General features: G+C 41.8%; 11 protein-coding genes across 29 annotated transcripts in view; 3 read left to right on the plus strand and 8 right to left on the minus strand.

Moving 5' to 3' along the window:
* Positions 1 to 1,129: 1,129 nt before the first annotated feature.
* Positions 1,130 to 23,672, minus strand: pum1 (pumilio RNA-binding family member 1). 3 transcript variants are annotated; one of them, XM_023412191.2, is made up of 23 exons: positions 23,553 to 23,672; positions 20,030 to 20,202; positions 17,763 to 17,885; positions 17,285 to 17,353; positions 16,193 to 16,295; positions 14,943 to 15,136; positions 14,372 to 14,544; positions 13,074 to 13,338; positions 12,786 to 12,879; positions 11,968 to 12,066; positions 11,693 to 11,835; positions 11,121 to 11,259; positions 10,760 to 10,894; positions 10,052 to 10,351; positions 9,619 to 9,861; positions 7,945 to 8,215; positions 6,648 to 6,777; positions 6,286 to 6,420; positions 5,428 to 5,565; positions 4,238 to 4,363; positions 3,869 to 3,990; positions 3,513 to 3,705; positions 1,130 to 2,871 (listed from the first exon to the last, which is right to left on the minus strand). In XM_023412191.2, the coding sequence occupies exons 2-23, from the start codon at positions 20,189 to 20,191 to the stop codon at positions 2,740 to 2,742; spliced, it is 3,489 nt and encodes a 1,162-aa protein (XP_023267959.1). In that variant the 5' UTR covers positions 20,192 to 20,202; positions 23,553 to 23,672; the 3' UTR covers positions 1,130 to 2,739. The 3 variants fall into 3 exon arrangements, with proteins under 3 accessions (XP_023267959.1, XP_023267958.1, XP_087031705.1); XM_023412190.2 differs by having other exon boundaries at positions 16,193 to 16,298; XM_087175579.1 differs by lacking the exon at positions 23,553 to 23,672 and adding an exon at positions 23,289 to 23,518 and having other exon boundaries at positions 16,193 to 16,298.
* A 4,188-nt stretch (positions 23,673 to 27,860) lies between these two features.
* On the minus strand, positions 27,861 to 34,980 carry nkain1 (sodium/potassium transporting ATPase interacting 1). 2 transcript variants are annotated; one of them, XM_023412296.2, is made up of 8 exons: positions 34,534 to 34,980; positions 33,827 to 34,214; positions 32,820 to 32,957; positions 32,618 to 32,698; positions 31,729 to 31,926; positions 31,490 to 31,550; positions 30,008 to 30,089; positions 27,861 to 29,580 (listed from the first exon to the last, which is right to left on the minus strand). In XM_023412296.2, exons 2-8 carry the CDS (start codon positions 33,878 to 33,880, stop codon positions 29,571 to 29,573), a joined length of 624 nt encoding a protein of 207 aa, XP_023268064.1. In that variant the 5' UTR covers positions 33,881 to 34,214; positions 34,534 to 34,980; the 3' UTR covers positions 27,861 to 29,570. The 2 variants fall into 2 exon arrangements, with proteins under 2 accessions (XP_023268064.1, XP_023268065.1); XM_023412297.2 differs by having other exon boundaries at positions 34,421 to 34,980.
* Positions 34,981 to 36,265: 1,285 nt separating this feature from the next.
* snrnp40 (small nuclear ribonucleoprotein 40 (U5)) lies at positions 36,266 to 42,704 on the minus strand. The gene is made up of 10 exons (XM_023412298.2): positions 42,496 to 42,704; positions 41,505 to 41,634; positions 41,284 to 41,377; positions 40,093 to 40,258; positions 39,736 to 39,858; positions 38,552 to 38,672; positions 38,374 to 38,456; positions 37,905 to 37,966; positions 36,848 to 36,951; positions 36,266 to 36,623 (listed from the first exon to the last, which is right to left on the minus strand). Exons 1-10 carry the CDS (start codon positions 42,604 to 42,606, stop codon positions 36,574 to 36,576), a joined length of 1,044 nt encoding a protein of 347 aa, XP_023268066.1. The 5' UTR covers positions 42,607 to 42,704; the 3' UTR covers positions 36,266 to 36,573.
* A 31-nt stretch (positions 42,705 to 42,735) lies between these two features.
* Positions 42,736 to 47,411, plus strand: zcchc17 (zinc finger, CCHC domain containing 17). The gene is made up of 7 exons (XM_023412299.2): positions 42,736 to 42,860; positions 43,852 to 44,037; positions 45,369 to 45,469; positions 45,602 to 45,693; positions 45,784 to 45,884; positions 45,994 to 46,142; positions 46,416 to 47,411. The coding sequence occupies exons 2-7, from the start codon at positions 43,899 to 43,901 to the stop codon at positions 46,587 to 46,589; spliced, it is 756 nt and encodes a 251-aa protein (XP_023268067.1). The 5' UTR covers positions 42,736 to 42,860; positions 43,852 to 43,898; the 3' UTR covers positions 46,590 to 47,411.
* A 2,610-nt stretch (positions 47,412 to 50,021) lies between these two features.
* On the minus strand, positions 50,022 to 53,895 carry fabp3 (fatty acid binding protein 3, muscle and heart). Its single transcript, XM_023412289.2, has 4 exons — positions 53,687 to 53,895; positions 51,715 to 51,887; positions 50,471 to 50,572; positions 50,022 to 50,378 (listed from the first exon to the last, which is right to left on the minus strand). The coding sequence occupies exons 1-4, from the start codon at positions 53,757 to 53,759 to the stop codon at positions 50,325 to 50,327; spliced, it is 402 nt and encodes a 133-aa protein (XP_023268057.1). The 5' UTR covers positions 53,760 to 53,895; the 3' UTR covers positions 50,022 to 50,324.
* Positions 53,896 to 61,807: 7,912 nt separating this feature from the next.
* On the plus strand, positions 61,808 to 69,779 carry dclk3 (doublecortin-like kinase 3). Its single transcript, XM_023412138.2, is given in 7 exon segments — positions 61,808 to 61,908; positions 62,963 to 63,177; positions 64,085 to 64,216; positions 65,551 to 66,753; positions 67,690 to 67,822; positions 68,012 to 68,179; positions 68,362 to 69,779. Coding segments are annotated over 7 exon segments (2,571 nt in total). The 5' UTR covers positions 61,808 to 61,841; the 3' UTR covers positions 69,015 to 69,779.
* An 884-nt stretch (positions 69,780 to 70,663) lies between these two features.
* zftraf1 (zinc finger TRAF-type and ring finger containing 1) lies at positions 70,664 to 80,245 on the plus strand. Of its 2 annotated transcripts, XM_023412348.2 has the most exons (7): positions 70,664 to 71,186; positions 71,448 to 71,782; positions 73,035 to 73,129; positions 73,961 to 74,104; positions 75,361 to 75,572; positions 75,764 to 75,942; positions 77,520 to 80,245. In XM_023412348.2, exons 2-7 carry the CDS (start codon positions 71,495 to 71,497, stop codon positions 77,730 to 77,732), a joined length of 1,131 nt encoding a protein of 376 aa, XP_023268116.1. In that variant the 5' UTR covers positions 70,664 to 71,186; positions 71,448 to 71,494; the 3' UTR covers positions 77,733 to 80,245. The 2 variants fall into 2 exon arrangements, with proteins under 2 accessions (XP_023268116.1, XP_023268115.1); XM_023412347.2 differs by having other exon boundaries at positions 70,664 to 71,782.
* A 1,495-nt stretch (positions 80,246 to 81,740) lies between these two features.
* On the minus strand, positions 81,741 to 92,917 carry arpp21 (cAMP-regulated phosphoprotein, 21). Of its 4 annotated transcripts, none has more exons than XM_023412346.2 (20): positions 92,787 to 92,917; positions 88,231 to 88,394; positions 87,930 to 88,095; positions 87,763 to 87,801; positions 87,591 to 87,656; positions 87,348 to 87,459; positions 87,009 to 87,147; positions 86,360 to 86,497; positions 86,167 to 86,266; positions 85,958 to 86,053; positions 85,830 to 85,867; positions 85,654 to 85,710; positions 85,128 to 85,318; positions 84,421 to 84,561; positions 84,190 to 84,308; positions 83,997 to 84,071; positions 83,735 to 83,896; positions 83,432 to 83,534; positions 82,552 to 82,655; positions 81,741 to 82,264 (listed from the first exon to the last, which is right to left on the minus strand). In XM_023412346.2, the coding sequence occupies exons 3-20, from the start codon at positions 88,089 to 88,091 to the stop codon at positions 82,106 to 82,108; spliced, it is 2,001 nt and encodes a 666-aa protein (XP_023268114.1). In that variant the 5' UTR covers positions 88,092 to 88,095; positions 88,231 to 88,394; positions 92,787 to 92,917; the 3' UTR covers positions 81,741 to 82,105. The 4 variants fall into 4 exon arrangements, with proteins under 4 accessions (XP_023268114.1, XP_023268111.1, XP_087031707.1 ...); XM_023412343.2 differs by having other exon boundaries at positions 82,552 to 82,658; XM_087175581.1 differs by having other exon boundaries at positions 82,552 to 82,658; positions 85,830 to 86,053; positions 87,930 to 88,092.
* A 13,866-nt stretch (positions 92,918 to 106,783) lies between these two features.
* Positions 106,784 to 122,269, minus strand: pdcd6ip (programmed cell death 6 interacting protein). Of its 2 annotated transcripts, none has more exons than XM_023412189.2 (18): positions 121,962 to 122,269; positions 119,155 to 119,209; positions 118,995 to 119,064; positions 117,990 to 118,117; positions 117,095 to 117,248; positions 115,877 to 115,977; positions 114,287 to 114,403; positions 113,870 to 114,092; positions 112,614 to 112,737; positions 111,963 to 112,140; positions 110,704 to 110,815; positions 110,434 to 110,603; positions 109,751 to 109,999; positions 109,328 to 109,462; positions 109,057 to 109,151; positions 108,745 to 108,853; positions 108,425 to 108,642; positions 106,784 to 107,920 (listed from the first exon to the last, which is right to left on the minus strand). In XM_023412189.2, exons 1-18 carry the CDS (start codon positions 122,165 to 122,167, stop codon positions 107,713 to 107,715), a joined length of 2,652 nt encoding a protein of 883 aa, XP_023267957.1. In that variant the 5' UTR covers positions 122,168 to 122,269; the 3' UTR covers positions 106,784 to 107,712. The 2 variants fall into 2 exon arrangements, with proteins under 2 accessions (XP_023267957.1, XP_023267956.1); XM_023412188.2 differs by having other exon boundaries at positions 114,287 to 114,418.
* Positions 122,270 to 124,182: 1,913 nt separating this feature from the next.
* ubp1 (upstream binding protein 1) lies at positions 124,183 to 137,600 on the minus strand. 6 transcript variants are annotated; one of them, XM_023412081.2, is made up of 17 exons: positions 137,278 to 137,598; positions 135,949 to 137,033; positions 132,905 to 133,056; positions 131,908 to 131,984; positions 131,715 to 131,820; positions 131,519 to 131,625; positions 131,204 to 131,356; positions 130,952 to 131,062; positions 129,443 to 129,550; positions 129,074 to 129,180; positions 128,884 to 128,938; positions 128,203 to 128,317; positions 128,015 to 128,105; positions 127,773 to 127,891; positions 127,516 to 127,658; positions 126,645 to 126,696; positions 124,183 to 126,545 (listed from the first exon to the last, which is right to left on the minus strand). In XM_023412081.2, the coding sequence occupies exons 2-17, from the start codon at positions 136,062 to 136,064 to the stop codon at positions 126,508 to 126,510; spliced, it is 1,650 nt and encodes a 549-aa protein (XP_023267849.1). In that variant the 5' UTR covers positions 136,065 to 137,033; positions 137,278 to 137,598; the 3' UTR covers positions 124,183 to 126,507. The 6 variants fall into 6 exon arrangements, with proteins under 6 accessions (XP_023267849.1, XP_023267850.1, XP_087031714.1 ...); XM_023412082.2 differs by having other exon boundaries at positions 128,203 to 128,296; positions 137,278 to 137,597; XM_087175588.1 differs by having other exon boundaries at positions 136,684 to 137,033; positions 137,278 to 137,596.
* Positions 137,601 to 138,643: 1,043 nt separating this feature from the next.
* Positions 138,644 to 141,244, minus strand: part of clasp2 (cytoplasmic linker associated protein 2) — a 57,625-nt gene continuing 55,024 nt past the window's right edge. For all 6 annotated transcript variants that reach the window (XM_087175587.1, XM_087175586.1, XM_087175582.1 and 3 more), the window contains 3 exons: positions 140,960 to 141,166; positions 140,623 to 140,739; positions 138,644 to 140,207 (listed from right to left, as the gene is read on the minus strand). In XM_087175587.1, coding sequence (XP_087031713.1) covers positions 140,130 to 140,207; positions 140,623 to 140,739; positions 140,960 to 141,166 — 402 coding nt within the window. In that variant the 3' untranslated portion in view covers positions 138,644 to 140,129. The remainder of the gene's footprint in view (positions 140,208 to 140,622; positions 140,740 to 140,959; positions 141,167 to 141,244) is intronic.

The following is a 141,244-nucleotide window of genomic DNA, read 5'->3' on the forward strand; positions in this document are numbered from 1 at the left end:
TGACATAAGGCCCTTCTGCAAGACAGCTCGGTAATAAAGTTCATGCAGGACCCACCCTGAGGCCTTGTACCTCAGTGCTGTATGTGCCCAAATAACCTTGCAATAAATCAAATGGCCACAAACCAGCTGACACACAGTAAATACAGGCCTTTGGGGCTCCTGTGTATTACAGCCCAGGGGCAGTTGCCCATTTTTATCCGGTTGGTAATTCAGCTCTGCATAAAACAACAGCCTGCAGGCCTAATGAGCCTTCCTCACAGCCTAAACTTAAAGAACCTTCCAGGTGGTTCAAAATCCCCACAGGTAATTCACCCTCACTTCTTTAGGTATTATTGAGCAAAGCAATGGGATTAATGTCACCAGCATCACACCCAGTCTGACTTGTTTTTCAAAGTAACATCCTTTCTGTTTTTCACTACGGCCCAGCACGCTCCAAACAAAAGCTGGACAGGTATAAACAGGTTTATTTTGCCCACCTGTCTCCTTAGAAGATAAAACTGAAAGACCACAAGAGGGATGGTGTGTTTTGATAAGATACCTGTTCCCCACCGCATTGTAGTCTGATAATCTCTTGTTGCAAACCTTTGGCTCATTATTCATGTTAAAAGAATAACAATCCGTGTATCAGATTACTGTGTGGATTTACTTTTCTTTGTTCTCTCCCCAAACACCAGTAGCCTTTCACTTCTGCCCGGTGTGATGATGGGAAGGCTTTCAGTATTGCTCACCCTGTTCTTATCACACAAATAATTATCTGGAAAATGAAACCAGGGATGGGTTCTGAGTCTAATCACCTTTGCTATTGGTATCCATTACTGAAACTTAAGTTATTCCTTACTGGGAGCTGTCTTTACTGTAACTGATCGAAATTGATGGCTATCATTAGTCAGAGCCATGCCATGTTAAAGAGTCAGTCTCATTAATCAGTCATATTTATGGGGAAACTGGAGCACCAGGAGCGAGCTCCGCACTCCCCTCTCTGACTCATGCTGTGTGTAGTTGCAGTCGTATCACTGCATATGCGTTCGTTCAGATGGCTGAAACAGACACTATGGCCCAGATTCTGAGACACTTAGTCTGTCTGCTCTGCGAGTGTATCAAACATACAATGAAGCACACTTGAGACAGGTAAATTTTCAAAGTTTTTTTGTTCAGTTTGGTTTCAAAATAAAGATCACACAATTGTTTAGAGACAATCTACAACAGGAGTTACAAAAAATAGTTGCCCAGGCAATAAGCATACACAGGTTCTGTTAACTATACACATATGGTTACAGGTGTGCTCGTAGTAAATATACACAAGGCTGCTCCAAATGTACACCGCTCGGTGGCGGGCTGCCTCTCTCACCCAAAAGGACATGGACAGTATGATACAGCACTTACAGCACTAGAGAAATGCCAAAAAACACAAGTATATCCTCTGTACAATCCATGGGTTTACCCCTGAAAACAGTCATGGATAACCAAGGGGTTTGGGGGGGTTTAAATGAGTAAAAGTTACTTCTCCCACCCAGCCAGCATACCCATACACATGACACATTTCATGGGGTAATGCATTCTTATAAAAAGATCTTTAAAAAAAGTTCAAAAAAAAAAAAGAAAAAAAAAGAAAAAAAAACCTTCAACATAAACCAGAAGACACCACTAAGTCTAACAGAACGTGTCCAATTGGGAGTCAGTGGGAGATCAACGTCTTAAGTTAAGCAGTGACAAGATAAAGATAAAACCAAGCGTGGCGAATCTTTGTACAAGTACTACGCTGTATAGAAAGGGCTTTTCAAAACAAAAATTTGATATTACAATTTACAATATACAACAACTCATATGTCACAACCAAGGAGGTGAGAATATACACTGAAATGCACAGGTTTTTTTCTAAGATTTTTTTTTCCAGAGTGAGCTTTTTTTTTTTTCTTCTCATACCAAAAAGGGTGGTAAAGCACTTTTACATTACAAGGGTTTACAAATGTACAATTATACAGTCAGAAGTATGTGGTCACTACTAGGATACATTATAGATACAGATTCAACATCAAAAACCAGAAAAACTACAAAGTTTTATATATATATTTATATATATATGCAAAGGTCTACACCAAGTATACACGTTATATTTATAGAAGCAAGACCAGAAAACGAATCTCCCATGCTAAATGATCTGTCTGCTGGTTAGCTGATGGCATGTGTGTGTATTCGTCTATGATTCTGTGACGTCAGACAAATTAAATATTCGTTCCATCTCATAGTGGTAAATAGCTAGGATGGGAGGAGGAGGGGGCACTAGGATTGTGTATGCAGCAGTAGCAAAAAGTGAAATGATTTTTCAGTTTATCAGAAACGATGGAGAGAAAAATGGAAAAAAAAAAAAAAAAAATGAAGGGAGTGGAGCGATGAATAGAACAGGTCTCACCTCTCTCCACTCCCTGCCCTCCCTCCCTCGTTGGGCTCGGGTGGGGGAGGAGCGACAAAATGTGACAAAAAAAAGAAAAAAAAGAAAACTGAGGCAGCCTATAGCAACAGGCTCCTCCCGAAGGGTTGTCATGGAAACAGGGGTACGAGGGGTACTCAACGTCCTCGGTGAGTAGGATTTTGAGGGGAAATTGGGCATGATGCCTTCTGAAGGACAAGGACAGGAGGGTGGGGCTGGCAGACATGACTCCATTAGGAAGGTGAGGTGGGGGTGGGGGGTGGGGGTTCATGTGGTAGACATGATTTTGGGCAAGGGTGGGGGGGATTGGATTACATGATGCCGTTAGGTGGGCCGCAGAGAGGACCCAGGTCAACACCGTTCTTCATATAGTACTTCTCCAGCTTGGCCAGGATGTGTTTTCCATAGGTATACTTCCTCAGGGTGGAGATATGGGGCCGGATCTGTGCAGAGAGGAACACAGACATTTGACACGTTCAGCATACTTTTCAAACACACTATTTTTGGTGTGTTTTTCCCTTCTGTTGTGCAGTCGTCTCACAACAGAAAGAAAAAGAAAGAAAAAAAAAAAAAATATATATATATTTTTTTTTGTCAACATCAAACAGCAACACCCAAAATCAATGATTACATCAGCTTAAGTCAGCTTCAGTGTCGTTGCCTTGGAAACCATTGACACCAGTGACCTGAGTAAGAGCCTATTGATGTGAAGGTAACAGAGGGGTTGGGTTGATAGACATATACTGTTTTTTTCCCCCTTTTCATGTACATCTTCAGTTTTTTCCCCAGTCAAAAGGCTGATATTTAGTGCTGAAACAATTAATCTAAACAAAATCAAGGACAATTGTGACAAAAATTGTTTGATTTTCTTTTTACAGGTTTTACAGGTTGTTTACATTAACTCTATAACATACATTTGATTGTGTTTTAATCTCATCAATCACACAGTTACGAGTTAGTTATGAAGGGAAAATATTAAAAATGGGATATTAATTGTAAGATTGATGAGTCTGCGTCTACTTCATATTAAAAAGTATCTCAGCTGATCATGCCAATACATGACGACCCCGGTCTTTCCACCTACCTTGTGCATTACGATCTTGCGCTGGGTGGGCTCAGCAACGTCAATCATCTTCTGCACCACGTAGTTGGCGTACTGGTCCTTCATCATGGTGTATAAGGCACTGTGGGGGCCCTCAGTCAGGCTGCACACTTCGTCTATCAGTACCGCCCGTTCTGCCCGCGACGCGTGGGTCACACACTTCTCCACCACATTACTGGACAAAGACAGAAGGGGTGGGTGTTTAAAGTTTAAATAAAAAAGGGGGAGACATGAAAACCCACTTCCAAGTCTGGCTGTATATGTGGACAAACAAAGGAAAATAAATTTTCGAGGGAGGGAAGAAAAAACAGCAGCCTTGTGTTTGTATTGGGTTTTACCTAGCAAACTTGTGCTGGCTGAGCCCCAGTACGTTGCCTCTGATCTCCGCCACGATCTTGCTCTTATCCTCAGCTCGGCCATGCTCCAAAACGTGCTGGATCACATAGTTGCCATACTGGTCCTAAATAAAACAAACCACACAGACACATTAACTAAAACGTGATGAGGACAGCTGGTGCCTCTGACGTCACATCAAACACAGCCAACTTCAAAAATCTGGAGGCTCTGAGAACAGCTTTATATAAACCAACTTGAGGTGTAATTATTCTGAAAAACATAACTGGTGGGAGTGAAAAGACAGCAGTGAGTGCTAGTTTGTGTGTGTGTGTGCGTGTGTGTGTGTGTGTGCGTGTGTGTGTGTGTGTTACCTGCACTAGCTGCTCTGTGTGTTGATGGAGCTCCTCCAGTATAGGCAGCGTCTGTTCAGGAAGGCAGTGTTCAAGAATGCGCTGAATGACTCGGCAGCCATAAGGGTGAGTGGAGAGGGCAAAAACCTGAGAGACATATGTAATTATACATTGTTAGTCATTACACACACACACCAAGCAGTCCTGGAACTTAGCAATTTAACCTTTTAAAATACATCATCCCACCCGTGGGAGGCTTTGGCCTTGGTAGAACTACCTCATGTGTGTTCTGGTCTGTGCTGCACTCACACAACCTTGACAAATTACATTTTGTTTGAGAGCTAACAGTCTCCTGATTATATCTATACTGTCTATCTGTATTTTAGGCTCCTAAGTGTTTACCACACAGAAAAAGGTACTACTATAGGCCTTTTTTATGCCACAAAAAAATAGGTGAGGCAAAACAAACCTTACATTTCTACCCCATTTGTGCCTCTGTAACTTTGGTTCAATATCTTTTATACTCATTCTGAACCTTTGGTTGTAACATTTTAAGAGTTACCTTTCATAGGAGACCAGGGTTATGACTAATCAAAAAGACTGAAGAACAGTAACCTTTTTATTTGGCTACATCTATTTATTTCTGGGTGTGTTTTAAGGGGTTAAACATGACACTAATATACATAGGCATACTTTCACGAACCCAGCCCTTCCCTGCAGGGAAGGTGAAATTCCTGACATGCTTACAGCTACACAAACAAATCTGATCCACCGAGTAGAAAACATGCAGCTTCATAACATGCAAATGTGTGAGAAGCAAAACACTTACATCTGTGAGATTTAACATCCTGAGCGAAATCTCAAAAGTGAAACGTTTCATTTGTACTTAACAAAAGGTGCATGCATGAACGCACAAAATCTTTCTTTTAACACTTTATGCTAATGTAACATTTAGCTGGTAGATAGGAGATGGCTGTTGCCACTGGGCTGAGGTTTCTGTTGCCAAGGCAACATACCCCATCCCTGGAAAGGACTGAATATGTGTGTCTATGTACTTTGACGGTGACAATATGCTTGCTGCCTCAAGGCAGTGACAGTGTATGTGTGCACGCAAGTGAATGTGTGTATGTGGATGTCAGCCAGGCACCGGCAGGCTTCAGTGACTGAATGTGGAAATAATTTGTGTGTGCGCACATACAGAGGGGACCCACCTGTCCCTTAAAGGCGTCTATGATGAAGTGCAGCGCGTGAGGCTGGACGCACTCAATACACTTCTGCACTACGTGGTTACCATTCTGGTCCTTCACACACTTCAACACATGGCCATCCAGCTCCCGCACCATCTCACTCTGCGGGGGGGGGGGGCAGGAAGGAGACAAAATGTGAGGAGAGGGACATGTAATTGTTTGTGAGAAATCAAATATTGCCTGAAAGCATTTTCCAAACTCTCCTTCATTTGTCACAGTGGCTCAGAGCCCAACAAGTAACACTCAGCTTTAACTGTTGCCCTAAAGAAATCTATTGAGGTCCATTAAGGAGAGATAGATACCTTCTTACCCTCTCTTTCACGCACACACACACACCTATTCCAAAAACCACTGAATTTAAGTAAAAGTATTTTCTGGTGATATACAGCTAGATTTATCTTAACACCTGCAGTTCAACATGCATATAAACTGTAATACCATTAGCCTCATTCATCGCTGATGATAGGGCGCCTTCGAGGAACCTGCTGCTTCACGAGGCAGCTCTAACATAACACCCATAATGTAGATGAAAAATGCCATTTCAGTGTGAAAAGCGCACCTCTTTATTAATGCAGCACCTTGCTATATAAATACAAACACGCTATGCACTCTCATTCACAAGAGAATTATGGGCACATAGATGGTGGATAAGCTTTGAATTGGGACACTGTGATACTTCGCAACTTTATTTCTGACCGGAACAACCAAATCACAGCAGAGTTATGGCAGATTGTGTTTTATTAAGGTCATTCTAGGGCAAAGGTCCAGTCTGTTTCCCGTATTTACATACTCATACATTCCAATGAGAACCAGTCTACTTACAATGACCTGCTGATCCGAAGGGATGAACTCCAGAGCTTTCTGAATGACCCTGCAGCCGTACATCTGCAGGGCCAGGGACAGCACATGACCTCGGATCCTCTCTGCCAGAGCCAGCTTCTGGTCCAGGCTGCCGAACTAAAACACACACAAAATAATTCTGTAAATCCTCTAATCCATTTGATAATACATGACACAATACCATGTACAAAACACATTTACACAGGCCAGAAAGCACATAAAAACCAAGTGTAGTGCGATAGAGTAACAACTTTTTTTTTAGATTGTCCCATGAATTCAATCTTGGTGACCCAAATCACACATAGCAACAACTTTACTGATAATGACCAGCTCCTCATACACACCTCAAAGAACTTCTGGATGACGTAATTTCCAAAGACGTCGACCATAAGCTGGTAGGCAGCCTGCAGTATCTCACTGAAGACAAGCTGGCGTTCTGCTGAACTGGCTCGCTCCAGTTTCAACTGGATAAACCTTTAAGAGACAGAGAGGATAAGTATTGCATTAACCAGATATCTTTTATATTAAGTTCCACAGATACCTTTTTTGGCGCTCTCTTGTTTTGTCATTCTTCATTTTCATTAGCTTCTGCAATGTATACAAGCCTCGGGAGACAGTGTACGGCCTGCTCTCCTAAAACCCACTTAGTATATAAGGGGAATTTACAAAGTTTAGATGAAGTTGAAGACAAAGACAAATAAACATACCAGAGAGTGAGAGAGCAATAAGGTAAAACAGATGTACAGAGACAGAGAGAGAGAGAGCTGATCCTATATATTTAACCTGAGGGAACAGTCAGACAAGATGAGATGAAATTCAGGGTGGAGAAAACACAAAGAGGGAGTTGAAGGAACCAAGCAGCCTGTGAGATGAAGTGATGGATACCAGGCAAAAGTCAGGAGATAAAAAAGGACAGAGATGCTGAAGAGACTGCGGAAAGAAAATGTCTGGAATGTGCAGACTGGACGTCATGGTGTATTAATAGATCATTTCAGTGGAAAAGTCTGCATTTGAGGCACTGCTGGTTCAACCCAGACAGACCCAGAAACCAGGACCCCAGAGTGGCCTCCAGGGCCCCTGTCACCAAATTAGAACATATCTTTTCCCATCTGGTAAGAGATCAATGACACCGTTTGTTCTGTATGTCAATAAAAAATACTTGAGGATATACGGGGTCAAGCAGCAACTAAACACAGATTGTTTGTAAAAGGAAGCAGTGTGTCACATTCACTATGTTTACACCCTCATGCCTATTCACAGTCTATACCAGCATAAACTGAGCATGAACCTGAAATATGACAGTGCAGTGATGTGTGCAGAGGAGATAGTACACACACAGGAATGTCCTGAGCGCTGTCACTTTGAAGCATTAGCAAATTTGGCCAGTTCACATTGTGTATTGAACTTAAAAGAAACACTTTGATCTAGCACTGGCTTAGAGGTCAGACTTTGTCACTGGGTCAAACAGCATACTTCCAGGGTTGCTCATCAGGCTTTGTATGCAGTTCATTTGCATCCAGAGAGAAATTCCTTGTGTATGGGACTGACTTGGTGATGTTTCAACTGCACATTTTGATTTGCTGGTTTCTTCTTTGTCGTGTGAATTTCAAGCTGGGGTGATATTTGAGTGCGTGTGTGTACCTGCTGCCGTGCTGGTCCTGGCTGAACTCCATGATGTGGCCAGCGATGTCTCGGAGCTGCAGGTTGGGGTAACGGTTGTTCCTGAAGTCCTCCAGGAGGCGGCTCCGACCTGATGGCATCACATCCGACATGCCGTAGCGTAGCCGTGACGACGGGAACAGCTGGCTGCTGGGTGAAAAGAGGGAGGAGCCTGAGCTGGCAGCGCTGCGGTACTTGGCCTCCGCTCCTGGGGCAGCAGAGATGAAACGCCCGCTGCCGTTGGTCAGGCCTCCTGTTGGGTCGGAGAGAATAGGGAGACGAAAGTCAAACAATTAACAGACTTATGAACTATGACCATAAAACTAATTCCATGCATATATTTTTAAAGAACCAAATGAAATAGATTTTCTTTCCATATATACATGAATGTTTCCAGAGCAGTGGGGACATGAAAGTAAGATAGTGGCAAAAAGAAATGTCATACTTGTAGACACAAATTTTAAATAAGCTTTTTTGTTGGAGATGCTACATGCAATTTATTAAAAGCCCAACCTTAAATTTCTCCCAGACTTACTGCACTGAAAATGAAATACTGGTGTAATGATTGCTTGCATGAGTTAACATGCAAGTTTTTTTTTTTTTTTTTTTTTTTTTTAAACTGATGACACTGCAGTACTAAAATTTTCAGACAGTATCATAAAAATTACATTTTATCTCTGCAGCACAGAAATACAGCACTGGATGGCAGCACTGCCTAAAACATGAAGTGAAGTTTCACTTAGAAAAGATACATTTCTTGTGGCCATAAAAAGTACTCAAATAATATAAGGGACACCACAAACTGTCTCTGACACAACCTTAACAAAACTGATGAGTTTCTCTGTAGTTCTTGTTGCAGGTTTTATAGATTTGTTTTGTTAATGACACTGAATTAAAGTAAATGCCTTGTACAAATACTTAAAACTGAAGTATTCTCAAGCAACATCTGTACCAGGCGGTAGATAAAAACTTGTCTGCAGTTTTGTTGCTGGAGCCTAATTAAATCTAGACAATATATAGATATTGCAGTAAGTGTCTTTACACAGTATAATTGTGGATATCATGTGTCCTCCCTTCAAAAAAGGTGCCACTTACTGCAGTTTATACATGTATAGTATCACACCCCAAATTAAAATTGAAAATACCAATTCTAAATAATCCCTCACTGTCACTATGATGCCTCAACTTCACTGTCAGTTTGATTGTTGTTTGTTCTTGTTTCTCACACTGGACCTGAATGTTTGCCTTACACTTCTGTCTACCAACTGTCAATCACACAACAAAAGTCTCTGCAGGTAATCACTCCTTCAGAACATGCTGCATTGCATTTGCACATGCATTTGAAAATCTTGTTTATCCCAACAGTAATTCATTGTGAGCTTGACTGGAAATATTTAGTAAGTTGAATTAAACAACTTCTTAAAAAACTTCAGTATATAAATGTTAATGTAAACATTTACAGTTTTGGGATATACAGGGCACCTACAAACATTTTCTGTTCAACCTAGCACTGAAAAATTACATTTAAGGATGTAAACTTGTTAACTACCTACCTAATATAATATCTGATCTTATTTAGGTCAGTGTCCTAAATAGGATCAAGTATACAATATATGTCTGAGTCTTTGTCACCAAAACATAAAAAACGACCCTTACCAAGATTGAGGTTGGACGAGGAGCTGTGATTGGACAGGGAAGGTGGGGGTGTGAGGGAATGGGATGGGCCCTGGTTGGGCAGGGGCATGCCCACAGGGCCAGGGGAAGGACTGAAGCCCAAGGTGCCGTTATAGAAGCCTCCATGGCCGATTGGGGTGAGGCTGGAGGGCGTGCGTTTGTACAGCTCATTGTTGCCCGTCAGGGAGTCCCGCCTGGACCCACTGCCACCACTTGAGTTGGCCACTAGAGGGAGACAAAGACAAACTAGATCATCTATCCAATCTACAGGAATTGTGAAATGTTAAAGAACTGTCCTTTTCTCTGTTTAACTATTAACAATTAAGTTTCAGTTTAAGCCACTTACATTTAAATTAAAACTATATAACCCCAAAGAAAAAACTGCAAATTGTGTTTGAACAAGGTGTTTTCCTACCTGCAGTGCCAAAGCCTCCCAGCGTGGCCCCCAGAGTAGCGCCAAGGGAGGAGGAGGCAGGCTGGCTGAAGCCCAAGGAGGCAGACCCGGGTCCAGGCTGGGCAGAGCCTTGTGAGAAAAGAGAGGAGCTCTGGGAGGAGGAGCTGAGGGAGGATGATCCATAGAAGGAGCTCCCTCCCAGAGCGCCACCAGGGCCACCCTGCTGCTGAGGCTGCTGGGACGTCATGGCACGGAATGGACCATTGGCCCCACCACCAAGACCACCGTTGGCACCACCTGCAGATGCTGCTGCTGCTGCAACTGGAAGAGGAGAAACAGCAGGAGAGGAGAGAGAAGTGAGATGAATGTTTTCCCTCTAGCTCAGTTTAGTGCTCTTTTCAAGCACTCAGTAAATAATCATACAAATTTTAGATCATCACTAACAATTCTTCACTTTAATGCCAGTATTAATGTAAACCCTAATTTCCCTTGATACTGAACACACTGACTCATGGGAACTCCCCGTAATAAATAAAGGCTAGACTGGAAGGTATAGGCTCATAATCTTTTAATTGCACATTCTGATTATATGGAACATCGAGACTATGTTTTTAAATACCACAATGTCTAATCCTTGTTTTGTGTGCCTGACACTCAATCTGTGTCCTGTTGTGACAGTGAAAAACAAAGACTCTTCTGACCGTGGCTTCACATGCATTACTGTGTTACCTGCTTGTGCTGCAGAAGGAGATATGATGACAGAGGCAGGGGCCATGAGGCGGACAGGGCCACTCCTAGCTCCAGTATTGACCACGAGGGCCCCTGTCTGATCATAGTAGGCTGCAGGGGCCAAGACTGGGTACCCTAAGGAAGAGAGAACAACAAAAAGGGACATTCAGAGAGTATCTAAACCGATTTTAGTGTGGAGCATTTCCTCTCGACTATTGTGTACATATGGGGGTTGATAGCTATTTTAGTTCAATTTCATCATCAGTTTTTATAGTCAACGGTGCTGTAAGAGCAACTGTAATTGGGTGTGTTGGGAGTTTTGCCAATGTAATAAAACCAGTTTACAGAGTGTCATACTCACCAGGGACTCCTGCTGCTAACCCCTGTCCAAAAGCGAGGGCTGAGTTGACTGCTGCTGCTGCAACCAGCTGGTCATTCTGCTGACCCTGCTGGCCTTGGCTGGGGGTCAGAGGTCGCTGGTTGCCCCCAGCACGCATCACCTTTACAAAGTCAGAAAGAGGACATTTATCTGAATTGCCATTATCAATATGTAAATTAATACAAAAAGGATGCACCAAAATCTGTTCCAAAACAGAGAACTTGTGTGCTGTAGATATAAGTTGATATCATGTCAGCTCTTGTAGTTGATGTATACAAGAATGTGCCTACACACAGAGATACAAGGCGGCATGTAATAAATTGTCAGGATAAGATAAAGATTCCTAACATTAGCATAAGTAAATAACAAACAGCAGTCTCCTGCTGACTGGCTCATTATCTACAGTCCACAAAGAGTTTTCTGTTAATAGATCCAAGTAGAGCAGCGGTAAGGCTGGATGCACATTTCAATTGGCACATAAGGAGAGCTCTGACAGAAACATCTTGAGCCAGTGGCAATCAGCATGCCAGTTTATTGGCGAGCACTCGACTGACCTGCTGTTGGTTCTGCTGGCCCTGGCCTGCTGCCTGCTGATTGGCCGAGTTGTTGGCTGCAGCCGCTTGCTGCTGGAAAAGGTTGGCAGGGTAAACCCCCCAGGGGGTCACACCGTAGTACTGGGGAGGCATCACTGCCGGACCTTGACGCAAACAAATTTGCAAAATACTGGTGAGATAGGACTACCATGTCTGTGTTTATGCATATTTTTAAATGGTTCCAGCAGCATCTAAATAGAAATCAGTGCCTCTCTTTTATAATAAGAATGTATTACCGAGTGTAGCTGCTGCTGCTAGGCCGGCCGCGTACGGGTCTGTCCCAGGTGGTGCAGCACTGATGATGTAAGGATTGGGCACAAATGCTGGGGCCAAACCTGACAACACATGGAGGGAAAAGGTGAACCACGGCCACAAGGTTTTACATAATACATGGAGTTAAGTCATAGAAACTCCTGGAATGAAGCTTCAGTTTGGGCTTGGGTGATATCCAGTCAAGGTTCGTTAGGACTGTTCAACATTTGTTTGCTTTGAGTAAATCTAAGAAATTTTAACTCCAGATTAGTTAGTTACCATGAGACTGCAACAACATGTAGTGTTTTGTAACTGCTGTGCTCTTTTGCTCCAAAATGACTAACTAAACACTGCAACACTCCCGGTGTCACTGCCGTTGAATCACTGATACTGACCAATGACTGTAAAAAAAAAAAAAAAAAAATCCTGCAAATCTCACCTGTTTATGGTACTTATGGGAAAATATAAATCTTACCTTTCATCTGATATTTCAGCTAAACTTACTTTCTTTGTTTTTTTACTTCAAAATAAGTGTTTTAGATTATATGGGGTGTTGTGTAAAATCATGTTGCACTTTTCATTCTGTTGTAAAATGTGCATAGTGGTGCATAGTGGTATGTAATGATCCACCACATTCCCATCACTACTCCACTAATGTCATCCTTTAATTTGTGTCATGCTGACGGTGAGAGAATGTGCCAAACAAAACAACATACATCCCAAATAACAAATGATAACATACATTTTATATTGAGTTCTCCTGCTCAAATGCCTGTTCATGTATATTCACACACACACTTACCAATGTGAGGCTGCTGTGCTGCTGCCAAGGCGTACTGCTGCTGCTGGGCTGCTGTTAACTGCTGCACCGCTAGAGCGTTGTTTCTCTGAAACAGCTGCACATAGAACAAAAGGTAAATCACATCTAAATGTCACTGGAGCAGAGTCTCTCTGACCCTGTTCAGATGTGGCATTAACATGCGCCCACACCTGTACTTAGAGCTGTGCACTTGTGATCAGATCACCTGAACCAGATGGTCTGAACAGGTCCTCAGAGCTCCACAAAGGCTTTCAAACTACTCTGTCTTACCTGCTGCTGGTTAGTGTAGTCAAATAGACCGACAGTGGGCGCTGAGTCCATGGGCATCTGGGAGTTGTAGTCAAACTGAAGCGGCTCCATCACTGACTCCATGGGGTCCATGGTGACGCCACCCTGTTCTACACCAGAGAAGTCTTCAGGGGGCTTGGGGCCTCCACCACCTCCTAAGGGTGTCAGGCCCTCAGCCCCTACACCCCCGGGACCCCCAAGCAGGTCACCCTCGGGGCCAGGGGCCGGCATGTTGCCTGGGGGACGACTGCAAGGTTGAGAAAGAAGAGTGGTTGCGTTTACATCTGAAGAAAAGATAAGCATTTCTCCAACAAGCCACGCGTGTGTCCCTGTATAAGAGTCCAGGGGTTGAGCTTAAGGACCTCCAATCATCCCAGGACCAGTAAAATGGGAGGAGGGAGGAATACAATTAATTTTGTGATGAATTTGGGATGAGAAAAAAAACAAAAAACAAACCCTGGTAACATTATGATGAAAAGAAACTGACTGCACGTTTTGTATAGCACACACAGTTCTCATTCAACCTCATTGACAACATACACACACGCAAAAAATTACACCGCCGGTATCGAGTGTCACAATGCTGATGACATCCACAGGTGGTGAGATACTCCAATTTTTTACATCGAGAAACCGCACAGCAGAACAAAACCCTGAAAGCCTTTGACCTTACGACAGCTGCCGCTGCAGCGGGGAAATGGTAACAATATTGTTGTTGTTTTTTTTTTTTCCACTTGCCAGCTAATGGCTCAGCAGCCAACATTTGCATTTACAGTGAGCTGACCCGCTGCTCCAACTTAGACTTAACATAAGCAAGCCAACAGGGGCTCAGTGTGTGTGTGTGTGTGTGTGTGTGTGTGTGTGTGTGTGTGTGTGTTTAACAGTGACAGAAACTGGTCCCTGCCTCCGCTCAGTCCTCCACGTTTCTCTCTGGTTGCCAACTCACAACTCTGTCATTCTGAAACCTTCCCATGATTCCCAGGAAGAGGTTTTTAGGTTACTATGCCTTGCAAAGTAATGAATCAAATAGAAACTCAATGATGAAATCTAGTAACATAATTTTGCATTTTTGGTTGACATTATACAGGCTTACAAGTGAACTCTCAGGCTGCCCGAACAAATGTTGTGTGTGTTGTTTTATCTTTCTTAAAGGTAACTTTGAATGATTTAAATAGAAAAACAAATGTTTCAAATTCAGGATGGTCCACATTCATTTTGACACTGCTTAGATTGTATTTCAGGATGGTTCTGGATGCATGCTAAAAACAGGAAAGTCCTACCCAAACTCTTTGACATCCACATCCAGGCCGTTCTGCACAGGCAGCCCATTGGGGTTGATGACGTCGCTGATGACATCAGCTTCACCTTCTGTCAACTCTTTCAGTTTCTCTCCCTCAAATGTTGCCTTTGGCTTCTCCCTCTTCTCCTCCTCAACCTCTCCATCCCTCTGCCCCTGTGCGATGAGAGGGAGACAATAAATATAACTGCTGCAGTGAAACACAGATAGAGAGGTGCTGACAACATGACAGTGATAGATGGTGAAAACACAAAAGGTACAGAGTGAGGAGGACAGATTAATATGGACAAGGTGAGAAACAACTCTTGTCCCAATTTGACAACCACTGGCTGACAAGGGACAAACCGTGAGAGAAGAATGGTAGATGATGTGTGAAGTAAAGGTTATCAAGGTTATCAAGGTTATCAAAAGTCAATTTTGACATGAAAAGTCAAGATCGTTATGATAACAAAAACTGGAGAATGAAACTGATTACAGGAAATGTGCAATACATGAGTATTGAAGACTGTGATATTACTGATTGACAGAAAAAAAGAAAATACTGTAAGACTTACATAGGGTCCTTTTCGGAGGCAGGAATCCAGTTTGTCAGCTGGTGAGGAGGAGAGGACGTACTCCACCATGCTAACTCCCAACCCTCCACTCTCGGACCGCGGTGACATCACCGAGCCCACCCCAACTTCACCTCCGCCATGGAAACCCTGCCCTGGCCGACGGGACACCATGATTGGCTGAGACACTGAGTGATCTGCATCAAGCGGAACAAGGATTGTTAAATAACATTCATGCACAGAGGAAAACCACATTTGCATCAAGCATGAAAGTGATACCATAACACATCAGCACCACTCACGGGACAATACGTGTTTTTTTTTTTGTTCGTTTTTTTTTATTTTTTTTTTTTATTTCACCACACTAAGATTGCATCCCATTAAAGTCAGCACATATTTACTGAGAGGAACTTACAGGGTGACACCTCCACCACTTATAGCTGCATTAAACAATAGGTCTTTCATGGTGGGGGTTTATTTAAATTACCTGTATGGAGATTTCTTAATTTTGTTCCCATTGTGAACTGAGATAAACACACTCAGCTCTGTCTTCAATGGTCACTTTATTTGGTACACCTGTACAATCTAATGCAAATGTTACATTTATGATGCCTACAATGCTCAGTGTTTGTCGACACTATCAGGAAGTTGTTAATTCAATTATATGTTTTTGGCTTGAGGTTCCTGTTATTGATGGTGTTGTACTGGACTGCATTACATTCCGAGATGTTTTTTTAATGTTCAGCCCCTCTCATGTACATAAAAGAGGAGGACAAATAAATAGAAACACCTCTCAATATAATGTAGTCCAGTCCAATGTAGATTACATGCCCACAGTTTCACAAAAACATGGCTGTCTTGTACTATGCTACAAGGTTCAAGAAATAATCTAATGCACAATTTAACTACCAGAAGCATTTTAATCTAATCTACAAATAAACTCTTAACCATCAGTTTCTGATCATCATGCCTACAGAAATAACTGCAGTGCTGATATGATACAGCAGAAATCTCAAATCACATCACCCTCATGATTTGAGAGAATATCAGGGTGATTTCACTTTGACATCAGCTTTTGAGCCTGACAGGAAGCTAAATATAGATTTTCGAACACCAGAGATTTTCAAGCACTAAAGTGAGTGTTCTGGTGGTTTCTTGATGTGCTTGTGAAACATTTCACTGTCATGTTCCTGCATTCATAACACCCTGCTATCTGCCACCGTATCACAAACGTAGACCAGACTGGTGTATACCTGAGGCACCCCATGCGCTGTCCCTCCACTGGTCCAGGAAGATCCCTTTTGGTCCATCCTTCCCAGAGTCATCCGTCTCCCAGAACTTCTTACCAGTTAGCAGCTGCTGCAGAGACACAAGGGCAAAGTGGAAAAGAGACATGGTAAAAATGGTTACAGGGGCCCCAGTAGCTCACCTGGTAGAGCGTGTAACACCAAGGCCCACCCATCTCTTCCCTCACCTTCCGGTCTCTCCCCACCCTCACTAACATGATAAAGGCAAACATTTCAAAAACTTCATTTTCTATTAGAGTCAGCATCTTTCTCGCTATAAAATGACCTTGTTTTCCGTAAAACACTGATCAGTATCTTCTGGCAACAGGAAACAACTCTTGGTTGCACAGGGACTTAAAATTTGAAAATCAATAGAAACTGATCTGCTGCTTTAAAAAAAAATTTATTTCTAGATGAAAAAATAATAATACCGTAATACTTGTAATACTGTCCATAGCTGTACAATAAGAAACAATAGTAGAACTATTACACTAGAAGACTCAACAAGCACAAAATACTAACAAAAGACAGACAAACAGAAGTCTTACAAAATCCGATACACATCATCTCTATGTTCAACAAGCCAAAACTAATTGCAGGCACTGGTCCAACATTAACAGAGTTACTGAGTGTAGATTGTATTTAATAAATGCCAACAGCCGATCCAACCAACTCAAATTAAAACGCATCTCTGTTCAGTTTCCTTTCATTTATCAAAGCTTTCATTCTGGCGAAACAATGCAAACAAGTCCACACTACTTTTGGCTCAATAGCTTTTCACCAGGCAACTTTCTTCTTTCTTAGACTTCCTGTTATTCAAGTTTGACTCTGTCGGTAATCCATCATTCATCAGTTCAGCCAGGTGCCCGTGTGAAAAAATACAGGACAGACATTTTTATGTCAAGTGTTGATATACGGCTTCGTTTTATTCCAAATTTAGACATCCAAACTGTACTGACATGTCTCGAGTAGCCATAGCCCAAATGCACCATTATCAGGAAAGGTATTTAAGCTACACAGTCACCTTCTTCTAGACAACCATCAGCTCTAATGTCTCACCTCTCCCATGGCGCGTCCTTCCAGAGCCAAAGCCTGAAAGTCGTGGTTCAACTCGTCCATGGATCGCACCTGCAGACAGAAAGCCCAGAGAGACATGACAAACATGAAACTATGTGTTTCATACTCAACCACTGTGCAAACCTAACCTAACCTTTTATTACCTGTTAATCGGTACGAGTAGTAATTAGTATTAGTGTTAATTAGTATACTATAATTAGTATGAACTTGCTACAGATTGTTCAAATTGGCATCAATTAAAATCTGAACTTTATTTTTTAACATTAAATTCAAACTATGAAAACTATTTGTTTCCCTTAACCCCCACATTTCCCATGTCGTCATTTCAATGTCTACGGCATTATTTTATTTTTACATAAGAATACGAGTAAAAAAAATATGTATCTTTTGCAACACTAACGTAAGTACGCACACACACACGCACACACACACACACACACACACATACATACATACATACCTGGCTGTCATGGATGTTGTCTCCAGTGGGCCAGCGATGTTTGCCAGGCTGTTCACCATGCTGCCGCTGGAAGAAATAGTCTACCATGGCATCATCCTGGGAACGTCCAGCACCCGCCACACCCTTGGAGACACACACATGCACATTATCCTAAATTACTGGCAACAGTAACAAGCACAGTGTAACTGAACAACAACCGGAGACGCGCAGGTGTAGTTGTTTATAAGAAGAAGGAAAAAAAAAAGCAAAAATGCAACACAAAAGCGCAGGAAGAGAATACACATACACACAGACTTGAGCATGCTTACAGTTAAATACATGTCAAACATACAAATAAATCAATACACTGTGACTGAACACAATGCAGAAATTTAAGAGTTGAAAAAGGAAGATCAATCCAAATACAAGTACCAACCACATAATAAAACCAAATGATTATTGTTTACAGCACAACGACTCCACAGTCACTGTGCTGCTTTATTCTTTAGTCTGTTAGCAAAGAAAATGGGATAGCTACGAGTTCCTTTACTTCTCTATTAATAGTGGAATAATTCATCTGCTGGAAAACAAAGTAAAGACATAAAAGCCCAGGTGGAAATAATCAGAAGTTTTCTGCCAGGTCACTGCAAACAATTCATTCGAACACCTTTTTCAACCTTATGACCACGTGTTTTAAAAAAAAAAAAAAAAAAGTCCAAATTTATCACTTTCAAAATTGATTAAATCATCATCAAAACAGCACCGTAAGCTGAGGTACTTAAACCCACATCCTCTCAAATACGTCCAAATAGGAGGCAAGCTTTGGCAAAGTTTCTGCTGACTTCCTCTCTAACCCTTTCTGAGGGTAAAAACAAAATTCCCCACAAGATGCTGTCATCATAGAACCAGTCAACATGTACTGGAAACAACTGGGCTCAGTCATTTTCTGTACATGAAAAGTGTGCAGTAGAACAAGTTACCAAGACAATCTAATCAGCCTTAATTGTTACTAATCAGATGGACAGAATGTTTTCCCCCCAGGATTAGTCAGGAAAAATACTAAACTTGTTATCAAGTACTAACGCTTAGCTGATGAGCCTTTTGTGTGACCTTACACATACTACTGCACACACTTCCACTGTGCTGTTGAGGCAGAGACATTACAGTGGCCAGGCCTATTAAAGTACAATCACATTTTAGACTGCCAAACAACTACATTTAGTTTTATTACACATTTTAGTGTGATAGACTGTATTACACTTAACAGCGTGGCTAGCTTGTCTGGACAAGCAAGGCAACTCTTAATAGGCCAACAGCTATTCTACTTAACATCAGCGGCTCTACTCGCCAAGATGATATAAAGACAGAGATTTGAAGCTGATTATTAGGTAATTATTACTAGTGTAACTATAACTATAGTTGCAGCAAATAATTTCCCTACAAATTTTATTTTTCAATTAACCAATTCATAGTCTATCAATGCATAGAATTATTACAATATATTAATTGACCAGCCCATTTCACAAGCACCTCACTTCAAACTGCTCATTTAACAGTTTAGGAAAAAAAACAACTTACAATTATATGAAAGCAGCAAAAAATCCTCTTATGTGTGAAGCTGAACCCCCAAAATGTTTCTTTCAATTGATAAATCACTACAAAGAATCCAAAATTCAAAAAGTAATCATTCATTGCTGTCAGTTAACTAACTGTTCATCCATTAATTAACTTCACATTCAACTAAACCTCACTGTGTTTGCATTGACATTTTACTCCATCATAATCACAAATGTAACATGATCCTTTTAAATGTCAGACTTACGTAGCACATTTATAATCAATTTAAAAATGGACAATTAGAGCCAGCAGTCATTAGTTTGACTCACACTTTGACCAAGGTCTCATATCCACAACAATGTTGCTTTGTTACAATCTGAATCAAACAATTACATTGGGGAAACAGACTTCTGGTCTGTTTTCGCATCTCTATTCTTAAGAGCCACCCTCAGTTGTTTCTATTGCAAATGTCATAGTATATTGGTTATTTTTCCAAAAACACAATTTTAACCAACTTTTTTAATGTCAACACAGCTTCCATCTACAATTCTACTCTGACAGAATACCAACTTCTGTTGCAATGTGAACAGCATTAAAATAGCTATAATAATAAAAGACCAGCAACACAGGCTGGTGGACCATAGAGTTAACTGTGAGATGTTTCTGGAAGACGTACACATCTGTCAATGAATGAATGAAAGATGTAAACGTGTAAACTTGCTGGGTATTACCTGCTGGCTGGGGGGTGTGGCCTGAGGGGTCTGCCCAGTTGGTGGGGCATGTCCTCCGCTGCTCAGCACCACAGGCATGCTGGGAGATGTAGTTCTATGGTGGGGGCTGAATGAATCCTGCCAGAGCACTGCTTTCCTCTTCAACACACACACACTGCTCATTCCACCACAGCCTGTCCAGAGAGAAATACATCTGTTACATGCAAAAAACAGCAAACTGGATCAATATAAGTTTGTAAGCACTGACCGGAACTTACTTAATCTGAATAGAGACCTTATTCTCAGGTCCCAATTTTATTAGGTACACTTACCTAAATCTAATGCTCTAGTTCAGTCATAATCCAGTCAGAGAAATACTTCAAGTCAGTTTCAGACAGCTTTCATAACTACATCCCTCAGTGACACATGCACAGAGTCTTTGTACCAGTGTGCTGCACTAGCCAATGTCTCAACCAATTAAATCATAATACAAAAAAACATGATCTATGTTCTATAACCTTACTTCATAAAAAATCTGTACTGACAGCAGACAAAATATAGAAAAAAAAACTTGTTGCTCATCTAATCATTTGCCAAAGTTCAGAGTCAGTGTTGCTCTACTATAAGTCATCTGGCCAATATGAATGAGAAACGTATGCACATGTAAACTCATGTAAATGGAGCTCATATCTTAGTCTCTTGTGAATAGGACTGAGACTTCCCTCAGGCCAAACAAGAGATGCTAATATATCTTGCCAAAGATTGTTGCTCGACTTGGTTTTCATGTCAAACTACACTCAGTTGCCAGTTTATTTGGTACACCTAGTTAAAATGTATTCTAATATAACTCCACTGAAACAAATCCTACCTTCATGGGGGTTAAATTGTTTCCAACACTTTGTCCACTCAATTTAAATATTGGTGGGAGTATAATACAATATATTTCAACTACACCACAAACTACAGCCTCAAAAACAACAATAAAAATTTAATTAACACCTCAAAATATCTTCAACAAAAACTAAACTTTAACATTAATTATTAATTTGAGGCTAATAAATTAATTTTAGATAGGTGTACCAAATATACAACTGAGTCTGGACAGTGCAGTATAGTGAACAGTGTACCCTGAGCCAGCAGGATCCAAGACTGTCACAGCAGAGTGCAGATGCATTCATCCCAACATATCCCTACAGAGGGTCTCTGTACTAACAACCGTCATTTGGTTGAAAAGGGTCTAATTTGCTACATTAACTGGTGTGTGTCTGTCTAGTTTGACTGTAGATCTGCATAGCACCGCACTAATTCAATAGAATTTAATGCAAATATCAAACTAACCTAATTAGATTAATCACTCTAAAAACCCAAAGCACATGATAAAGTTTGTAGGTTGCAGCCACATGAGGGACAGCACTGATATTAATCACACTGTAGGTCAAACATTCAATGGGCAAAGTGGCAGGCTGGGGAAACCAAACTTACTGCTTCCAGCTCCAATCAAATGGACCACAAAGATTAAAGTTGACTTCACAGGAATTTTGTGAAACATCTCCATATGATACATCTCTAAATAGTGCTCAGAAATGTATCCCAGTGATCTGCATATGGTGTAGGCCACTGATAAGTTACTCTTGTACAGACATGGCTTTAGGTGATACACGGTTGCAGATTGCTGCTGCCAGTCATAGTAGAAGTTCACACCATTACAGCAGATACAGTACATCTCATTAGCCATTTATTATGTACTCTAATGCTAAAACTAATGCAGTATAATCCAACGATACTGTAATAAATCTTAGTTAAATTGTTAAAGAGAGGCCTTAATTAGACTTTATGGTCGTTTTAGTTTGTGGTGGTGTTGAGATGTATTGTACTATACTGAGAGGTATAATATTAGATGCAAATATTAAAAACACATCTCAGCGTAACATAACAACCACAACCACATCCTAAAGTTTACATAAAGTTTATTTACACCTACAAAACATAACTGTTATTAATTGTATTAGACAGAATCACTATGTTATGTGTACCCAGTAAACTCACAATCAAGTGTATTGCGTAAATGGAACAATTTAAAGAGTAACATTATCCTTCTATGTTTGCACGGAGGGGGGAGTGGGGGGGGGGGGCCTGACTTTATTTGCAAACTAATGGAGACAAGCTGCTGGTCTTTACTTTGAAAAGGTCACTGTGGCTCTGTCATAGAACCAGGGTATATTCAGCTGCTGTCATTATCTGTGCAGTGATAAACCGAAGAAATATGCAATATGTACAGCCCAATCTGTGTGGTGGTCGTGGTCAACAGTGGGCACAACAACCTCTGTGGTTTTCAGCAGTCACGGGGATATAATTTGTATTTTACAGTCTCTTCTTATCCAACAAGCTCTAATCTGTATTAAAATTACCAGTTTCACATTAGTGTCCCTACAGGCCATGAGGAAATTACAAGCGGTTCTTTTTACACTGAGCCATATACAGTAATTACCTTTGCAAGAGACTGTGTGACACTATGAATCTTCAAACACATGCAGCTTTCTCTCAAGTCTACTGAAACCACTGTGCAACACACCCCCTCCATGCAGACAAAAAACACGAGCTGGTCAGTCCCAAAAGATAAAAACAAACCAGCTTGCCAATTGATCATTCACATACATGGTCTTGTGTTTGTTTTTCTCTTTCACTCTTCATTCAGCAACAAGGGACTTTTAGCTCTTTATTCCTTTGCTACAGCTCGAAATCAGGTAGAGAAACACCCGGAAATCCACAACCGTGTGGCCATTCCCTAAAGCGAAGCGCACACGGCTTGTTATGCTACAAGTTTAACTCAGCACCCGGAAACAGGCACTCTGTTCCATAATCTAACTGGGTTAATCATTATTCAATACCGGGGATCAATCCACCGCATACCGGGCACAGACAGGGGTGTGACAATACGAGCAGGCAACCTGCAGCTAGCCGGAGATAACGTTAGGTGTCTCAACATAGACCAAAAATTTCTCCCCTAGCAGACATGACATCAACATGAAAGGGAATATGTTGATGCTTCGTGAAAGGGGTCGCGACAATTACCGGGGGTTTCATTTTCATGCATCTGCGTCCACTCACGCCAAGTCTTGGATCTGTTATGGAGGGTTCACTGCCCATGTCTACCAACAATAACACGGCCTCCCGACACAAGCTCAGCCCGGGAGAACCGGTGGCCAACCACGGGCTCCACACAATGTTTTTAACAGCGGTGATGGCCCAATAATATCACAATACCGTTTTTAATACACACCTGGGTCTCTATCAGTATGCCGAGCCTGCAGCCCCACAGGTCCCCGTGACGCGGATGCTAACAAAGGCCCGAGAGCTGTCTGGAGCGGAAGACCGACACAACGGGAGGAAGGAGGCAGGCAGCAGAAAGGGAGGCAGTTCACTTCAGCCTTACAAAATACTCCTGTTTAAACCCGTTCAGAGCTTCCATAGCAACAATACCGGCACCGATGCGCGGATAAACAATGTCCCGTGGTACCGCGACCGCGGAATAGATGATACTCACCGGCGGAGAGGGTGGATGGTCGCGGATTTCGGCCCCAGTTTCTCTGTGACACCCCAGGCTTTCACTCCGACAACATGGCGGATAGACGGAGGAGCAGGCAAGAGCGCTGCATGATGGGAAGGGATGAGAGAGAGCGTGCGGTTCATTGCGCCAACCGGGAGGGGAGGGAGGGTCATACTGGACCGGTCCCTTTGTTATGTGTGTGTAGTCTATTTGTATTATGGAGTGTATTTATAACGGATTTTGTTTTGACCTTATTCACATATTTGTCAATGGAGGAAAAAAAAACGTTTTTTTCAGTTGTAGCCGTTTGTGTGACTGGAATGACCGACATCACTAAAATGTATAAATTAATAAATTGCAGTACAAATATCACAAAATATGCTGAAATTTTAGCACATGATATCAATGTCACTTCTAGTAAAAGAAAAACTTTAAATGGTGTCGTTATCATCGTTAATATGCGGATATAAAGTGATTTTGACGGGAGTGGACTGTACACAATGTACCAGGGTCTCTACGGTAACGGGGTGCTTGGCAGCCATGGCAACGTGCTGTGCCACACGGTCAGTGAATGTGTGTCTGCTGGTTGCTCCGTTACACCTCCGGGATGTAAGTGGACGGTGTAAAAAAGGGGAGCGTGTGGCCCAGATAACAAAAATACCCCGATGGCTTTTTGGAAATGTGCCAGTGGTGACCCCAAGCTGCGGCTGCAGACCGGAGAGAAGTCCTGAACCAATGTGTGAATGACGTAATGTGGATACAGTAGATTATGGCTGTCCTTTAAATAGAATCTATGGTAATGATATGGAAATTTATAGGATAAACCTCTAAACATACCTTTATGGTTCAGTCATACTGTATTAAACAGCGTGTTGCTTATAAAATACGCATATGAGGTCATACTCATATACTTTTATGCTCACATAAAAGTTGAAACGAGATTATTATGTATTGTTCTATTCTAATATCATTTGTTGTATTATGTTTTGTTTGTTGCTGGCAGAAAATTCAGCTACAGACTAATTATTTTAGTTTTTGGAGAGGCAAGAACAGCATGTTTTATTTAAGCACTCAACTGATTGTTATTGTGAAAATTGCAATAGTAATACCCTAGGTGTAATGGTGTTATCAATCATAACAGCAGCAATGATAGTAGCAGGACCAATTATTATTAATAGTAATAACAATAATGAGTGTTGTGGTGGCAGATCTGGATCCTGCAGCCCCAGAGTCAGAGATACCCACAGAATAAGAACAGGGAGAGAGATACAGAGAAGAGAAGCAAAAACTACAGAGAGAGTAAATACAAAGTTAATGACGTGTAGTAGTATGATATAAATGAATATGGAGAGAGAGAGAGAGGGAGAGAGAAAGAGAGAGAAAATAAGTGCTCAGAACATCATGGGAAAAGCCCCAGCTGTCTGGGCCTATATCAGCATAACTAAGGGATGGTTCAAGGCTCACCTGATGGTGCCTGACAATGAACGGTTTTGCAGGTGAGGAGGAGGATTTTAAATTTTATTCTGGATGTTAGAGGGGGCTCATGCAGTGAAGATATGATCTCTTTTCCTAATTCCTGCAGTACTCAGTAGTAAATGCTGCAACATTTTGAATCAGCTGGAGACTTTTTAAACAAGTTACTGGGACATCCTGATAATAAAGAATTATAGTAGTCCAATCTAGAGGAAACAAATGTATGGAGTAGTTTTTCAGCATCCTTTTGAGTTAGGATGTTTAATTTTTTTGCAATATTGTGCAGGTGGAAGGAGGCTGCCCCAGAGACTTGTTTGATGTGTCGAGTTATGAAATGCCCTGGTCAAAAATTACTCCAAGGTTTCTCACTGTAGCAAAGGAGGCCGAGGTAATGACATCCCAAAGTAACTATATTGTCACATAACATACAATAGCTTCAGTTTTTTTCTGAATTTAGAAGTAAATAATTGCTGGTCATCTGGCCTTTATATCTTTAAAAAATGCCTGTAGTTTGACTACCTGATTAGTTTCATCTGGCGTCATAGATAAATACAGCTGGGTGTAATCTGTGTCGCCATGGACATTTATGTGGTACTTTCTGTTAATATTCCCTAAAGGAAGCATATATAGGGTGAAAGGTATTAGTCCTAGCACAGAACCCTGTGGAACTCCATTACTTATTTTTGCGTGCAACATGTAACAGTCATTGTTAACTTGAACAAACTGGAATCTGTCTGATAAGTATGGTTTATACAAACCCAGTGCAGTTCCTTTAATCCTAATGACATGTTCCAGTCTCTGTAATAAAATCTTGATGGTGTCAAAAGCAGCACTAAGATTTAATAAGACAAGTATAGAGATGAGTCCATTGTTTGAGGCCATGAGAGAATTGGTCATTTTCACCAGTGCTGTTTCTGTGCAATGATGGACTTTAAATCCTGATTGAAAAACTTCAAACAAACCATTCCTAAATGAAAATAATCACATAACTGGTTTGCAACAACTTTTCTGAAGATTTTGCAAATAAAGGGGAGGTTGGATATAGGTCTGTAATTGGCTAAAACATCTGGATCAAGACGATTTTAAGTAGAGGTTTAATTGATGCAACCCTAAAAGCCTGAGGCAAATAACCTGTTAATAAAAATCAAGTTGATCAGATCTAATACATAAGTGTTGATTGAAGGAAAACACACTTGGACAGCATAGTTGCAATAGGGTCTAGAAGACAAGTCACTGGTTTAGATGCAGAAGCTGTTGACGTTAGCTCAGAGAGATCTATAGTAGAGAAGCAGTGTAAATATAAATCAGGTGTTACTGTTGATTCCAAGGTTATTGTACCGGACAATACATCTGAGTCAGTTGAGGGAAGGACGTGATGATTTTGTTCTGTATCAGTCAGGATTTTATGTGTAAATAAGCTCATTAGGTCATTACTAATGAGTTTGAAGGAATAGATGTCTCAATGGAGCTGTGACTGTCTGTCAGCCTGGCTACAGGGCTGAACAGAAAGCCGATGAATAATAGGAGATTCTGGCATCATGGAGGGCATTTTGTATGTTACGCCTTGTCAAGCCTTGTGAAATTCTTCTATATTGATAGAAAACCACTTCCTTTCCAGTTTTTGTGAAGTCTGCTATAGAGCATGCGTTTGTGAATTGTACCACAAAGTTAACCTCCTCTGACTCACTACCTTCTTTTTCAGAACGGCAACAGTGTAGTACACAGTGAGGCTGCAGCACTATCAACAGGATCATCAACTTGTGTGGGTGTTAGGTTGAAGAGCAGTCCTCCATTGTAGTGACACATGGCAGCGGACTAAACAATGGGATTCTTTCTTTAAATTTGGTTACAGCATTTTCAGATAGACACCTACTGTAATGGAACATTAATAAAAAATAGTCAGGCAAAAGACAGTTTTGTGGAAATATTATTAAATGTTTGATTCCTCAACCCAAGATCAAGGGTGTGATTAAAGCAGTGAGTGGGTTCATTTACATGTTGAGAGAAGCCAATTGAGTCTAGGCTGTCGCTATCAACATCTACGTAAAGGTTGAATTGAAATGATTTCATTTAATCAGTGTGATGATCAGTTATCAGATCATTGACTATGGGATTTAGATGAGAGTGATCTAATATCTGATAGTCCACATTTAATTGTCATATATTAATGGTTTTGTTAAAGTAGTTGTTTTAATTTTTAATTTGATTTTTATGTATAACCCCTCATCTGTTTACTTTTGATTTAATAAATTCAGGTGATCGGGGGCAGACACAGTTTCTATGGGGTTTATCGGAGGTGACTGCTCTAATAGCAGTGCAGAGAAGCGTGTAAGACTGCAACTCTGCCTCCTGGTCTCAACTCTGGGTTGTCATGGTTCTTAATTTCTAAAATTATGAAGATAACAGTAACTCATTTTATGAATAACACAGTGCTATACTTTTGTCATGGTGGATGATCTATGAAATTATTTTGACAATCAAATCTTCACTGTAGAGTATCAACTTAATACCATTAAAATGAACTGAATATAAAGCATCACAAGCAAGTACCTCTATGAGTATCATAGTGCTATTTTTGTAATGGTGTCGAAAAGTGCATCACATTGTTTTCACAAATCAAATCCTCATTGTACAATATCAGCTCACCAGAGTGCATCACTTGTATAATCTACTAAAACTAATCTGGCAAAAAAAAAAAAGTAATTCTGTGCCTCATAATCCCAATATTAATGTAATGTAATCAAAACGAGGAATGAAAGCACTCAATTTATTAAAGATGAAGTCACTCTCGGTGGGACAAATGTGTGTCTACAGATGACAACAGAAGTCATATTTAATGTAGAAAGTGTATTTTTATTATTTCAAACACTCGATAAGGTCTTCGCCTCATACCTGTCCCCCTCCTTCCCTCTTCCTGTCTCCCATCCAAGCTACAAAAACTACTCAGAGCATGTCACCATATTTTCCTCTCCTTTATTGCCACGCTCCAGTGGAGATCAGCGAGTGAGCTGCAGGGGTGTATGTAGTTAGTGAGCAAGATGATGGGCAGAATTAGCTGGAGATGGGTTAAAAGATGGCAGCATGAGGATATCCAAAAAGAGAGAACAAGAGAAAGAGGTATGAAGAAAAACTTTGATGTGTACCCCTCTCCCCCAGTCCCACCCACCCCCTAATGCAACCCCCCTTTTCTAAATGTAACCAACAAAACAATCATTGGCTGGTTATTTACATGCACAGTATCCCCGCTGCCCCCCTCCCCCCCATAGACACACTAATGCCTGATCCCAAAGCCATCTGCATCTCTAATGAACTGTATCACATGTACAGTAGGCTGAATGTGTTTTCCTGAAAAACTAAATATTCTAACACTGGACATTTGACTTGTTTTTGTAGTATCCCAGACACACATCCACAGCTGAAAATAGTCCCCAACAAATGCACTATTTACTGTTGTTTGAGTTGTATTGCTCAAAACTGTTTGATGAAATTATTTCGTTTTTTGTTTTTTTTTTAAATGAAAGAATATTTCTGTGACTCCTTTTCTTTAAGATTTATGTCTCCAGGAGTAAATGGGTTTGAGGCTGAGAGACTCAAACAATCTGTGAAAGGTGGAACATATTGAGAGATGGAAAAAAAATTGTTGGTTTTGGTCATTTCGTGGGATTTTTTTTTCCAATAATAAAATATATAAAATATTGCCATTCTGATCCTTTAAGCAGTTCACCCTTTCCACTCCACCAGCTCTGCTTTATTACCTCACCAGGCCCTGGCTGTAACATAAAAAGCTTGAAAGTCAACGGTGATTTTAACGGCACGGGGAGAGGGAAAGATGGCTTTGGGAACGGGAATCATAAGACTGCTCTAGTTTGACATCACCACATTCTAAAACGACAACAGGTACGAGCCGTGCCTCTTTTTATTATGACACCCCACCCACATCCCCACCCCCACCCCCACACACTCACGCACACACACACACACACTAGCACCCCAAAAAACAAAACTCATGACGGCACTGAGTGGTAAGAGTCCAGGGTGCAACCACAAAGCACCATCTAGTCCTGTGGAGTTACATAGTCACACACACACACACACACACACACACACACACACACACACACACACACACACACACACACACACACTTGTGGGAGTGTTGAGAGCTGGCAGTTTAGTGAAGTGTGTCCTCGGTGATTTGACAGAGGTGTCCCCAGCTCTTGTTCTCTGTATCTCCCCTCCCCTGCCTCCTGCTTCTCCTTCATCTTCTCACACCACCTGGCATGCTGGTTCTTCCCTGAGCTCTGTACATTCTAATCAGGGCTGTATTTCTCGTTCTCAGACACAAGCACACATGCACAAACACACACACACACGCGCACACACACACACACACACACACACAGACGTCTCTCCCTCTGGGTGGGGTTAAGTCCATTCCTCGGGTAAACTGTGACACACAGAGTGAGTGTAATCAGGGCGACCGCCGATTTCCATCCACAGTGACGCCGTCAGGGTTTGGCCTGAAGGGGGCGCTACCAACAATTAACCAGCCCTTGGATGCAGAGGGGAAGAGATCAAGGGGAATTCATATTGTCAGACATCAATGTTACGGTATAGTGCACTTTGATATAACTGCATGAAAGGGGCACTTGATATTGCAATACTGTGAAAACAATTTGTTAAAAGTTTGACAGAAAATCTGTGTATAAAAGTGTGGGTGTGGGATTTTAATGAAGTGAGCATTTATGTAAATGTTTGAACCAGCTTTTCTGAAGCTTGACCCTAACTAGGGGCTAAAAGCCAGAATATTTCAGCATCAATTTTGAACATTTTTTAAAAATTTTCTGTCTCTTGTGAGTGCTGAAAATTTATGGAAATGTAATACTAAATTATTGGCGTACTCCCTGTAAGAAGACTATTCAACATTAAGATCAAAAAGAAGGATCAGGAACATGGACAAAGATATATTTGTAACTCACGTGTAAAGAGGCTGCAGTTGCAGATGAGAGGACTTCTGAGGAGGCTGGTAGCCGTAAGAGTCAAAACCACCAATGAAATCAACTTCAAAAGGAGAGAGAAAGAGAAAAGATGACATCATTCCACTTTCGCTTAAATTTGTTTTGTTTTTTTACAGTGTTGTATTTCAAGATGGTATCATAATGCTTTAATACACCTTTATAACACTTTACACCCCCTGATACATCAGAATGTGCAGAGATGCACCAATGCATCATCTTTTTCGCTGCTTCTATGTCATTGATACATTGTTCTAATATTTCTCAATCAATTCGGAGCAACAGACTTATTCGCTGCCAAGTGAAAAAGAAAATTGTCCAGCTGTTGCAAGATCTAACATTTTCATTTTTACTTTTACCTCTTTCATGATTTGTTTTCATTTAGAACATGTTACACATGTAATATAATAAACTGGTGCAAGTGTTAATTAGTTAGACAGGTAAATCAACCAGGCTGAAATATTGGCCATTATTGGCTAATTGCAGATATATTGGTATCTGGTGTATATGTTGACCCATAAGTAGCAAGAAATGTGTTGCCATTACATACTTTATCCATCAGGCAACACTGATGGTTTCACTGATATTTTCCAAGTGTCTTTCTATAAATATTTTGATCAAATTTTTAAAAAACCAATCTAATGGATACTTGTTTGTTTATATTATGTTTTCTTATAAAGAAAACATTAACACAAGTCAATATATTATTATCATATCCTATATTATCATATATCATAACTGATATCCATCAGGATGTATTATTAATGTACCATGTGTGATTGGTATATATCCGTGGTCTGTTTTGAAAGAGTTTATTCAGAACCATCTGTAATGTGATTTAAAACTTTTGATTTATTTTCCATGGCTATGTGTTTTGACTAAATCAAAAAATTGATTGACACAGCCACAACTTAACCTTATCATTACCCGTTTTAATGTTGTGGCTGATCAGTGTATGTTATGACATGCATTTAATCCTGACTAAGCATGCTGTTAAGACATCACTGACACAGCATGCCCTTGTTTTCACAGGCAATCAGACTTATGGTGTCATATTGTAATTATAGGGACTTAATTTCCTCCCCTGAGTGAGAGTAAAACACTCACGAGAGGCACATGAGGAGAAGAGCCATTCAGACACACAGATGGCACACCGAGTCAAGCACTAGCAAGCAGACAGACGAACACTCTGACGGTGGGAATATTCCGGCAGACATCTCTAAAACTCCCCACAGATGGAGTGCTAAGATCACCCAGAGGGAATCCTCGGCGGTGATATCGTTCACCATGACTCAGGCAGGAGAAAACAATGAGCTCACAGCACTCGCATCCAAAGCCACGGATCGTTAACACGAAAGCCCTCTCCACGTTCAAAGTAAACCTAATGTGCTGGACAACGCACTAGAAGAGAATCAACAAGATTTTAGGAAAATCACAAGTACTCACAGCTGTCCTCGTCATCCTGGAAGACTTTGCTCTCGTAGCAGGCGTATACGAAGCCAAAGAGCTGTTAGAGAGGAGATGGTCAGAAATAAGACGATTGTTGCTGTTGCAAATTTTTTTTTTTTTAAAGTGTTCATAAAATGTTAGTTGTGTGTCTGTGTGATACTGTAATAAAGCCAAATGGATGTAGTAGAAATACACTGTATGATAATTTGTAGAAGAGTGTGTGTCAGGAAACATACCGCCAACAGGATCTGAATGGCTGAACTCAACACCTCGATGTACTGGTAATCAAGGAGACACCCGGAGACAGTGATCACATGGTGGTCATCAGGGGCCATATGAGAGTCTGGCACAGGCGTTACCAGGCAACCAGGACCATGCTCCATCCACCACGAACGATGGAGGGATGTGTTGAACGTCATGAGAAAGTCCCTGTCCTGTTACACACACATACATACACATTTTCGTACGAGAAGGGCTACAACTAACGATTATTCTCATTGACGCTTCCTCTGTTTTCAAATCATCTATTAATTGTTTCGTCTACAAAATGTCAGAAAATATTGAAAAATGTTCATCACCAAGGGGTCACTAGATGAATCTGAAGGAATACCTCAAAAGGGCATTGGGCTAGCTAGGCTTTTTACCAGATTTCCTTCAAGTTTGTTTAAATAAATTACTTGATTACTTTGGCCTTAAAAAATAATTTAACTGATATAACTGTATGAGGAAAAATCACTTTTTAATTTAAACTTTAACCGTAACTAATGTAGATGTGTGCAGACTGTGATTGGGAGCTGAAAATTAGGGCTGCAACTAAATTTTGGATGTAACCTGAGAATTTTGGCATTTTTTCTTAAAAACTTTAGACTTTAAAAACATACTACATGAAAGTTTTTACATGTAAATTGACCATCAAAAAAGTTGCTTATTAATTTATTGTAAATATGTATACAGCATTTTTATAAGATGTCACCAGCCAAAAGTTTTGGGAATACTTATCAAAACTGTTGTCAATTAATTTTCTGTCAACCAAGCAATTCATAATTCCAGCACTAATGAAAAGAGCAAATGTGCAAGTTGGAACGGTATCACACACAACCCCAGGTATAAACACTAAGAACTTACCTGAGACAGGTTCCCAACCTCCAGGTAGAAACAGATGATGAAGGAGTTCCAGCCCACCCAAAGGACCAGCCATACTGCATACTGCCAAACGTACACAGAGATAATCTTCTTTATGAAAGTAACTACACACACAGGCTAATGCTTTATCAGTTCAAAGTAGAGAGGAGCTGTGACATCATCTGAAGGTGAGGGATATACTCACAAAGATGAGGTATCTGAAGCGAAACTGCACAGTGCCGAACATGCCAAGGATGACGGCCATAATGTGCAGGAAGTTGGCTAGGATGGGAGCCCACTGGTAACCCAGAAAATCAAACACCTGCCTCTGGAGGGCTGCCACCTAGGGGACGGGGGGGACAGGGGGGGGTGTCACATAAACACACGCACATTAAAGGTAAGCCACATACATACAAACACTCACTAATGAAGATATATGCAAATATATACATAAAAACACAACACACTAGAAATCACACACACGCGTAGCGACAGGGACACACATACATACACAGGTCTGCCGCAGTTGTTTCCATGGTAACTGCCTGGAGCACCAGCAAGTCCAGTGACTGTAAAAGAGGAGCACCCCCTAAAAGCTCCCCCAAACTAATGAGAATCTATGGGCCGAATCCCCCTGCTACACAACAACTCATCAGCCTGGCAAACAATGGCCTGAACAACCAGCCCTCACACTGCTGCTGCCCATGCCTGCATCATGCTCACTACAGGAATAGATATTACTGTCTCATATTACACACTTATTACATTTTAGAGGAATAGTCCCAAGCTATTTGTGGGCACACGGAATAGCTAACTTTAACTCCAGAATGGAGACAAGATGGTGAACAGGGCCTCCTTGTCCCTCTTGTGCTTAACATTCACATGGTTTTGCCAGAATGGGGTTATCACCCCTCTTTCTACAGACACACAGACCACCCTGACACCAAAGCGCCCCCCTGCCCTGCTCCTTCTGCTTCAAAGACACACACACCCTCGCCTGTAATGTGGCATGGCACCCCAGCAGCTGCAGCTCAAAGCTTTTTTGGTGTGACTGTACAGAGAGGCTGGACAAAAATGTCTGATTACAATGTGCGGGTCTGTAGCACGCTGCTCTAATTATATCTTCATGGTGAATGAGTGGAGAGGCAGTCTTGGCCGCCGTACACACACACACACACACGCACACACAAACATACACATATACACACTTACCAACTGCAGTGAACATATCACCAGCAGCGTGCATCTGCCGTCGCACTTCCCCATCTTGGAGGGCTCAGGACGCGGCTTGGAGCCGCGGAGGCTCCGGGGGAATGACGGGTCCCCGGTCAGATCCAGACTGCCTGACCGTCTCACTTCACACCATTCCCGGCTGAATAGACCTGCCCAAGGCCGCCGCCTCCTCCTGCAACGCTGGTCTGGCGCTTCCACTCACAGTGAGTGACCCATCTTGGCCGCTGGTTTTGTCGGTAAATACCAGTCGCTGGTGGTTTTCAGGAAGGAGAGAGGAGAAGGGACAGGGGAGGAGGTGGGGGCGTCCACTTCACGCCGGCCCGATGCGGTCCGACCACCACCGACAACCGAATCACCTCGGCCACACCTTCCGGAGCGGGGACACACAAAGGCACAAAGAGAGACGGAAAGCTGTCATAATCTGCCCCAGGCTACAGACAGAAATGAGCATCATATGATACCGGATCACACGGGGGCGGAGGGGAGGAGGGGACCGACCCCGCAGTGCTACTACGGCTAACGTCTGGCTACATGCAATCTGCTACGGACACAAAGCAGCCCGTTGTGACTCACGGTTTTCTAGGAGCGGAAGAGTCCTCGTCCCCCCCCCTCACCCCTTCGTCCCGATCTTCTCCTCCTCGAGCTGTTATGGTAAAGAAGTCAAGTTAACGGGCAGATCTGCTCACCGGTACCGGGGTCTGGGTTCCTTCGCTCCGTCCAGTAGCGTCTTTTGTCAACAATCGGTGCCGGGGCGGGCGCAGGAGGAGCCGGGGGGAGAGAGAGAGAGAGAGAGAGAGAGGGAGAGAGACGAGGGGGGTGGGGGCTCTCAGTCACCGCGACCCCCTCGAGGAGGAGCTGCATGGATTCTGCAGATCCGCGTGCGTGCGCGCGGCCGAGCGGCAGCCCCGCGAGGCGCTATGAAGGAGCACAAAAGAAACGGGCTCTCGTGGTGGCGGAGGAGGCTCAGACAGCCGAAAATAATAAAGTCTGTTACTGCCTCCCACTACCACCAGAGAGTGGATACTAACCGAGGAGAGAGAGCACCGGCCCGCGGGGCTGCTCGTCTCCCCAGCCTGCGGTTATTCACAGCGGAAAAACCCAATTAACAGCCATGTTTAATCTCAGCTACTTAACACGAGCAGCGCGACAGTGAGCTTCACTAAGTAAAGTCAGCTTTCACTGATGAAAGGGTAGATAATGACCACAAAGGCGGTTATCGCGAGGCCATATGACAGTCAATGGATAATAAAACTAGTTTACTACAACAAATCCTATGGATCCTACTCTGTTTTTCTCCTTTGCCTTTGACTGATAACCTTATGCCTGCACTGTAACTGCACTATAACGCTTGTCTAGTCCGATTTGAACTTTATTTTACTTATCGAATTTTATTCAATTTGAACTAAGTAAAATATAGTCACGTCAGTAACTCTTTATAGTGCTGAATAAACTGCCCTTATTAATTTATACATAGGCCAATTCGAGGGTTGAAAACACTCAACTTCCAGCACTTAGAGGAAAAACCAAGATGGAGAAAAAAAGGCCACAAAACTTTAACTTTTTTTTAAAGACATACAACAATTTTCAGTAAAATCCAGTAAACTGAGTTTAACAACTAATAGTAGCCATTCTTAACATGGCTCCATTCCTTTAAATGTTAAATCATCACTTTAGTTCATCCATTTACTGTCCAACAAGAGGAAGTTGTTTTTCGAGCAAGCACATATAAAACAAAATACAATTAAACAATATGACAGCAATAAGATATTAATAGTGTCTTAACTGTACTCTATTGATTATTGTATAAAGCTTATTAGAAACTGCACCAGATGAAAACAAGGATAAGATGTGTAGGAAAACATTAATGACTAGGTTGTGTGTGGGACCTAGAGGCAGTTTATAGTGTATAATTAATATGGTGAAATAAGTGCATTTATTGCACTACCAATAAATTAAAATTGTAACTTTCTTCACCTTCTTCATCTAATTTTCCTCCAGCCGATATCCCTGACCAGAGAGAGGGTGTCAAGCTCCTGAGGGAAATGATGGTCCAGACTGAATAAAATATTGCATCAGTGTTCATATCAAAGTTCAATTTCTAGGCAGTATTAATGTGTTAAGCAGTAAGAAGTACTCCATATACTGCTGCTTATTTTAAACTACAAGAATGCACATGCACAAAGTTCCTCAAAGTAACTAGCTAATACCACTGTCAGACAATGTAATGATTTTCCTTGAAAATAGTAGTGGATAAATTATATAAAATAACTTGTATCTTTGCATAACCAGATCACAGCATTCAACTTTTTGCTGATGTCTACTCAGCTTTAGTGGGTAAAACCAGCAGCCACTTCCAGGTAAAACAACTATGAACCCAGGAAAGCATCATCATGACAAAAGACTCCCAAAAAAAGAAAAAACTTTTTACAGAATATTGAAGTTTATTAAAAAGAAACAAATCAGAATTAAAAAAACATGTCATTGTAGAGGTTGTTCTGACTGAGCATAATAAACTTTAAACACATGTCCTGAGGTTTTTCCGAGACAAGCTGCTTCAGCCTACATGAAATTACAGAGACTCCGAATTCCACTGTCAAACACCAACCGTCCACTTCCAACGTAGGAGACTTGCTTGCAGGACACACACACACACACACGCGCACACACACACACGCACACACACATACACACACACGTACACATCCAAGTTTGCACACATAAACACCCTACTGAATTTCTCCCATGTAGAGCCGTTTATCACTGGAGCCAGACAGCACTGTGAGGAGAGAGAAAGATGATTAAATACTTATTGTTAAGCTTGAGGTGAGCAAAACCTACATGAACTACATGAACGTGAAAATGATCTTCCCTTCAGTGTGTCTTTAAACTTAAAAAAAAAAACAAAAAAAAAAAAACTAACCTGTTCCTCCAGTCTTAACATATCTCTGCTCTAAGGTATTACAGCATGTAATCTGAGACAAAAGAAGTTGTTCGACTCACCTATGGGCTCCTCGGGGTGGAAGGCCACTTCATTGACAGAGCCAGCATGGCCAGGCAGCTTGTACAGGATTCTACGTGATGTGGTGTCCCAAATATACACAAATCTGTAAACACAGACAAAGTCAATAACAAGAGTGACTCCTGATGCGAGTCAACACAACAGAAAGGTTTATGTATTCATTTTGTCTTTATTATGCCGTTTGTGGTTCAAGAAAACCAGAACCGAGTCAAAATCATCCTAATGGCATTTACATTTGTAATAATGCAAATTACTAAAAATCCAACCATGGGACATAACTTTGTTTAACATTGGGTCAAATAGTTCATTAAATTTGTCTAGATGGTGGTGATTTTTTTTTTTTTACTTATTCTTTTAAATAAACATTGTTTATTTAATATTTATGTTTTGAGCTGCCTTAAATGAACACCAGCTCCCACAAGCCTTGGACCTTTGTGGGTTCAAAGTCCATGGGTGAGAAGAGTGGCCACAAACAGTTGAGATGTGGCTAGACTAACAGCAGGACAGAGAGGGCCAAAGAGTGTAGACATATGAGACAGCAGAGATTACAGCTAAAAGGTCAGAAAATGACATTAGAAGAGAGAATCAGTGGATATTACTGATATGACAAAACCGAGTTAGGATGATGATGTTAGTAAGTGCATTGCTGCACTAGTAGATTTTCATGGGAGCTGTTTTTTGTGTGCTAACAAATTATTAGTTGTTTGTTCTATATCTTGCAGGTTCTTGAGCTGCTTTTCTGTTTTAGTGAGGTAAAGATAATTTTACCCTGTAGTGAACAATAAAGTACATTTTTATTCTATTCTAAGATACAGAAAGTCCTGTAGCAGACCCTCATTTATCTAACAATATGGAACAAGGTTCACTTCTTCAGAAAGACAGATGAAAGAGGAGCTAGTGGAACCTGAGGACAACCCCAAGGCGACATCAGGACAGTGGCTCTCTAGAGACACTATGACAAGAAGTTCCCTGGACTTGATAATTAAGTATACCATGACCTAGCGTGTGAGCGTGTGCGTGTGCGTGGTTTCTTCTCACCTGTCAGCTGAGCCTGCAGCTATCTTACTGCCATCATTAGACCAGGAGCATCTCAGCAAATTCTGTATGACAGCAACAGATGTTAGACACTGCATAACACAACCATTCTACATGTGAGCTACTATTATCACAATTATATGAAAGATTTATACTAGAAAGAACAGCAGAGAGTGATGGGAGAGGCAGGAGAGGTTGAAAGTATTTGTCATGCAAGTGTGGTTGACAGTACATGAAAACTCTGCCAGCAGGACGACAGCTGTTAGTCACTTATGTACAAAGTTATAGATTGCATCCGTTCACAGGATAAAAGTACCAAGTGCTGGTTATTGCATATCAGAGAGGGACATGTTTTGATGCCTTTTAAGAAAAAGTGAATGTTTGGTCTCTCTCATGAAGAAAACTCTGCTGGATGGTAATTTACTGCATGTGCCCTAGATCTCAAAGAGGGCTGGAAAGTTATCCATGTTACCTTTTCAAAGTTGTGGACATTGCCCTGGAAAATCTTCACACATCTCTCCTTGGGCGCGAATGGTCGAACATCCCAAATGCGCACTACACAGAGACACAGACAAAAGTCGAATGAAAGATCCAGCGACAGAATATTGAATGTAATGGCGTGAGCAACATTTCTTATACAAACACCCTACCTGTGTTGTCCATGGAGTTTGAGAGAAGGTATGATCCCTCAGAACTCAGTGCGAGTCCAGTTACTGAGTCGCCATGGCCGTGCATATTGTAGATCAGCTTATTCTGCCTCAGGTCCCACACCTGCTCAACACAAACAACAGCTCCATATTAAGAGGATGAAAACCAGTTGTCATAATTGTGGTCAGAGTCGGGGTGGGAAATAAATAGACAAACTGTTGGTCTCACAACACATGAACATGCTCCAACACAACACGCCCAGCTGCAAAATCACAAAGGAGCCTGCAGCAGGGTTTGTAACCAAAAATAGGTAACAGAATGAGGCACGAAAACACTGATATGATTCTTCAACATAATTATAAAAGATGCACGAGTGAAACAAAGGAAGCAGTGAATTCACAATTTCATGGGCTGAGCAGCACCTGAGGGAGGCAGTTTCACAGCACACTGACAATAACCTAAACGCATCTATTTCAGCACGCTATTTAAAATGCAGTGTGTTTTTAATCAACTACAGATTAAAGTCTGCAGCTTTTTCATTAACCATTTTTAATAAGATACACAGCATACTAAACAACCCAAATCATCCCCCTCACCAGATGTTTGAGTTGAGCCACAGGGGCAGAAAACTGCAAAATAAAAACTAAAAGTTTTTCTCAGTGATTCTTCATTTCTGTTATCTGCTATCACGGAATTTGATCTCCATATCCCTTCCTTGCAAGCTTTATCATAATCTACCAGTAATGTTGTTTGTAATGATCTAATTGGTCTTGAAAAGTATGACTAACATTAAACTTTTTTTTTTTAAATGTACTTTTGTATTCATAACTGTGGTATTTTGTGGAATTGACTAGGGGTATTTTCAAGTTGGATGATAAACAGAAAAAACTGATACCAACTATAGGAAAAAGTGACTGTCATCACTTTACTCATATTGATGTATGTCCATGATGTAGGGCAAAAGCTTTTCTCAGGTTCTTTCCAAAAATATTGGCGTTATCATGGTAAGTTAAACTCGTAATTGATTTTAAGTTAGTATAATATATATATCATCTATAGTATGTATGTATGTGTGTTTCAATTTGAAACTAATCTGAATTCCTAATAACATTTCATCATTTTCATCAGATCATTTAGAATGCACCTGGAAACGACACAGAAAATAGTGCATGCTGAAACCCAGTACCTTGATGTCGTTGTCGATGCCTCCTGACAGGATCTGGTCACTGGTGTCGTTGAAGGTGACGGCCAGCACCTGATAGGTGTTCTGGAAAGTGTGGATTGCCCCCTTCTTACGGATGTCCCACAGCTACCATTAAGACAAACATACAGAGAAAGACATTAACAAAGGCACTATCAGATCATGACCCCATAACGACTCTCCAAATTTAGGATCAGGTCTCGAATTGTCTCCCAAGACTGACTAGTGAGTGGAAAATCAACAAACACTAGAATCCAGTAATAGAATAAATTTCCAATCAAATGTCATTCAATCTCTAACAGGTCACTTAATTTATTTAAATTAAGCAACTACAAATCTCACCTTAACTGTCCCGTCGTCGCTGCCGGTGCAGACAAGCTGGGGCCCTCGGCGGGCCGGGTAGCAGGTGTTAACGAAGGAGGTGTGGCCCTTCAGACGCTTGATCCTCTCACCTGTTTCACTGTCCCACACACCGACAGTCTTGTCTGTGCTGGCTGAAAACAGCACGCTGAAATACACCACATGAAAACACAGCTGGTTAAGAACACAAGGGGTAACATCTTACACCCGGCGCAAAACGAAACGCAATTTTCTTCGCTAGTTTCTCTCTGCAGAGAAGCATCTTTCTTACTACGTGGTAAATCCACCGCAGCGTTTCCCATTCTATACTTTGTCCACCACAGTTTCATAGTCAACGGAAAATGTAAAAAGTTCTCATAACATCACTAACATTGTGATTTGTGCTGATGTTACATTGAGGAGCAGTACGCAGCACATTGATTCGCTCAGCTCTTCATCGCCCCTCTGGGCACACAGAGCTGCTCCGTGCGTGTGCAGGGACTGGGCTAGCTGGTCAGTCACAAGGTGCAAGCACATCTGGCTTTTAAAGGGAATGGGAGATGGCACTCTGGATGGTTTATTGCATGTTACACTCCCATGATTAAATAAGAGACTAAGTACAACCTTTTACAACCATGTGCCTGGCAGAGCGACCGTTTTCTCCGCAGATAAAGTAGCAAAAATTGATATAAAGATGCCCTAAATGCATTTGCGCCTTGGCTTTAGACCACGCGCTTTGGACTGTGAAAACAGAGTCCAAAGTGGCTCAATCCTTTCTAGATACATTTATCAGCCCAATGGACTAAGCCATGAATTAAGAAGCATGAATTCGACATGTCTCTTGCCAAATATCTCAGCCAGGTAGTAAAATTTAACAAATGGGAAATGTGTGTTGTTCTTCTCTGATTACAGACACTAGAATTAATTGTCATGTTTGCTTGGTAGTTTGGTTTAGACCAATATTTACAGACTTTTATCAAACTAAATATTTGCAGCTGCTGTAACCGTATTTCATTCTGATATCTGTCATCCAAACAGTTCCAAGGATTATAGATCACTAATTTTTTATTGCTGTATGCATATAAAACAATTCACTTTAAGTTAGTGCTGTTCATTTAGACACCTAATTATTTTGACTGGAGTTTCATCCAGAGTATACCTATACCATTTTACTTCCTGGGTGATCGTTCATACCTGCCATCTGTGTTGTAGTGCAGCTCCATCACTGCTCCACTGTGGCCCTTCAGTGTGGCATAATTTTCACAATCTCCATACACATTCCACAGCACTACAGCAAAGAAACACAGGGTGCAACAGTTTCGTAACAGTAACTGAGCATGAAAAGTTTTTAACAACGATGTGTGAATTGCAGGGTTTGTTGGCTGTTTGGTGTAATTTAGTTGTTAATAACTTACATATGAGTCTGTCAAATCCCGAGGAGGCCAGCGTGGCTCCGTTAGGATGAAACTTGCAGCAGTAGACCTCGCCCTCGTGGCCAGACATCAGCATGATGGGAGCCTGCATGCTGGAGCTTCGTGGGGGGCCCTGCAGGACATACACCGGTGGTCAAATATAATGGTTATGTGACTGAGGTTAGTGCTGGGTGAACTGTAAAATAGATACATGCTGTTGAACAATGAAAACACAACTTATTTAGGCAAAACAGTTTAACAGACCAATATTAAATTATCCATGGTATATGGGTATCAAGATACAACTTTCCCAAATAAAATAATTCTTATGTGTATTTTTCAATCCCTGCTGCTATTTTGACATTCAAAATACAGTTCAGTGGCAAGTTAAAGAGAAAATGATTAATTGATAAATCAAGAAGATAATCAAAAGATTAAAGTATAATGAAAAAAACTGTTTCTTGCAGGCCAAATGTGAAGTGTCATGTACAAGCCACAGCATCAACATGAGCATAAAGCTGAATCAAAGACCCTCTAAAAGTTTTAATAAAACTGAGTATTATAGCCTTCCTGAGGGTAGGATTTATTTCAAGAGTTGTATTAGACTTCGTTCGTTTTCGCTAGGTTTCCCTAATAAACAGGCAATGATATATCATCATTACTGTTTCAGTGTAAGATCCAGTTGATATTCATCATAGTCAGCTGCAAAATAAATTTTCAAGCACTGCAAAAGTCGATAGTGGCTGAAAGTGAATTAAACGCACCACAGTATTTGCTGCTTTTGAGTTTATGTTACTATCTTTTCCTTGTTAACTGTAGAGCCGGAAACCGTCCCATTTATACACATAAAAACACTTTTCTAAACCAGTTAGTGCACTTCAGAAGAAGTTGTGCAATGAATAATAACAGAGCGACCAAAACAGATTTGTTTTGGTCGCCCCTAACAGGTTTCTTCCAGTACATCTCTGCTCAAACAGGGTTATTCTTTCCGTACCATCGCCACGAGTTGCTGTGACTGAGCCGCCGCCACCAGCTCCGTCCGAGGCCGCTTCACGGCGGCGGGAACCACCGCCATGTCCGCTACTCTCTTCTTAGGTTCAATCATCTCGGGTTAGAGGATAAGAAACAGCGAAAACGTTGAAATTCAAAGCTTTAATTTTACAAAAATGAACGGACGTCTTTCATAGAGGGACGTCCAACGGCGTAACACCAACGAAGAACATAGAGCATCTACTTCCGCTGGCTACGAGGCGTGTGATTGGTTGCTCAGTTTACCGACTGCGATGATTGGTTCCATTGTTTATTGTCAACACGATTTGCACCGGATGTGAAACGGAATCAGCTCTGCTAATACGAAAGGTAGCAATATTTTATTTTAACATTTTATGCTGAATTACATTTACACCCTTTCCTCTACAAACTGGTATTTACATTTTATGCACGGACCGATTATTGTCATGTTCTTGTGGGGTCAAACAAGGTTGGGTTGATAGAAGATAATATTATAATATCTAGCTAACGTTAGCATCTCACTGCTGCCGTTCTCACTCATTCACTTTGTTACTGCAGATGTAAAGTTAGTACTGTTTTGTTAGTACTGTCCTCGAGCTTCTGCACATATTGTTTATTCTCTGAAGCTTATATATAAATGAAGTCACGTCAACCAGCTATATTTGATCACCGTGTTAGAGGACTCAGCAGCACGTGAGCAGGGGAAACACTGGAGGGCTGAGACAATGATGAGACAATTTTGTTGTTAAAAGTAATTCCAATTCAGTAATTCACAGGGATTTATTTTGGTTGATTATGTTTTAAACTAAACATATTCTTCGTGTTGTTGAAGTTCCTCTAAAATCGCCATGTCACTGTGTCCACCCCCTTTGTATCTTCTATTTAAACAAATACTCATGCATTCGCAACAAAAACAAACACCACAAAACGTATGTGAGATTGATAAATAAAACAAATAAAACTGATTTTTGAAACTATAATAGTGAACATATAAGTCCCCAAACCCTTTCACCCAGGTTTGTAAATATCATAGGTGACGTGTGCACTTATGATGACTATATAACCAAGCACAATGGCCATAATATACCACTTTTATACCACTACTAGATATTGTAATGTAAACCAGGGTAAAGAGGTTTCTTATAAACATGTTCATAGAATCTGTCCAGTTAATACATACATTGTGCAGAGTCATTTCATTTTGAAGTATTATGTTTTTGTTGATTTTTTTTTTTTTTGGCAGACAAAGAGAAACATGAAACCACAAATGTCGGTCTCAAAAAGGACATTCTCTTCCACTTTAAGATACTGTAAGTAATTAAATATGTTTCATTATCAGCCTTCTAGATCCACTTCTTGATACTGTGATCGGCTTCCACTGAGACAATGTCTGACAGTGATGGTCCAGCTCCAGAGCCTGCCGGACTGGATGGTCTGCCGCCACTGTACAGCATTTCCAAGGGAGAGGTGGTCTCTGTACAAACCTACGGAGCTTTTGTCCGACTGCCAGGATACAAGAAGGAAGGTGGGTGGGAGGTCATATGTCTGTATAGATCTTTACTTCAGGCATTTACAAACAAAAATGTAATTATTCAGAGAGAAAAAACAGCCACAGAAGCAAAATAAGTGAAATGAATCACAGCATTAAGATGAAATAGGACAATGAAAGAAAGCAAAAAACCCATATGATACAAAAGAGTAAGTAGCAAAAGCACAAGGCTAACACAATAAGAATTATAAAACCTATTAGGAAAATATTGCAGAGCTTGCAATGGGTGGAAACACTAAAAACTACTGTAATAGTTAAAATTATAAGAAAACATCTGAAATGAGAAATATACAGTGAAAGAGCAATGCACGGTCAGCACCTGCAACCAGTGCCAGGTGAAAACTACTGCAGAGCCAAAAGTAATGCAGAGTGAGTGCAGAGGATGTAGGGTCCGGGTTTCCAAATTCTAGTGCATAGTGTCAGTCCGTGACAGTGACCTCTCAGTCCGAGTTAGGAGAAGAGACTGCAAGGCACCTAAGCCACATGATTCTACAGGAGTAGGATTTTAGTATTTCCACAGAATTCTCTCTCTGACTGTAAGAAGGTGTTGGATGATTATCGTTTTTTTTTTTTTTTGAGTGGCAGTGCCAGCATCCTGCAATTTGACGAAGAGGAAATGTTACAGTGCAAGCCTGTGTTTTTAATATATTGACATACTTTTTACATGTTAGCACAACCACTGTTACAAATCATTTTGAATCCATTTTACTTTTACTAGTCACTATGACTTCCCATTAAAAAAGATCCAAGATAATCTGCGTGTAGAGAGGGAAAGAGTAGGAAGGGTTTGGGGTGGGACAGGGTTGCTGAGAAGAGCAACAGATTGATGAAGTGGAATCTCTCAAATCGATATTTACACTATTTTTTCACCAAATGATCAAAAACTGAACACCAGCTCCTCATTTTCGCCACTGGAGGGCGAACTATGCAAAGTTTACTGGGATAAATTCAGCACCTGCCCCTTGTACCTCAAATGTTGGGATATAATTTTTAACTTCATCATACCACAAAAAATGCAACAAAAATGTTTGGTATGTGTGAAACTATTAACTTACACCTGGCTTGAATTTGAAGTCTGTGAAGACAACTGGGTTCAGGACATTTCACATTTGAAAACTTGTCACTACTTTTTGGTGGACAACAACTGCATGGTGACACTGTTTCAAATCTCATCTTTGGCTTTTCTGTACTTCCATTTCTTGCTCTAAATTCATCATCAGCAATAGAGAGAGAGTTTTACTGCATCTAAAACCTGTGAAATAAATGTTTGTATTTAACATCTAAACTCCTTCCCCTTGCACACACAGGCCTGGTACATGTGAGTGAGATGTCAGCTACACGGGTTGAGAACGCCTCAGAGATCGTCGATGTGGGCGAACAGGTGTGGATAAAAGTCATTGGAAAAGAGGTAACAACAACAAGCACACACACACACACACACACACACACACACACACACATAAACACATATACACATACACAGAGTACTGTATGTAAAACCCAGAGCACGATGACTGCAGCTCTGTCCTCCATTTGTCAGATTCGGGGTGACAAGGTGAAATTGTCCTTCTCAATGAAAGCTGTCAATCAGGGAACAGGGCGGGACTTGGACCCTAACAATGTCATGGCAGAGTAAGTCTTATTAGTTTTATTATGTGTGTGTGTGTGTGTGTGTGTGTGTCTGTGCATGTGTGTTATTATCACCTGTGTGTGTGATTGTAGGCAGGATGCGAGGCGACGTAAGCAGTTTAGAGACCAAACTGGCAACAGGATCACACTGGAGGCTGTGCTCAACACGACGTGTTCAAAGTGCGGCTGCAAGGGTACAACAACAACGTGAACAATACAACTTGTCATATCTTAAAAGAACAAAATACTATGAAATCACTTAGAAAATATGTAGCCACTTCAATGAATTATTACTTTTTTCAGGTCACTTTACAAAGGACTGTTTCTCTGCTCCGGGCCTGCAGTACGCCCTTTTGCCTGAAGAGGACGATGCTGAGCCACGGCAGCAACAGCAGCAGACCTCCACAGTTGCATCACAGCAAGACTCAGACAAAAAGAAGAAGAAAAAGAAGGTCAATATGTGACAGTTGATGCCCAATGTGGCTCTCACTTCCTTTTTAATTCCAGCTCCCCCACCTGATGCAACAACCCACATGTCTCTGTATGACAGTGCATTTCCGTGGTTGCTTACGTTTACAAGATACAAGGCAACTTCATTAAAATTTTCAGAAGTGTTGTTTGGAAGAATACACTAGTTTTGAGGTGTCGAAACTGCAGCTTTCTTGCTTTCTTGCAAGCTCCCATAATTGCTTAATGGAATTTCTTCTTGTTTTTTTATCTGCCAGGAGAAGAAAATGAAGAAGAAGAGGAAGAGGGAGAGGAAGGAGTCAGAGAGCGACAGCAGCAGCAGCAGCAGTAGTGAATGTAAAACCAAGAGGAGGCGCCACGATCACACTCGCGACAGAGAGGACAAAAAGAAGAAGAAACACAAGAAACACAAATCTCATAAACACAGCTGAGAGCTGACACACATGTACACTACATTCACACACTGCAGCTATCACACAGATGCAAAAGGGGAAGTGGGTAGCAACAGATGGACTGGCAGACTTCCAGGCCATATATCTTTACATAATCTCTCCACCAACAGCTTATTATAGAAACTTTCATCCAAGTTAAGGAAATGTTTGCTAACTGTCTTTCCAAGTAATTGAAAGTACAATTAAACCTCCCATCAAGTTAAAAAAAAGTGGTTAAAACCCAAAAATCAGATGACCACTTGTCCCTATGTAACCTCTGGCTCCACAGAGGGAGGAGTTCATACATCACACGAAACCAGATAGGGGTAAGCAATATGGCAGCATGTGACTAGCCATCTTGAACTCCAGATATTGTTCACAGCTATCCGGTTTCTAATGCTCTGGGAAATCCGTTAAGCAGACATGAGGCAGTAAAGCCGACTCTTAGGGAGGGTCTGACATGAAAAACCTTGAAATAATCCACACAGAGAAAGCTGTATACACACACACACACACACACACACACACACACACACACACACACACGCACACACACACACACACACACTCAGACACACACAGAGAGGAAGAGGTAAAGCCACAAACAGGAAATGTAATGTAGTACAAGTGAGCATGACAGGAACCCCGTGCTATGGTGATATCCTTAGGTTGTCCGCCGCTTATTGTGCATCTGTGTGTACATCCATGTGTGTTTGTGTATCTTGTCTCCAGGGGACTGCTCACAGTACACACCCCCCTCTTCCTGCATGTCAACTGTTAACTCCATTAAAGGTGTTTTTATTTGTAAAGGTAAAACAAAAATGCCTCTTGATGTCTTTGTTCTTGGACCTTGAAATCATAATGTTGCTATCAAAGTCAGTCCGTGGGGAACCAAAACACACACACACACACACACACACAAACTTTAGAAATTCTCAGGTTGGGTCTGGTCCACCCTGGGGTCATATGAAGTTAATGTTTTGAAGTGAAGTAAGGCATCCTAGGACTGGATTGAGGGATTGGGTTGGGTCGTGTCCCACGAGGTAAAAAGTTCCATAAAATCAATAACCCTGTCTTTTTCTATAAGATGAACCCTTGTCAACAAAATAAGGCAACGTCAGGGACTCAATATCTTGTTTCTTTATGCTGCTTTGACCTAGTTTCCATGCTTCTACATGTAGGATTTTGGAGTGATAGATTGTTTCCAGCTGCAGTGGTTTGACACGGCTCCAGTGAGCACACTCCCCTGTTAATCACTCGAGTTTATTGGTCAGTGTCAGTCCTCTTCATTTTCTCACACTCAATTTCTCTTGTTTGCAACAGACAGATATACAAGATGAAGTTAATACGGTCGTTTTAATATTTTTTTGCGTAACTCAGAGCATGCACAACCAGAATTGTGAACTTGTGTTCATTAATGCACGTAATTTGAAAACAATGGCATCAATCAGTCAGAAAAATCCTGTGGAATCCTGTTGTTCAACTTGTACTACCATGTTTGAGTTGACCTTTAGGGATCGTTGGGTTTTTTCCCCCCATACAGGAAATATCCTTGAAATTTGTAACATTTGTGCTTCCATAGGGGAATAACCCATTTATCTTTGTACATTGTGTTGGAAGGATTTTGAAAAACACAATTACAGGACAATGAATTGTCATTTGGAGTCAAATGAGCTGACACTGGGCGAGGGTGGGGTACACCCTGGACAGGCTGCCAGTTCCTCACAGGGCTGACATACAGAGACAAACAACCAGTCACATTCACACCTATGGGCACTTAAGAGTCGCCAATTAACCTATTGTGCTGTTCGACTTTTTTTGGACAGTGGGAGGAAGCCAGAGGCCCCAGGGGAGAGCCCACGCAGGCGCAGGGAGAAGACACAGAAAGGCCCCAGGCCCCTCTCCCTGTGAGGCTAACCTCACCGGACCACCGTGCCGCCCAAGATAAGGTTTCTTAATAATTATTTTTACTTTTTTTTGTCAAACTATTTTACAAAGTCAAGTATGAACTTTCAATCTTAATAATTTAACAACTTACGTTTTGCTGCAAATGTATTTATATGGATCTCTTCATGCAGTAACAGTCCGCTCATACTGTACATGCAGTATATTTAGTTGTGCAAACACTTGTCTGTACGAATTGGATTTTTTTAAGAGAACTGGCATGGTCAGTATGAATATTTCTTTTTCAGTTTTCATCTTTTATATTGGTTGTTCCCAACCTTTTGTTGTCACATATACCATTCACATGTTTGTGTAATTCATCATTAATTCGTATAGATGGGATGGCTTTCATTCAAATGTGCCATAGTGTTTCACTGCTGAGAAAACACAGTGCCTGTGTAGGAGCTGTAATCCTGGCATTATCTGTGCTCAGGTGGTTGCAGGGTGGCAGTGTTCATCAGTGTGTGGTCTGTCTTTCATACTTTCATACTTCTACCACATGGACATTTTTACCGTTTAGTTACTTACTATATGTGTAGTTTGACTTTTTCTATTCGGTTGCTTTTTGTGCACTTACTTTTCTCAAACACAAATATGTAGCTAAAGTTATCCATAGATGCAAGAAGGCTGTTGCATTGTTTACAGATCATCTTATCCTGTAACCCTTTCATGTCAGGGTAACTATAGGACAAAGTGGCAGAAGGTCGCCTGATTCGTCCCGAGCCCTTTCACCCCTTCACCTTGCTCCTAGTTGGCAGTCTGTCACAAACACATGACACCTATCTACTGTGGGAGGGAATGATCCAAATTTAGAAAGCGCACACACACGCACACACACGCACACACATCTAATGTACAAGTGCAGGATATGACAGCACTCGCACACCTAGTGCTAGCTTTAACAAAACTTTCCCCTCACCTAGCCAGGGCAAAGGTAAGACACACTAGTATATCCAAGAGCAGGAGCTATAATTAACCTCTCCGTGAGCCTCTATAAAACCAGCTGTGATGGAAACTGTTGGTCACACTATGGATGTAAGTAGATGTGTACTATTATGTTGCACCACTGAACTCTTGCACCCTGCTGTTTTCTAAAAACAGGTCAGACTGAACTGCTTTTGCACAGAGTTCAGCTGAACTCATGACAGCAGCTCCAATATTTACTGCAGCCTTGAACTGAAGCTCCCTGAGTTATCTATTGATCGCAGCTGTCAGCAAATTTATTTAAATGACACTTGATTATACAAGTGAAAATAGTGGAATTTTCCTCAAGGACATCTGATCATTTCAGTGTCGAGACTTCATCGGTCCAATTTAATAATTTACCCACCAACTGGAAAAAATAAACATATTGGAAGAACTCCATTGTTTTACCAGTTCATCCAACAGTGTGGAGACATTTATTTTTATTTTTCAGGTCTTAAAATTTCAAAAACACTTTTCCAGGTTTATCACAGGCACAATGCATAAAACATTTTTCTTAAAAAAAAAAAAAAAAAAAAAAAAAAAAAATGGCAGACCTGGAACTTTAGAGAGAAAAAACAACAACAAATCATTGGAATTTATTCAGTGTTTCTTACAGTAGAAGGAACAACAGTATAAAGTGAAGGACAGGGAGAGAACAGAGATCACAGACAGCAGCAATGTTAATACTGAGCATACAGTATGAAGGGACAATGTGGGGAATCTGCAGAAGCCATACAGGCGGCCTGCTTGACCTGGGTTGAGGTGGTGTTAGGGAGTTGTGGTTCAGGGCGTTAGATGATGCAGTTAGACGATGTGTGTTGGGTTTTACTCTGCCTTCTCATAGCGACGTGTGCAAACAACTTGTCCGAGTGTAAGTGTCTGTGATGGACAGAAAAGGAAAGATAAAATAAGATAACAAACACACACACACATACAGATGTTTAATTTATGCATATTACGTAAGTACTTACTAGTGTGAGGGCATTTCCGCTGACTTCCCTGACCAGGCTGGTCTCTTTGTTATCCCACTTCTGTATGTGCACCATCTTGCCATCCTCTACTGTTACAATGGACTGCAGAAAACAGGTAATAAAGTGTTTGGATTATTACTAAACAACAGTTTTGAGGTACTTGTATTTTACTTGAACATTTCTGTTTTTTACTACTTCATATTTCTACTGCTCTAATTTTTACCGCACTACATTAATTTGACACCTATAATTATCTTACCTTTCAGATTTGAGCTTGTAAAATGTGATGCACTGTTATACGTTAAACTATATAATGTAGTTCAAATTATCTCCACCTCGACCAGCTACAGCAGAAAAATGCTACTTATTTATTTAACGTATGTTAACTTTAGCTTAACAGTCAGTTGCCACAAGTAACAATCACAAGATGAAGGCTAAGGCTAACGTGTTGTGTAACAGTAGCACGAGCAGAGATGAGTCACAAAGCCAATGAACTGACTCAGTTACGTCAGTTATAGCCTACAGCAACATACAGTACATCTTAAGTAACATTTGCGTCCGTTAGCAATCATAAGCTCCCGGTCATACCAGACCAGGTGAGGCTACATTAGAAAAACCTGTTGTTTCAGGGCACATTTTTGTAATTTTCAGCTTTTTATACAACCAAAATGTCCTCAGACTGAAAAATGATCTAACGCACAGTGATTCAGAAACAATGTTTCCATTCTGTGGCTTATTAAAAGTGAAACTTAATCTGTTTTCATTTTTTCCCCCTCCTCTCCCATCCCTCTGACACTTTGCCTATAAGAGTTAATCATTTTCTGTTTCCCTTAAGTTCATCCCCCCCAACCTCAAATATTAAAATAACATGCGGATGCCATTGCTCATTTTATGGTCAGAAATTTGGATCAAGTCACCTTCTCTGACCCATCACCTCTTGCCCGTCCTCTCTGACTCACCTCCTCATGTTCACATTTAAAACAAGAATGGCCGCCTCCAACTATGACTAGTCACATGTTTGTGTCCATCATCCTTGTGACTGTAATTGTCACTCATTGCTTGTTAAATTATTTATGGGCGCTTCAGCATTTTTAAGTGTGCAGTGAGTTTCATAGAGACTGTGGTTATAAAAATGTGTTCAACTCTTAGAGCCATTTAAACCCTCTTTATCAAAGTAATTGACTGTTATTATTCTACAACAGTCTCCTGTCACAACAACAGCAACCTGACCTTTGAGCTCTCACCTTAACCTTCCTGTCATCGGCGGTGGTCTCGTCAAACTCCTCGCCCAGCTTGAAGCTGAGCTCTGTGTTCTTAATGGTGCTCTGGGTCTTCACTGTCACCTTGTCGCCATCCACTGAGATAATAGTGGTGGGCTTTGTCAGGTTGCCCACCTTACGTGTAGCAAAGCCCACACCTGGGGAAAACAAAAACATGTTGGTTATGCAAATTGCCGTGGGGGGTGGGGGTGAAGACTTGAGGCGTGCCATTAAGCTCTAACAGTCAACAAATAAATGGATCAAACACCCGCCCTTAGGGAAGGGTGTAGGCACAAATGTGCTTTAGATTAAATGCTAACAATAGGAAGCCACATGAAAATAACCTGTAAACAACGGGTTGAGGCTTGTGGGAATGCCATTATTTTCACCAAAGTACAGGACAGAGAAAAATGTTGGCGGGGTTAGGGTTGGCGACACAAAATTATTCAAAGTTCATGTAAAGCCATCAAATATATGTTGAGATATTTCAATCAAAATTAATTGGGAACTTGCTGGTGGCGCTAAAAGAAAAATCAGGGGACCACAAAAGTCTATTGGGTTCATCCTGTGACGAGGATATATGACTGTTTTTTGAGCTAATGTAGCAGGATCAGAGAAAACTTTGAGGTGCTCGATTAGGTCAAGGGATCACTTCATTCATTGTGATTCATCCTCTGGGGAACATGAACAGAAATGGGAAACTTAATAGAAATCTACAATCAGACAGATATTACCATCTATCATTTATATGTGCTAAAACATTGTTGAATATTTTAATACATTTATACAGAAAAATATTTCCATGATTAATAATAGCAGGGTGAGGATGTTAAGTAGGTGTTGATAAAAGTTGAAAGCAGTAGCTGTGGATTTGCCCTCCAGGCCTCTGACATACGCTCTAATCTCTATTTGTCTACTGTCCAAACCTGTAGCATGTTCTTCAAACACTGCAGGGTCCCATTGACCTGACTGCCTGTCTGGGCATGTTTGTGTGCAAATGATTACTTGCTTTCCTTTTAGGGTGTGTGTCAGTGTGTGTCTGTGTGTAGATGCCTCATTGATCAAGAGAATCGGGGTTAGAGGTTGAAGGGTCTCTGGTTTCTATGGTGACCAGAGCGGACCGGTCGATGGTAATATGGCTCTTGAGTTCAGAGGGCATGAAACTCACACACACGGTCTAATAGTTTGGTGTCATTCTTCATGACCGTAAAAGTCAGACCATCTGCCCCCATCACACACACACACACACACACACACACACACACACACACACACACACACACACACACACACACACAAACCCACTTTATCTGTACCTTCCCGTCCCATTAGCCCCAATGGCATTGGGGCCATCTCAATATTCAATCTCTCCCATGGCTTCAAACAATGAACAGCTTTCAGCGAAGGTCACCCACATTATGCTCAAGTGTGGGTGTGTTCATGGGCTACTGTGTATCTGTGTGTGAGAGAATGCCAGCTACTTGCCATTCAGAGTTTCTCACAGTCGGATGGATTTTCTTTGCTCCGCTCAAAGAGAGCCCCTCCCTCCTCTCCAGCACTTAGGCCATGCGGTCAACCACCCTCCACTTTTTCCTCCCCTTCTGGTTCCCATCTTCTCTCTTTCTTTCTTTTTCTTTCTCTCTTCTCTTTCTCTGTCCCTCTTCCTCTTTCCACCCTTATTCTTCTTCTTCAACCTCAGTTTTTCATTCTCCATCTCGATTCCTCCCTCATCCCCCCCTTCATCGTCTCCCTCTTCCTTTATGTTTCCCACACCCTGCATTAACAGCTGCTTAGACAGGTTAAACACAAACACGTACCTCAAAGCATTTATCATTCTGCAGCCCGCTTTTCACATGTGCTCACATGCAGCACTGGCACCATTGCATCCTCTCTTGTTACACACGCATGCGCACACACTCACATGCATACACAGTGCACACAGAAAACACACACTTACCCAGCTCCTTCATATATTCGTCAAATTTCTCGCTTTCCTTGAGGTTCCATGTGCCAATGAAAGCCTCGGCCATGTCTGCAGCAGTGTGGAGGAATCAGGGTGTGAGAGAGAAAGAGAGGGAGAGAATGTATGAGGCGCCAAAGTGGGGGAGCGACAGAATGAGAGAAGAGGGAGAGAGACAGAGAATGTAGTCAGCACCTCACACTGCGCTGCGATCCTACTGGTGGATTTATACCGGCTGTTCATGATGTCATCAGACTGTGCGGAGAGTGCAAGGGAGGAGGGAGCGGTGAGGAGCGAGGGGGGTTGGAGACAAAGACAGAGAGAGACAAGTGTTATATACTTGTTTCTCCACAAATGGCTACAATGCAAATAAAGTATGAATTTGAATCTTTCTTAAAATGATTTGTTTGCATCAATTTGTTTGTAGTATTCTAGACAGTATAGTAATGAAGCTGTATTGCATAGTGTAGTGTATAGGTATGTTGTATTTTCTTACATTCTGAATGATTACACAGACAATTACAAAGCTTGCACAACATGCTTTGGTAAAAATGTACAAATCTCTGTTCAGGGTAATAACGCAAATTTGAATTTGAATGTTTGAGAAAGAGTAAGAGAGGAAAGATCAGAGAGAGCAACAGGGCCAGTATAAACCCCCCCCCCCCCCCCCCCCCCCCAAGCTTAAGAGAATAAAAGGCAGAGTAAAGAAAGGAGAGGAGGAGGGGCTGATGAACAAGCCCCCACTGTCACAGATAGAGAAAGAGAAGAAAAACAGATTGAGCCTCAGGGGGAGGGGGGGGTTGATTGATTGTTTTGCAGGGGGGCGGGGGTTGAAAAGAATGTCATGATAGTCCTCACAGCCCCTCTTCCTGCCTCACTATGTTTCTCCTCTGTGATCCCTCTTTCGCTAGTTTTCCACCTGGTTTTCTGCTGGTTTGACTTTGACTGACCTCAACCTAGTCTGCCAGAGCACAGAGGGTAACCAAACGCGCGTGCGCGTGTGCGTGTGTGTGTGTGTGTGTGTGTGTGTGTGTGTGTGTGTGTGTGTGTGTGTGAGTTTGTGTTGTGCACACTCGCACGTGATGGCAGGGTAAGCTGTGGTCATGAGTGGGAAGATAAGGGCATTGGAAGGTTGGTGTGTTACTACAGTGCTTATTTGGCACAGACACACAGAAAGTTGTTTTTCATATTCAGGACGACAATGCATCAGCTTCAATTCATTCCCTGGTGACTCACAATGAGACTTGTAGTCAACAAATCCCATGAAAATACTAAAAGCAACAATGAATCAATCCTGCTCACCTAGATTGTTGTGCGAACATGCATTCACCCACAGCTGCTAATAGTCCCCAATAAATGTGCCATTTACTCCTGTTCATTTTTTTTTTTTAAATGAAACTGTATATATTTGTGAGCCCCTTTTAAAGATTTGCATCTTCATAGGAAAAAAAACTTGACAGGTTAGGAAAGTGAGAAAGTAATATGAGACAAATTTATGAAAAATATTCACAGTTTATCTCCCCTGACGTGTCTTCCCCTAGTTGTCCACCAGATGTATTCGGACTTTCCCTCCATGAGGTGCGTTCGACATCTACGTATTTTGGCTGACTCTGCCGGCTGCCTCGATGGACAGCATGAACTGCAGGTGACTGCAGGGGTGACGTATAAAAAGACTGCAGTACAGTTGGAAACAATCTACCTCCCGCGGAGCATGCGAGCGCAGTACACCTGTGTCACAGCAGCAGGTTGTTCACACTACTCATTGCGGAAATTCTGCAGAGCTGTTTTGTGTTTTTTTTTTTTTTTTTAACTAAAAAATATGAATGTTACCCTCATGTCAGACTGCTTTGCAAAGCCTATACATAGGCTACTGTTTATTCAACCAAAAATATGTTGTTCTAAACATTTTCATGCCAGACACAAGTTTACATCTTTCTGACACATTTACACGTGGAATATCTGCCAGGACAACACTTAGAGAGAGATCATACTTTTCTATTTATTTGTTTCCTTGAGAACCATGGACTTTAGAATATTGTCAAAACAAGGGGCCAACATGTTGCCAGGAGAGTGAAATATGACCCATAAAGGCATTACTTGTTTTACAGTAACAAAGTCCTGAACTAAACTGTTTTTACAGGTTTCTTGCTGGAAATTAAAACTACAGTGTTGGTGCCCATATGTAACAAACGAGCTGGACACAGGGGGAAATAGCAAACCTGGATCTGTCTAGAGCAAAGGTAACAAAACCCACCTACCAGCACTTCTACGGCTCATGAATTAAATGTTGTATCATGTTTGTTTAATTTCTCAAAAATCAAAGTGTAAAAATTATAAGTTGTGGTTTTACAGAGGTTTGTGTGCTGGACTACTTATAGGCCGGGTGCAGTGATTTTCCAGTCTTTGTGTTAAGGTAAGCTAACAGGCTGCCGGCTGGAGCTTCATATTTAGTGGTAATGATGTCATCTAGAAAAATACATGTATTTCCCAAAATGTCCAACTATTAAACTCATTCTATTTTTAAAAGGGAGTTCAGGCCATAATCCCTAAAAACGCATATTGACGATATGAGGACAGGCCAACGTGTCCTCACCTGCCATAAATATCCTCACACTGCAGGGCTATATTCAAATCAGTAGCCCCCAAGATAGATACAAGAGCGTGCACACACACACACACACACACACACACACACACACACACACACACACACACACACACACAAAAACAGCAGCATTCATTCACAGACACAAAAGTCCACTTATCATCTGTCTGTCTCGCTGTCTGATGAAATTCCCCTATCTGCAGATGGTCAGATGGTCTCTGAAAGTTGTGTAATAACAAACAGACATCAAATCACACATATGCACACACACACGCACACACACAAATGCTGGTCCCCACAGGTTTAGATAGTCGGACCCCACAAGTATAGTGGGTTCCCTGTTTCCACACACACACACCACTGAAACAGCAGAAGGAGGGCTTGGGAGAAAGAAGTCAATAGTGAATGCTGTTACATCACATCACACCATGTTACACACCCTGTCCCACTGCCCTTGTCCTCCATTGGCCTCCCCTTCTCGCTTGTCTGTTACTGTGTCTAAAGTGGCACATGTTTGTGTGGTGGAACGAATCCGTGGATGTGCGTTGGTCCAACATTTGACATAAACAGGTGTGAGGGAGACACATGGAAAAAGAGAGAAGGGGAGAGAGAGGAGGTGAAAGGTGGGAATCATTTAGCCCTGGCCTGCAATATGTTCACAAGCTGTCTGTTGCTATGTAAGTATCTTTCAACATGTGTGTGGGTTTGTGTTTGATCTTATGCAATACTATGACATAGTGCTCTAGGGTGCCACTGTGGACATAACTGACATTAAGCTGAGTAGCTTCAGGCAAAAACACTTCTAACACATGTCTGGTAAAAGCTTTAGCTAGGCTTGATAAAGCCATGCATTCTAATGCTAAATAAGTACTATTTATCACATGAATGAGTAACATTTGTATGATTGAGTACATGAGCACTATCTTCATCCTGTTAGTGTAGAATTTAATTATCTCAGTTTACTTTATATTGAGCTTCGAACTTTGAACTGTGTGTAAATCAAAAGATCAAATTATTCAGGCTAGACTGCTGTTGAGTGAAGACCTGATTATAGCCCCCACACTGTCCAGGTAAACCCAGCGCAGACTGTTTGGCATTAACGCAGAGAACTTCAGCCAAGCAGGCATCTGTAAGTGTGTGTGTGAGCGCGCGTGTGTGTGTAAATATACACTGAGCTGACATAAGCAGAAAGCTGATGGGCCTGACTGCTGAACAAGGTTGAATCCCCGAACAGCTAAAGGAGAGTGAGAAAGCCACAAAGCCAGGAATGCTGATACGTCTTCCAGCCTTTCCTGTGCATCCGTGTGTGACTGGGTGAATAACGCAGCTAAATAAACATCTGGACATTGCCACACCCTTCTCTAACACACACCCGTTTGTCCGTTCATTCACTCATTCTGCAGGCTCTTTGCACTTATCTGCACTCATTTGCACTTAAGTTAATTACTTGAATGGAGGGGTGGAGGTTTGAAGAGCATCATGACTGTGCGCGATTCAGATTACAGTATGAATGATAGCTTTTAAACATTATTTTATTTATATAATAAACCTTCATACCTTTATTTATATACCCTTTAATAAGGTAGCTTATATAAAGAGCATGTTAGCTGTAACTCGATAATTACGCAGTTGTGTTTTCCTACAAGGCGAGTGCTCAAACAGTCCTTTGCAGGGAGGCTCCCTGAGGAACTGAAGAGCTCGTTATAAAGACAGATGAAGCATGATGCTTGAGCAGGAGAAACACCAATCTGGGGGATTTTTTTTTTTTTTTTTAACAACCTGACAATCTAAAAGTTGTTGAAGTCATAACTAATTCATAAAGCGGTGGTAGATTATTTTTTTAATCATAAATAAAGTCATAACAACGTATTAACCCTTGGATAAAGAGTGCCTTATTAGAATGGTACCATATGTTTGTAGTAGCAGTTGTTGGCATGCACTGAACAAATGCAGCATAGTGTGTGTGTGTGTGTGTGTGTGTGTGTGTGTGTGTGTGTGTGTGTGTGTGTGTGTGTGTTACCTCTGCAGATGGGCCTTACATTGCATTCCTTGATTTGTTCGATGAATCCTCTGGTGAGCTAGCAACAAGCTGAAAAGGAGGAAGAATAAAAACCCCAGGGGGATAGAGTTATTCAAGGACACCGCACTGAGTCAGTCTGTCAGACTTCCCACCCTCTTTGGAATTTATGAGGTACACAGAAAGTTGTCAGAATCAAATGGGTATCGTACTGCTGCATGCTGCTGAGGGATTTCAAATAATACAGACTAACTATGATGTAATGAAAAAATTAATGTGATTGCTGTTTATCTAGCTGGACAGCTCTTCCAGGGAACCGCTTGGCCTTATGGCTGCAGTGACATAATGTAGGTGCACTTGCCTCCTCTGCTGGCCAGACACTGGTAGTGCACTGTAAGTATACTATCAGCCTGCGGGTGGTACTGGCTCCGTATTGATTTAGCAGTTGTGGGAAAGATATTACAGCCATAAAATCCCCACCACCGGCAATGCATGTCTGAGAAAATGTAATACTGCAAATTACAAAATGACCACCAAACACAAAATAACACATAAAAGAATACTCAATGGTAACACTTTACTTTAAGTCCCTCTATTTAGCATTCATGAGCAGTGTGTAAACTCTTAATGGTTTATAGTGCAGTATAATGTTAAGCAGAAGTGTTTATTTATGTATTTGTCAACAACTATTAACCCCACACACACATACAGTTTTTGACATTTAACCCAGAATCCTGGGTTGTTCATTTGATTGAACCTAACTCATAATAATAATGTGTCATGTTGTAGTGCTACAGAGACAACAAATCATATTCTCCAGACGTAAAAGAATATCTTTGTTTGGTATGAGACAAAACAAATGTCACATCATCATTTTTATATTTTTTTCCAGTGAAAATGAAATGCAAAAACAACCATTCCAACTGAAATCTCATATAGCAATCGTTATATTTGCCAAAATAATTGCAATATGATTTTTTTGTATATCATGTAGTGCTAATAGCAATGATTAAATGTACACTAAGCTGCTGAAGTTTCTGGTATAGGCAATGCTGGAAGGCAACATAATTGTCACCTTTCTTTTATATCACTCCCATCTCTTTCTCTTCTGGTTTACTCTCAGTTCCCCCACTATTGCTCTGTAACTGAGGTGCATAAAATTCACTTATAAAGTGCTTAAAAATAACAGATAAGACATTTTAAATAAGGGAAATATAAGGAAAAAAAAAATGATTATGGATTAACAACTGTCATCATGTTTTTCACTGGAGTAAACACACATTGTTAAGTCACAGTGGTGAGTCCAGGATATGGAGCCGCAGTAGGAGTCGTTGCTTCCTGATCCAATATTAACAGTATCCTTGGAGACAGAGCCAGGGGGGGTCGTGTATTAAAAGATCAACACTGTGTGTGTGTGTGTGTGTGTGTGTGTGTGTGTGTGTGTGTGTGTGTGTGTGTGTGTGTGTGTGTTTCAGTGTGTGTATTTCTGTGTGTAGCAAAGTATTGGATTCCATCAGTGAGACTATGGTAACATCCCCTGAGACTGGCAGTCCGCCCCCCTATCCCCCACCCATCCTTGTCAGTGTAATTTTTCACCATAACTTTCCCCCAGTTTATGTGTAATAAAGGGTTTTTTTGTCTTTTGTCTTTTTTATATCATGAGTCTAACCAGAAAAGGTTTCTTACAAGGGCAGTTGCTGCCATTGACATTTTGACACATAACTGGAGTCATGCCATCTGTACTGCTTCTGGGAATTAGTTGTTTTTAACAATTGAGGAGTTTACGTCCTACAAATACAAAATGAATATGCTGTGTCGTGAATTTGTAATCATTTTTAACTAATGTTAGGTAGTTTTTTTATTTTTTATTATTAGACAATCAAAGTAGAAAGCTGAGGGAAAATGAAAGAGGTGAGAGATGGACAATGGTATGTGATTGCATATTCATTATTTCAACAAAGTTTCAACAACAATGTTTTCAAACCTTTTTGGCTTGTGACCAATTAAAATGAGGCAATGATTGCAGTTCCTCATCACTGGTTGCATATATCTACCAGTTATATCCAAATGAACTAAAGACCGAATTTTGTACTGCATTTGTTTGAAACATTTCTCCAGAGTCATGAGGAAGGGAAAATATACTATAATTTACAAGAATAAAGCAAAGATTGGCTTAAAGTCATGTTGTAGAAAAAAAACATTTCCAAGTCAGATCAGTCAAGCCCAATATCACAAATTTGTCTCAAAGGGCTTTATCTCATTTCCTCTTCCATTTATCATCCCAAGGCCCCTTTAATTTATCTTTATTATCCTTGCTCCTTCAGGCTTAGTGTTATATTTGTTAGACTTCATAAATAAGGTGAATGAATGAATGAATGATGAAATAATTGAATATAATTAGGTCAAATTGATTTAGTATTTATACATACCTGGTACTCCTCAGAGGGCTTTAAAACAGCCTGTAGACCACTAGTTGGCAAATAGTGGGCCGTAGGCCAAATCCAGCCCTGCAACAAAAATATTTGGCTGATGAAAGTTTTCCCTTTTATAGCATCAAAACCTTTGCACAATATTTCATAAATCTACTTTAGGCAATGTACAAAACTCATGTAAATCAAAGCAAATATGACCAACCATCTTATAATAATAAATGATATGCATCAACAAACTGACAGAAGCTTGCTGTTGAAAAAAAAAAAAAACCCAACACCAGAACTTTCATTAAACCCTAACTGAACAGGCCACTGTTGTTCATGGTGTATTTGTGTGTAGTCTCATAGTGCAACAGGTAACATGTATTTGCATATGTCAGTTTTTGCTAAACGAGAGTGGACATAAGTTGACAGTGCTCTCTTACTAATTGGACCTTGGCCTCTGCCTTCAGACAATCTTAAGATAAGTTTAATGCTTAAAATTCAAGATACTCAAACAGTATCTGGTGGCAGGCCTACCTATAACAGGTGTTTATTCTGTAAGAGCAGCAACCGTAATGCAGAGGTGTCGTTTACCTCGTTTCCCTTCTATGGAAACTTTCACCAGAAACTCACACACAGAACGTGTCAAATACTCACAAAATAAAATGTTACTCTTCCGGGCAGCTCTTTCAAAATAAAACCTCATTGCGGAGCAAAGCTCGCTATCTACTAGCTTAAAGTACGTCGGTAAATGAATATAGGTGTGTTCATAAAAATCTGGAGTAGATGTTAACCACGTGTGTATTCAGAAAGTGTGTTGGTCAGTAGATATGACATCCATACCTCAATATAAAGTTAGTCAAAATATTTTTATTTTGATGGTGAAATCACTTAGCTTCCGGTATTTCTCTTTCACCAGCCTTTCAACTTGACGTGTGTCCATGGCAACCACTGTAGCTACACCAGGTCCGGTCAGCTCGTAGCGCATCCCGTTACCTCTCCTGGAAGCTAACAGCCGAGGATATGACCGCTGCAACTCATACAGAAATAAAAGTCAACAAAAAAAATAAGGGTCACTGAGTTTTTGCAGCTAGTTGTGTTTTTTTTTGGAAAGATATGACACCCTCACAGAGAGCCCGATATGGATGCGAAGCAGCACGTAATGCTAAATGGAAAATGGCAGGTGAGTGATGGCCTGATTGAACTTATTTTACTTACTGTTAAAATAATTTATAACTTCTGGGTATTATAGTCAAGACTCTGTTACATATAATAATCCGGATTTAAACTGGAATCACTAACTTTTCTGTAAATAGTAGGCTTATGCATTAACTAGACCAGATACACGCTAACATTAATATTTCTAAGGATTGTGACCCCATCTGAGCAGTGAAAATTATAAATATGATTTACTTGACACGTTATTACAAGACATTATTACCACGCACGCGCGCGTACACACACCTAAAGGTCACAGGACCCCCAAGAAAAGGCTGATTCAGTGTTCCTTGACTGACCACTGGCTCTTTATCAACTGCTTTAGCTGTTGAAGGACATGGAGGTTTTCTATGTCCACTGTCAAGAGCTCTCATTGTTACCTGTGTGTGGGACTGTGTGTGTGTGATTATGTGTGTGCTTTTGCTCACTCTCAGGGGGCCAGTGGTGTCTTGTTAAAAAGGGGGCCCTTGCCCATGTTAGAGGTATAGGGTCTTGTGTTTTCTATCCGTTGTTCTGCATCTGGAAAGAAAACAAAACAAACCCCCATTGACTGGACAGATAACATCTCTCCATCTCCCTCAGTGCCAGAAAGTGAAACGTCAAAGATGCTGTGTGTCTCTAATGCTTCATTAATCATGCAGATTCAACTGAGCCCTAACCAGGTCAAGCAAGCTTTTGTTTAGGTGTGTGTATATATGTGTGTGGGTTTTCATGACTTAAGGAAGCCTAAATAATTTAGCCGATGGGGCAAAGTGCTTGAGGAATCTCAAATGGCTCTTGCACTCCATGTGATGGAAAACACTCAAATCTGATCAGCCGGATTTGTTTTCACAGACGCGCGCACACACTGACACAGGATGAGGAACTGGTGTTGTGTTACTTATGAGTTTTGCTTTGTGTACAAGTCTACAACAAACCCACCAATGGGGTGATGACATCTGTGTTAAGTACACTTTCAATAATCCGGTTCTTGCTTTCTGTCTTTGTTCTTCCACCCGTGTCCTCTCTCCCCGCTTCAGTTCCTCCTAATAACCCCTTTTTGAAGCATCCTGGTGGGATACCCCAGCCATGGCCCATTCACCCCCACCCTACGGTACAGGCCCACAAGTCTCACTTCCTACCCTCTCCTGCTCCTCACCTTCCTCTTTTCCACACCCGTCATGCAGAGGAGAGTGCAGAGCGGCCCCACCTGGTCACCATCGTCCGCCCCTGTGGTCAGAGTACACTGCGGAAGGTGAATTCAGTATTTACAATTTTAACTAAATGGTTAATAAATCATTTAACTTTAAGTAATAAGGTCATAATAAGAACAACGTTTGGTTCGAGAGGTTGTGAAAAATAATTTAAATGTAAATAAGTTGTTAAATACGGCTGCAAGCAGCAATGTGGGGGCCAGGCAGCCCAGAGCTCCCATGAGAACATCATGCCATTATGTCTAAGGCATGTTTGTAAGCACTCTGCAAGTTTTATGTTGAAGAACTCAGGTGTTGATTAAAGATTAGCTGAGATGTGTTATGATTTTTTGATTGGCACCATTGTCGCCAATTTTGATTGGTTCTGACTGAAGAACACTTTTGCAAATCAAAAAAGGTAACAGATACATTTTGTCAGGTTTGGTTTGAAGAACATCTGTGTCCATTTTGGTAAAAATCAGACAGGAATATTGATTAAGGGAAAATGCAAATCACAGGAATGTCCCCAATCAGTGTGCCAATTTTTTCAAAACTCCCATGGCAGAAGAAGTTTGAAGAAGAAAAGGTACACAGTGGGTTTCTATGCAGCTTTGCCGCTTGGCCCCCAATAAATGGATTTTGGTCTCAATGCCTGGCAGGTCTTTTCTAGATGTGATGTAACAGAGTATGGGAGGGGGTTTCCTGATAAACTAAAGGGCTAAAAAGACAAATCAAGTGTCATGCTGGAGAAGGATAAACACAAACCAAAGAACACAACAGTATTTCTAATAATAGATTCTGACCAATTTTTAAAGCATGTGTAACTTATTCATTTTTTGATAAAGCCATTAATTACAACGTATAAACCCCATCTGATGGGTCCCCTAATTAAAATGGTACCAAATTACCAACAGCTGATATGAATATTTAAATGGGAAAGAATTCGCTAACTAATTTTTGTGTCTCTAGGTAACAGTGCTGTTGAACCGCAGGGGTGTGGTGTCCTTCGAGCAACTGTTATTGGATATCTCTGAGGCGTTGGGGTTTCCTCGCTGGCACAAAGCCAAAATCACACGCCTGTACACGACCCACGCACGAGAGGTGAGGCTCAGCCACAGACACATTAACCTGCAATGGAGCCCCGGGGCTAAAATGTTCTGATGGGTCTCATAACCACCCTCTGCAATGAATGCAGTTCTTTCCATGCTGGACACACAGACCCTCTTCATGACAGGGCCTCAAAACCAGTCTTGGCTCAATGCAGCTAATGCACTGATCTCCAGTTGACACCCATCTATTGACTGGGGCAGATAAATTAAACATACAACACAGGAAGCTGAAATAAAGGGATATGCAGATACTAATGAGGATTTGTGAAGAGGTGTCATGTCAAACAATGCTACAATGCTTCTCAAAATCAAATTATTTCAGGGCCACTGGTCAGATTGTTCACTCCTAGGGGGACCATTTGGACACTCAGCAGGGAGAAAAAACTCCAGTGTTACCATTAAGGAGGAGGTTCAGATTGAGAGGTGTACAGTCATGGGCATCGGTCAGAATGCATCAGCCTTAAACTTTACTTTTCCAACACAAGGTTATTTTTCTAAACAAAAAAGTTGCACTTCAACATGGGTTTTCATCTGAAAGAAACAAATACAAAATTCAGAGGTCAAGTCAAAACTAATCAAATGTCCATCTTGAGGGAATAAGGATAAATAATACTCAGTTCAACTATTCGTGTACATAGGATAAAACGAAAGAGAAAGAAAATGTGCTTACCAGCACTGCCACCCCACGTGATGATCAGGAAAAAGAGTGAGTGAAAGGGTGAGCAGGGTTTAAATATGGAGTGAACAGGTGAACTCAATCAAGTAAATGAGGAGTTAACAAAGGGTGAAAAGAGCCAATCAGTGCTGAGGAAAGGAGAAAAAAGGAAGTTAGGTAAAGGAAAGAGAAATGTAGTGTCAAAATAAAAGAAAATAGGAATCTTTACTACAGTTACAATAAATGTCAACTATATCCACTCTTAGGCCGCGCAACTCATCCCTTCCTTTCCTGTTTCTGCTTTCATACTGCCCTGCATGGTCAGAAGTATAATGCCGTTTCAGATTGCACTCCTGGAACAACGGCTTTCTAAAATCTGTTCTTAACATTTTTGTCAATCTTTCTTCTTTTGTGTGCTCCAGGTCAACTTTTCTTTTGGAATACATAAAAAGAGATTTTTTGCTGTTTCTATGCTTTCTTACTAAAAAATTGAATTATAATAAAATAAAAGACTGAGGAAAAATCAAAAGGGTAATAATCAAAACATTTATTTGTGAACTGGATAGAGAAGTTGATTCTTAACATGTCAGGGACCTTATGACATTGTCTTGTCCGGATCTGATTCTCAGACCTGTCTTAAATGTCATTTTTTTCTCATTTTATTTCCATAGGTGAAAAGTGTATGTGACTTCTTCCGAGGTGAGGTAGCCTTCCTGGCGCTGGGTAAGGCTCGTCCAGATCTGAGCAGCGTGCAGGAGGCTCTGGAGGAGCTGTTTCCAGACCATTCCCATTACCGCACTGACGCACTGCGAGTCTGGGAGAAAAGACTTAGTCCAGCACCAGATAAAGCTGCTAAGGCCGACAGTGGATACAGTGAGGGGGCAGATAGCAGTGAGACTAACCAAGAGACTCACCTAGACACACATACACAAAATCATACTAATACACAGTCACCTTACCATGTAGACACACAGCAGCCTGAAAATTATAACTCAGGTGTTCAGAAGTCTCATAAAAAGAGCTGCAGAAAACCAGCTCACCTTCCTAACCACCTGCAGAGATTATATGTGAAGGGTGGGGTCAGAGAGAGACAGCCTTCTATCATTGGCCCATTTAAACATGAGGAGGGTCTTACGGAAGTAGAAATACCCTCCCCTACACTGTGTGAAAACTGCTTAGCAATAAGAGCTAAGCATCAGGGTCCAGAACGGATCAATCAACTATCAGGGAGGGTCCCACTTCCTCCTGTGTCAAGAAAACAAAAAGGTAGTCCTCATACAGAACAAGAGATGAGAAAGCCAGATGTTCCTGTCAGCCCTCTACCTCCTCAACCAGTCAGCAGGAATAAAGAGAAGAGTCTTGCACAGTTACAACTTTTAAAGCCACTTCCAGACGTGGGTCCAGCACAAAAAGACGTACTGCAGAGGACAACCTTTGACCTTCCTTCAGATGGCAGTGATGTCACCCTGTCAGATATTGAGCGTTGCTATGAAATAGGCCGTGTGGTTGGAGATGGGAACTTTGCGGTGGTGCGAGAGTGCCGTCGTCGTGACAATGGGCAAACCCTTGCCATAAAGATAGTCGAACGCTCTAAACTGATTGGTCGAGAGCACATGATGCAGAATGAGCTGAGCCTTCTGGGTAGCCTGTGTCACCCTCGCATAGTGCGGCTGGTTGCGTACCACCACACACACCTTCACTCCTACCTGGTGATGGAGCTGGTGACCGGGGGGGATCTGTTTGAGGCCATCAGTGAGAGAGGGAAGTTTTCAGAGGCAGAGGCAGGACTGATGGTGTCAGACATGAGTGAAGCACTAAATTACATCCACTGCAAGAGCATCGTCCACCGAGACCTCAAACCAGAAAACCTACTGGTAGGTATCAGGGTTAGTGAGAGTGGAGTAGTGAATAAAAAATGTGATAATTCCAGTGAAAATATGTTGCTTTCAAAAATTTATCCCAGTGTCTCCTGGTTGGATCAATGGTACTGGCATGATTTGCTGTCTGCCATGGTGTCTCTTTTTTATATTATCACTAGGGGGAGCCAAAGAGCAATATCTAGAATTCTTAACATTGTGGCTTTAATATTTTTGAAGCATGATGATTGGTTACACATGCATTGCCCAGGTATGCCTTCACAGTGGTCCGGATAAGAGAAAAGGGGGCAGGACTGGTTAAAGGGGTCATAATTTCAGTTGTTAACTACACAAAAAAATATTTTTTTTTACTACTACTACTTGAATCACTATGCACATATGTATGGAGTTTAAGTACCACCAAGTTACTGCAAATTGTAGTTAAACTACTAGTTTACTTACATGTAATTCACTACTCTTCAACACTGGTATTGTGTCTTCACACTCACAAGATGTGAATAAAATTTGATCATAACTCACATTGTCTCAATCACTAATTATACAGAGTACAGACAAGAAAGTCTTAGTTATGTGGTATATTTCCATGAAAATGTTGGAACATGACTATGATGTTTAGTAGTGTTATTGATTTTGTCAGAATCATGCTATATATGGAATAAACTAATTAACTAACATACTAACCATTTTCAAGTGACAGCAGTCTGTGTATTCAGCCTCAAGTTTCCCACACTCTCTTACTTTAACAAAATGCCTACAATTATTGGTTGTTGATATAAACTCAGTGTTTTGCAATATCCAAATGAAAATAGCAGTAACATAAGTTTTTCTTTCTATCTGTTTCAAAACTATGTGGGTTCAGTTGGAGTTGTTTGAATTTTCCTCCATGCCTGACTCTGTTTCTGTCTGTACCTTGTTTTGTGTGTCCTCTCTCAGATAGAGCGCGTGGCAGCTGACATCTGTAGGCTGAAGCTGGGAGACTTTGGTCTTGCCATGGTTGTGACTGAACCAGTCTTCACCATATGTGGGACACCCACATATGTAGCCCCAGAGATTCTCTGTGAGACAGGTCAGTGGTGTTTGCTGCAGTATCAAACACCACTTACTTTCCCTTTTACTTTTAAATGTCTTCTTGTCACAAAATATGGGTGTTTTTCTTATTCAAACACTCCTCCTATGATTCTTTTGTCTCTTTTGTATCTGAATTTTCAGATTATTTTTTTATTCTGAAAACAATTGTTTCTGATCTGCGCAACAGGTTATGGTGTAGCAGTGGACATATGGGCTCTGGGTGTTATTCTCTACATCCTGCTGTGTGGCTTCCCCCCATTTCGCAGTCGGGATCGGGACCAGGAAGAGTTGTTCCAGCTAATAAAACAGGGACATCTCCACTTCCTGTCCCCCTACTGGGACACCATCGCAGAGGGTGAGAAGCACAGAACGTTAATATATGCTGGCACAAAGGCCTATACATAAAAACATTCACACATAAATACACAATCCATTTTGTATGCTATTCCATGTGTATGTGCGTTTGTGTGTGTGTGTGTGTGTGTGTATGTGTGCGTGTGTGTGTGTGCGTGTGTGTGTGTGCGTGATTGTGTGCAGAAGCCAGAGACCTTGTCAGAGCTCTGCTTCAGCCAGATCCCACAGTGAGGCTGACAGCACAGCAGACCCTGCTGCACCCCTGGGTGAAGGCTATGGCTTCAAAGTGCAGGCAGAGGACGCTCACAGACAAAACACGGAGAAACACAGCAGACACTGGAGCAGAAGCAGAGCAAGTTCAGAGTCCAGCTCAGACCAATGCAGCAGAAACAATGGCAGACAAAACACCAGGACACACCAGCAGCGAGGGAAAAATCACACAAAAAGAGCTCAGCAGAACTGATGAGAGACAAACTGAGATGAACATAAGTGGAGGGCAAGATGAGGACAAAACACCACAGCAACAATCAAAAGAGACAAGAACAGTTCACACCATATCTACACAAGTCAAAGTGCTAACAATGTCAGAGGACTCACCTGGTCAACAGAAACCAGAGTGCACCTCTCCAGACTCTGGCTCACCCAACAGGGAGCCCAGCAGGCGAGAAATACAGGATCCAGGTCCCAAGCTGTCAAACACAGACAGGGAACTCAATCAGCTTGATGCCACTGAACACCAAACTGAACTTCCATCCCAGATTAAGACATAGCCAAAACAAAACAGCTGACAGCAGTCACCACCAGATTCACCACCTTCAACCAATACAGCTGAATAAAACACAGCAGGTCATTCAACACAACACCACCCGTCCTCTAAGTCAGCAGCTTCTTCTTCTCACTCTCCATCAGCAGAACCATGATGAGCCGAATCTTCACCCCACCATCATACATCCACCCAAACAATCCTGACCTCACTATCAATCTTCTGTTTATCTCTGATTAGATCATGGTCTTCACTTTCATTGTTCTGGACAATACTGACTTCTTAGCAGCTGAATTCTCAAATGACCCACCGACGATGTGATGCACTCTCTTGGGATTGAACAGCATCTGATTGATGGGGCGAGATAATCTCATAAATGTGTATTATCCATTTATCCTACAGTCATTAATTGATCATGAGATGTTGTGTAATGTGTCCTTCTAGGACTGCAACACGGGGATGGAAGTAGAGAAGCACTAAAAACATATGTTGAAATCAATGGAACAGAGTTCAAGTAGGACTCAATACAAATACATATGTTCCGTTTGTCATTGTTCTTGAAGTTTTGGTGTATTCATGAAAAAACTTTTCAGGACATTTGTGTTTTTGTTTCGGTTGACCGTCGTTTTTTTTTTCTTGTGGCCAAACATGTTTTAGTTTGAGGATATGATATGTTACCATGTCTACCACTCCTATTCGTTGCTATTTTTGATTGCTTGTATTGTGACACTGACTGACCCACCCTCCTTTTATATTCCTAGAAGCCCATTCCTAGAAGTCTGTCTTAAGATCCTTTTTCTGACAACATTTGTTTACTATACATTCATAAACTAAAAAATATCTGTACCAAGAGGTTTTTCTTTTTGTCATTTGTTATCGCATGCCATCTTTGTGATAGTGTGTTTATGGTTCTTGATGTAATTGTAAAACTTTAACTGTGTGATACCAAACAACCAGGAAATTAGCAATCTGTGGAAATATTTGGAGAAATTAACATGTGGTAAAAATCCAGTGGCTAATAATGGGAACTGCCCAGCATTCAGGACACAGTGTGTGACCACATAGAGCTTCTGGGTAAACTGTGTGTGCATAGCTGAGGGTGGTATGGCTCCCCTTGCCATTCCACACGGACCAAATAAGGCATATCTATCTGTCCAATGGGAGTGGTTAGTCCTGTCCCACCCGATTGCGGACAGCTGAAACTCTGACATCCTGCCCCACCTACCCCCAAGTACATTCACACAACCCCCAATCCTGTACACAGAGACACCCCTCCCAGCCCTTGAGGCTGCTAAGCCACAAATCTGGGGCACTGAGGGGATGAAAAAGCTTATAAATGCTTCTGACCTAGTACCAGTGCCCAAGGGCAACTAAGGCTTTCTTTGATCACCATCGTTTTCTGGTAAATTATTTATGCATCCTTAACATATACAAACACAGAGTCCTTTACAACCAGTTAAATCACCTTGATACAGAATCGGTGTTTTTTGTCATAAAGTTTTGTTTTTAAAGTTGTCAGAGTACAGACAACATTATTAAGGTGTTATAATACGGGAATTTGGCTCATAAGTATTGCAAAGGTATGAAGGATGCGTCCTTTGGTGGACTGGCCTAAATTTGTCGCATATCAGGTTTTGGTCACCTTTCAAGTCCTGCCATACACTGACCCGCAGGTGCTCACTACGCATGCGCCTTTAAAAACTCTTTAAATACCCCAAGTCATCTGCCACAACAAAACATTCCGCTGTCAGCCAATTCACGGCTGTACACAAGTAGTTACTGGCACACAGAGGCCGTTACAGATACACGCAAAATATTTACTTTTAAATACGAAACTTCTATTATTAGGCACGATCGAGAACCTGCCCGAGTAATAACGAATTTGACCCGGAGTCGTTAAGGCTGTGCAGGGTGAAGTCGGGGGAGACGGACAGGAAAAAAACAAAGATGGCTGTGTAGCCAGAGAGACGAGTCCCAACAGAAGTGTCTCTAGCCGCGGCTTTGATCACCGACAGGTCCCGTGAGTCCCGTGGACAGTCAGTCGGTACCGGAGCGGGGACATTAGACGAGCAGCCGAGCTGGGCCGCGGTGCACATCTTTGTATTCTGCTGTCATTGCGAATAACGGCGTCGAGAGCACAACAACAGCTGAGGGACGCCTGAGTTGTTTTTGTTCTGCCTGGGCAAAGGGAGAGGACTGCTGTGTTTTTGTCAACGTAGCTAGCACATAGTCTGCTAGCTTCACTGTAAGTCACCAAAACTAGTCAACATTTAATTTAGTCGTTATTACATTTTGCACATGATCTCGTTATTACACAATCATTGGTTTGTTAAATTTTCAAGTTCCTAAGTGTAGGGTAGCATTAATAATAAGTTAGTCCGCATTCCTTTCTGACAGCCTGCTGCCGTAGCGTTAGCCTGGCTAACGTTAGCTAGCTGTCAGCTGACCGTTAGCTTGACAGGTTGTGAGCTAGTCCCTAGCTAACCTGCTAATATTTCGGGTTCAGCGTGGTCGCGGCAGGTACATCTCAGACATTTCTAGACAGTCATCGCCATGTCTTCACTGGAAGAGAGAGACGTGGGCGTTGCGGCCGCCCCTGGCTCCTCCTCGGCCGGCCTGGGGGTCGGGGCCGTGGGGGCGGCAGTGGAGGCTGTCGCCGGGGTCGCTGCCATGCAGGAGGATGTCGGGATACGACGAGAAGGGCCCGAGCCTGACGCAGACGAGCCACCCAAGAAGAGGGTGAAAATGCCCGAGGGAGAGTCAGGAAAGCTGGAGGAGAGACTGTACTCAGTGCTGTGCTGCACCGTGTGCCTAGACTTGCCCAAGGCGTCTGTATACCAGGTAAACGTGGTGTCAATCATAAAACTCCCTCCTCATAACCCCTAAATCCACCGTCAAACAACAGCAAAACAGCTGGAGCTCATACTAGAAGACCCCCATGTGTCCAAACCCCCAATCCCCTGTGTCAACCTGTTGAATGTATTGGCCAGCTCCATTTATTTTTAGTGATACTAGATCCAACACAGGCCCAAGTGTCTATACTGCAAATTGAGCCATGAGGCTGAGTCCAGACACACCCAGGCCTGGCGGTCAGCTGTGCAGGCTCAAGTTCATAACATTATACTGTGAATTATCCTCAAACAACCCTCAGCAAAAGCCACATCCCAGCCCCCACTCCCAGAATTCAAGCATCCAGAATTCAACAAATATCTAAATTTTAATTATATATTTCCCTCCCCTTCAGTCCTCCCCAATATTCTCTTTAATGGCCTCAAACTGTTCTCTTCAATGTCAAGTGAAAACATTTGTAATTAATGATTGTTCAGTTAGTCTAAACATTTACATGCCCTGCTGTGTAATGCAGAACACACATTTTAAACAGTTATTTAACATTTATTAACAATACAGTGTAAACACAAGTTGACATTCCTTTCATACTTTCATACACAATTCTTTTAACATAGACACGTATATAAAAATGTACTGATTAAGAAAAGTGTAATCAATAAATCACATTAGTCCTGTTAGTTCATACATCCCACAGAATTTGGTCATTTTTGTCAGAGAAGACGACACTTCCAGTTTCCTCTCCTTTATAAAGTATTTAATAAGCTGTAATCTTGTTGTAATATGTTCAGTGGTTCAGACAGTCTTTATTGTCATTGCTCTACTGTTGTTTGGCGACTTAAGCCAATCCATTGTTATAACTTAGCTGCAATTAGAATAGACTCTAAGGAATGATGCCTAGCTTTAGCCAAACATGTGTAATGGCTTTTTTCCCCAAATTGTGTTTTGAGTGGAGTTTCAGCTACAGTCCTAAAATAATCCCAACTTCTTCATAAACATTTTCCCAAAATACCTATTTCTTAAGCAGTCCTAAATAATAGTTTTCAAATATATCACCACCCATGTAACACATTATGCAGGCCTTTTTGTCATAAGATTTGACAAGAGAAAGTTTAAATATCTTATTGCAATTTTCAAACTTCATCTTCTCCAGCTTGCACAACTCATTTAAAAATCGCAATAATTATGTTTTTCACTTAACTCACATATTTTGTTTTATTGACCCACTGACCTTTTTCCACCACAGTGTACCAATGGACATCTGATGTGTGCAGGCTGTTTCATCCACCTCCTGGCTGATTCTCGTCTCAAAGAAGAACAGGCCACATGTCCCAACTGCAGGTAAAAGAAGTTCACTGTAGAGCACTTCCTGAGCAGGGCACATAGTAGCTACTCAATCTAGATCAGAAGCAGCTGGGTACTTAAGTTAATAATTGTACTTACAGGGTTGGATGTGAACATCACTGTGTATCATTACATATTACTTAATTTGAATATTGTTAATATTTAGGTTGTATATGCATTTTTGAGTATTAAGACAGTAGTACTGTCCACAGACACTTGGTGCCAGACAATTACTTTTGTGGCTAAATAATTTAGATGTTATTTACCGTTGGACCAATAAAATTACATTGATCCAAAATGTTTGGTTTAAGTACTGATTTTATTTTTTGCACGTGTTGTGTTAGGAACTATGTAATGTTAATATTGTGATCTTCAGCAGGAAGAACAAAAAAGCAGTGATGACTGTCTTGTTAAGATGGCATGTTAAGCCACTCTCTCCACTCCACACACACTCCAAAATGTATTGTCATTTACACACTCATGCATGTGTTTTTATTTTAGTGCGACAGGAATGCACATTATTGAGTAGTTTTACCTGATGTGACAAATTATGGTTCAACATGATTTTCCAAAATCACATTTGCAATCATCATTAATGTGTGGGCACAGGAAATAATAATAATAATAATAATAATAATTATCCTACAGTATGTGTTGAACTTACCAAAAACAAATGACAAAAACATAATGTAACTTTTCTACTGCCCAGACAGCTGCTCATGGTTGTGCATTGTTCACAAACTTGTTTGAACATACTGTGCATACCACAAATATTATATGCATGCCACTGCACTGAGGTATGATTCGTGGTTTTCTGTGTTTGTGTAGGTGTGAGATCAGCAAGAACCTGTGCTGCAGGAACCTTGCGGTGGAGAAGGCTGTCAGTGAGCTGCCGACAGAATGTACCTTCTGCCTAAAACAGTTCCCCCGCTCCAGCTTAGAGAGACACCAGAAAGAGGAGTGTCAAGACAGGTATACATGACACACACACACACACTCACATACAACACACACAGACACATGCAGACAAACAGACACACTCACAAATTCATTGAAAAGCAAGAAGAAATCTTCCATACTTAGATTCACTTCTAAAAAGATTGTCAAATGTCTCAAAATTAGTTCAGATCTGTTTTCCCATAAATGTACCAAAACCATCAAATGAAAAAGGCTACAAATACTGACATCAACTGAAAGAAATGAAACAGAAACTTGAAAGTGGAAGCTGTGCACACACATAACATTAATGACTAAATCACCAGTATGATTTGTGTGTGTGTGTGTGTGTGTGTGTGTGTGTGTGTGTGTGTGTGTGTGTGTGTGTGTGTGTGTTAGCCTGTCACATGGGGTTAATTTGGGGAAGATGGAAGAGCGTGTGACGTGCGACTTATGAGGAGAAAAACGGCTGATGTGATTACAGACTGTGTGTTTGTTGTATGTGACGCTCAGGCTGTTTGAATTTGAATGCACAAAATCCTATGGGGTTGTTGCCATAGCAACGGGTGACCCTGCTTAGGACAGCTGTGTCTGTGCTAGTGTTGCCATGACAACAGCCATGGCAGTCACCAGGTGTTTTTGGTCAGGTTAGACAGAAAAATGTGCCGGTCTCCCGTGAGGCTCTGGCTGGGTTTGACATAAATATCATGTTGTTATCTTCAGGAATCCCACCATCACTTCTTTGAGGCTGGAATGGATCTTAATATGAAACTTAGTATTTAATATGCAGAAATTACAATCTGTGATTACAGGTATTTTACACTACTCTGTAAGAGTAGTAAATCCTGTTGCCTTTCAATACCTTTAAGCAAAATGCTGAGTTTCTAGCAGCCACTTAGTATTATGTATAGGTGAAAAACATCAGTGTCGTTTTAATTATCCTTGGTTCACTACTGAAGCTAAACTAGTACCTTTCACATCATTGAAACCTTGCTTTTACTCTAGTAAAGTAACAGGTATCCACTGAAAAGCACCTATATCTAGGATGTAATCGATATGAATCTATGAGGTGGGCTCTGAGCGAACACTTATCATTAGCAGACTGCTAATTAGCCTCGGTTCACAACCTAGTTTAATTAGCACCTTTGATATTATTAGTACCTTCCACTCACTGCAAGAAAGTAGCATGTATTCATCACAAAGCACCTCTGTGAAGGAACAAATTTATATAAAGCCACATCTTTCCTTCTTCAAGCTTTTCTCTTAACTTACATTTTCCATTATGTTGCCAGGGTGACGCAGTGTAAGTACAAGAGGATCGGCTGCCCTTGGCAAGGTCCCTTCCACGAGCTGCCAGCACATGAGAGTGAGTGCTCCCATCCCACTAAGACTGGTACAGAGCTGATGGGAATCCTGGGAGAGATGGACCAGAACCACCGCAGAGACATGCAGCTCTACAACAGCATCTTTAGCCTGCTCTGCTACGAAAAGATTGGGTTTACAGGTATATACATAAACACAACAGAGAGATGAATAGCGTGCAGAAATATGACTGAGAACTTTTAGAGAGATTACTAGAAAAGTTGGTAACTATATAATTCCCTTTGCTTTCCTACTCTTTACCACTCTTTGCCTCCCACATATGACCTGTCTCCCTGTTTTAAAAACTTGTCTTCTACTTATGTGTCCATTCAGAGGTGCAGTTCAGGCCGTACCGCACTGATGACTTCATCACTCGTCTGTACTATGAAACACCGCGCTTCACTGTCCTCAACCAGACGTGGGTGCTGAAGGCCCGCGTTAATGACTCCGAGCGCAACCCCAACCTCTCCTGCAAGCGCACACTCTCCTTCCAGCTCATCCTCAAGAGCAAGGTACATGTATCACCCTGTGTTTATTTTTAAATTTTCATTGCTAAAGTTTTCAGGGCTCAAGATGCATCACTGACCACCAGTCTGTAAAAGTTTGGATCTGATCTGACGGCTTACAGAGTGATCATCATCTGTTTAGTGATCAGAGTTGAGGGGCCAGTTTTGCTGCCATGCAAGTTGCTTAATTCTCATCAGACTATCGATGAATTATGTCAGTGAAAGATATGAGCAAGGGTTCCTGGGCTTAAGCCCCTGACTTTAACAATAAGACACTGCGGCCCTATCATCCTTTTATACTGGGACGCAAGGGTGTAGGTTTGCATATGGACAGTAGTGACATGTCCCGACCAATATTTTGGGAGGACAGAGTTGTCCCTACAAATATTTTAGTGAACTTGTCCGCACTATGTTTGGGGGAAGTCATATTAGATCATTTCATTGTGCACAACCAGAGGCTACGTCTCCAAGACAACCGATTTAGGCATGCTAGCATGTGATTGACTGAAAGGGTGGGGGCTATCTGAAGGCTCACGTCATGTGAGAATATCCTAACGTCACCCGAAAAATGTCAATTAATTTATGCCTGGCTATACTGTGACGTTTGTATGACTTACTATACTATGACTTTTTTATGCCTTATTATACTACTAAACTACTAAACTACTAGTAATTAACTACTACTAACTACTTAAAGTCATAGTATAAACATAAAACTACTATATAAAAAGTCATACTATGACTTTTTATGCCTTAATTTATACAGTTAACCTAATGTGTATGTCTTTGGACTCTGGGAGGAAGCCGCAGTACCCGGAGAGAGCTCACGCAGACAGAGGGAACATGCACAAACTCCACAGGCCCAGGAAGTTATAGTATAGTAAGGCATAAAAAGTCATAGTATAATAGGGCATAACAAGTGATAGTATGACTTTTTATATAGTATTTTTATGCCTTACTATACTATGACATTTTATGACATTTCTATGACATAGTATGCTATGACGTTTTTATGCCTTACTATACTATGACTTCCTGGGCCTGGGGTCTTTCTCTGTGGAGTTTGCATGTTTTTCTTGTGCACGTGTGGATTCTCTCCAGGTACTCCGACTTCTTCCCGCAGTCCAAAGACATGCACATGAGGTTAGCTGTATAAAGTAAGGCATACAAAAATCATCAGTATATATATATATATAAATATATAAGTAAAAATGTCATAAAACGTCATAGTATAGTAATAGATAAAAATGACAAAGCGAGCTCTATTTTTGTCCTTATTACATTCAGACACACAGACACACACACGTAAGCAGCAGTGCAGGTTCCATGATCTTTAGTAAAAGGCACATGTACAGCCATAGTGAGGGGAGTGAGTGAGTGAGTGAGTGAGTGAGTGAGTGAGTGAGAGAGAGAGAGAGAGAGAGAGAGAGAGAGAGTCCACTGGCATAGAGACAAAGCATTAAAACACAGAAATACAGGAAGTATTGCCAATATGTCAGACACCAGAGTCAAAAATGCAGTACAGGTCAGGCTCTATACTCAGCAGATGTTCTGGCTAATACATTGTGTTCCTGTATGTGTAGGTGAACTCTGCCCTGGAGTGCTCCTTCCTGCTGTTGAAGGGGCCGTATGACGACGTGCGGATCAAGCCTGTCATCCACCACCACTCCTTCAGCAACGATGCCAACGAGACCGACTACGTCCCTCTGCCCATCTCTGATTCGGTGGAGTGCAACAAACTGCTGGCCGCCAAAAACATCAACCTGCGCCTATTCATCTTCCAAGTCCAAAAATAAAGAGTGAGGGAAGAAGAGGAGGAGGAGGAGGAAGAAGAGGAGGAGGAGGAAGAAGATGGAAAGGACAAGGAACAAGAAGAAGGGTGATGGAGGACGAGGGGCTAAGAGAGAGAGGATCTGATGAAGATTAAAGAGAGACACCACTGAACCACTGATACCTCTTAACACCTACACACACACACACACGCAAATACATGTATATACTCACTCACACAGAAACACACAATCACGCAGGGTACACACGCCACCACACACATATATACACACATATATACATACATACATACATACACACGCACGCAAACACACACACACACACACACACACACACACACACACCACTAATTACACTTACCTCCTTTTACAAGATAGTGAGACCCCTTGCTTGGGGGAGCTGTGAGTTGCTATGGAGAGGGGTGGGCATTGATATGGGATGGAGGGGTGGAGTGAAACCTGCGATGGCACAGGTGGGGGGTGTCGGGGGCAGCGAGTGGGGGAGGGGGTTGTGACATGGTTGGTGTGTACCTGAGATGGCTCTCTGAGGTCAGGCTGTGTCTGACCTTTGACCCCTGACACCCACAGCCAAAGGTAGCACACACACCAACCAAAGCAGGATTTGCTGGGTGCGTTTGTTGCGTGCCTGTTTGTGTGTTTGTGTGTGAGAGAGACCGACAGAGAGAGAGAGTTAAGTGATGGACCCTGGAGTGCGGCCCACACTCTGCTTACATGTTCAAATGTCCCAAACACACGTGATAATGTGAAACTAGAGCGTCTGACTCTACTGAGCTGTTCTTTGGACATGTGAAGGGATGTTGAGTGTGTATGTGTGTGTGTGCGTGCGTGCGTGCGTGTGCGTGTATGTGCGTGCGTGTGTGTGTGTTTGTCTTTTTCCCGTCCCTCCACAGTTTCGTCAACAATTTCCTTCCGTTTTGGCAAACTTTCCCCTTTTGTGTCCCAGACTTTGCCAGAACAGAGGAAAGACGGCATCCCCACTTTAACCCTCTTTTACCTTTCAACAAGAGGAGAGATGGCCTGGCTGCATGCATATTTTAGTTTCTTAGACTTATTCCTCCAGCTGTGGTTATATTTAACCTTCAACACTACTATAATTTTTATTTCTCTTAACCCTAAATATCTAAGTACCTGTGAACTCTTTTCTCTTTAGTTGGGTTTTAGTGTGTGAACAGCTGCCTGTGTGAGTGTGTGTGAGCAAATCACAACTGTGAGATTCCTGTAAACATGTCCTAAAGTGAACCAGAGTACGATCGTTAGAGTACAGAACCAGCAAGACTGGATTACCAACAGACCTTCAGGGGGCCCCACGTTCACTGCGTATCGGTTGTAGGACTGCAACTATTTTAGTTATTACCTGCATATTATTCTCTCAAATATTAATTTAGTGTATGAAATGTCAAAAGTAGTAAAAAAACAGATCCCAAACTGACGTCCTTGATCTCTAATTAAGGATTCATCCTCATATTTGATTGGGAATTTGCGCCGCTACAGTACCCTGTCAACATTATTATGTAATCTTATGGCCGTGTGTCAAAATCTAGGTTCACCACCTTTATTGTTTTTTATATTGTTCTCTCATGGTGCATTTTTCTATCTATTTTTTAGAAAGTGTCTATTTACAAATTTTGTTCAAAGATGTTCCAAATCTCAAGGTAGTCATCACTGGAAATATCATTTCCTGCCATCATGACAGATGGTCAGTGATGCATCTTGAGCCCTGAAAACAATGACTCAATACTTTTTTTCCATCAGTTTGAAGAGTCGGCAGCTTTCATCCAAAACTAGAAGTGTTATAAATCAGGTGAAACCTGCTTTTTTGGTGCATTTTTCCTAAATGAAATTGTGTTTGACTAAAATGATCACATAAGTGACACAGAGAAAACCTGGGGCCAGGTAGTATCCCAGTATAAGAGTAGTGGTTAGATTCTGGGTCTTTGTGCAACATATAATGAAGCTGATGTGAACCTGAGCACAACAGGAGCCCAACTGCGAATTTTACTCCCAACCAGGCTAATCCGACCATGGGGACTAGTCAACAACAGCAACGGAACGAAACACAAATGGTGAGTGCTGAGTCTCAGGGCGCTCTGGATTTCTTTGTGCGCTCGGAGCTCAACAGCTCTCTGGAGAGGACTTTTTTCTGGAAGATCAGACTTTGGATGGTGATGGATTGTGTGTGTGTGTGTGTGTGTGTGTGTGTGTGTGTGTGTGCGTGCGTGTGTGTGCGCGTGCATGCGCGTGTGTGTGTGCGTGTGTGTGGCAGGGGTTGGGATGGGGGGTTTTACCTTACCACAGTGACATATTAGTGTTAGACTTTCTTGAACGAGAACAAGACGATGTTACTTAAGTAGATTCTACTGTAAAGCAGATAGATCTCTCTCCTCCTGACCTCTACTTCCTGTATTTCTGTGTTTTAATGCTTCGTCTCTATGCCAGTGGACTCACTCATCTCACTATGGCTGTACATGTGCCTTTTATTAAAGATCATGGAACCTGCACTGCTGCTCACGTGTGTGTGTCTGTGTGTGTGTCTGAATGTAGAAAGGACAAAAATAGAGCTGGCTTCGCGAAACCGTTGGTCGGTATAAATTATGCATTCAGTACCGCAGTTATGAAATCTAAATTTAATTTTAAAGCCTTGTGTGGATGATGGATATGTTTCATTGAATTTGATGGGGAGAATATGAATCAGTTTCAGTACAAAATGAATTACCCACCATCAGAACAATAACACATTGACTTATCAGTTAATGCTTGCTTGAAAGTGAAAGTAGTTTCATCACTGGTGTAAAATGTTGGCTGCCACAAGACTGAAAAGAGGACGCATTTTATATGATAGTGTTCCTGTGTGTTTGTAAAGACTAATTTAGATTTGAGCTGTTTTTAGCTAGATGTTGATCTGTATATTTGACTAAACCTTTATATTTGTGACACTAGAAAAAGCTCAGGTGTAAATAATACAAGTGAATTATGATTGAATTCTACTAGCTGCTTCAGTTTAAAGAATCCAGGTGTTGTTCATGCCCCCTGACTGTCACACTGTCATGTCTTACTGGGACACTTTAATGTTATTGTTAACAGTTGTACTTCTACTATGACAAGTCAAAACGAAAATTGTTTTCACATTAATAGAGCTAAAATGATTATCAGTCATTCCACTCAAAGTGTTTCTGCAAAAAATATTTATGATTAATTGTTTACTCACAATTTAATGAAAAAAAATTGTTTCTACATTTGTGAAATACATCTGCTGCTTTTTTGCCTTCTGTGATAGTAAATTTAAAATGTTGAGGTCCTGGGAGTTTTTTTTGGACAAAGCAAACAATTGGGTCGATTGTGCAGTATTTTCTGGAATAAACAATTAATTAATTAGTTGATTGTGAAGATAATCAGCAGATTGAGCAATAATGAGAACAGTTGTTGCTGCATTCTAAGATAGAAAAAAAAAACCTTGAGAGTTCGTGTAGTTCTTCATTAAGGGTAAAGTAACTAGTGGTGAAATTACCTGTATTGCTTTACATGCGAGGACAATGTACTGAGGGTCTTTGAGCAGGAGGGGGCACTAAAGTCTTAAGGTGGAAATCCTCCAGTGGCTTAATTGGGTACGGTAACTGGAAATGATCTTTTCTATTTTCGTAATTTGTAACAGATGTCATGTTGACTTGAAATGTAAAAACCTGAATCGTCGCTTTCTTGTTAAAAACTCTTTATGTGAGCGTCGTAATCTCCCAATAAAACCAAGGTATCCTAAAACTAAATCCCCATAATGATCCACCATATCAAGGAAAAAATCTTACACTTGCATGTTAGTTATTCAGACATGAAATTCATCTCCCATTTATGAATTCAGTGGTACAAACCATGACTCCTTCCATTTCATGTTAAGAATACTATATCCTCATATAATGCACTTTATTTCCTGTATGCATCTCATCACGGCTGCACCCCCCCCATTAGCATCATCATCAACATAAGACGCATAAAGAGCCAGGATGAAATAAATCAGCCATAGGACTTTATTCTCTTCACACAGTGCATTTCCTTAAAACACAATATATAATTTAATATCAATATAAAACTCCATTTGTGTATATAAATTATGCATTCAATACAGCAGCTCTGATATATACTATTAAGCTTTGGTACAGTGGTACATTTATATATGTGAGTGGGTGTATGTTGTGTGTGTACATGCTTGTGTGTGTGTGAACGATGTGCCCTGTGGGCATCATCTGGAAGAAGGCGGGTGTAGGCGAGTATGGAGAGGAGGGGAGTGAAAAAGAAGGTGTTTGTGTTAAGTATGTGTGATGGGTTCACGCAGGAACCAAAGTATCATCACTCCATCCGTCGAGGCATCATCAGTACTGCGCGCTCCAGGCTGGAGCGCTGAGGTTGCTGCAGCTGGGAGGGTGGCAGCTGCTGTGGTGGGAGGGTGAGGGTACCACGCAGCAGTAACCTGCCTCCCCACCTACCCCAGTCACAACTTTACTTTGGGGATAGGACATTGAAACACCTCCCTGCAGAGGAGAGAGAAAAGAGAGTAAGTTGGAGCGAAGAGTTTGCAAGAAGCAAAGTAGAAGTTTCTGGCACAACTTCACCTACTTCTAAGGCTCATGGAGAAAGGAAAAAATCTAAAGAGGTCAAAGCTCCTGCAACACTTGCAGTATACAGAACAACTTTATTGTTAGACCGACACATTTCAGCAACAGTTTGCTACCTGAAGCACTTTGCAAACCGCTAAATGCTTCTTTTGGAGGCTGAGATGTTCGACGCAGAACGAGATCTTTGGGCCTTCTCTTCTTACCTGAACCATGCTACACTGATGAGAGGCCATTGGTGAGTAGGTCCCCAACACAGCCTGCGCCTGGGTGAGGGAAGGCTGCTGCACCCCCACGGTAGGAGCGTAACCTGCTGCAAACACACGTGTATATAAAAGATTATTAACAATTATTATCACTGCAATTTGTTTGACAAAGTGTAAGAAAAAGGCCACAAGACAGCTTCACCTTTTTTTAGAATATATTAGGAGTTGTTAAGAACAATGTGAAGCTTACATACAGCCTTAACAAACAGTTCTGAAATAAGAGAGGGCAAATGTTCCAGAAATTGTTTTTTGTTAATACATTAATATAAAAATTCATCCAGTAGACAACGTTTAATGTAAGATGTTAGCAGTGGATTTGGTTGCATAAATATCTTTATTGGCAACATTAAATCATAATAGCAACAAAAAACGTCTCAGCTTTTTTAAAGCATTCATGCAGTGCTGTTTATATCATTTGTATCCAGTGTCTGTTTTGAGTAATTGTGTAATTTTAGACATTCATTTTATTTTATTTTGTTAACAGACACTGATGCCTAGAAGGTGTTGACTGGTTGTTTGCACCTGTCTAAACTGCAAATCGCTCATTAAGAACTGAGCAGTCTGTGATGTACTGTAAATTCTGACACATGACAAGTGTTGAGGTTGTGTGTGTTTCTTCTTGGTCTTTATCCCTGTGTTGAACAGAAGCAGCAGGAAAAGAGACCGGTTCACTGTGAGACCCTCAGACTACATCTCTGACAGTGTAACGGCCCCCTTCTCTACTGCCACAGCCTGCGCCTTTCAACCATTCACACACACACGCACATACACATGCACATACACATGCACACACACACACACACACACAAATGGGAAGTACCTGTTGGTTGTGCTACTTGGCTGTGGATGTGCTGGCTGGGTGAGACAGGCCTGCATCCATGCTGGGCTGAGGTAGGGTACTGGCCGTAGTAATACATAGGCATCTAAAGGAAAATAATGTTCAAAATATTACTTTTACTCCTACTAGCATTCTGTCTTTAAATTGCAGGATTTCGATGTCAAAATGTATGCACCACTTTTAAAACATCAATAGTTAATGTATCACATCAGTCACAAGCTAATCATTTTATGTTAAGAGTCAGAAAAGAAGTGAAAAATCCTAATTGCGTGTGTGTTTCCCTACCTGAGGTGAGGGCTGGCAGTAGCTTGTGGGGTTGGGAGGGGGAGGAGGAGGGGGAGGAGCTGCATAGATGTAACCCTGACTGGGAGGGCCGAGAGGTGGGGCTTCACCCGCTGACTGACAGTTCACTGTCACATGAGCAAACTGCGAGGAGAGGTCTTCAATCTGTGGGTCGAGGGAAAGGAGGTCAAAACACAGATGACAATCAACACACACACACACACATACTGTAAACACAGTTTTGGGACACTGCAGAGATACATACTGTCGAGTATGGCTGTGAGGGAGTGACAGGCAACATTTGTGGAGCTGTGTAAGAGACAGACGAGTACTGAACCACCTGCGAGAGACACACATATGGAGACAAAGATAAAGACACAAACAGCGACATGTATGTATGGCACTGTGACCAAATCTCGCATGCCAGACACTTCCTGCTGTGTGTGTGTTTGTGCTACCTGCTGCTGTTGCTGCTGAGAGGGAGAGCCTTGCAGCTGAGTCTGGCTCCTGATTGGCTGCTGACTGTCTGGAGGGTTGTACACCGCAGGGCTTCCATCAGGGTTCAGGAAAGGCTGCCCTGAGAGGCCGAACGGTTGAGTATGATAAATGTGTACGTGTTGTGTACCAAAATCTCACGGGTATACGCGTGTGTGTGTGTGTGTGTGTGTGTGTGTGTGTGTGTTATGTACCAGTATGTGGGTTCACTAATATGCTTCCCGGTGGGATCCCGTTCTCCACGATGAAGGTAGAGTTGTGAGCCGGCTCCTCTATGATGGGAGGAGAGGAGGAGTGGGGACAAGTGGATGGCAGTCTGAACAGAGAGATGGAGCCTGAGAAAGAAAGAGAGAGTGAAATGTGAAAGAAGGAGTAGAGATGAGAAAATAAAGAGTAAGAGTAGGGGAGGTAGAGATGACAGAAGGGAGCTTCATTACCATGGCACATAACAAATTCACATTTCAACATCTCAATCTGATAAAAAAAAGATTACACACTCCACCCCTGTCTGTGCTAAAAAAAATACTGTGTAACCCCTCAGTGCAGTCTGAGGGCAACGATGTATTTTTCTTCCCGAATATGCGAAGAAGTCTGGAGGTGTTGTGTGAAAATTTACAGCTATGGTGTGAAGATTCATGGATTGGGTTAAATTTTCACACCAGAACAACTTCCACTGCTTTTTGTTAATTAACGCTACTGAATAAAAACAGATAATTTATAAACAGCGATTTTCCCAAGTGTGGTGTGGTGATGAAGTCTGGGGATAAGTTTGCTGGCATACAGGTGTTGAGGAGTGAAGTGTCTCACCCTCGTTGACTGAATTTACACATTGAAAGTGTGACATAAGAAGTGCGAAAAAGTCACAAAATGTTATTCTGACACAAGGTTTAAAAAGACGCACCTGCACCTCGTGCTTCCCAGCTGTGGTTGGGAGGCTGACGGGGTTTCGGGGCGGGACCTGTCCACTGGTAGGAGGAATCGGAATCAGTGCTGCTCCAAGGTCGGGGGTCGTTGCTATAGCGACAGTCAGTCTCAGTGCTACTCTGCCTGCTGCTGCCTGTCCAACTGGAGCCTGAGCTGTCACGGCTCCCCCTGTGAGACACATCCAGAATTATCCTACAGCCTTATGACTGCACGAGAGCCATGCCATTTATGTGAATGGGCAGCAAAAATGACTTCCACACCTGCTAATGTGCCACACAACATGAAGTGCTGAAGGTTTTATATAAAACATACATTCATGTAAATCATCTATAAAAACGCCCGTCAGTTATTTTCATTCAGAATTGCAGAAAATCTTAAACCCTGACACACACACAAAAATCTAGGTCTCTTTCTGTTTCTGCTGCAGATTGTGAAAAGCTCTGTGCCAGGCAGGCTGACCAGATTAAGATGATAAATGACTGCACATCTGCGCAGAGGTCTACCTGAAGAGCTGCCTTTTCCTCTGGGTCTCAGCATATGGATTGTACTCCTCCACAGCCCTGCACACAGCACACACACACACACACACACACACACACACGGACATATATTAATGTTCTCATCTAAATATAATAGGCTGAAAAGGCACATGGAAAAAATACACTGCAGGCAAGGTTACCTGGTTTCTGCATGGGCGCTCTCCTGGGTGCAGAGAGGCTGTAAAAGAACAGCAGAGAAATTAGTGAGTCTCCTCTCTGTCTCTATGTCATGTCTGCCTGTCTGTCTTCCTCTGTCTCCCCGTCTCACCTCTTGGTTAAAGATTCGTTCTCGTGCTCTTTGGTACTCCTCCTCTCGCTCCTCCATTGACTTGCTTTGCTTCTCCCGTAAGGGGTGGAGTCGGGTCTGTAAGGAGAGAAACAAAAACAGGTCAAATCGCTGATATCATACGATCAATGTCAATTATAGAGGAAATTCCAGAGAGACAGGCAGCTATAGATATAGGAGGACAGACAAACCTGGTCATCTGAGCTGCTGTCTCTCTTCAAAATAATTTTCCAACAGTGGATTTCTTCTGCCTTGTCCTTGTGCACCTCATCCAAAAAGCGCTGCTCCGGTCTTCATAGACAAACAGGTAAAAAACGTTGTAAATTCACAGTTAAAGGCGAGGATTTACATACATATACTAACAGACACATTATGCATGCTTACATGCGCGTGCTCTTGGTCCTGTTGATGATGACAGACTTGCCTGTCTGGTCTACATTGTGCTCCATGCCAAAGTAGGCCGCCACCCGATGGACCAGCATACGGTGGTAGGACGACATGTGAGGAAACTTCTTAAAGGGGCTGAGAGAGATAGAAACGGGGGAAAGATGTGCGAAGAGAAGGGTGGGATGAAAAAGGAGACGTGAGTGAAATGGGGGAGAGAGGGAAGGAGGCAGAGAGGAAGACAAAGATAGAACGAGGGAGAGATGAAAGTGGGAGGGAGGAAGGTGAAAGTGAGAAAAGAGACACAGAGGGAGAGAGAGAGAAGGAGGTAGACTAAGACTGGGTGTATTTTTTGGCTTCAGTCCCGTTTCATCCCCTGTGGTCCAAACACACCCACACTAACATAACTGGCTCGATATATTGATAAGTACACCAAATGAGCTGGATGGACAGAACTTTAATATATGAGCTGAAAACATACCTCAAATTAGCATAAAACTGTGTTCAATCTTTTTTTTTGCCTTTTTTAGGTTTTAGCCTGCATACGCAATTTATTCCAGCAGATTTAAATAGGTAGAAAGGACAATGAGAACCCAAGGTTATGTCCTCTCCTTCACACACTCCTTCACACACACACACACATGCACACCTATTGCTGGTGATGAAGTCGATCATGTCCTGCTCCAGTTTGAGCAGCATCATGCGGTCTCTGGGGTTGCTGTTGAGGGTGTCGACGATAAACTGGTGCAGGTCTATGCCGGTGGAGTCGGTGTACTCCACGCTGGACTCTGAGAGCGAGAAAGGCAGGAAGGATGTATTACAAGTCAATAAATATAAAAATACAAAAAACACACTGCAATATTAAACACCCCAGGAGAACTACATCTAAATAGTGGCACAGAATTACATTTTATTGCATTTTATTTGTTTTCTTTTGTCTCTCTTTTTATGAGACATCAATCACACGGATGCACCCAAACACACACACCTTTGGAAAGTGAATGTTTCTTTGGATCTGTGCTTCTCTCCTGCTCTTCCTCCTTACAGGAAGTTCTCTCATTATCATTGCAGCTTGATGAGATGTTTGTGTCTGGATATGCCTGAGAGAGAGAGAGAGAGAGAAAGAGAGAGAGAGAGAGGAAAATAAAGAGTAATTTGAGTGTGATGATGATGAGGGAGAGGAGGTGGATGATAATGTGTGTGTGTGTCTGTGTGTGTGTGTGTGTGTTACCTGGATTTCTTCAAATGGAGAGGACTCCTCGCAGATAGCCATACTGCGCACTAACTTTCCTTTAGCCTGAAACACACACACAGAAGCAGGCAACATTACAAATTCACAGAATGTAATGCAATCGATATTTCAGTAAGGATGAATAATGAGAGGTAGATTTATTTTAGCTTACCTTAACTTTTTTCTTTGGTTGCACCTGGTTACAGTGTTTCTGCGAGTGAGGACACAATTTGTCATCGAGTGAGCACGTGAGTGGTGGTGGTAGGTGGAGGGTGCATAACTTTCAAGTGGTATACTACTAATGTGGGATTCGGCAGAAGCTATGATAGTGTCAGTTACCTGCTGCTCCAGCTTCTTACTGTCATGGTGACACTCCTCGTCCTCCCTCTGATTGCAGAGGGGCAGACATGGCGGAGGAGAGGGGCAGCTGATGACGTCACATGACGTCACATCGCAGGGCTTTAGGAGGACATCTGCACTTTCTCTAGCAGCTTCAGTCATCCTGCTAAATAACACAAAACATGGATTGTCAGACTGTGTGTTTACCTAAGTAATGTCTGCATTTGTATTTTTACTGCTATTTACGAACATCTTCACCAGCATTTGCATGAGTCTGAGTATGTGTGTATGCTGTTCCTACCTATCTGGAGTTGTTTACTGGAGAGCCTCACAGGTGAATGATGAGGTCATATATCCCATGTTCCCACAGGGCAGCCAGAAACGCAATTATCCTCTCTCCGCCTGTGCTCGCCTTCTCCACTGTTTCTTTCTCTGCCGGCTCTTAACTGGTCAACGGAAAATAGCCTGAAGAGATTGAAAAACACAGAAGAGAAAACGGTGTTAGTGGTCATTGTAGAGCAGAAACACCACTACACTATTCTGCACTCATATCAAACAGTTGCCAGAGCATAAAAGCATAGCTGCTGGAAATGACATCAAGTAGCTATGCTTATGTGTGTGTCTGCGTACGTGTGTGTTAATGTCTGTCTATGCTTCCCAAATGCTCTCCAGGCTTGACAGTTAATTGCTGCTTTAAGTGTATTACAGTAAGTGTGCCTGTGCATCTGTGACAGTAACCTATAGGCCTGTGCTTGGATGTGGTATTTGCTTGTGTATTTACATGTGTGTAGCTCATGTAAACGCATGTCTGGTGTGTGTGTGTGTGTGTGCGTGTGCGTGTGTGTGTGTGTGTGTGTGGGTGTGCGGGTGTGTCGGTTTGAGTGTGTCCTCAAGCTTTTCTTAGAAACAGCAGCTGTGGAGAGTATCATCCGATCCGCCGGCACTGATATTCCCAGAATGCCAAGCTGAGTCTGTGATCCCAGTGGTGAGAATATTGCCGAGACCAAAGAGATAGACACACACACAAGAGGAAGTGACATTCCACCATCTATTCCAAAGGGCCAACCACATTCAGTGGGGACACATTCTGCTGTAACACATAGCTCTAGGGGACACTTATTCCTGTAACACATGGGACAGAATAACGAGCTCAGAGGATGCTGAATCCCATAACATGGTTATTTAACACCTGACTGGAGATAATAGCTGTTTTTTTAAAAAAAGGCCCCTGTCAGTCCATGTGCAACAAAAGTGGTGTTTACTTCCTATACTGCCTCAATGAAACACAATACATGACAGCAGCGAGTCCACCCAGAAAAAATATTCTCAGTATGGAAGAGAGGCGTCTCAAATCTTGGCATGTGTTGCTAAATTAACATGATATGTGGTACTTTTCAATTATTATATTCATAAAGGAATTAAATCATACTGTAATTTGGTTGGTTAGCATTAGTGGTTTAGTTGGTAAACCACTAATGAAATTCAGTAGTGATGTGATAACGATAAACATTAGACATATTGATTATTCTTCCACTCATACTGAAAAGACCATTTCACGTGAAGGTTTTCCAAAGAAATTAGTCTTGTGGTTTGACAACTCTTGGTTGAGGGACTATAGTGAGGGACATTTCTCACTGTGTATTGAAAAGATGCGATGGACATAAAATTCATCCGAAATGATTTTGATCGTCAATTTTTTTTTTCAGGCAAAAATTACACAACATTTCCTGGTTCCAGTTTCTCAAATTTGAAAATGTGCTGCTTTTCTTTGTTGTATAAGATAGTGAACATAATGTCTTTGTATTTTTAAGTGTTGCTTGTAAAAAAAGAATTTTTTTTTTAAATTAACCTAGGGTTCTGGTAAATTGTGATGCATTTTTTCCCTCATCTCTGACATTTTATAGACAAGACAATGAATGGAGAAAATAATCTCTTTAGAGACTACTACTCTTTAGTTGTGGCTCTGCTGTTTATTAGAGCAGGATCCTGCAAATGATCTGTAGCTCTGTCTTAGTGCCGTGGTCCACTGCAGTCTATAGGGAAGAGGAAATGGTCCGGAGACATAAAAACACTCTAAAGGACATAATAACTTGTGAGGCTCCCTATTGTGCTGTTGACAGGTTTTTGCTGAGATGTCCTTTAAGCAAACAGACCAGCTCCACCTGTGCTGCACTGTATGTGACCTCAGACCTCAGACAGAGGGGAGGGGGGAAAATGATACATGTCATTTAATCATTCAATCAAAGAAAATGTGTTTAAAATAAGAGAGAGGCTGCTTGTATTGAACTGCTGGTATCTGTAACTCTACAGCAATCAGAGAAGAATGGGAACACGGCACAAGAAGACAGAGAGGAAAAAGAATGACATGGGGCACATACACTACAGAGAAAACAAGATGTATGGGAGGCGAAGGAAGCAGGGGATGAAGAGAGATGAGGAAACAGTCTGCAGGGACTTTAAAGGTGAAGAGGGGTGAAGGAAGGCGCTGGAGAAAGAAAAAAGTGAGGAATTAGTGATAGAGAGGCTTGCAGCACAGTCTGTCTCCGGGCTTTTCAGCCGACGGCCGTGAAGAGGGGATTTGAGTGGAGCTACCAGTTTTTGAGCTGAGCGCTGCAGAAGCGGCCGGCCGCCCGGGGAGAAGGTGTGACACGATCATTAGCGCGTGACGGATGGCGGCGGGAGGCAGGGAGCGCCAGTACCCGCTACATCATCATCCATCTGCTGCTCTCCTCGAAGCCTCCAGCCTCGGAGCCACTTACTCACCAGGACACCTTTCTTCTCCAGCCAAAAGCTGCCTGGCTCATCTACACTGACACACAGGCAGGCCAGTGGGAAAACATCCAAAAGCTACTTTAGATGGCCATTGTCAGCTGAAGCCAGTTATATTAAGTCCTTCAGTCCAGTACAATCCAGCTTGTAATTAAGACCACAGAAAAGTCTATCTTTGAATAGCAGGACTATAATTATCAGTGGTAGTTGCATCGTTTAACACTGGGGTCTACCATCTTACACTGTAGCCTATGCTTGTGCTTATTTGCGTGCCCTCTCCCTCTGAGGCATTTATCTGCACATTTAGCCATTTCTTTGGACGTTTTGACCTGCTGTTGTTTTTTTTTTTTTTTGCATCCTTCCATCTCAAGAAATCCCATAAAAACTAGGGAACTTTATTGCCTGGAAGCTGCTGTTTGTGTTTTGTCTCTAAGGTTGCAGCTGAATTTAAAATGTGATTTTGTTTCTTCTCCCTCAGCTCGGAGCTCATTAGGAAATGATTCAGCGAGAGACTAAAAACCAAGATAGCAGGTCTCGCTGGTTTAAAATAATAATTGAGAATTTTGAGGCAAACTCGGAGCCCTGAGCGCTTTGTTTATCCATAATGTGCACAGGCTTTGCCCCCAAGCCTCTAATTGGGCTGCTTTTGTTTCCCTCTCACATCATAAAGCGTTTTTTTCTGACCATTTTTTCTTTATATATTGCTGCTTCTTCTGTGCTTGCACCTTTTACATTTACAGCTGAATTATTTCCTCTCTGGGCAGGTTTTATTTTTATCTCCTTGCTGCAGCATGTTTAAGTCAAATAAAACAGGCCATGAATTATTTCACCCTCCACTTTAAGACAAGCAAAGAAGAGAAAGTAGGCTACTGGAGAAATTTAGGTTATGTCGTCCTTTGAGTCATCAGCACCTGGGCAGCCACAGCAGTCTTACTGCCAAAGTGACTTGTGGGTGCGACAGCTGTGCTACTCTGCAGCTGAACTCAAAGCTGAGATGTGGGGAATACCTGCATATACACAGTGATGGGCTTAAAGGGCTCCTTCACACAAAATTACGCTTCGTAACGCTTTATATCTCACGCTAAAACGGATGACATCTGGCCTTAGCGGCAGCGCTCTCTCATAAAACGGAGGATGTGGTAAGTAGGCTAAAACAAACAGGTGTCATGTTCATGCACAACTTTGTGACATCCTGTTAACCCACATAACAGGACCGAACAATAACAGTGCTCGATCGGGCAAGTGCGATCTACTTTGGGAAAAGGACTTGGATGGGTGAATGCAGAAAGTCAGTGGGAGCCGTGCCTGAGTGTGTGTATGTGTGTGTTTGTGTCGCATTACTGTGACCCGGGCTAAGCTGAAACACCGGGCTATTTTTACACCCGGGCAGGGAGCGGACCTCCTGCTCCTGGACTTCACCGTGCTGTCAGCTGCATGTGGAGAGGCGGCAGCGGACGAAGGATACACAGGAAGAGGACTAATATGGATTCAGTGTTATAGATACTCACAAAAAGGGACCTTTATCTGGAAAAAAACACGTGGGAACTGGCAACTTAAATCGCCTTTAAACTCAAATTTCTACTCTCGAACACACACAATCAACCAGTAATATTAAGAGAGAAGCAGCTGTTCTAAAACCCCTGGTTAAAACCATGGCTGTCCTTTTTCATCCAAGTGACAATAAATATGTTAGGCTAAAAAGTATTTGTTGATACAAGACATTTACCGGCTCGTAAATGAGTTATCATTCATTCAGCGGTGTCGCTAACGTTACAGACTCGGGGGGAAATTGCGACTGATGGCTGCGCTCCGGGGCGCAGTTAGCTAGTTAGATCTCATTTAGCCGTTTTCACAGTGGAGTTTCGGCTAAATTAAACACATTTCATAAGCTATTGTGTTGTTTTAACATCCTACTTCATGATCCCGTGTGTTTAATATAGCAAATATAGTGGCAACGGGGAACGGCATTGACAAAACACAATCAAAAGACAGCAAGAGGCGTCGATGTCAGCCATCTGAGTAACCGTTAATCAAGCTAATCGAGGAGACGTACAACCGTCATCGCGGTGCGAGCGTCCGTTATCTTACCGTGAGCTGATGTCTCCCTCCCTCCGTGGGCTTCTGCCGGTGTAGCCTCCCGATCGGCGGACTGCCGTACACCCAGCGTCTGTTGACTGTGAGGTCCGTTGCTCCTCCTCCGCCTTTTGCCTGTCTGTGTCGGAGCAGGAGGAGCATGGGAGGGGTAGATGGGGGAGGGAGGAGGAGGGAGGAGAGGAGGGCCGACGGCTCTGAACCCAGAGCCACGCGCCCACACACACGCGAGGAATGCACGCGAGCCACCGCTCCACCAGCCCACTCATCTCTATCTCTGTTCCCGTCTCTCGCTTCTGAACTGTCTCTCTCTGTCCTCCATCTCCTCTCAGCTCAGGTTCTTTTACTACTGCAATCGCTGAGTTCAACACGTAAGGGGACACAACAAAAATTATCTCTTCTTACGCTTTTATCAAATATAAAATATTCCTATTATGCAGTGGTGGGATGTAGCCTATATTCCACTCAAACAGTGTACTTAAATTAAGCAGAAACTAGAGTGTACTGCTAAGTTATACTCGTGGATGGATTATGAGACAACAGGAGCACGGACAACAGTCCCATATAGATTGAAAGAGACGTCGTTCGTGGTCGCCTTTAAGCTCAGTTTGCATCCCCTAAGGTCTTTGTGGTCATTTTATGCCCATTTGAGGTTGTTGACCTCTTGCCTCTTGTCTTGGACCCCTGGGCCAGTGCATGGAAGGACCATTCAGTAGCCTAATCCATCCATATTTGTACTCCATTGTTCTTTTTACTCCACTATATTTGATTGACAGATTTACAGTTACTTTACACATTAGGATTTTACACACACAACCTATGACGCACGGAGTTCATGATGCTATTGAACCACCCATCAGTGTATGAAGTAGTTAGCTACAACTGTAAAATGCTGCCTTTAAAGTCCCGATAATACAATCGTAGTAACACTCAGAGTGGCCATTTTATGCATTGTGAGTACTTAAAGGTTTGCTTGAAGAGTATTTTGTTAAAAAATAGTTTTGCCTAGGCCTAGACCTATATTGCAGTGTTGCTAATTTTACTTTGAAGGAATACTTCATCCACCACTGCTCATATACTGGAATACAAACGAAGTTCTGGTCAGATTGAGTCACAGTGAACAAACACCCTACAACTGGAAAGCATATAGTTCTATTAAAAGGACAGGTTTTCAGAGTTTGGTGAGAACTGCCACCCTTTCATCTGTTAACAAGAGACCTAATATTAATCCTGCAGATGGAGAACTGTTTAAAAAACTGTGAATGTCATATAATGCAGGAAATAGCTCTTGGTTCTTGTAATGATACAGAAGCCTGAATACTATATGTACAACAGGCAACAGTTATACATTTTGTACATACAGTACATGGATTATGCAGTTAATTAACTGGATTGCCACAGAACGTTATATCATTCAAAGTTGGATAACACTATGTTCAGACAAGAGGTGGGAAAGATATTGTGTGTGTAGCTTATTATATGGTGAGGAAAGGCTGCATCAAAGTTGGGTTATTTGCATGATGAATATAAATAAAATATGTCTCGCTGAAAATTCAGGAGACCTTTACTCCCATGTCTGTTTGCACTGGCCATCAGAAGTGGAGGAAGGTGGAGCTAATTTGAACTGCTTTACACTGTTTATTGACTAATGATAGCACTGTAGTGGGGTAGAAAGTACAGTATTTACTTATAAAATGTAATGCAACAATGGAAAATGTAACAGTATTTATTAATTGAACTGTTCAGTCATATTTTCCAAAAAATTTCTCCTGATATTATCTCCAATGCCAGGTATTTATTTCACTTGGATTTGAGTGTTTTTGTTTGTTTTCTAAATGATGCGGTTGGTGGTGGTGAGTTGATGAAAAACAGTCAAATTTTAAGCTGTTTGGCTAAAAATATCAATATTAGCCTTAAAAAACAAAAACATGTGTAATGTGTCTGTATTTGTAAGACAAGTGGTGGTGGCTACTCCCTGGGCATTAGAGAGGGGTATCCTGTATCACCATGTCTGTTTGCACCTACCATCGACTCTGACTCTGAATCATACACTCTTGTCTTTCTATGGTTACAACACAACAAACCCAAGTAATAAGGTATCTTGTTACAAGGATGACATCTTGTTGAATGTTACCAAGCTTTATATCAGTATCGCAGCCAGGTCCGTTTTAGAATTACTGAGGTCATATGTCCAAGTTTGGCGATGTCTACAGAACTGATTGCAGCCATCCTTTACAAATATAATCAATTGGGACATTGCTGGATTAACCAGCTGGGGTCCTGGGGCAGGAATGAGCTATTGGGCCCCTATTGACCTCCCATTCCTTCCCATGCAATGCATATAAAGTTTTTTCTTATGGTGTAATACCACCTGGTCGCAGATTTACTCTGTGGTAATTTGATTGAACACATCAATTTGAAAATATGGAACATGTAAATTGAAAAATATGTGAAAAAAGAAGTTGCTAAAATTTGATTTTGACACAGGGATCCCAGGGGAAGTTGCTTACTTTGCCCAGTTGATGGTCCAGTCTTAAATTGGGTTTTTGTCAGGTTAAAGGATTAGTAGTTTGGTTCTGGGAGTGAGCCTCAGTTTTGTCCCTTACTTTCTTGGTGATGAAGTCTTATATTCTACATCATTATAAAAACTAATATACGCTATTAGTGTTACCATACAGAGCTTGATAAGAATCTGACAGCAAATTAAGGTTTGGTCTGAGTGAAGGGCATTGTAATTGTTACCAATCTATTACCAATAAATGGAAATCCAGCATTTGCATCAACTCGACTTGTTAATGGTCTCTCACATTTGAAGGATATATTGGAATATGTATTATTAGTAACATTCATCTGCATGTTCTGCTTTCCGCTTCTTGTTTAGCTGGAGGAGAAATGTGGACTTCCTATGAATAACATCTTCAAGTTACTGCGCATCAGAAACTACGTGCATGCCCACACAGTTCACTTTAAAAGGGCTTCACCTTCTGTTTTTAACATGTAATAGCTTATAAACAAGTGCTGCTGAGACACTGCCTTATGTCTAGGTTTAACAATCCTTCTTATGAAAGCAATCAAGACCAAATGGGAGAATGAACAGGAAACACAGATCTGTGAGGAGATATCTTGGAGGAGATTCATTCTTATTCCATTAATTCTCATCTCATTCAGTTCAAAGTCATTCATAGACTCCATTATTCAAAGACAAAATTACTCAAGATATAACCCGAGATCTCTCTGATATGTGATAAATGTAGCCTGGAGGAGGCAAACCTACTTAACAGCTTCACCCTTTGTCTCAAGATAGAAAATGATTGGTCTGAACTTTTTTAAAACACTCTCTGAAGTCGTTGATATCTCTAACGAACTAGACCCCGTTTTAGTAGTTTTGGAAATCTCAGAGCTGAGATTCAACACTGTAAATGACAAAACAACATATTCTCTTTTATTGCTTAATTGTTACTAAGAATATCCTTCTTATGCTCTGCATGAAAAAGGTCAGATTCTGTCTCAGTGAATTAACCAACACAGTGCACCTGGGATTCAGGAAGTTCTTGTTAAATGACAGTGACACTGACTTCTAGAGTATGATGTGGCAGCCTCTCATCTGTTACCTAGAGACATTAAACATTAATCCTGGGGATTGAGAACTCTATTTAGATTTGAATTTTAGGTTGTTATTCTTTATAATGAAACCATAAATGTAAATGTAAAACTTTCATTTCAGGTACTACTACTAGCAACTCCCCCTAAGTGAGAATAAATACTATAAGGTCACAAACATTTTATAGATGTTAAAACACAGTCCAAAATATTGTGATTATTAATTATTGTTAGTTAATATTAATTTGAATAATATCTTTTTAGCTTTTTTGATGATGTTTCATAGCCTGTACAGTATGTACAACAGTTTAAACATGCTTTATATATAAGACCTATGGGGGCAAAAACATCAAGCAGACTCCGTGTTATAACCACAAACTACAGAGATGACTGAGCACAGGCCTCAGGACATGCGTCATCGAAAAGCTAGCCGACATTGCTATGTGTGTGCATCACTACTCCCCCTCCTCCACCATCACACACGTACACTTCCACCCAAGTTTGTCACGTTGTAATGACACTTACTTATAAGGAACAAATTAATATCAACCTCAACACAAATGCAATAAAAATCGAATTCAGGGCATCTTTTTCCCCCACATATACAAGTCATCCACAGACAACTGGTGTGGATATAATCTACAGTTTGTCCTGAAAAGTGGCCAATGACAGAAATACACACACGCGCACACACACGAACACACTCACACACCTGCTCTATGCTGGTTCCGGCAGTATGGTTGGCATGTGTGCACACAGGACAGACTCAGTGGCGCTCGTTTCCCGTTACGCGTGCACAGAAATACCGCCACTGTTGTGGCTTGTTATATAAACATACCTCATTAGAAAGTGCACAGCTGACTGTGTGTTTGTATGTGTGTGTGTGTGTGTCATACTGTTACATCAGTTCCAGAGCCTCGCTGAGGTCCAGGGATGTCTGTTTAAAGACCTTACTAGAAGTGAGATTAGATTGGTCCTTGTCTCAAGGAGGCATTGGAGGGTGAACTCACTATCTCCTCTGGTAGATACATAAAGTAAGTCCTTATATTATCAAATATTTATCTACAACATTACCCTTGAAAACTACAGTTTCACATTGATGTGCAAACTTTAATCATGTTGGTGTTACTCAATAGTAAGTTCATAATTAACTTAAGCACTTTTGTATTACCCATGATTTACTATTTAAAGAAATATTTTTGGCATTTTGGGATGTACACTTATTTTATTTCTTTCAAAAGTTATAATAAGAAGACTACATAATAACAATATAACATAATAATAATATTCATGTCTGTATGGTAAATATGAAGTTACAGCTAGCAGCCAGTTAGCTTAGCTTCGAACAGACTTTGCCCTAAGGCAACAAAGTCCACAACGTCCAAAGCTGATGAATGCTAAGCTAACTAGCTGATAGCTACATAGGTACTGTACAAACACGAGAGTGGCATCAATCTTCTCATCTAACTCTTGGTAAAATAAGCCAGATATTTCTCAAAATGTCAAATAATTTCTTTGCTACCTAGTTGATATTTATATTTGAGTTTTTATGGATGTCGTTTGGTTACTAACAGGAGGCCATGGTTTTTATTTACCCTTACATCACAGCTCCAGAGTAACTTACACCATCACTTATAAATCTGCCCATGCAGACATAGCTATCTCCTTTGATCATCAGTGTGCGTAAATGTCTATGTGTGTATGTGTGTACAAGAGATCGAGTGACACCTCAACAAGTGAAGCTCATAAATATTAATAAGGACCTCATAAATATTCAGAGGGCGGGCTATGAATATTTAAACTATGATGGAGCATGTGGCCGGGTGACTAGACAGCCACAGACAAGAAACAGACAAATAGACCTCCTCCTTTGCTTCCTAACCTCAGTGAGATGCAGCAGCGCAGCCTTTCTTTTAGGCTACATTAATTCTAATTAGGAATACATAATTTTTATCATTTTGTTTTCATGTGAACTATGGCTCAGGATAAGAATAATGGTCTTCATGATGTTTTGCAACAGACCAACATACCAGCTTCTCTGTTCAAATGAGGTAGGCTAAACCCGATGAGTGGAGGCTTCCTGATTCAAACCCTGCAAACTGTCCACATATAGAACGTAGCTAGGATCATTTCTACTGTATTTACTATTTACTGGTTTCTATACATATTATAGATCCACTGGCATCTCATAACCACATGTACACTTTGTATATTGCGGTATTTCATTTTGAATATATCTCAGTCCCATCCCTTTCAGCTACCACTGCTGCATTTGTCTATTCATTTGATTATCTCGACATACATATCTGCACTTTTGCTACTGTTTGGACTACCTAGATGTTGGATGTTAAACTGAATTTTGTAGCGTGCAACTACTATGAAGCTGTATCTAAATCAGTCTAATCTTTGTGCTGTTAAATATCTTTCATCAAAGAAAACACAGTTGTATCCCTTCAGTACGATAAAGCATCATTAATACTCATGTCATGGTTACATTACGTAACTTGAATTTTAGAATGTTAAAATAACTTGGTTGTAACTAGCTAACAGTTTGTGTTTATATATTTCTCTGTCTTAATGTTCCTATGGGAACCCATTTCATATGGTGAAAAGGTAGTAAAAGATCCCCTGAACAGGTTACATCTCAAAATAGTGTATGATCTACCCAGAGTCACAGTTCTGCATCACAACAGGGTTTACATTAGTAACACGGATATCACTATTCTGATTGGTAGGATGCAGGCAGATGTCACTGCTGTTTTGCATCACAAATGAAGAATTTGCTTGCAAATGTATTTGAGGATGTTGTGTGAAATTGTTAATAAAGCTACTGCAGAGTCGAGAGGGATCGTGTAAAGTCAAGGAGTACAGATCCTAAATGTAGAGTCTAGAGATTAGGATGGGCCCTTTGAGTAGGTTTCAGAGGTACAATTTACTGATTTTGCAAGGAATGATTATTTTGATTAGCGGCATCACTCACCGCTTTATTTCTCACCTAGAATATAAACAAAAACCATTAACCTGAGTTGATGGTGCTCCTGTGGTCACACCTTTATGCAATGTCCTGCAGTCTAAACTGTACCTATATGTGGGGGTACCTGAGGTAAAAACACACAACAAAAAAACAAAACAAAAAGTGTACGAAGCCCTGATGTAACTCCCCAGGGAAAGTGGATGATGAATTTAGATGCAGTGCGTCAGCAGTCAGAATTACAAAACTATGAGCACAGTGAGGAATAATATGGGTTCAAACGTGGGTTGGGCTGAGAGTGCGCACTCAGGTTGTTCCAGCGCAGAGCTAAAACAGTTAGTAGCTCGGGAGGGGGGTGAAGGAAGCATCAGTATGAAGAATCCACCTGACTGGCTTTATTTTCTGATCAATGAGAGTGACTCACTGTGGATCACCTTCCGCTGCATGGAAATAATTCAAGATGGGCTTGTGCTCTGTGGACAAGGATCAAATTCAATGTGCATAAATGTGGCCACCTACACACACACACGCACACATGTATAAACTGTATCACAGTGTGTAAGAAATGTGTATGAAGGTGAAGCAAGTGCACCTGTCAAGTGATAGACCTCAGCAGTGCAATGGCTGTGTGGGTTTATGGTCTATAACGGATGTTTGACAGGCTGATGAGCTCTGGCACTAACACACTCCTTCCTCCACACATTCTCCCCTCCTCTGCCTGTCTTCTCATCTCTTTAGGCGGTGGGCGTAAACTCCCTCCTTTTCTTCCTAAATGCCGTCTTTCCATCTCCACTCTCTTCCCTCATGCTCCTCAAATCCTTCCATGCATGTTGTTTTTCGCTGATTGCGAGTTTGACAGGTCTTCAGAGAGAGAAACGCAGAGGGAGAAGCATCAAACAATCTCCTCAATTAGACAGCCCACACAAATGTGCGTCTGAACTCTGTACCATCTTCATCAGTTGTCGCAGTTTTCATCTTTCAGTCGCAGACACCTTTGTTCCTGAGTTGAAAACACACTGTTCACAACAAAGGCAGAGAAAACCATTTAGCTTTGAAGAACAGAAAGCCACGACAAGCTTTTAAGGTTTATTTGCATCGAGAGGAGGGAGTCTCTCTGCTTTTTCTGCCTTAATTGACCCATCAGTTTGCCTGAAATTCGCAAAGGCTACACAGCGGCTACTAATGTGAGGGCATTCACAATGCAAATGGATCTCTGACTGGTTTTGTTATAAGATTTAATATAATCTCACATTTAAAGGGCCACATTTCAGCAGTTTAAACGCAATTACCGTGGAAAGGGGAGATGAGGAAGTTGCTGTTGTGGTCCAGTGTCATACTGTAATTACACCTGCTAACTGAAAATGAACAGATCCTGTTATATTCCTGATGTAAAAAATAATACATTTCCAAGTTCAAACAGGAACTAAGACACAAAGTACAGTACACGCAGCCTCTTTGGTCTTATGTCACTAACCAGATTTTCAGCTGTCACTGAGCGTTGATGACTAAATGTGAAAGAAACACACAGAAACCTGATGGCGCTGCCTCTCTCTCTCTCTCTCTCACACACACACACACACACACACACACACACACACACACACACAGTGAAGAGAAACGGCAGGTTATAAAGGAAGAGAAAGAGAAAGTAAAACACAGGAAGCAAAGAGCAGGTGAGACAGGTAGAGTCCATACAGGACCTCCGGATGGTCAACAATGGGATGAGTGGATACTGTAGTAATACTGTGGTGCACTGCAGCATACCTGGAGGGGCTCAGACCTGTTGATGCAATCAGTGGTGGATGTCTCGAGTTTTCTCTTTCCTCCCATCTGTCTCCTCTCCACTTGGCTGTCAACCTCGCTCGCAGCCCCCACTCCCATCTTTCCTCCCACAACTCCTGACTTCCTCTCCCCTCTCTCCTCCTCGCTCGTAATACACGTTACTGGGAAAAGAAAATGCCGGCTCTGCAGAAGTCAGTTCTTGGAGAAGAAGAAGAAGAAGAAAAAAGAAAGAAATCAGCCTTATTTCCACTTATGCTATTTTAGTCATGTTTTCTCTTTCACTTCTGTTTTGGGTTTGTATCTTAATCTTGCTCATGATCCTGTCTGATAATTTTAAAGCACCCTGTAGATGGGTGGTTTAGGTTTCACTGATGTAATTTCACCATTTATTTCTAAAACTGTAGGTATTGAAAGTGAGTATTGGGCTCTGACGCTACCTTATACAATTTTAGTTCAAGTATAAAAACAAATAGGTTGACATTTGAAAGATTTTCATCAGATGACAGTAACAAACTTTCTTTCTGTCTCCATTTTTTTCCTCATCCATCTTTTTCCTTCCTTTCTCTTCCACTCACACATCCTCTTCCTCAAGTTTCTCCCATCCTCAAAAAATCAGTGTTTTCTCTCACTCCATCCCTCCAAACCTTGATTTCTTCCCTCCTTCCTTCCAATTGTCTTAATCATTTCCTCCATTTATCACTCTCTCTTTCTCCGCATCCTAACTCTCATCCTGTATCATTGACCTGGAAGCCTCTGAGCCTGTTCGCTCAGCCGTGGGCATCATGACCATAAGCTGAGTCGCAAGGCTATTTATATTTGTTCCTAATGAGGTGAGATTTCTCTCCGCCATAGCAACGGTCTCTATGGATACGCTGCACTTGGATACCAGATCCCATCCTGTTTTAAATGTCTTATTATGGGCTGCGCCTTCCCCCGTGTATTGTAGCCTAATTAATTCTGAATTATCACCCTTTGCTGTGTGAACAGTGCAAATGCCCTGAAACCACCACCAGGCCGATGGCATCAGCACAAGTTTACATCAAAAATAAAGATTCGAGTTCCACTGGTCAATTAGCAGCATCAAGAGGATCAATATTAAAGCACTTAGACATGAAACCCGATGCACAGCTCACTTGTTTTAAATTGTCAACTTCTGCAACAAGCAGAAGGGAGTAGAAACCTCTACAGGTGCTCTCATTATTTGATCTCTCACACACACACACACACACACACACACACACACACACACACACACAGGAGGAGTATCTGTCTTCTGAGAGGCTGATGGGTGTGCCATTGATCAGGTATGAGCCAAGTGAGGAGCTGGATGCAGCACATGACCCAGGCAGCCGAGTTCAAATCATTAGAGGATCTCTGTGACTGGGGTCACACAGGTGCTGAAACCCACCATCACATTTCCTGCCAAAAAGCAAAACAACCAGTCAATAAAGTGGCAGAGTAACTTCTGGAGAAAGCCACAATGGTGTTAAATGCACGCACGCATACACGCGTACAGACAGGTGACAAAGGAAGAAAACAACATAAAGTGTCTTAGTAAGGTCTGGGGCCACCACGTGCCACCAGAACAGCCTCAGTGCTCCATGGCTTTGGTTGTACAAGTCTCTGGACTCTACTGGAGGGATGAACACCACTCTCCCAAAAGATATTCCCTCATTTGGTGAATCTCCTCTAGGTTTTCAATTGAGTGGAGATCTGGTGACTGTGAAGGCCATAGCATATGACTCATATCATTTTCATACTCATCAAATCATTGAGTGACCCCTGCCTTATGGATGGGGGCATTGTCATTCTGTTTCTCCATACATTTTTCAGGTTTTTGCTTTAGTTTGTTACCCACATGTATAATAATCTATATATAATTATTAACAATTAATTAATATATATGTAGTTAACACACACACATGTGCATGTATTATTCTGTAAATATATAATCTAGGTGTTTTTTTGTTATGTTGTCATCCTCTCAGCTAAATTATATTTTAGTGCTTTGGAAACATTGTTTTTGAAACTTTCATGCAAATAAAGCGCCTTTGAATTATACATGTATGTGTGTCTGTAGATATATACAGACACACACAGATATGGACGGTCTGAGTGTCTTTGTGTTTACAGTAAGACTTAGAAATGTTCCCTGCTTTCGTCTGATGACAGACACTGAGACAGCTGCATGCACATGTACTCACACACAGGTACATACACACACACACCCACCCTGACAGGTGCTGCATTGTTATGGCATGTCCAACTCTGGCAGCTTGTTTTCCTCAGACCTCTCACCCTGTGTGATGATTCAGAGACGGGGAGATGAAAGGAGAGGCAGGGACAGGGGGGAGGAGAGGGGTGGGGGACTCTGACAGGAGGGAACGGAGGGCCTGAGATAGCTTTAGTGTAAGAAGGTTAAGTAAATCATATCATTAATGCTATGTAAAGAGATTGCTTTGACCTCTGTTTGGCTGTCTGCATATGCAAGTGTGTGTGTATGTGTCTGGCCTTTGTCCCAGTAAAGCAGGTGGCAGCAATGACGTCCGTCTCCTTCCCAGCAGCGCACGCACACACACACACACACACACACACACACACAAACACTTACACACACTTATACACACACCTCTCTCCTGCTCTGTGCTCTCCAGTGTCAGTCCCACTAGATTCTATCGCGGTTGAAATTCACCCATCATATCGGGTGGCCTCACAGTGCTGCCTGCTGACACAAGAGCGTGCACGCTTGCAAAGACACATGCACGCATGCAGGAACACTGCACAGTGGACTGACTTGATTATACAAGCGGAGCAGCTCAACCTGACAGAGGAACAGGCTCCAAAAAGGAAACACGAAAGGAATATAAAAGGCTTATTTGCCCGTGTTGTATAAGCATGTTTCATCTTCCCACTCTCGCCTACCCTCACCCACACAGGTTAGATCCAATAGCTAGTGCCAGGCCTCTCTATCTTGCAACACAAACATCTCCGTGTGAAGGAATATTGCAGTCGAGTTCTTTTTCATAATCTATTCCCTCTACACCCACACATGCACATAGTGAGGGGGTGAGAGAGAGACGGGGGTAAAAGGAGAGCTGGTAAAAGAAAATGAAAAGAGAAGAGGTGAGGGGGGGGCGGAGAGGAAGAGAGAGAGAGAAGTGCTCATGAGAGCCAGGAGGTAGTTGTTATAGTAACTGTGTCTCTATACCTGTCAATCAGAGCTATTTCAGGCATCTCGCTTCTATGGAAAAAAATAAAATAAAAATCGCACATACCAGGGCCACAGAGCTGTTTCACTGAGGCAAAATTATCAGCCAACGCACATGCACTGATACTGGCAACTTGTGAGCTGATAGACTGATCAAATTAACACCGTAAATGAGATTTCAGCACTATGTCATTCTTGCTTTTTAAAGATTCTCACATTTCTACTTCGCACTGCACTTAATGAAAGGAAGACGAAAGCAGAATGACAGCCAGAGCACACAGATCGCAGTTGCCCCCCCCCCCCATTACACCACAGTGAAAAATCACTAAAAACAGTTATATTAAAGCTGTGCTTCCCAACCTTTTTATTTATTTTTTTTGCCTGATGTACCTTCACAGCCCTGTCGGATGAACTTAAGTAACCCTTCATTGAACCCACTCGTCATGTTTCTAATTTCATTTCAGTTGAATTTAAGCAGGATGATATTTAACACCGTCAGGCTGAAGGTGGACCTTTCAGCCATTTATTTATCCATTACTTTTAACTATGGCCATCTATTTCACCCATTTATTCACAGCTTTTAGCTTTCTTTTCACTATTTATTATTTACATTTAGCCAGCTATTTCAACTGTGTATCATCCACTGTCAGCTGCCCCCTACTTTCACAGTTTATCTATTTAACTATGTCAACCATTCATTGAATACTCAAACTATGGGCTTCAACCATTTAACTGTTACCTTTAAATAAATACCTATTCATTATTTTTAGTTAGCCATTTCAACCATTTATCCTTATTTTAGCTGACAGCTTAGACGTCCTAGCTTGCTTGCAAACTAGTTTTCACGCATTCTGAGTTGCAACACCTGTTTTTCTTAAATTAGTTGAGCTACTCCTCAATCTTTCCACGTAGCCTCTGGCAAATGAGAAAATATGTATTGCAAAATATGTTTCCTTAATTAAGAATCTCTGTATAATTACAAACTTCATAGGCAAAGAAAAGCTTCAATTCTCCCCTATTGCGGACAAACACATGGTGAGGAGGAGAGAAAAGCGATAAGAGAAAAGAGAGGGGGAGTAAGAATAGTGTGAGCACCAATATGGCTGAGTGCTGAGTTTCGGCGCCATTAGGCAGAAGGTAATTAATACCTGTCACTGCAGTGCTCTGTTCGCTGCCTTTATTCTGTTTCAGACCAATTAAAATATGACACTCCTCCGGTGGAGAACGTCTTGTTAAAATTAAGCGCCCAAGACATACAGACACCTTTGATAAACACATCTAGAGCTACAATTGGCTTTGGCAGCAACGGCATGCTGTATATAGATAAGAGAGGGGGAGAGAGAGAAACATGGCAGTGTGTATGTGCTGTGTCGCTTCCAGTAGGAGATGTGAGCTGTTAGATCTGATTAAAAGTGTATATCCTTCCTTGTGAGTTTCACTTTCTCACACACACACACACACACACACACACACACACACACACACTCTCTCTCTCTCACTCTCACACACACACACACACACACACAGAGGGACTGACGTGATGTTATGAGACATGTATGAGCCAAGAGATACTGACCAGTGAAGACAACTCACTGCCAACGATTTGCGGCTTGGACGGCAAGGACAGATGAATGGTAAGCAAAAACAGATGAGCCAGGGGAGAGGGGAAAAATGGAGAAGAGAACAGCTGAGGATATAAAAAGACAGGTGGTTTACAGAAAAAAAAAGCTTAGGAGCAGAAGAAAATATGATGAAGAGTGTGATAGGAAGAAAAACAAAAAATGGGAGAGTGCTGAGGGAAAATGAAGTGAAATATGGTGGATCTTTTCTTAAAGAGTTGGGCTGATAGGAACTCGAAAAGACAGATTAGACGGAGAGAGGAAAATGGAGAGAGGTGGAGTGATGGATGCAGGCAGGGGACCAGCAGCTCTCTGCCAACATCTCCATGCATCCTTCCAGACATCACACTGCGCTGCCATCTGCCTTCCTGCCACACACACACGCATACACACACACAGAAACACACACACACAGGGAGGAAATATGTGAAATCATTAGCGTCTCCTAACACTGAATAAATATCTGGGGATGAAATCTGTCTGTGGAGAAATCACCTGCGGGGAAATATGATTGGATGAGATCACGACCTCACTGGAACGTAATTTGCATGTCATCTAAATGGGATCTGCCCCAAATGCTCAGGAGGTCAAAAGGCGTCCGATTAGTCGGATGGAACAACTCCGTCCCTGATTGGCTGAGAGGAGCAACAATGGCAGGTGAAGTGCTGCTAGGCTGCTACTCCCACTGTGAGCTGCAGGACTGCCCTCTTCTGGCTGCTTTACAAACCTCCACAGTTTGATAGCAACAGGAATACATACAAACATACAAACATACAAACACAAACATGACATCTAGCATTTAAATACAGACCAATTTTGGCTGGCAGTTGTTGTTTTTAATCACATTAGAGCTGAGGAATAAAAATAAACACAAAGAGCATGAGAGTGAAGTGCACAGAGTGTCTCAGTTAACCACATACAGAGTCTTATTTATACATATATTTATATAATAGAACCATTTCTGCCACTTGTACAGCCTCTGATTGTAACACAGAAATATACCCACAATCCCTGGATGAGAGAGAAAAGAGCGAAAGAGAGCAGGACTCTCAACAGTCATCATCTACATTAGAAAACCTACAGGCCATTCGTTTTTATAGGTTTATACATCAGCGAGTATTCATTACAAAAATAGGAATATAGTTGATATAGAAGCACTGGGCATTGAGTGGGTGGGGGGAGTGAAGATGTGGCTGCGCTCTCCCATCAGTGGCATGACTCGTAATGACCACCCATCCACCCACCCAACACACACTCTCAAACCAGGAGACAGAGAGCCATCCTGGGATTATGTGTGCCTCCATGAGTGATGTACAGCAGTCCAGCCCAGACAAAGAGTCAGTTATTAATGAAAACCAGTTAGGGTTTAAATTAAACAATTAACAAAATCATTAGAAAATGGGCACATAAAAAATAATCTTAGAGGCAAGAGGAAGGGGTTAGTGCTTTGATGAAAGTTGAGATACTTTAGGGAAAGTGCCCAGAAAACATGAGATGGAATAGAGAAGAAAAACCTTGGTGAAAGATGAAATAAAGTATCGCTAAGTAATAATTGGTTCCAGGGAGAAGTGCAAAGCAGCTCTGAGTTGCCGTTCACTGGGGTTTCTACAGCTGCTGATGGTGAGAAAAAAACACAAAAGATGAGAAGAAAAGGAGCTGAAGGAGATAAAGTGTTATTGCTGGGGGTAGTTTTTTATTTGGTGTTAACGTGTGAGAAGAGGAATGAGGGGACAGAGAGGAGAGTTATTGCTGAGGGTAGTAGGGCTGCTGCTGTGGTGGTTGCTGGGGGTAGCCAGGGTAGGGCTGTCCGGCAGGAGGGGCTCCTGGGTATCCTCCCTGTCCTGGAGTCGCCTGGTAGGGCATGTAGGGCATGTTGGGCATGCTGGGCATGTTGGGCATGTTGTACTGACCATAAGCATAGGGGTTGTAGCCCATAGGCATCTGGAAGTACCTGCATAGACACCACAAAAGAGAAATACTGGAGATCTGGCCGGTGAACTATGCAAATGATATGCATAAACATTCAACTGGAGGATTCACATTAAAGTGACATGATGTGATCAGTGGGGCCAGTTCTCTAGAGGGAGGTCACCACTTTGTTGGTCTTGTTCGCCAACAAACACAAAGTATTCATTTACAAAATTAACATTCATTAGGTACAGCTAATATAACCTGCCACCAGTGACATTTGTCATTTTAATGGGTGAAAGAGACGATCAGCATTGGATAAAAGTGAGAAGCCTGAATGTTTTCTACATTGCTCTTTGCAAGCATTTGAAGAGCTAAGAGAGATTAGCCTCTTAGCTTAAGGAATGCAGGTATTTTGGCAACTGAAAACAAGACTAAAAATGGAAGCGGCGATCAGGAACGATCCCACTCCATCCCGACATCAATACAAAGAGTTATACAAGTCAAAATGTATTCTGAAATCGGGATGTTGTGATGGAAAACTCACCCTGGGTAGCCCTGGTAACTGGGGTAAGGTGGTCCCTGCGCCTGTGAGGGTGGGGCCACAGGCGGTGGGTTGCTGGTGGGAGGGCCAGTCGGTGGTGTGTTGGTGGGAGGTGTGGAGGCTGCCTGAGGGGTGAAGGCGGGAGGAGGAGGCCTGGCTGGGGGCTGTGGCTTTGCCGGGGGCTGCTGCTGAGCTTGTTGAGGCTGCTGAGGCTGCTGAGCCTGGAAGGCAGAGAGGAGGAGGAAGACAGATCGATATACAACCATCTGCCTTTTATAATGTTCTGTGGTATTCAGTGTTTGGCTTCGTGAGTTACTGCTTACAAATACAGTCCTGGGTGCAGGGGTTGGGCCGGCAGCAGGGGTGCTCTGATAGGCGGGAACGCTGAAGTTTGGAGCGCTGGGCTCTCGGGCGATGCTCTGCTGCAGCTCCCTGAGACAAGGAGTGAAACATTACAAACATCACCTGTACACTTGTCTCCTTTGTGGTCATGCATTTAGGATGCCTTAACTCTCATCTGCTCCAGCTGGTCAGGTGCCCTCAACCTAACCAGCTCATACAACTGTCACACAAACCAATAGAATAAAAAAAATAAAAACCCTAAACTTAACCCAACAAAACAGACAAGTACGTACTTAAGGAGTTCATCCCGCTCCGTCTTACGAGCGAAAACAATGTCACTGCATTTGTTCTGGAACTTAAGCAGGATTTCTGTCAAGTCGTTGTAGAACTGAGGAAGGAGAAAGAAAGGGGACAAAAATAAATCACCTGGCTTGCAAACCACCGTGAAACACACACACACAAAACAAATAAAAGTGGAAAGTTTCTGGCAAGATATGCATTACTGCAGTACAGTTCATCCCTGCTGAGGCTCATGTGTGCCGGTGTGTTGTGCTGAGCGAGTACCTTGGTGCCTTCGCGCAGGTTGCTGCTGATCTCAACGTAGCTGTCGTGGGCTGAAGCCAGCTTCTTCAGAACCTCCTCCCTCTGGTTGGCCTCCGTGTTGGACTGCTTCAGACTGCTGAACTCCTGGTGGGATGTCTGGAAGGTGATCACAGGTTGAAAAGAAAGATCACAGACTGAGGAGGTAAACCTCTGAAACTTCTTAGAAACTAAGTAGATTTATACACAGCGAACTATAAATTTTCTTCACACACAAGGGCATCATTCAAGGGGGGAAACTGGGTTTCAATCACTCTTTGGATTTTATCTGAATCTGCTGTTAGAAACGTTTGCACGCATGTTTTTCTGTTTGATACAGGTAATGTTCTTGATTCCAGTAACACGTGTCTCTTCAACACCAGGCCACCTCGTGTTGGGTTTATATACCTGAACTTGTCCCAGCAGCTCTTCCTGTGTGCGGAGGGTGGCCTGTACCCTCTGGTTGTAGGCCCCGTACAACTGGTCGAGCTGGGAGAGTGACAGCTGCTCCTCGTTAATGGCCCCGTCCTGGGCGAGCGCCGTCAGGAAGGCGGTAGACATATCAAAGGTGACGGCCTTGATCTCTCCCTCCAGAGTCTCCCTCTCCTTCTTCATCTCATCCAGCTGGGCAAGCTGGGAGCGCAGCACGTTCACAACCTGGAGTGAAGGCAACATAACTTTCAGTACACTACCTTACATTACTGACCTCTCACCCTTGTAATGATGACTGCAGGCTACAGCACACCTCACCACCTTTTTGTTTTTCACTTTAGCATGGATGCAGTGTTGCTTGAGACATGCACTTCTTCACTCTTTCCCAGTTCTGCTTGCTTAGTTCTTTAAGTTCCCTAGTGGAACACAATGCAAAGTCAGCAAACAAAATGAAAAATGGGGCTACTGTGGGGAGCAGGGAAAGAGCCATAAAGTACACAATGTCCACTGGGTGTTTGTGTACAGCAAGTTTCTACTGCGTGTTTATGTGGCACACTAAATATCTTGGGATAAGGTGGAAGACAGCAATAAGAAGTGTAGTTTTACATAAACTGGCCACTCAAACAAAGATATGAAGACAAAAATACAGGCAGACAGACCTCGCTGCCCTGCAGTGTTTTCGTCGGGTTGGCAGAAGGGATAGCAGCATTGAGCTCGTTCTCCGGTTTACACAGCAGGGCGATCATGTCACAGTGGGAGCCGTAGCGGTCTCTCACCACCTGGTCGGCCTGTACAGCCTTGTCCAAGATGTTGCGGAAGTTAGTTCCCTCTGGGCAAGAGAAGAGAGAAAGGGGACAGATGAGGACCAAGGGCAACATGGAATGGAAACACACTCACAAAATATGTAAAAAAGCAAACTGTGTGTGTACCTGCACGAAGGGGCTTATACAGGTCTCCAGAAGGGGTTCTGTTCCAGCGCTGGTTGAACTTGGTTCTCAGCTCATTGTCTGTTGTTTCTTCATCGTCCAGCATCTTCAGAGACTGACGGACAAAAACACAAACATACTGAGTGCACGCAGGAAATATAAATGTCTTAACAACACACACATTAAATGATCTGATGACTAGGCCTTCATTACTCATTTATAGCTTGGGCCATGGGTCGATGTGCATAAGTACTGACTTTTAAGGACTACTTTGGAATTCATTGTATAATTACTCAGCGATCTTTTGTCAACAATACAGCACATACATTCATGTAAGGCATGTCATTATCGATTAATTGTTCTGATATATCAGTCAATTGTTTTGTCCAAAAAATGTCAGAAAACAAGGTCTAGAACTCAAGCACCCAATGAAAGACAGAGGAACAACAACAGACTTACATTTAAGAACCTTAAATCAGCAAATGTTTAGTTTAGTTTCTCGATAAACAACCTAAAGATTGTGACAAAATTATCAAAAATTGACAGTTTTGACAGTTTTCTATCGATCAACTAATCGATAAATTGTTTCAGCACAGCTTACGTGTCTTTTAAAAAGGTAAAAATCATGCTTAGAGTTTGCATTTTAAACAAATAAATAAACAATATACAGTCTGCATTTTGGCCAGCAGAAATGTACTTTTCTGTTTTTTATTTTTCATTTGGAGTTATTGTCTACAACAGAACTGCCTACTTTTTGGGGGAAATTAGGACTTTTCAACTCTGCCAGAAAACTTGGAAGCAGATTGTGTTTTATGTTTTGTGTTTTTCCTCCCGTCTGTTTATTTGTTAGTAAGCTGTCTAATAAATGGTTTGGCTGAAGCTGGTGGACAGCCAGTCCTTGGCCCAAAGATCAGTGGATTAGATTTCAGTAATGATCCTGATCTGGGATTTCCGCCATTAGGAACAATTATGAGTTTTTAGTATTCATGTGTTCTTCTGGTAGTGGTGGTAGAAAAGTCCAACATTCAGGAAGTCCAAGTCAGCTGTTCTACATCATTAGATTCATATGCTACTTTGTCAAGAAACCAAAGGCATATGACAAACAAGCTGTTGAAGTGGTTGTACTTCTAAATGTGCCTTCTTTACTTTTTAAAATGGATTTAGGATTATGATAAGCAGTAAGGTGAGAGGTTAGATTGCTGGCAAGTGGTGTAGTAACACATGTATGATTCAGTGTGTTTCTATTTGACGCTGACACCAACCTCATCCAGGATCTCTCTGTTGCGAGTCAGAAGCTCAGGCAGGTCTTTGATTAGCTGCTCAATGCTCTGCAGTCCTCCCTGCTGCACAATGGATCTGGCCTTCTCAGCAATGGATTGTGGGATAGAGTCTCCTGACAGATCCTCCAGAGCAGCTGGTAGGTTCAGGGACGCCAACACCCTGATGGACAGTTACACATCATCAGTGGATATTATGGTTTCTCAAACATCAGCCTGTGTCTTGTCACCAGGTCACAGTTATATATATAAAAAAAAAAAAAGAAGACGAAGCTTAAACAAAGTTCAATTTGAGTCTTGACTTGTTTTTAGAGAGAGAATTTTCATATAAAAAAAACTAAGATATGTAACTATTTTAATTTCATAAAATGCTTATTATTAATTAAATCAATTAATAGTATCTTCAATTAGTTTGACAAAAGGGCTCGACGGTTATTTAGGGTACTACAATAAAAACACAAGTACTTTCGTCAACATCTGAGTGGCACCTGGTGCACCATTATGTTATGAATTTTTAATAAACCCATCCATGCATGGAGACACTCATGGACATACTCATTTAAGTAAATTACACAAATATACCTGCACACTGACATGCACAAGCAGAGCTACTCATACAGACATAGGATAATGTACCCGTTGCAGAGATTGGTGGCCTCTCTCATCGATCCCACCAGTCTGTTAACGGTCTCAGCCTTCCTCTGGCTGTAAATGCTCATGGACTGCTGCACCGCCATGGGAACCATCTTCTCAAACAAGTCTGAAGAGGAAATAACAATCGCTTAGAAAAACACAAGCCTGTGTGAGTTTGGATGGGATTATGCTAAAATAAAAAGGGTTAGCAACTTAAATGGCAGCCATGAAGTGAGAGGCTGCTGTGTTATGTCTTTCAAATGGGAATTTGGGAAGTCTCAACTCACAGGTTGTTTTTACAATATCCTGGTAGAAAAAACTGTCTTCTCACCATAAACAACGGTGAATCATGGGAATGTGAAATGTCACACATACACACACAACATGCCTATTTGACATTATGGCACTGGCATACTATGTTGCTTAAATGACCATTGATTGGGCAGCATGAATGCTGGCTGAAGCGTGTTATAACAAATTATCACAGATATCCACGTACAGATGGACAAATGTCCGTCTGTCTTGTCTATTTTCTCAACAACTGCTCATCTCATCGACCTCAAACTTTGCTGGTATTAAGTTGAGGAAAGGCGCCACTCAACTGCGACTCTGCGCCTCTTTCTAGCCGTCACTCAAACACTATCAGAGCAGACAACTTCAGCAGTAACACCGACTGAACACACAGACTGCAGGGTGTATTGCTCAGGAAGTACAGTGTTGAGCGTGAAGTTGATTGGATGTTGCTCTCAAGAAAACCTACATGCTGGATTAACACAGGCCATGAAAGCAGCCCCTACCAATAGACATGTTGAACAGGCACTGCACTGGTGACGTTAAAGCAACAGTTTGACATTTCGGGACATATGATTATCTTCTGTTTTTAAGCAAGAGTTAAGATGAGAAAATCAATACCACTCCAGCACAGCTAGCAGCGAGTCAGTTATCTTAGCTTTGTAGAAAGACAAGTGTGGCTCTCTCTGAGACTAACAACGTCCACCTGCCAGCACCTCTAAAGCTCACAGGCAGCGAAGACATCTAACTCTTGACAAGTCAGTGAATTAACGTCAGACTATTTCTTTAAAACCTCCCATGTTAACTGGATCAAAAAAATGATAAGGACTCTGACACAACCTGTGTGTCTGGGAAAACACTTTCCTTTGTCTCTTATACTCAGATGTAAATACTTTGTTTTATGTCTCTCCAGGTGAGTCAGTCTATCGTGACAACGGGGAACTGTGTTAAGTGTCTGTGTGTCGTACCTGTGAATTTCTGGCTGAGTGGAGGTGTGATGGCAGTGGCTTTGACCAGCGCTGCCTTGCCGATATGCTCCAGATCCTTGACTTCAGGAACGCGGTCATGGTATATAAAGTCGTTGTCTTTTTTGGCTGCAGCCAGGGCTCGGTTAATCTTGTCACTCAGGTCCTTAACGCTCACATACTCGTCGTAACGAGAGGCCACTGTCTTCACCAGCTCTGCTGCGTGCTGAGTTGATTAACAGAGGAGACGAAATTGAGGAAAACAAATATGCTTCATGAGTTTTTTACTTTTGAAGTATACACAGAATTCATCCAAATTATGATTAATGAGTTGCAACATCATCTGAAAATACAACACATGATATGTTGAGTGTATCCACGAGTGGGACAATACAATAAAGTTATGCAAAAGTTGTGTACCTGCAAGCGAGCAATCTCCTCTCCGAAGCGCTTCTTCTGCTTGGCCAGGACGCTCTGGTGCAGCTCGGCGTTGGCCTGCATGATGCAGTGCTTGGCCGCCAGCACCGGCAACACTTCCTGAAAATAAAAATACTGACCAGGGAGAGGCAACCACAGAGCAACACACAGGCACGCCAACAGATATATATATATATATATACACACACACACACAAACAAACAACACACACACACACACACACACACACACACACACAACACACACACACACACACACACACACAATGGCAAGGCAAACCACAAAATGGCAAATGCACACCAGCAAAGTCAAATAACAAATGACATCACGAAAGCCAATCACAAACAGGCACAAGCAGTCAGAGGAGTGCAAGACACAACGCAAACGCACACGCACATACAACCAGTGCCAACACCACCACCACGAGGGATGCAGAAAGAAAGGAAGACGAGAGAGAAAACAGAACAGGCCATGAGTGTTTAACCTTTCAGCAAAAGCTGCTACACCCTCATCAAACGTCCCACAGCCATGAGTGTGTGTGTGTGTGTGTGCGCCATTCAGGGAGAACAGACATGCTGCTTTTCAGATTTCGATCAATGTCTCTGACCTTGTTTCCTGTGTAGACAAAAAAAAGTGACGTCTTCATTCTAAACACTCAAAAACTACAAGCTAATGTGTGTAGAGCTGTTACTGAGGAGAACTAAATGCTTCATGACAGAGTACATACAACGAGAATGTACGACCAGGATTAGATTATTTTGTTCGTACAGCTCTTCCAAAGCTCTTGGTAACTACTCTTCCTATTAGCTGGTTTCAGTTAGGGTTGCACCATTAAAACTGGATGTCTAGATAGTAAAGACCTTAGTAATGTCGAAATCTGCTGCTGGGAAACATCTACAGTACCGTCGAATTAAAAGCAATCAGCTGTTCTCATTGTAGCACCACGAGCTGTAACATCATTTAGGGGTCAAGAGATATATTAAACTTACTCAACAATCTATTGTTAATGTAGTTATGACTTTGTTTTGTTCATATATGCATAAGTGTAATTTTTAACTTGTGAAAAGCTGGTGCAAATGACTTATTTCATGCTTTTCACTTTAGTTTAATTTCATTCACCTGAAAATATCAAAATCTGCTGTGTGAGGGTGTGAGCGTGTGTGTGCAGGTTTTAGACAGACAGCAAGTACTTGAGATGCCCATGATTAGATGGTGAGAAACCAATCAGAATGAATACAGGTCAAACTGCAATTTAAGTAGTAACCAACCAATCAGAGTGAAAACAGGACGGAAATGGTACAATGAGAATAGAGAGATTACAATTTGGATAGTCACACAACCTGAGCAGCACGCTTCGAATCTTTTTTTCCCCATAAACTCACACATACAAAACAATACACACAATCTCACGCGCACACCATACGGATGCCACACCATGCAGAATCCAAGCTCTGTATTCATCTCCACTACAATGAGCATATGGCTGACTGTGAATGTGTTTCTTGTTGTTTTTGTGTTAAACCTGAGCAGTTTTTAGGTTAGTGTGTGACTGTATGTGTGTCCTTCACATACCTTGGGAAGGTTGTCTTTGTACTGGCATTGCTTGAAGGCGTCACCATAGAAATCCGCTGCCTGATTGGCCAGCTTTGCGATGACAGCATCTTTCATCTTATCTGTTGGTTGAACAAGCCACTTTTAAGTCAACCAGCAAAGAGTACATATCAAAACACAGTCGAGATAACAAGTTGTGTTCTTGCAAACCATACTTTGCATAATGATCAAACTGATTACTGACATTCAGTCATACATTCACTCACATTAGATGTTATATAACAGCAGAGATTCTCCAAGTGGTTTTCAGAGTCATCTCTTGTGCATTTCATCCATTTAAAAACAGTGTTAATACATCTCCTTGATGAAATTGCCTTTACATCTTACAAAGTGTAAAAACTCATTTACACCAAAGTCATCCCTCTCAGCAAAAATATACTTTTTATTTTTATTTTATTTTATTTTTATTAAATGGGAGCTTATTTTATGATGTAACTTTCGAAAGTGTTGTGCTTAAAAACTCTCATAAGCAACTCCCAAGACATAACTGGGACAGAGGCAGTGTGCAGCCCACATCACTGTCTGCTGCCATTGCTAGAAATTACTCTTAGGCAAAAAAAAATCATGAGTGTGTAATTAATGATGCTATTTATTTAAAGTACAACTACTCTGCTTCCTTTACATCAGCAAGACTGGTGGATGTTTGATGCCAGTGTCCCTAAACACTGAAACTTTTCAGACACATTACTGAGGAACAGACTAATTAGTGGTCCTTTGTGTGTGATGCACTTTTCAAAACTAAGAGCTGGGACTTATCTAGAATTTCCGCATCGCGGTTGTATTCCTCCCCCAAACAGTCAAGTTGCAGTTTACATAAATGTCTGTTCAGGCTCATTATATATGTAGAGAAGACTTTGAAGGAATTCAATAAAAGCTATTTAGTGTATCGTGTCAAAAAAAGGAAGGCTGTATGTATGTACTGTATGTATCTACAGATGGACAGAAATCAAACATGAAAGCATTATGCCTCCGGCCATGGCTGTTGCCGGGGCGAAGACATAAAAATGGCCCCTTTTTCTGAGTATCTAAGTGACAGGAAACAGATAAGGGAAAAATAGATAAATTATAATAATGCTGCGCTGAAAAGCTCTTGGAGTCCTTGCACTAGTTTATAATGTTACAGTCTGTATGTGAAGCCAGTGCTCGCTTGAACAACTAGCGTGTTTTGTCTTTTGATACCTGAAGTAGCTTTGAGAAAGAAGACCTCCTGGGCCTGGGCCAGCATGATGAGGCTCAGGGTGCCTACAGTCTCAGGGGAGATGTCCATGGTGGGCTCCCTGTTCAGCGCAGACAGCACTGTGTCCTTAATGTGACCAAACGCTCCGCTGGCCAGCTGGATAGAGACATAAATAAAAAGAAGCACAAATGAGACATAAGTGCCACAACTGAAACTCACATAACTTGAATTTTTATTTTCAAAATCAGCCCCAGCTGTCCTTGCTGGACATAACTAACCCCCACTTTCTACTGAATGATTGCTTAATGCATCGTGTTTCAGCTCCGTCGCACCCACCGCATATGATCTGAATTCATGCCACGCTTTTCTCCACTCAGCTACCTTTACGTGATAGTGGCCCGTTTCACAAAAACAATTTTCTAGCACTGCTTACACACACAGATCACAGATGGTGGCTGCATCATGTTTCACAAAAGGCCACTGCCTGCAAATTTAAGATAAATTTGTAAGTCCTGCAGGTCTCTCGCATGCTCATGCTGGGTCACAGGTATGGAGTTTATTTTGATTAGTAAAACATGTCAAAATTGCATGAAAATCAGTTTTGAAAGTATATTCCCATGTGCTGATATTTACAGACATAGAATAAATGATGACGCATTTTACTTGCCCTTACATATCTCAGGTGTTTTTCTTGTTTGTCACCCAAACCAAATGAGGAGTACAGCCACAAAATTATATTCATTACAGTCATTACATCTGACTGAGCATCATATCTCTGCAGCTCACCTCCACATATCTGACCAGACATATAACACTGATATTTCATACAGTTATTTCCACCTAGCATTTAAACCATGTTGTACACATAACTATATAAATATGTGGTGGTACGCCCACCTGATAGTATTTGGCCGCAGCCTTCAGTCCCTCATCGTTGTCCAGGTTCTGCTCTGAGGCGATCTGACTGGCCAGTGCTGCTGCGTTGAACAACACACATGTCTTCTCGTAACCCAAACTGGCCAAAGCTGCAACGCAAAAAAACTTTGTGGTTATTTTCAGGGACAACTTGAATTACTGAATGCACTTTCATAGCACAGTGGCAAATATTCCACAGAGTTTGAGACATTAAGATCAATTTCAACTTCTTTTCACAGCTAGAAAGTGATTGTTAAACAGAGCACAGAGTGACATGCATCTTTCATGTTACTTGTCGGGTATCGACTTCTTTCTGTTCGGTTGACACAGCTGTTTGTGTGGGGTTGGCATTTTCTCCAACCAACATTTGTATTGCTTCATTCTACATTTTCTTGCCCAGATTAAACTGGAAAGAATCCCATAGTCATGAGCTCCCACAATTCACCACAGAGGACAAAAGATTCAAGCGTGAACAGAATAAATGTGAAGTGTGGACTGCAACAAAGAGCAATCTTAAGAACCAGAGGATTTTGTCCCGCTCTCATTGCTTTCATTTCACATTGACTCTTTAAAGTTCTTTTTTCATTTTTTCTATTTTGTTTTGAAGACCTGTTAGTATGTGGCCCTGACACACACTTTACAACACATGCAGACCTGTGTAATGTCTTTCTCTCTCTTACACATACTTCAGTGGCTATTTTTTCATTTAAACCCTTCACAACAACTTGTCAGGGCTGTTTCTGGATGCAAAGTAAAACAGGATTTATTTATTGACGCGTGTGAAAGAGAGAGACAGATAGAAAGAGACAAATCGATTTAGAGAACGTATGACAGATATGTACCTCCAGGGCAAAGCCCTATATTGACTTTAACTCTTGTCATATCATTTCCTCCTTCTGCAGCTAACTGCATCCCTGTGCACTCACAGTTACATGCACAGATATTCATCCACGGACACAAATGGACTTGTTAAGAGGCTGCACTTACCGAGCTTGACTGAGCCCCCAAACAGCGATCCTTTATCAAAGGCATCCTTCCATGTGAAAGTTAAGCAGAGCTGCAGAAACAGAGAGAGGCTTTGTGTTAAAGTTTTTCTGTCTGGAAACTACGTCTAACCCACAATCATGTCTGCTGTCAAAGCAATTACCTGGTTTTCAGAGAAGGGAAACTTGGGCTCAACAGCACAGAGCTGGTCATAGTATCTGTAAAAAGAAAGAAATTACAGGTTTAAACCATGTTTTTTAATCGTGTCGCTAAAATACTACAATACAGTACATTTGTTTTGTATGTCGGTTTTTATTGGAAAGACAGAAATGTCTATATTCTAGATTATTAGTGAACTTTCGTTTGGTTTGTTAAAGTTAAGCAAAAAAAAAGAGCAAAAAGGGAAAAAAAGAGATTCAACTGTACAGTAAGCAACAATTGAGAAACTAGGTTAGGGGGTAATGATTATTATTACATAACTGCACCTCTGTGGTTTGAGGAAGCTCTGCCATTTCAGAGACACTTGACAATGAGTCAGGAAAAAATATCAGGACAGGCAAGCACGCTGCAGTGCCATTACACACACACACACACACACACACACACACACACACACACACACACACATAGATATACAGAGTCCATGACTGCTCCTCAGCTCTTCATCTTATCAGTGTCCCTGTCAGTGATGTGTGAATGGTCTATTATTAGGAATGACAACATGCGGAGAGGCCAGTTAGGGAATCCCCTAGTACAAGTTCATCCACCCTGTTTTTCCTGTGCCGAGAAAGACTGGAGTGCAAGAATATACATAAACAAAGTTTATCTTCCTTATGTTTTTGCAATCAGATAGACGAGGCAACACACACACACACACACACACACACATAGAGAGAGAGAGAGGAAAGCTGAGATGAGGTGTGCCCTTCTAGTTGACTGAAACGTCCTAAACAAAACAATGGTCACCACAGTGACACAATAGTTGTATGTCTGCTTGCCTGTGAAAGGGATAGGCCCCGTTGCCCTGGCTACCTGGCACATTGCTAACAGACGACATGTGCACAGAGCCAAGGAATGACAATGCTAACACTCAGCAATGGCAGCCATTTCTGCACAGACATGCTAGCTTCAAGCTCGTCTCTAATAAGTCAAGAGCAAGCATCGACTATCCCACAGGCCCCACATCTTACACTAAACACCTTTCAAAATCTCTATATATTTGTAAGCTAATGACAGTTAACTCATGAGTCAGGTAGTTATAGGAAGAGTTGTAGGAAGAGATTAAAAGAGTGGGAAAAACTTTCAGATCCTGTGAGAAATTTCCTCTTTTCACACAGTACAGGTCTTTTCTTTTCTTTTTAGAATTTCTGTCAATGTCCCTCTCAAATACTGTTTTACAAACTACTAACATAAACCAGGGATGCAAACTGAAGCCAATACCGAATCAGTGTATTGGATAAGTGCATCCCAAACATAAACTGAAACAGCAGTCATTACCATCAACCACACCATCAACTTATGATATCACAGGTAGTTTGTCCCAGAAAAGCATTGCAGACAACATATCATGCTAAAGGAAACTGAATGTCTTGCATTACTCCAATTTTCCCTACATTCGACCTGTCAGTGCTTTACACTCAGCACCTTGTGCTGAAATAAACTTTCAAGAGCCTAATCTTGGCAAATATAAGGTAATTCTATTTGGCACTGAAGCTTAAAAGTAACTGACTGTGGAGAAAAGTGGAAGACCGGCAACCTGCAAGTGCATTCCTGGCATCTTGCGTAATCTCTACAAGCCCCATGCATTGAATAACTTATGAGTAATAAAGAACAAAGACTGAGATGAGAAAGGTCAAAGTCTGCTTCTATATTTCACATAGGAATGGAGCATGTTGGTTAATTTTGCATCACCTAATAGTGGTAAGTTTTATACATGATAATATATGTAGCCAAGACCTCTCTGTCCTTTCCTGTCATTAAACAATTATAAGTCTGCATATTTATATAACAGTATGATAGTGGTTACTGACAGCCTTCCTCTACATGGAGCATGGGACATAGAGGAAGTTTGTTTCAGTCACATACATCTTTCTCCTGACAGTTCCTTTATGCAAAATGCTTAGCACTGTGACACTCTTTTGCTCTTTATATTTTGTGTATATGTGTATTTTCTATGTTATATATGTCCAGATATCCTATTCAAAACATAAAATCCACTGGTAAAGTGTATATATAGGCCTTCTGTGTAGCATGCCTTTCCTCTCTTCTGATCTCATACTCACACCTGTACGGAGAGTTATCATGTTAATCTCCCCTTGCTGATATCACGCCTGCCTCACTGTTGACGTCTATTCATGTGGCTGTTGGTGGAGGACGGAGTGATGGCATGGGCTGCAGGTAGACCTAAAGGTGACTGACATCTGTCAGGAGAGCTGAACTTTCTCACTGATGCTGTGTAAATACATGGCTACTCTAAAAGTGTGCTGAGGAGTTTGAACATGTCTATGACCAAACACATACATATCTTATTTTCAACAACTGCAGTCTCTGTTAATATTTAAACTACTCTGCGTTTGGGGACAAAATAGTGTTTAAGCTGAAGCAAATTCTAATAGTCAAGTAAACCAGTTTTCTTTGAGTCCTTTCATAGCTAAGATCAATACCTAGCTTCGCCTAAATGGCTAATTTCTTATTTTACCTATTTGACAGTTCAGTTACACAAGGTAACAAGTCAAGTATGTGTTCTGCCCTCAGTGAAACTTGGCAGGAATAGCATATGAGTCAGTTATTTTGGTGAGAAAAGCCTCCTAGCATATTAGCCCGACTAACTTTAGCTCCCAAGTTAGCAACTAAAAGCTAACACATCTGGGTGCGGCGATGACTGAGCAAGCTCACTGCCACAGGTAAGAAAGTTGGGTGTAAGTAAAATGAAAGCTAGTTCGGGTGTGTTATAAAAGGAGGGTTTTCTACCTGAGAAGGATCTCCAGTGAGCTCTCATGTTTGTCCAGCGGCCTCCCCAGCGCGTTTTTGCGAAGCTTGTTCAACTCCTCCACGGCGCGGATATACTCCCCTTGCTCCTCGCCGGCTGAGTATGTGGCCGTTACAAATTTCGACAGCGGTTTCACCAGATCCGCTTCAGAGGACTTCTTTAACGGGACTGAAATAAACGTTGCCATTTCGGCCCGTAAAAGCGCTGTATCAAATCAGAAAGACAGAGACGATTAGCGAACAACGAACACAAACAACAGCGAGCAACCCACTTCCTGGATTCTCACAGGGAACGTCAAATTACGTCATGGGAAACGGTGTGGCGCACCGCGCAGAATCACTACCGTTTTAATGGAAAATAACTACGCTGAAAGAAAATGAGCTTTATTTGCTCACAGCCACAGTCTTTTATCTCTACGACGGGACACCATGGCCGGATTAAGCTACCCGGGAGTCCTATAGCAAAATCGAGCTGTTGGGTCCCTATAATCCCCCCACTTCTCCCCATCTTTGTGTAATGTGTACAATTATTCCCGTGACAGAATATTGCATGGTACCTGGTTTGGTGTGGGGTAATTTGACTGAAAACAAATAATTTATCAATATGCACCAATACAATATTCCCCATTGAGAGATCCAAAGTGTTCAAAATTAAACAGAGCATTTAACTAACTAAACTTAATACATATAGACACAAACAAATCTAACATAAGCATGGGATTGTGAGAAGTTTGATAATTATTTTAATAGTCTGATTATTATTTTGGAATGTATGTTATTTCACAACATTTTCCCCTATAACATTTTTATAAATTTTATTTCACAATGTCACTTTTCATCACAAAGTCAATAACAACAGCCAGTAACAGTTCATATGAAAATATTCAACCCAACTTCAAATTTTTTTATTTTAATGTATTGAAGTCACATACATTATATACTTATGAAGTCACATAATTAGTGAAATTGAGAACACCTGTCTGTGGATAAGGTGGTGTACCTGATTGCAATATAAATACTCTAAAAACTTGGTGTATTTGGTGTAAAGATGCTTCTATCAAATACTGACCTGGAAGAGCTGCAAGTATTTTGTATGTTATATATGTAACTGATTTAAATCACTTTGTGGACATCTGTTTTCACTTTTATTTAATGTTATTAAGCCAATACACCATGAAAACTGCATAACATGAATAATTTTTTGGGGCTTTTGGCTGTTTCCTCATTCAGCGAGCAAAGCAACAGTCATATATAATACTGTATAATGTATTTATTTGATTACCTCTTTGAATATATTGTATTTATTTACGTATAATGTTTAATTTTGGGTCTTCACAAATATCAACTATGATATTTCAGGACTTAAATCCATTTTTTTTGGACACAGATACACTCATCAAGTCAGGTCCTGAAGATCAGGTAGTAAAACAGGACCCATCTGTAAAGCCTCATGTAATTTTATTTGATCATTAAAAGTGCATATTCCTTTATTTCCAAACCAATTTACAATCTTCTTTTAAACAGTTAATCCAATTACCACAAACCAGCTGCCTCACAGTGAACCTGGAGCTCTGGGGGCCCCGTTGAGGGGCTTGTAGTCCCACAGTATTTGCCAACCTTGTCCAGTTGGTTATCAAAAATGTAGTTATAACTGTTAAACCAGCTGGAAAATCCAAAATGCTCTAATACAAAAGCAATTGTGTGACCTGTACAACAACAGATATGCTCATGGACATGCTCTTTGAGATATTCAGGTGTGAGCCACCAGTTGTCTTCAGTCCACCGGGATGCAAATTAATTGCTACTTTTCTGGTAAATAATTGCCACAGCTGTATTCACTAGTTGTCCCACGTGATTCAGCTTCTGATACAATGGCTCAAGTGAAAATTAGCATGATTCTGTGTCCTTAACATCTGCTTTGGGAAACCTCTGGCAGGTTTCAGCAGTGTCATGTAAATGTCACCTCTGATATCATGCAATACCACAGAAGGTTGTTTAACGTAGTTCATTGTGCCTTTGGCATGTGTAATTATGATTTTCCTGTTTTTATTGGTCATTAAGACAAAAATAAGGTCCATTAGATTCATGACTGCCCGAAAAGGCATATAGACATGAGTTTATCTGGATTGTATGTGAGCAGCTTTAGTATCATAAATTAGCTTCTTGTAAAATATTTTCTCTAATAATGCAACAAGACACCAGATAAAGTTATGAAATCATTTATTCCCAGCACATGTGGTTGTGTACATCTCCAGCATACCATACTGTGCACATCAGAAGCATCATCATTGACATTAGGCTGTACATAAACAGTGGTCACCTCTCCTGCTCACACTCTCTCACACACTCACAGACAGACGATTGGTCAGGCCGTCAGGGGATCACAACTGCTCGCCAGAGTTTGCCTGACTTGGTATCACATCCACTCTATTCTCACTCATTTTTGAAGTTGATGAACACAGTTTACTGAGCTGTGGTAATCACGTCCTTGTAAACACCACAAGAGTTCTGGCTCTGGCGCACGGTGAGACGAAAACCGATGCTTTTTAGTCTCAACATTCTTTTTTCTGTTCTCCTACTCATTAGGTGGATAAGAAGAGGGTGTGGCTGTAGGACTACTGACTACACATCAAGCTTTAGTTTTTGTGATTTTTCAGTGCAGGCTTGGTCTCTAACATCTGGAAAAAGAAGGAGGGGTTACACTCACCAAGGACCAAACTATCCTTCCCTCCCCTTCCCTGTCTTCCACATGCTCTTTACTAAACAGCAAGCTAAACACAGTTTCATTATACCAACAGGAAAAAGGTTTATGACAACTACTGACATGATTAAGTTTTCTTTGTAAGAACGAAAAATGATACACATGCACACACACGCACACACTCACACACACACACATTCTGACACTTAGAGGCGTGCAAACTGTGCACTTCAACATTGCCAGACATCGTGTACCAAAAGTGAGGGGGTCAACTAAACCAACAGTGCCTCCCTGCTACTCCCCGACCTGTGTGAGGTTTCCTGTCACCTTTCAAAGTAAGGGCACTCAAAACACATGACCTGTACTTCCTGTGTTCAGCTACATTAAAAACACAAGAGTCTGAAGATGGCTGTGGAGCTGCCGTGATTTTCTAGTCTACAGGATCAAGACTATTGAAACCAGGCTACAACACTGATGCTTTTTTGCCAGCCTGCTGCATGATGGGTTGTTTCTTGGAGAGCACATCCTGGAATGGAGGGTTTATTACTCTGTACAAGCAGCACACAAGCAGCTCCACTACATGAGGGTTTTATTCACCTTATGACCAATTCTTTTAATGCTTTCATGTGAGGCTTTTCTTCAAAAAAATGCCTATCAATCTGAAACCCGTTTGGTCCACATTATAGTAGGTTTTTGGATAGGCGTTACTGCTCTGCATGGCAGTCTTCTACTGAGGTTTGTTCCTCTTTTTCTGCACATTTACGGCCAAAATCACAGGAGGTGTAAACCCCCACTCCAATAAACCAGTGTTTTAGTCAGCACAGAAAGCAGAGGAGTCAAAGAGGAGGTGTATGTGCTCTGTGTGTGTGAATGCGAGTAAAAGATTGAGCTAAAAAGCCAATATGGCACCAGAAACAATTTAAGTCAATGAGAGCAATAGAAACAGCTTATCCATAAATAAAGCATCAACTAAAAACAGTAAAAGCGCAGGCCAGACAGGATGTACATTAAGAGAGTTGAGCTGAGTGTGACGTCATGTCAACAGACAGAGATATGGCTGGAAGTCTAAAATCACATAGGGCGACTATGTGACAAGAGTCAATGAAATCAGTCCATTTGACAAAGTCCAAGAAAAAAAAAAAAAAAATTGAATGTTGGTGTTAACATCCACAAAAGTTGACGCCACTTCCACAAATTTAGCCTGGATATTTCAGGGGTTGCCAAGCTCAGCTGATCAATAAATGGTTTACTACGACAACCCCGAGAGAATGTTAAACAAGCAGAGTAAGTTGGGATTCTCCTTTAAGCAAGTTAGTATGTTGAGATCGCATGCTGTTCAGCAGTACAGGTTATCAAATACTGGCCTAATGCTGGTTGTGCGCGTTGTGTAGGAAGGGCAACGAGCAATAAGGAAACTCTGCTTTCTTTCCGTCTCCTGCCAGCCAGATCATACTCTCCCCTCTCTCCTGGAGCCTCCCCCCTCCCTTCTCCACACAAAAACCATATAAAAGACAAAAAATAAAATAAAAACCAAAATACATAGAAGATAATTATCTTTCCCCTAACCCTATATCTCCCCCAGTCTCTCCTCCTTTAACTAATCTCCTCCGTTAATAGTGTTTTCAATATGAAACAGTGGACGCACCCATGTCAGATTCTAACATTTACATGGCTTTAACGCAGTCTCTCTGCTTTCCATCGAGCGATCGTTTAGAGAGAGAGAGGGAGAAGTAGAAGGAAAGAGTAGAGGCAGGCAGAAAGGGACAGAGGGAGGCTTCTGCTCCAAAACAGAGGGTGGAGTATTAGTGATGCCATCTGTCCTCATCACTACTTCAGGATTAGATGGAGTCCTTCGCCCAATTCATCTGGAGGAGAAAGAAGAGTGACAAGAAGTACATTAGATCCTTCAAACTGCATTTCAAGCCAAAGTACAATGTTAAGAGTCAGAAGCATCATGAGCTCACCTTTGACAGTGCTGATCAAAAAACAGCTCTCGTCAGGTAAGTTGTAAACCATCTGGAAATAACAAAAAGGGACAACCTGAAATGTTGCAGCTCCTTTAACATCCCTGTCAACTTGCAGATAATGTTTTTTTTTTTGGTGTTTGAGAGGTCACTGACATGACAGGCTGAGTCAAGAGAGGGCTTAATGAAAGCATAAACAACGCAGTAGGTGTACGATAGAGGACTGTAAATTACATGCAAATAAGTGACGCTACAGACAATAGAGATGTTGTTCTTGGTCAGATACCACACAAAATAGTGACACACAGTTTATTTCTTCCTCTTCACAGAGTGACACTGAGTCTCGATATCGGTCCTGCCATTTACTCTGGCCTCGTCCACTTCAGCTCGATTCTGCATTTATGCGGATTATAGCAAGACCAAGGCTGAATTTCTTAGGCAGATACTAATATCAATATTTGAGAGCTGAAAAATTTAAACGAGTCATCGACTGAGGTGTAGTGTAGTTAAAATAAAAAAGAAAAAGCAGTCTGTCACTTATTTTGTCTGAAAGCCAACATATTATATTGAGTGCATTAAATCTATATATAAAAACAAAAAAATACTAATCTACAATCTATTTGGAGAATAAGCTCATATCTTTGTGAATATAACACATTTACAAGCAAACAACACAAACTGTATCCCAAAGCTGAGTGAGTCATTCAGTATCCATGTTGATGCTTTTTCCTGCTTAAAGAGGAGAGTATCCCCGTTTACCCTTTTAATTATACCATCCCTCTTAATAAAGAGCCCTTCACAGATGAGAGTGTGATACTGTATTAAATTGCTAATTGAGAGGCAAAGAGCCCGTGTGTTTGTGTGTTGGTACCTGGTCACTAAGCAGGATGTGTATGCCTGTAGGACCCTGTCTGTACACCTGGTTGATTTTTCCCACTGGAAGGCTGCACACACACGCCATCTTGCGGATCAATTCTGCAGCTGTCAGCTCCTCTAGGTACAGAGCGTGGTACACTGCACACAAACAGAAACAGGTTTTAAATTCAGACCGTTCACATGCCACTTCTACTCGTTATACCAAGGACTAAGAATGATACATGCTGTTACACACAGAGTTTCTATCTGTACCGCGTAAACTAGAGGAGATGCTGTGGTCTCCATTTTCATTGGTGCTGTGTCTCTCCAGCAGGGGGCTCTCCCGAGGGGACTCCTGACAGACATACACTGTCAACCTGGGACACACCGACCTACACAGGCGCGTACACACACACACAGAAAATAAAATTCAGTGGGAAAACACTAGCATGTTGTTGCTATTACAGATATATAACCACAGAAACTGACACTAGCACTGACACACACACACACACCTGGATTTAAGTGCATTGAAGAGTCTGATCCCATCTGCTGGCCCACAAATCTGGACGAGGTCGTCCCTGGTTAGCTTCAACAAATCAGAACCTACGCAAAGAAGACACACAAGAAGAAGAGGAACACTCAGTTGACTGCTGCTGCTATCACTATGCATGTGTGTTGTATTGTGTGTGTGTGTGTGTACCTGAGAAGTGAGAGAAGAGCCTTGTGTAGGAGCTGAAGCGGTTTTTCAGCAGCCACTTCTGTGCGTCCTGTATGGACGCAGTGGGGCTCAGCTGCTGTAGAGGAGGACAGGGACACTGAGGACGTCAACACATAGATCCCAGTTTTATTTTCCGCACTCATATTCAGCAATCACATCAAACAGTATCCTACTCATGGCTGATGTAACTAGGTCTGCATCTAGTGGTTCTTTTCCTCTGCCACTGAATTACATTATTTCTGATGAACTGTTTACTAAATAAAATGTCAAAAAAAACCCTAACCCAAAATTTCCCATCTCACATGACCTAAACTTAAAGTGATGTTATAAAGTTGCTTATTTTGTTTTAACAAGTTAGTGGTAAAACAGCTAGTAAACAGCTAATGTTTGGCGTCCCACGCCTCATGCGATCTAGAGATTCTGCGTCTCACTTGACGTGTGTTGTTCCCAGCAAAAATAGACAGGGAAACATCTGTTGAGAGTCATGCTGACATCATACCAGCAACATTACATAAAACTGACACCGCTCACTTTAGTTTCAATGTCTAGGCCACATGGACATTTCAATATATACACCTGTGCTTTTCCTACTGTGACATGTCATTATGTTTTTTTCTTTAACTTTTCCGCTGGTTCATACAGGTGCATAGAGTGCAGACCAACCTCCAAGTTGCCATGGCTGCCAGGGTCTGCCTGGTGATTGGGAGAGGACGAGTCACTAGAAAACAAAACAAGAGATGACAAATAAGAGAGTTGAACCCAACACACACATCAGACAAAGACACAACTGAACAAGCGCGCACACACACACACACACACACACACACACACACACACACACACACACACTTACCTGTCCGGTACTGAGGAGGTTGTGTAGGTGGACAGTGGGGTTGAGGCGAAGGAGGGAGTAGCTGCCTGGTTGGTGCTGACGTAGGCATTGTCTGGCCATGGGGAGCACTAAAGGAAAGACATGTACATCTAAATACTCAATTAAACCAAAACCTCACATAGAGGTAACATACTTATTAGTTTAATGATCACTGAAGGCCAACTCCAGCTACCCAGAAACAAGAGCTCAAGGGTTGAAGAAAATTCTCCACCCCACCTCATGTCAAATACATCCCTTTCCCAGCTGATGAGGGTCTCGTGTAAACAAGCTTAAGGCTGTGGATGGAGTGATGGGGAAGAGGATTGGAGGAGAGGAGAGCAGGATGCTTACACTGCCTCTCTTGGCCAGGGAGTCGCCACAGTCAGCGGGAAGTGTCCGCTTGCTGGACTTTTTCAGCTCGTGGTCACCCGCATCCTCTATGATGGGTTCAAGCCTCGTCTACATACAGACACACAGCAGGAGGTTAGCCAGCCAGCGACCAACACAAAAACACAACCAATAACTCCAGGAAACACACTCCATCACTGAGTGAATAATCTGAGAGACATCTTGGTGTGGCACAAGTATATAAAATGTAAAAATCACTGCTTGGGCACCAACATTATAACCTATACCTAAGTTTTTTTTAGCCCCTTTACTTCATCTCTGCTAACATCATGTGTTAGACATCATGTGTCCTTTTATGAAATAAAAAAAAAAATTGGCTTCATTGAAAAAGAGCAGAGATGCCTTTTCACACAACAAATGCCATATATTTAAAAGGTCTGTCTATTGTTTACGTCATTAACTTCTAACTTAACAGATCACTAGATGGTGTATCAAGATTTAAGTGGCTTACGATCTCTGCAGAAAATTGACTTGGGGAAACCCTGTTAATCATCTGGTACTATACACCAGTCACCATTTAATTTTCCAAGCAGTCACTTCAGTTCATGTCACAACAGCATTAAAACAGATTTACAGAGACTTGCTTGACACAGGTAATCCATCACTGTGAACAATCTCTCGACCTGAATGTTTTTGTTGTTGAAGTATTGTCTCTATTTAAGACTTCTTCTGCAGTGTTTAATTGATGTGTCACTGTGCCATTGAACATCTGTGTGTCAGTTGCCAAAAAGCATTTCAATTCAAGAGCTGTAAGTTCTGGTGGGAAAAAAAGTAAAAGTCAAAAATAACAAGAAAAAAAAGGCAAAGAAAGAAGGTGGCTCATTGTATTAAAATGACTGCTGTTCGGTAGTTTTCTTCCAAGGTTCAATTGTCAAAATGGATTAATTCAATAGTTGGTTGGCAGAAAAATAACAGGCAACAATTTGGATAATGGATAATAATTTGCTAGTGTCAATTATCAAGAAAAAATACCTCAAAATCTCTGGACCCAGCTTTCTAGTCGTGAGGATTTATTGCTTTTCTCTCCGTTTTATATTGATGTAAACTGATTATCTTTGAGGGTTTTTCTTTTTTTAATATTGTCCAAACAAAACAAGCATTCTGAGCACGGTAACATGGGCTCTGAGAAAATAATTGTAAGAAGCAGATAATCGCTGTCCAGATGGTAGGGAAAGAAAAACTTTCAGAAATTTAAGTTATTAATACATATTTGAGAAAAAAGGTTGTCATTGATGTAGTCTTGTTGCACATGGGCTAAAACACCAGGATGGTCCTTTACCTGAAATTACCCATGTGGTGGGCTGCTTATACATTAAATACTTTTCACTGGTGCATATATTTAACATGGATAGAATAAAAACTGAACCTGGATGTGTGTTATTAGTATTGTCTTGTTAGTGCAAAAGCCTCATAGCTGTAAAGCCTGGCAGTCCATTGCAGCTGCATACTGACCTCTGACAGGATAGTGGTATCGTAAGAGGGCTGGTACTTTTCTTTCTCTTGAGCTGTACGTTTCTCCATCTTCTCCCTGTCTGTCTTTTGCTTACGGTCCGCCCCCTTTGGCTAAACAGGAACCAAAGAAGAAGAGACCAGAAAAGGAAGGGGAGATTTCATTTCTGTGAGGGCCAACACATGAGGTGGTAAGGAATGTCAACATAATTTCAGTCAGTGGAAACATTTCCCCTCCTGAGAATGAGTGTGTACCTTAAAGACTTTGATTTGGCAGGAGGCAGAGTGGAGGTGCTCTGTGTACTCTCCACTGTCTCCCTGGGCGAACGTGTCGATCTGGATTCTGAAAGGGACACCCTTCTCCCCACCATGTTTCCTGGGAGTGAACTCTGTACTGATGCAGTGCACCTGCAGACAGGCGGGAGACAAGGGTAAGAGTGTGATCAAAATATGTGTTTGAAGTGGAAATTCAGTGGCACGCCCAACAGATGGCACAAAAGAGACCTGTGTGTGTGGTTTGTGTGAGTGAGGATGTGTGTGTGTGTGTGTGTGTGTGTGTGTATGTTTTACCTGCACAAAAACAGAAGTCCTTTTGTTCATGTCCCACAGGAACTCAGCAGCATTGAGCTGGGAGGGGTGAGTCTTCGGCTCCACAATGCCCACTGACATGGGGATATCTGTCTCACACACAGATACATGCAGAAATTTGAACTCCAAATCGCACACAGGATGATTAAAGTAAACATTTCTCGCCAGGCGTCATTACCGATGTCAAGGAGACGGTCGCCAGGACGATTCCACTTCCAGCCCTCCAGCTGCTGGTGCTCTGTGTACTGTAGCCGGCGGTCATGAAACACCACTCGCACTATGCTCTACACACAGAGACACACAATGTGAGTACAAAGTGTACTTGATATAATAAGTTAAAGTCTGTCTTCCAGCTGAGAGGATCCTCTCACCTTAACCATTTTGTTGTTGAGCTCTGGTAACTCCCCTGCCTTCCTGTTGTCCAACATACGCACCTCGTAAGACTGGCCTGAGAGAGAGAAAACCCGATGAAAGGGTGAATGTATATATTACTTGTATTTTAAGAGTCTTCCCAAAGAGTACAGGCTTTGTTTATTATGTAATTTAGAAGAGACTGAAGACAAAAGGCCCTTTTTCCACCAAACTGTCTCAGTGACTAAAATGCAAGAACTATAAAAAGAGATAAGTTTCTTCAGTGCAATTCTTTCTGTGTTTCCACGATGTCTCCTCCTTTGATAAAATGCTCAACAACTTGTGGACTTTCTTGTCTATCTGGCCATTACCTTTCTTTTAACTTATCAAACTTCTGGGAACAAAAAAGATTTTGCAACAGTAAACTTGGCTTGCTGTTGAGTTTTGTTGGCTTTAAAAAACATCTGCCATAACTCCACCCTGATTTCTGGGCCATTGGAAGTAATGCCACCTGAGCAGGTACTTTTTGGGGAGCCCAACCTAAGTATAGACCCAGGCTTGTTACTTAGTAAAATGTCCTTCATCTTCTCTGACTTCTTCCGCTCAGATGATTATAAAATACTCAACTTATGTTTTAGTGAGGCAGCCTTTATAAGCAGATGTTGAGACCACTGTGATGGTATATCTGGTGTTTGACACAACATGCAGACACTTCCCACCATTTTAGCTGCACTATCACTTCTGCATAATTCACATTGGAAAATTCAATTTTTATCTATCAATTCTTTTAAATCCTTTAATTCCATGTGAACTTTGATCAATAATTGGTAATTATGTAGTGATGTTAAATGATGGCTGTGTGTGAACAAACCAGATCAAATACCATCGTCTTCATGTGCAGTTTTGTAGCCTAAGTAGAAAAATTTAGTTACTTAACAAAAAAAAAAAAAAACAGAACAAAAGCAGGTAAAGCACAACCAAGACCCTTGAATGCATGAACTGTATTGTCTGTCTCACCTTGGTTTAGGTATGTGAGCGTCTCGTCATGCAGCTTGACAGCAGGCGAGGTGGCGGCACACAGCACATACTGGAATGGGGGATTTTTGGTCTCGTTTTCGGTAGGAAGGCTGGAGTCCTCCTGCTTAAAGATTGGCAGAGCCAGCACATCGCTGAGAGACAGAGAGAAGAAATGCAAACAGAAAGTCAGTATAGATATGATGTGGGAGGGGCAAGCAGGGAAAAAAAACAATCCCTTAGAATGAAAAAAAGTTTTTCCATGTTGAACTTTATTTTGTGAAATTTCCTTGATTTTGGCCTGTCACTTTTTTCAGTTGCTTTGTGTCTGAAGTTGACTCAAAGTTTAAAGATTTTATTAAAAAAACCTTAACACCATGTGGGACTGTTGTTCCACAATCATCTCCACAAAACACAACAAATGGTTTGTGCCTTTGAAACTGTTGCATGCACCACTTTCAGTAAGACAATACTTCACCTCTTCATAGTGTGGAATTATTAAATGGATTGGCTTATTTTAGAATAAGTGACGAAGACTCTCCATCGATCAAATGGCTCTCTTATTATGTATGCATGAGGCAGCTGCAGGATAAATGAACAAAAACACCCAGAGATAGCCTGAGCTGCTGACACATACTATCTCTCACACTTGGCAGCCACTCTAGACAACCAACCCGTCCTCAGCTCACCCTGACAAATGCTGCAGGAGTGTCAACGGGGGCACAGTGAACAGGAGTGTGTCTGTGTGTAGATCTCAGTGCCTGTGCCATGCAAAGAAATACAGATCATGGCATCTCATTACCTGGAAAACTTTTTAGCAAGTCATGATGCTTCTCTACACCCGAGCAAAACCTAAAAAAACCGAAGCAAACAAGACACAAACACCAAAAAACAACCTGATAATTTCAAGACATTCCTGCGGCACCTTCCACCAAACAACAGTCTTCCAAACTGGAGCCTGCTAGATTTCTATCTCAAAATCACTTTCTCTCAATCACTGTGTATTTTCTTTGCCCAGACGATGCCAGTCTGGGTGCCACAGCCCTGTTAAGCCCTGCTGCCCAGGAAAACTACATCTGCTTCCTGAAATCTGAGGACCTGGCTCCACTGAAACACACGGAGACATTCTGTTCCTACCAGCTGCTGACTCCAAACATGCCCCACAACCCATCCCAACACCACAGATAGCACTACTCCTGCAGCCACTGACAGCAATATCACACACAGTTCTTACTAATTGAAACACATGCAACCCATGATCTGAGTATTGGTAAACTTGCTTTCTCCCATAAGAGACTGGCACACACCTACGTCACACTCAGATAAACGCACACTAAAAGCAGATGGCCAAGGAGGCTGTTGATAAGACACATTCATGCACTGAGAGCTTCTTGCTTTCGTCACACAAATGTCATGACCTCCCATGACCTATTACAAAACATAGTCCACACATACCAAGAGTTACTAATTAAACAGGTGGTTTACACAAATACTAGTCTGATGCCAACAGACTCCTCCTTTCACTCCCTTAAGAAAGATAGACACAGGAAACGTTGATTCCCCCTTCACAAGTTGTCTTTACTAAACAGTGATTCCCTCATTAATGAGACGCCATGTTTGGGGAAAAAATGTTGGAATCACCTGAATGACCAGAACCTGGTACAATATCCATGTGACACTGGAGTACACAGTTGACACTGGGGATGAACATTTGTTACTGGACTGCAAACTATTCCCTGCAATTACTGTATGTCCTTGAGTGCCAAGAAAGGCGCCTTTAAATAAAATGTATTATTATTATTATTATTATTATTAGTATTATAGAGACAAAGACTGTGTGTGTAGCAACTAAAGGTATCATCTGAAAATGTTACATTTCAGCACAAATGTGTTGTATTGACACCAAAGCAATACTTGTTTTAATATCATAGACTGGGGACTATAAAACATGTTTCAACATCCTTCAAAAATGGTAATTTGAACGTCATGTGTCACTGAGGAAGATTGTGATTTAATCAAAAATGCCTAAACAGCAAGTTAATCATGGACCCTGTTGTGAGACAGTTGCCAAACCGTTCAGTGAAGGCACCAGTGTAAAGTAAAGAACTTAGACAAGAAATATCTGATAAAAGAGTAAGTAAACAAGCATAAAAATCTACCCAAGCATTCAAACAAACTCTCAATATTTGACACTCTATACTTGTTCCTATGGGTACACTTTGGTCAAATGTACTGTCGTTCAATTCCCAGGGGTATCAGCTACAATGACACACTGGTTGTGTCACTCTATCTTAGAAAGAAAACATCATGAGATAAAGAAATGTTAGTGTGAAATCATAAAAACTGAGCTAAACGATTCAGACTAAATATTCATAATCATCAAAGCTGCCCAGTGTTTGTTACATTATCTCTGTAGCAGGGAATGGATGATTTGATTTCATAAAAAGGAAATTAAGACCTGGTTTGTCCTAAGATGAAGGTGTGAGGGAAGACGTGCTGAAGCTTTGGCCGCTCACACCTTCAAGTCTATTAACGGTTTTAGATCAAAAAGACTTAAGTCAGAGCCACCACCTCTGAAACAATACACAACCTTTTGTTTCCACACATCACTACTCTACACACAGACCTATTCTGCAGTGTGAGAGACCAAACCAGGGCCTTTCCTGCAGACTTCCTCAGTGTTATCTTGAAATTAACACAAAGTGTAGGTCTCTGTTTGGCTGAAACACACACACACACTTATCTGAGCAACAGAATGAACTGGTATAAAATCTTTGTCCCTCACAGTATAACACGTGTCTTTCCTTTGCTTTTGTGTGGGATATTGAGAAATTAATCTTTGTCCCTGATCGTGGCACCCTGCAGTGACTGCCCTACTACAAATCCAGAAACAAAGAGAAGCCATCACAGCCAGTACAAATGGAATAACACACATAGACAGGGGGATGTAATGTTAACACTTCCAGTAAGAGTGTTTGTTGTTCTCTCTCTCGACCCACGACTGAGCTAGGTAGCTGGGGCTTGGCGTGTTGATTCTCGTCTCTGACCTCATGCTGTAGGCTCCAGCCCCCAGCTCCTGTCCGATGCCGGACAGGCTGGCATCGAAGTCGTGCACCAGCCCCGACTCGATGGTGGCGTCGTCCATCTTCAGCACCCAGGCCATTGGCCCCAGCTCCTTGTCCTCGGCTTCTACTTGGAGGGCCGCCAGCTTGCTTCAGGTATGAGAGGTCGGCTAGCGAGGAAGTGGGCTCTGCAGCTTCTGGGTGACGCCGTGAGAGGAAAGTTATGCTGCTAGCCCGTTAGCCGCTCCTTGGCAAGCTGGGCAGGCGAACTGGTAGCTTTCCACAGAGACTGGGTGTATCGCCATATCTCCACTCAGGGTTTCGAGAGGCTTTTATCGCGCAAAACGCTGCTCCACAACTGGCAGACTGTCTGAAAGTAGCGGTAAGTTAGGATACTCTCAGCTAAGAAATGTTAGTCGTGACTGAAGATGCGAGCTGATTGTCAGCATGCTAACGTTAGCTAAGAGCTAGCTAGCTTCACAAAGGTAACTTGAAGCAGACTAGCATGAATTCAGCAGCGCCGTTGTTACCCCAGGCACGGAGTCTTCAAGCAGGCTGGCTAACGTTAGCTCAACAAAATGCAACAAGCAGAGAAGGTGGTATTGTTTCAGTCTACACGCCGCATCCCACGCAGCGTCCGCACAGCTGTTGCTACCTAGCTAACAAGCTAACTAGCATCAACTTCACTGGTTCTGAATCAACTGTGTGGTGTCCGGTGACCTAAGAGCTGCTCTCTTCTGGCGCTCCCTGTACCATCCCAGCCCGCTCTCCTCTTCTCATCGCGGAGCAGGAATCACCGCTAAGGCTCCCAGTCCTTGAGGTGCAGTCCTTTAACCATCCAAAGTGCAGCGGTTGACACAAAACCAGGCATCAACATGGCTCCCTCAGCGTACAGACTGTCGGTCTGTGAAGCCTGCGGGGCTGCCACCGCCAGCCTCAGGAAGAATGCCAGGACGGCGCTCAGCCAATCAGAGGCCGCCTACTGTGTCCAGCGCAAGGGGATTAGCCAATCAGAGACCTCCGAGCTGCCGTCATTGTGTCCAACTGTAGCTGTGCCGTGTCTCCAGAAACTATAATGATATATCTACAAAGTCATCTCTGTCAACAAAGATCGGCACTGTGATAGTAGTGAGTGTCTTCATGTTCAGACCCCCCCCCCGTTTTTCACACTTGCATAACACACGAAATTAAAGGCTCATCGGGTCAGTTAAAATAAGTAATAAAGAATGTAGTTATTCATTATTATGTAGTACAGCGAATATAAGACACACAAACTATTCAAACATTTCACTTTCTGGCTTGTGAGGGTCATACCGTGTATAACTGCTGTCGCCGTGTCTCTGAACGGGAGCTCGGAAGTTTTCAGTGTAAGACTGCCAAAACAACATCGTGTCCCACAACAGCTGTCGGTGTAGTACGCCTCACTCCTGCTGCAAATAAACACGACTCAGCCCGGTACCGAGGAGGCCCAAACGAGAACTCATGTCTGATTAAGGTCAGTGTCGAAAAGAAGAGCAGTCCAGTCTACTGGAGTTGGGTGCAGACTTGCTGTGTGTCCCCTAGTCAATAATTATCCACCTGTCGGGACACTGGACGTTGCGCACTGTCAAGACTCTTGGTGGCGAAGTTTTTCCGTGCAGGGTATACACGCTATTTTGGCTCAAGGGGAAAGACCCGCCTCACGGCTCAATTCATGTCCCCCTGTCTCACAGTTCAGCATATAGACGTCAACATACACTTTAGTGCAAAACATAGTAAAGCTCAAACATAATGGGCCAAAAATCTAGCTGAATAACCTACAATTAATTTCTTACAAGGACAATTCCCTTATTAGTTAATTTGTCGTTTTAAGAATGGCATTAGACAAGTAGCAATTTTTTTTACTGAACATCTTGCATCTTAAAAATACTGTCAGCAAATTGTACTCAAAAGTGAAAGTACTAAGACTGCATTGTTATATAATTTGATTATTACTGATACTTCAGTATGTAGCATATTTCTGTTGCAGCTGGAGGTAATTTTGTGGAGAAGTATGATGCAATATTAAATGGCATGACTAAATTAGTAAGTACAAGTATATCAAAACTGTACTTAAGTATTTGAGTAAATGTACTGCTTACACTCCACACAGCTTGTGGATGTCCAGCCATGTATCCTCCACTCCTTAAATATAACCGATACCTTTGCCTAAGAAGGGAATTGTTTTGCGGACAGAGTTGGGACTTGGCAGTTAGGAGGTGGCCGCAGGAAGGTCAGGGGGTTTACAGGTCAGACTGGTACTGTATCTGGGACCCTCTTTAGCTGTACCTAAATTTACAGTCCAGAGAGCAGATGCATACATGACATTCAGCACCGGCTTCTCAAATAGCTATGTTGCATAAGACACAAATGTTATCTTTTGCACCACGTCTGTACTAACCCACCTTATCATCTGGTACATACTGTGAACACCTGCACATTTTCTTGCCAGAGCTCTCTGCTCTGAGGAGAAAATGGCAATGTTGGAGAGGCTGGGACCAGAGAATGTTTGGTGTTATTGCTCGAATAATTACTTAAACAATTTGTGGATAATAAAAACAGATTCATTTTCTGTCGACTGACTAATTGTTTCAGCTCTGATTGCCGCTTCTCACCATGGGATTCTTTCCCACTGCAAAAATCACAGAGGCGGGGATGATCATTATCTGTACAAGTTCTTTATTTTATTGTAAGCACAGCTTTGTAAATGCACAGAGGAAACACAACAGTGAAAACTAGAATGTTACAAGAGGAAGGAAAGAAAGACACGATGAAGAGGAGAAAAGGGTGACATGACAATTTTCTTTCAGAGCTGTAAATAATACATTTCTACAAATTTCTCAGCAGAGAAAAATAAGTGTGAGAGAGAGAGAGACTACGGCACGCGCAACAGAGAGAGAGAAAGAGGGAAAAAATAAAAACAAGGATGGGCACAGGTGCGCATGTGCACCCACCCCCCCGGGCGACTCTCCTAAATGACACCATTATTGGGTATTCCATTTTAATATCATATATAGATACATATCCACTATGTGATAATAAGCCATGTCCTGTCATACTTCATGTAGTAAGCAGCACGCACCCATCTTCCTCTCAATGTTGCCCAGAAGTGGACTGATCAAGATAAGCTGGGAGAAATGGAGGACAACATGGGAGTTATCTGAAAGGGGCGGACTTTTTCACATTAATTTAAAACCCCAGTCACACTATTCTGACTGTCAATAGGACCCAGATAAAAAGTTATTTTTTTAAATTTAGTCTCATGCATAGCCAAGCACATAACGCCTCCTGTACTTCAGAATCCGCCAATGTTCTGTATTTGCTATGAGCAGGTATGACCCACTGTGACTCGCGTTAGTACTGTGCAGGGTTGGTTGGTCGTACCTTTTCGGCTCATCAGCACCTTTTTGAAAGAGAGAACATGTGTGTTCATGTGCGAGAGAGAGAGAGAACTCCAGACGTTAAAAACTGCTGCAGTAAAACCTCATTGCGTAAAATAAATTCAAACTATGACACAGTGCAAATTTACATTCCTGTCTACCTGGCCTCAGTTACTCACTGCTCAATAAGGAAACAAAGACGGCACCGTTTGTTGGTCTCAGCGCTGTTTGATGAACGTTGTCCCCCCACCCCCCAGAAAATGAGAACCATGCAGATGCACCACTTTCTGTTGACATCAGGATGATGTTCAGAGGGGATACTGTTGTGTTCGAGATATAATGGAGAATGGAGAGGACGGATATTTCATATCTTCATCCTTGAGTGATTAAACCTGGGTGTAGTATGTGACTGTATGTGAGCGTGTTTATGTTTAATGTAAATTTAAGGGTTCAGTTCAGTCTGAGATCAGGGTGGGTCCTCAGCGATGTGTCAGGAGAACTACAACACTCCTCTGCACCGCAACTCGCATCTTTCTGTGTGGCAGTAAATGTGTAAGGACTGTGTGTACCTAGGCGTGTGTGTGCGTCACTCTGCTGTCCAGAGTGCAAGCGTACGTGTAGATGTAAAGCAGTTTGCTCCTGTCAAAGAGTGTTAGCATGTCTGTTTTGTTCTCGGTCTGTGTGGATGTGAGCACATGAACAAATGTTTTATGTTTGGTGGGCAGAGTTGCAGTTCTGTGGTTGCCCTGTGGGAGGGCGCTGTGTCTCCTATAGGCCTTCAGTTGGGGGTTCACTGCCGCTGGAGCCGGACTGGGCACGCTTGATGTACAGATTCAACAGCTTCAGCTACGGACAGAAAAACAGAACACAGGATGGACGTGTGAATGTTTGTATCTACCGGTTACAAGAGGTCACACAAGGTGTAAGCAAACTTTTTTTGACCCGTGTCTAAGTTTTTGTCATATGTGGTATATTTAACTCTATGTCCAAGTCACATGACTATTGCTTAACTTTGACGTCTCGCTGTGGATGGTACGGGAGGTCGGGATGAATCTACAGCTGATAAATTTTGATTCAACAAACCTTCCTATAGTTTATTTTTTTATGTTTTCATGGTTTTGCATATTGTTAAACATTTTACTGTCACATATATTAATAACAACAGTAGCAGATTGAATTCAGAAAGAATAAGCAAGTTTCAATACAAAAAGAGGAAACAAACAGCTCCTTCATGGTAACATGGTAACAATGGAAACTACACCTTGCTGCTGGAGAGTTGGCTGAGGTGCGGCTTGAGGTCCTCTCCGATCACTGCATGAATGGCCACCAAGCAGAACACACAGGCTTTCCTCACACTGCTCTCAGAGTTGTCATAACCCTGTTCAACCAGAAAAAATAGGTTACAAACCTGCAGAGGCCTTTGTTCAGAAGAAAGGAGTCAGAGAAAGTATTTGTGCATGAATGTGTGGGTTGTGTGAGGTTAGGGGATACGTGGACTGGACTGAATCAGTTATTTTCAGCATCAAAACTAACAGTTATGTGTTAAACATCAGAGCTGTGTGTGTGTGTGTGTGTGTGTGTGTGTGTGTGTGTGTTACCTGTATGAGTCCTGGCACTATCTCAGGCAGCAGGCTGATCAGACCCTCTTTGGGAATCCTCTCCACCACTTTGGTCTGCATCTTGATGGCAGCCAGGTTGATGGGGTAGTCAGCTGACTGGATGATGGGACACAACACCTTGATACACTGGTCAGGACTGATGGACAATGCCAACATGGCTGCTGTCTCCTCTGCTGCTCGAACCACCTACAGAAACACAGTCAAACATCATATTCATGTCATTCATGAATGAATGGGGTTGAGGTCACATTTTATTGTTCAACT

The sequence above is a fragment of the Seriola lalandi genome, unplaced genomic scaffold, assembly GCF_002814215.2.
Source record: "Seriola lalandi dorsalis isolate HSWRI2012SDOR001 ecotype SW California unplaced genomic scaffold, Sedor1 jcf7180002054476, whole genome shotgun sequence".
Taxonomy (NCBI): domain Eukaryota; kingdom Metazoa; phylum Chordata; class Actinopteri; order Carangiformes; family Carangidae; genus Seriola; species Seriola lalandi.

Bases quoted from the DNA above. Each gene is read 5' to 3' on its own strand.
- pum1 (XM_023412190.2), bottom strand. From the start codon at position 20,191: ATGAGCAGTGTGTGTGTGTTGAAGAGGAAAGCAGTGCTCTGGCAGGAT. The intron at 14,545-14,942 runs GTAAGTCTTACA...CTCATCGCACAG, and splicing joins GCCTCCGAAAAGGACCCTAT to GGGCAGAGGGATGGAGAGGT. The intron at 3,991-4,237 runs GTAACACACACA...TGTTTTATTTAG, and splicing joins ACACAGAGCAGCTAGTGCAG to GACCAGTATGGCAACTATGT.
- nkain1 (XM_023412296.2), bottom strand. From the start codon at position 33,880: ATGGGGAAGTGCGACGGCAGATGCACGCTGCTGGTGATATGTTCACTG. The intron at 31,927-32,617 runs GTAAGTTCTTAG...TGTGTGTAACAG, and splicing joins AGGTTGGGAACCTGTCTCAG to GACAGGGACTTTCTCATGAC. The intron at 31,551-31,728 runs GTATGTTTCCTG...CCTCTCTAACAG, and splicing joins CCATTCAGATCCTGTTGGCG to CTCTTTGGCTTCGTATACGC.
- snrnp40 (XM_023412298.2), bottom strand. From the start codon at position 42,606: ATGATTGAACCTAAGAAGAGAGTAGCGGACATGGCGGTGGTTCCCGCC. The intron at 41,635-42,495 runs GTACGGAAAGAA...TATGTCCTGCAG, and splicing joins CACAGCAACTCGTGGCGATG to GGCCCCCCACGAAGCTCCAG. The intron at 39,859-40,092 runs GTGAGATTTGTA...TCTTAATGGTAG, and splicing joins GCGACGACGGGACAGTTAAG to CTGTGGGACATCCGTAAGAA.
- zcchc17 (XM_023412299.2), top strand. From the start codon at position 43,899: ATGTCTGACAGTGATGGTCCAGCTCCAGAGCCTGCCGGACTGGATGGT. The intron at 45,470-45,601 runs GTAACAACAACA...TCCATTTGTCAG, and splicing joins TAAAAGTCATTGGAAAAGAG to ATTCGGGGTGACAAGGTGAA. The intron at 46,143-46,415 runs GTCAATATGTGA...TTTATCTGCCAG, and splicing joins AAAAGAAGAAGAAAAAGAAG to GAGAAGAAAATGAAGAAGAA.
- fabp3 (XM_023412289.2), bottom strand. From the start codon at position 53,759: ATGGCCGAGGCTTTCATTGGCACATGGAACCTCAAGGAAAGCGAGAAA. The intron at 51,888-53,686 runs GTAAGTGTGTGT...TGTTTTCCCCAG, and splicing joins CGAATATATGAAGGAGCTGG to GTGTGGGCTTTGCTACACGT. The intron at 50,573-51,714 runs GTGAGAGCTCAA...TGTTTTCTGCAG, and splicing joins CCGATGACAGGAAGGTTAAG to TCCATTGTAACAGTAGAGGA.
- zftraf1 (XM_023412347.2), top strand. From the start codon at position 71,495: ATGTCTTCACTGGAAGAGAGAGACGTGGGCGTTGCGGCCGCCCCTGGC. The intron at 74,105-75,360 runs GTATACATGACA...TTATGTTGCCAG, and splicing joins AAAGAGGAGTGTCAAGACAG to GGTGACGCAGTGTAAGTACA. The intron at 75,573-75,763 runs GTATATACATAA...GTGTCCATTCAG, and splicing joins CGAAAAGATTGGGTTTACAG to AGGTGCAGTTCAGGCCGTAC.
- arpp21 (XM_087175581.1), bottom strand. From the start codon at position 88,091: ATGACTGAAGCTGCTAGAGAAAGTGCAGATGTCCTCCTAAAGCCCTGC. The intron at 87,460-87,590 runs GTAACACACACA...TCTCTCTCTCAG, and splicing joins CTCCATTTGAAGAAATCCAG to GCATATCCAGACACAAACAT. The intron at 83,897-83,996 runs GTATGTATCTCT...CTCGACCCACAG, and splicing joins CCTCACAGCCATACTCGACA to ATTGAAGACCTCTCCTCGCA.
- pdcd6ip (XM_023412188.2), bottom strand. From the start codon at position 122,167: ATGGCAACGTTTATTTCAGTCCCGTTAAAGAAGTCCTCTGAAGCGGAT. The intron at 119,065-119,154 runs GTAATTGCTTTG...CTGTTTCTGCAG, and splicing joins TTCCCTTCTCTGAAAACCAG to CTCTGCTTAACTTTCACATG. The intron at 115,978-117,094 runs GTATCAAAAGAC...TTCAACCAACAG, and splicing joins CTTTCTCAAAGCTACTTCAG to ATAAGATGAAAGATGCTGTC.
- ubp1 (XM_023412081.2), bottom strand. From the start codon at position 136,064: ATGGCCTGGGTGCTGAAGATGGACGACGCCACCATCGAGTCGGGGCTG. The intron at 131,821-131,907 runs GTGAGAGGATCC...CTCTGTGTGTAG, and splicing joins TCAACAACAAAATGGTTAAG to AGCATAGTGCGAGTGGTGTT. The intron at 131,357-131,518 runs GTAAAACATACA...GCCTGTCTGCAG, and splicing joins GGACTTCTGTTTTTGTGCAG to GTGCACTGCATCAGTACAGA.